Consider the following 144179-nt stretch of genomic DNA (forward strand, 5'->3'; position numbering starts at 1 on the left):
GCTGGAATCTGAGAGTTTGTCCCTCAGATAGGATTCCGCAACACAGCTTCTTGGTTGTGAGGGTTTGTTTCTCACATAGAAATCCAGAACACTGCTGCTATGTTCTGAGGGTTTGTCTCTTCACATAGGGTTCCAGAACGATGTTGGTCCCTCACAAAGGATGCCAGATCAATGCTGCAGGGTTCTGAGTGTTTGTCCCTCACAGAGGATTCCACAACACTGCTGCTGGGTTCAGAGTGTTTGTCCCTCATATAGGTTTCCAAAACACTGATGCTGGGTTCTGAGTGTTCGTCCCTCATATAGGTTTCCAAAACACTGATGCTGGGTTCTGAGTGTTCATCCCTCATATAGGTTTCCAAAACACTGTTGCTGGGTTCTGAGTGTTTGTTCCTCACATTGGATTCCAGAACACTGCTGCTGGGTTCTATGATTGGCCCTCACATAGGATTCCAGAACACTGCTAAAAGGATCTGAATGTTTGTCCCTCACAAACTATAGCAGAGCACTGTTGCTGGGTTCTGACGGTTTTTCCCTCACATAGGATTCCAGAACACTGCTACGAGGTTCTGAATGTTTGTCCCTCACAAAGCAATCCAGATCACTGATGCTGGGTTCTGCGTGTTTGTCCATCACATAGGATTCCAAAACACTGCTAAGAGGGTCTGAATGTTGGTCCCTCACAATGGAAGTGAAAACATTGCTGCTGGGTTCTCAGGATTTGTCCATCACTTAAGATTCCATAACACTGATAAGAAGACCTGAATGTAAGTCCCTCACAAAAGACTCCAGAACACTGCTGCTGGGTTCTGAGTGTTTGTTCCTCACGTAGTATTCCAGAGCATGGCTACTGGGTTCTGAGTGTTTATCACTCACATGGGAGTCCAGAACACTGCTACGAGTGTCTGAATGTTTGTCCGTCACAAACGATTCCAGAACTCTGCTGTTGGGTTCTGGGGGTTTGTCCCACACATAGGATTCCAGAATATTGCTACGAGGGTCTGAATGTATGTCCCTCACAAAGGATTACAGAACACTGCTGCTGGGATATGAGCGTTTGTCCCACACATAGGATTCCAGAACACTGCTACGAGGTTCTGAATGTTTGTCCCTCACAAAGAATTCCTGTTCACTCCTGTTGGGTTCTCAGTCTTTGTCCCTAAAATTGGATTGAAGAACACTGCTGCTGGGTTCTGAGGGTTTGTTCCACACTTAGGATTACAGAACACTGCTCCGAGGGTCTGAATGTTTGTCCCCACAAGGTATTCCAGAACACTGCTGCTGGGTTCTGAGTGTTTGTCGTTCACATAGGATTCAAGAACACTGCTACGAGGGTCTTTATATTTGTCTTGCACAGGATTCCAGAACACTGCTAAGACGGTCTGAACGCTAGTTTCTCCCATAGGATTCCAGGACACTGATGTTGGGTTCTGAGTGTTTGTCCCTCACATATAATTCCAAGACACTACTACTGCGTTGTGAGTGTTTGTCCCTCACATATGATTCCAGAACTCTACTGCTGGATTCCGAGTGTTTGTCCCTCCCGTAGGCTACAGAACACTGCTGCTGGGTTCTGAGTGTTTGTCCCTCAGATATGATTGCAGAACACTGCAGTTGTGTTCTGAATGTATGTCCCTCACATAGGATTCCCTGAACACTGCTGTTAGGTTCTGAGAGATTGTCAGTTACATGGGATTCCAGATCACTGTCACGAGGGTCTGAACGTTTGTCCCTCAAAAAGGATTCCAGAACACTGTTGCTGGTTTCTGAGTTTTTGTCCCTCAGATAAGTTTCCAGAACACTGCTGCTGGGTTCTGAGAGTTTGTCCCTCACTTAGGATATCAGAACACTGCTGCTGGTTTCTGAGTGTTTGTCCCTCACATAGGATTCCAGAACACTGCTGCTTGGTTCTGCTTGTTTGTCCCTCACATAGGATTCCACAACACTCCTGCTGGATTCTGAGTGTTGTCCTTCATATAGCTTTCCAGAACACTACGGCTGGGTTCTGAGTGTATGTCCCTCACATACGATTTCCTGAACACTGCTGCTAGGTTCTGAGGGTTTGTCCCTCACGTAGGATTCCAGATCACTGCCACAAGGGTGTGAATGTCTGTCCCTCAAACAGGATTCCAGAACACTACATCTAGGTTCTGAGTGTTTGCCCCTTACATAGAATTCCAGAACACTGCTACTGGGTTCTGAGTGTTTTCCCTCACATAGGATTCCAGAAAACTGCTGCTAGTTTCTGAGGGTTTGGCCCTCACATTTAATTCCAGAAAACCGCCGCTGGGTTCTGAGGGTATATCCCTCTCATAGTATTCCAGAATACTGCCTCTCGGTTCTTCGGGATGGTGTCTCATATAGAATTCTAGAGCACTGCAGCTGTGTTCCGAGGGATCCCCTCTGAAATAGTATTCAAGAACACTGTTACGAGTATCTGAATATTTGTCCCTAAGAAAGGATTCCGTAACAATGCAGCTGGGCTCTGAGTGTTTGTCCCTCAAAGAAAATTCCAGAACAGTGCTGCTGGGTTCTGAGGGTTTGTGCCTCACACAGGATTACGAACCACAGCTACGAGGGTATGAATATTTCTCCCCAACAAGAGATTCCAGAACACTGCTGTTGTGTTGTGAGTTTTTGCCCCTCATATGGGATGCAAGTACACTCTTGCTGGCTTCTGAGTGTTTGTACCTCACATAGGATTCCAGAACACTGCTGCTGGGTTCTGAGTGTTTGTCCCTCACTTTGGATTGCAGAACACTGCTGCAGTTTTCTAAGTGTTTGTCTCTCACATAGGATTTCAGAACACTTCTGCAGGTTTCTAAGTGTTTGTCTCTCACATGAGATTCCAGAACACTGCTCTGAGAGTCTGAAAGTGTGCCCTCAAAAAGGTTTCCAGAACACTGCTGCTGGGTTCTGAGTGTTTGTCCCTCAGATAGGATTCCAGAACACTGCTGCTGGTTTCATAGTGTTTGTCCCTCACATAGGATACCAGAACACTGCTGCTGGGTTCTCAGTAGTTGTCCTTCACAAAAGATTCTAGAACACTGATGCAGGGTTCTGAGTGTTTGTTCCTCAAATAGGAGTCCCAAACACAGCTAATTTGTTCTGAGAGTTTGTCCCTCACATTGAATTCCAGAACACTGCTGCTGGTTTCTGAGGGTTTGTCCTACACATAAGGTTCCAGAACCCTTCCGCCCGGTTCTGAGTGTTTATCCCTCACATAGGATTCCAGAACAATGCTGCAGGGTTGTGAGTGTTTGTCCGTCACATAGGATTTCAGAACACTGCTGCTGGGATCTGAGTGTCTTTCCCTCACATTGGATTCCACAACACTGCTGCTATGTTCTGAAAGTTTGTCCCTCATATAGGGTTCCAGAACACTGCTGCTAGATTCTGAGAGTTTTTCCCTCATATAGGATTCCGGAACTCTGCGACCAGAGTCGGAAAGTTTGTGCCTCACAAAGTAACCCAGAAAACTGCTACTAAGTTCTGAGTGTTTATTCCTCACGTAGGATTCCAGAATACTGCTGCAGGTTTCTGAGAGTTTGTCCCTCACATAGGATTCCAGAGCACTGCTGCTTGGTTCTAAGGGTTTTCCCTCACATTGAATTCCAGAACACTGCTGCTGGGTTCCGAGTGTTTGTCCCTCACTTAGGATTCCATAACAGTACTTCAGGGTTCTGAGTGTTTGTCCCTAACCTAGGTTTCCAAAACACTGCTGCTGGGTTCTGAGTGTCTGTCCCTCACATAGGTTTCCAGTACAATGCTACGACGGACTGAAAGATTGTCACTCACAAAGGATTCCAGAACTCTGCTGCTGGATAACTGTTATTATCTCACATAGGATTCCAGAACACTGCTACTGGGCTGTAAGGGTTCGTGACTCACATAGGATTCCAGATCACTGCTGTGAGGGTCTGAATGTTTTTCCCTCAGAAAGTATTACAAAACACTATTGCTGGTTTCTGAGTGTTTGTCCCTCACATAGGATTCCAGAACACTGCCGGTGGTTTATGACTGTCTCTCACGTACAATTCAAGAACACTGTTGCTTGTTTCTGAGTGTTTGTCCCTCACAGAGATTTCCAGAACACTGCTGCTGATTTCTGAGTGCTTGTCCCTCATATTGGATTCCAGCACACTGCTGCTAGGTCCTGAGGATTTGTCCCTCACATAGAATTCTAGAACATTGTAGCTGGGTTCAGAGAGTGTGTCCCTCATATAGGTTTCCAGAACACTGTTATGAAGGTCTGAATGTTTGTCCCTCACATAGGATTCCAGAAAACTGCTTTTGATTTCTGAGTGTTAGTCCCTCATATAGGTTTCCGGAACACTGCTACGAGGGTGTGTATGTTTGTCTCTCACAAAGAAATCCAGAACACGCTAGTGGGCTCTGAGCGTTTGTCCCTAACATAGAATTCCAGAACACTGCTAAAAGGGTCTGAATGTTTGACCCTCACATAGGTTTTCAGAGTACTGCTTTTGAGTTCTCAGTGTTTGTCCCTCACATGGGATTGCAGAATACTGAAGCTCGGTTCTCACTGTTTGTACCTCACATTGGATTCCAGAACACTTCTGCTAAGTTCTGAGGGTTTGTTCCTCACATGGGATTGCAGAATACTGAAGCTCGGTTCTCACTGTTTGTACCTCACATTGGATTCCAGAACACTTCTGCTAAGTTCTGAGGGTTTGTCCCTCACATTGCATCCCAGAACACTGTTGTTTGGTTGTGAGAGTTTTTCCTCATGTAGAATTCCAGAACACTGCCACACGGTTCTGAGTGTTTGTCTCTCACCAAGGATTCCAAGACTCTGTTGTTGGGTTGTGAGTGTTTCTCCCTCACATAAGATTACAGAACACTGCTGCTGGGTTCTGAGTGTTTGTCCCTCACATAGGTTTCCAGAACATTGCTGCTGGTTTCTGAGTGTTTGTAACTCACTTAGGATTCCAGAACACTGCTACTGGATTGTGAGTGTTTTTCCCTCAGATGGGATTCCAGAACAGTACTACGAGTGTCTGGAAGTTTGTCCCACACGGAGAAGTCCTGATCACTGCTGTTGGGTTATCAGTGTTTTTCCCTCACATAGAATTCCAGAACACTGCTACGAGGGTCTGAATGTTTGTCACTCCCAAAAGTTTTCAGATCACTGCTGTTGGGTTCTGAGTGTCTGACACTCACATAGGATTCCAGCACACTGCTATTTGAGCTGAATGCTTGTCCCTCATATAGAATTCCAGAACACTGCTGCTGGGTTCTGATATTTGTCCCTCATATAGGATTCCAGAACACTACTCCGAGGGTCTGAATGTTTGACCCTCACCAAGGATTCCAGAACACAGCTGCTGGGATCTAAGTGTTGGACCCTCACATAGAATTCCAAAAGACTGCTGCTGGGTTCTGAGTGTTAGTCCCTCACATAGGATTCCAGAACACTGCTACGAGGGTCTGAAACGTTGTCGCTAACAAAGGATTCCAGAACACTGCTGATGGATTATGAGTGTTTGTCCCTCACATAGGATTTCAGAGCACTGTGCTGAGTTCTGAGAGTTTGACCCTCACATAGGATTCCAGAACACTGCTTCTAGGTTTTGAGGGTTTGTCACTCACATAGGATTCCAGAACACTGCCACGAGTGTCTGAATGATTGTCCCTCACAAAGGATTCCCGAATGCTGCTCCTGGGTTCTGAGAGTTTGTCTCTCTCGGAGGATTCCAGAACACTGCTGCTTAGTTCTGAGAGTTTTTTCCTAACGTAGGATGCCAGAACAATGCTGCTGGGTTCAGAGTGTTTGTCCCACAATTAGGATTCCAGAACACTGCTGCTGTGTTTTAAGTGTTTGTCCCTCACATAAGATTCCAAAACACTGCTGCTGTGTTCTGAGTTTTCTCCCTCACAAAGGATTACAGAACACTGCTCCTGGGTTCTGAGTGTTTGTCCCTCACATAGAATTCCAGAACAGTGCTTTGGTTGTCTGAAGATGTGACGCTCACAATGGATTCCAGAACACTGCTGCTGGGATCTGAGAGTTTTTCCCTGTCAAGGTTTCCGGAACACTGCATCAAATTTCTGAATGTTTGTACTTCTCAAATTATTCCAGAACACTGCTTCTGGGTTCTGAGGGCTTGTCCCTCACATAGGATTCCAGAGCACTGATAGGAGGGTCTGAATGTTTGTCTCCCACAAAGGAATCCGAAACACTGCTGCTGGGTTCTGAGTTTTTGTCCCTCACAAAGGATTCCAGAACACTGGCACTAGGTTCTCAGTGTTCGTAACTCTCATACAGTTGCAGAACACTGCTGCTGGTTTCTGAGTGTTGTCCCTGACATAGAATTCCAGAACACTGCAACGAGGGTCTGAAACTTTGTCCCTGTCAAAGTATTCCAGAACATTGCTGCTGGGTTATGAGTGTTTGTCCCTCACATAGGATTCAAGAAAACTGCTGTTGAGTTCTGAGTGTTTGTCCCTCACTTGGGATTCCAGAATACTGCTGCTCGGTTCCTAGCGTTTGACCTCACATAGGATTCCAGAAAATTTCTGGTTAGTTCTGAGGGTGTGTTCCTCATGTTGAATTCCAGAACACTGCTGCTTGTTTCTGAGGGTTTGCTCTCACATAGGATTCCAGAATACTGCTGCATGGTTCTGAATGTTTGTCCCTCACATTGGATTCCAGAAAACTGCTCCTGGGTTCTGAGTGTTTGTCACTCATATAGGATTACACAACACTGTTGCTGGCTTCTGAGTGTTTGTCAGTCTCTTAGGATTCCAGAACACTGCTGCTTGGTTCTGAGTGCTTTTCCCTCACGTTGGATTCCAGAGCACTGCTACGAGGGTCTGAAAGTTTTTCCCTCATATAGTATTCAAGAACACTGCTGCTTGGATATGAGTGTTAGTACCTCACTTAGGACTCCAGAACACTACTCCGAGAGTCTGAATGCTTGTCCCTCACAAACGACTCCAGAACACTGTTGCTGGGTTTGGAGTGTTTGTCCCTAACAAAGGATTCCAGAAGACTTCAACGAGGGTATGAATGTTTGACCCTGACCAAGGTTTCCAGAACACCGCTGCTGGGATCTGACTGTTTCCCCCTCAAATATTATTCCACAACACTGCTCCTGGGTTCTGAGTCCTTGTGCCCCACTTCGGATTCCAGAACACTGCTACCAGTGTCTTAATATTTGTCTCTCACAAAGGATTCCAAAACACTGGTGCTGGGTTCTCAATGTTTGTCCCTCACAAAGGATTCCAAAACACTGCTGTTGGGTTCTGAAAGTTTCTCCCTCAAAATGGATTCCAAAACAGTGCTGCTGGGTTCTGAGTTTTTCCCTCACATAGGATTCCAGAACACTGCTGCAGGATTCTGAGTGTTTGTCCCTCACATATGATTCTAGAACACAGCTGCAGGATTTTGAATGGTTGTCCCTCACATAAGATTCCAGAACTCTGATGCTGGATTCTGAGTGATTGTTCCTCGCATAGGAATACAGAACAATGCTGCTAGCATCTGAGGGTCTGTCCCTCACATAGGATTCCCGAACAATGCCGCTAGAATATGAGGGTTTGTAACTCACATAGAATACGAGAGCACTGCTGCTGGGTTGTGAAGGTTTGTGCCTCTCGTGTTCCGGTACACTGCTACATGAATCTGAATGTTTTTACCTCACAAATTATTCCAGAACACTGATGATGGTTTCTGAGGGTTTGTTGCTCATACAGGATTCTAGAATAGTGCTGCTGGGTTCTGAGTGTTTGTCCCTCACCTAGGATTCCAGAACACTCCTGATGAGTTCTGGGTGTTTATCCTTAAATAAAGGAACCGAGAACACTTCTCCGAGGGTCTGAATGTTTGTCCCTCACAAACGATTTCAGAACACTGCTGCTGGGTTCTGAGTGTTTGTCCCTTGCATAGGATTACACAACACTGCTGATGTGCTCTGAGTGTTTTTCACTTACATAGGATTCCAGAACACTGCTACGAGGGTCTGAAGGTTTGTCCCTCACATAGAATTCCAGAACACTGCTGCTGGGTTCTGACTGTTTTTTCCTCACATAGGATTCCAGAACACATCTACGAATTTCCCAATGTTTGTCCCTCGCAAAGAATTCCAGAACATTGCTGCTGGGTTCTCAGTGTTTGTCAATCACATAGGATTCCAGAACACGGCTATGAGGGACTCAGTGTTTGTCCCTCACATAGGATTTCAGAACAGTGCTACTCGGTACTGAGTGTTTGCACTCACATAACTTTCCAGAACATTGTTTCGAAAGTCTGAATGTTTGACGCTCACAAACTTTTTAGAACACTGCTCCTGGGTTCTTAGTGTTTCTCTCTCACATAGGATTCCAGAACACCACTGCTAAGTTCTGAGTGTTTGTCCCTCACATAGGATTCCTGAACACTGCTACAAGGGTCTGAATGTTTGGCCCTCAAAAAGGATCCCAGCACACTGCTGTTGGGATCTGAGTGTTTGTCTCTCACTTAGGATTCCAGAACACTGCTGCTGGGTTCTGTGTGTTTGTCCCTCACATAGGATTCCTCAAACCTGCTGCTGGGATCTGAGTGTTTGTCCCTCATATAGGATTCCACAACATTGCTACGACAGTTTGAAAGTTTGCCCCTCACAATGGACTCCAGAACAGTGCTAGTGGGTTCACAGGATTTGTCCCTCATATAGGATTCCAGAACACTGCTACGAGTTTCTGATTGTTTGTTCCTCACAAAGCATTCCAGAACACTGCTGCTTGGTTCTGAGTGTTTTTCCCTCACATAGGATTCTAGAACACTGCTGCTGGGTTCTCAGTGTTTGTCCTTCACATAAAATTTGAGAACACTGCTGCTGGGTTCTGAGTGTTTCTCCCTCACATAGGATTCCAGAACACTACTAGGAGGGTCTGCATGTTTGTCCATCACATAAGGGTCCAGAACACTGCTGCTGGGTTATGAGTGTTTGTCCTTCGCAAAGGATTCCAGAACATTGCTGCTGAGTTCTCAGTGTTTCTCCCTCACATAGGATTCCAGAACACTGCTACGAGGGTCTGAATGTTTGTTGCTGACGAAGGATTCCAGAATACTGTAGTTGGTATCTGAGTGTTTGTCCCTCATATTGTATTCCAGAACACTGCTGCTGGGTTCTGAGTTATTGTCCCTCCCATAGGATTCCTGAGCACTGCTATGACTGTCTGAATATTTGTCCCTTACATAGGATTTCAGAACGGTGCTGCAGGGTTCTGTGTATTTGTACCTTCCATAGGATTCCAGAGCGGTGCTAGAAAGGTCTGAATGTTTGTCCGTCACATAAGATTACAAAATGCTGCTAAGACGATCTGAATGTTTGTCCCTCACAAAGAGTTCCAAAACACTGCTGCTGTTCTTTGATTGTTTCCCCCGCACATAGGATACCAGAACACTGCTACAAGGGTCTGAATGTTTGTTCCTCACATAGGATTCGAAAAGAATGCTGCTAGGATAGGAGGGTTTGTCCCTCACATAGGATTCCAGAACACTGTTGCTGGGTTCTGCGTGTTTGTCCCTCTCATAGGATTCCAAAACTCCTGCTGTGTTCTGAGTGTTTGTCCTTCCTCAGGTAGCATTCCAGAACACTGCTGCGAGTGTGTGAATGTCTGTACCTCACATAGGATTGCAGAACTCTGCTGCTGGGTTCTGAGAGTTTGTCCCTCACTTAGGATTCTGGAACACTGCTACGAGTGTCTGAAAGTTTGTCACTCATGCAGGATTCCAGAATACTGCTGGTGGGATCCGAGTGTTTGTCTCACACATAGGATTCCAGAACACAGCTGTTGGGTTCTGAGAATTTGTCCTTCACATTCGATTCCAGAACACTGCTACAAGGGTCTCAAAGTTTCTCCCTCACATAGGATTACAGAACTCTGCTTCTGGGTTCTGACTGTTTGCCCCTCAGAGAGGACTCCAGAACACTACTGTTATTTTATGAGTGTTTGTTGCTCACATATGATTCCAGAACTCTGCTGCTGGGTTCTGAGTGTTTGTCCCTCAGATATGATTCCAGAACACTGTTACAAGGGTCTGAAAGTTTATCCCACACATAGGTTTCCAGAACAGTAGACGAGAGTCTGAATGTTTGTCCCTCTCAAAGGATTCCACAACACTGCTCCTGGGTTCTGAGTGTTTGTCCCTCACACAGGAGTTCAGATCACTGCCGCCGGTTTCTGAGAGTTTTTCTCTCACATAGAATTCCGGAGCACTGCTGATCAGTTCTGAGTGTTTCTCCATCTCATGGGATTCCAGAACATTTCTAGGAGGATCTGAATGTTTTTCGCACACAAAGGATTCCAGAACACTGCTGCTGGTTTCTGAGTGTTTGTCTCTTACATAGGATTCTGGAGCACTACTGATCGGTTCTGAGTGTTTGTCCCTCACATAAGATCCCAGAACACTGCTACGAGGTTCTGAATGTTTCTTGCTCATGAAGTAATCCAGAACACTGATGTTGGGTTCCGAATGTTTGTCCCTCAGAAAGGACTCTAGAACACTGCTGCTGGGTTCTGAGTGTTTGTCCCTCACATAGAATTCCAGAACACTTCTACGAGTGTCTGAATGTTTGTCTCTCAGATAAGATTACAGAAAACAGTGGCTGGGTTCTGAGTGTTTGTCTACCAGATAGGATTCCAGAACCCTGCTGCAAAGTTCTGAATGTTTGTCGCTCACATAGGGGTTCAGAACACTGCAGCTGGGTTCTGAGGGTTTGACCCTCACATAGGATCACAGGACACTGCTGCTGGTTTCTGTGTGTTTGTCCCTCACATAGGATTCAAGAAAATGGCTACTGGCTTCTGAGTGTTTGTCCCTCACATTTGATTCCAGAACACTGTTGCTGGGTTCTGAGTGTTTGTCTTCCACATAGTATCCCAGAACACTGTTGCTGGGTTCTAAGTATTTTTCACTCACATAGGAATCCAGAACACTGCTGCTCGGTTCTGCTGGTTTGTCCCTCACATGTGATTCCAGAATACTGCTGCTGGGTTCTGCCTGTTTGTCCCTCACAAAGGTGTCCAGAGCACCGCTGGAGATTCGTGAGGGTTTTCCCCTCACATAGGATTCCAGAACACTTCTACGAGTGTCTGAATATTTGTCCGTCATATAGGATTCCAGAACACAGTGACTGGGTTCTCAGTGTTTGACGCTCACATTGGATTCCAGAACACTGCTGCTGGGTTCTGAGTGTTTTTGCCTCACATAGGATTCCAGAACACTTCTAAGAGTCTCTGAATGTTTGTCCTTCAGGTACGATTCCAGAACACAGTGGTTGAGGTGTGAATGTTTGTCCCTCACAAAGGATTCCAGAACAGTGCTGCTGGTTTCTTAGTGTTTGTCCCTCACATAGAATTCCAGGTCAATGGTGCTGGGGTCTGAGTGTTTTTCCCACACTTAGTATTACACATAACTGCTGCTGGATTCTCAGTGTTTGTCACTCACATGGGATTCCAGAACACTGCTGCTGGGTTCTGAGTGTTTGTCTTTCACAAAAGTTTCCAGAACACAGCTGCTGAATCCTCAGTGTTTGTCCCTCACATAGGTTTCCAGAACACTTCTGCAGGTTTCTGAATGTTTGTCCCTAAGAAAAGATTCCAGAACACAGTGGCTGGGTTCTGAGTGTTTCTCCCTCCCATATGTCTCCAGAACACTGCTGCTGGGTTCTGAGTGTTTGTCCCAGACATATGATTCCAGAACACTGCTGCTGGGTTCTGAGTGTTTGTCCCTGTCATAGGACTCCAGAACACTGTTCCTGGGTTCTGAGTGTTTGTCCCTCATATTGGATTACAGAACAATACTGCGATGGTCTGAATGTTTTTCCCTCACAAAGGATTCCAGAACACTGCTATGGGGGTCTGAACGTTTTCCCTTCACAAAAGATTCCAGAACACTACTGCTGGATTCTGAGTGTTTGTCCATCATATGAGACTCCAGAACACTTCTGTGAGGGTCTGAATGTTTTTCTCTCACATAGGATTCCAGAACACTGCTAGGAGTGTCTGAATGTTTCTCCCTCATAAAGGATTCCAGAGCACTGCTGCTGGTTTCCCAGAGTATATCCCTCACGTAGGAATCCAGAACAATTCTACGAGGATCTGAATGTTTGTCCCTCAGAAAGTATTCCAACATACAGTGACTGCGTTCTGAGTGTTGGAACCTCGCATAGGATTCAAGAACACTGCTTTTGGGTTCTGAATGTTTGTCCCTCTCATAGGATTCCCGAAAACTGCTACGAGGTTCTGAAGGTATGTCCATCACAAAGGATTTCAGAACACTGTGGCAGGGATCAGAGTGTTTGCCCCTCACATAGGATTCCAGTACCCTGCTTCGAGGGACTGAATGTTTGTCCCTCACAAAGGATTCTAGAACACTGATGCTGGTTTCTGAATGTTTGTCACTCACATAGGTTTCCAGAACACTGCTGCTGGGTTCCTAGTGTTCCTCCCTCACATGGGATTCCAGAAAACTGCTGCTGGGCTCAGGGTGTTTGTCCTTCACGTAGGATTACAGAACCCTGCTACGAGGTTCTGAATGTTTGTCCCTCACAAAGGATTCCAGAACACTGCTGCTGGGTTCTGAGTGTTTGTCTGTTAGAAAGGATTCCAGTACACTGCTGTTGGTTTCTGAGGGCTTGTCCTTCACAAAGGATTCTGGAACATTTCTACGAATGTCTGAATGTTTCTCCCTGAGATAGGATTCCAGAACACATCAGCTGGGTTCTGAGTGTTTGTTCCTTATTTAGGATTCCAGAATCCTGCTGCTGGGTTCTGAGTGTTTGGCACTCACATACGAGTCCACAACAATATTTCGAGGTTCTGAAGATTTGTATTTCAGGAAGGATTCTAGAACAGTGCTGCTGGGTTCTGATTGTTTTTCACTCACATAGGGTTCCAGAACCGTGCTTCTGGGTCCTGAGTGTCTGTCCCTCACATGGGATTCCAAAACACTGCTGCTGGGTTCAGAGTGTCTGTCCCTCACATGGGATTCCAGTCAGCTACTAAGAGGTTATGAATGTTAGTCCCTCACAAAGGATTCTAGAACACTGCTGCTGGGTTATGAGTGTTTTTCCCTTCCAAAGTATTCTAGAATACTGCTGCTGGGTTCTGAGTGTTTGTCTCTCACATAGGCTTCCAGAACACTGCTAAGAGGTTCTGAATGTTAGTCCCTCAAAAGGTATACTATAACACTGCTTCTGGGTTCTGAGGGTTTGTCCCTCACATGGGATTCCAGAACACTGCTGCTGGGTTCAGTGTGTTTGTCCCTCACATTCGATTCCAGAATACTGCTAAGAGTTTCTGAATGTTTGTCCCTCACAAAGTATTCCAGAACACTGCTGTTGGGTTATGAGTGTTTTTCCTTCACAAAGGATTCCAGAACACTGTTGCTGGTTTCTGAGTGGTTTTCCTTCACATGGGATTCCAGAACACTTCTGTGCATGTCTGAATGTCTGTCCCTCAGATAGGATTCCAGAACACAGTGGCTGGGTTCTGAGAGTTTGTTACTCACATAGGATTCCAGAACACTGCTGCTGGGCTCAGAGTGTTTGTCCCTCACATAAGATTCCAGAACACTGCTAAGAGGTTCTGAATGTTAGTCCGTCACAAGGTATTCTACATCACTGCTTCTGGGTTCTGAGGGTTTGTCCCTCACATAGGATTCCAGAACACTGCTGCTGGGTTCAGTGTGTTTGTCCCTCACATTTGATTCCAGAATACTGCTAAGAGGTTCTGAATGTTTGTCACTCACAAAGTATTCCAGAACACTGCTGTTGGGTTGTGAGTGTTTTTCCCTCACAAAGGATTCTAGAACACTGTTGCTGGTTTCTGAGTGGTTTTCCCTCACATGAGATTCCAGAACACTTCAGCGCGTGTCTGAATGTCTGTCCCTCAGATAGGATTGCAGAACACAATGGCTGGGTTCTGAGAGTTTGTTCCTCACATAGGATTCCAGAACGCTGCTGGGTTCTGAGTGTTTGTCCCCCACATAGGATTCCAGAAACCTACTGCTGGGTTTTGAGTGTTTGTCCCTCACATAGTGTCCCAGGACACTTCTTCGAGTGTCTGATGTTTGTCCCTCAAAAGGATTCTAGAACTCCACTACTGGGTTCTGATTGTTTTTCATTCACATAGGATTCTAGAACCCTGCTCCTGGGTTATGAGGATTTGTCCTTCACATAGGATTCTGAAACACTGCTGCTGGTTTCAGAGTGTTTTTCCCTCACATGCAATTCCAGAACACTGATACGGGGTTCTTAATGTTAGTCCCTCACAATGGATTTTATAACAGGGCTGCTGGATTTTGAGTGTTTGTCCTTCACATAGGATTCCACAACACTGCTGCTGCATTCAGACTGTTCGTCTCTCACAGGATTGCAGTACACTGTTACTACCTTCTGAATGTTTGTCCATCACAAAGGACTCTAGAACACTACTGCTGGGTTCTGAGTGATTGTCCCTCACATAGCATTCCAGAACACAGCTTCGAGGGTCTGGATGTTTGTCTCTCACAAAGGAATCTTGAGCACTGCTGTTGCCTTCTGTGTCTTTGTCACTCACATAGGGTTCCAGAAGACTACTGCTGGCTTCTGAGTGTTTGTCCCTCACATGGGATTCCAGAACACTTCTACGAAGTTCTGAATCTTCGTCGATCACACAGGATTCCAAAACACTGCTGCTGGTTTCTCAGTGTTTGTTCCTCACTTAGGATTCCAGAACATTGCTTCTGGGTTTTGAGTGTTGGTCCCTCACATAGGATTCCAGAACACTGCGGCAGGGTTCTGAGTGTAGTCCCTCACATACGATTCCAGAACACTGCTGCTTGGTTCTGAGTGTTTGTCCCTCACATGGGATTCCAGTGGACTGCTACTGTGTTCTGAATGTTTGTCCCTCAGATAGGATTCCAGAACACTTCTACGAGTGTCTGAATGTTTTTTCGTCAGATAGGATTCCAGAACACAGTGACTGGGATCTGAGTGTTTCTCCCTCCCATAGGACTCCCCATCACTGATGCTGGGTTCTGAGTGTTTAACCCTCACATAGGATTCCAGAACCCAGCTGTTGGGTTGTGTGTGTTTGTCCCTCACCTACGATTCCAGAACACGGCTTCAAAGGTCTGGAAGTTTGTCCCACACAAAGAATTCTAGAACACTCCTGCTGGGTTCTGTGTGTTTTTCACTCACATAGTGTTCCAGAACACTACTGCTTTGTTCTGAATGTTTGTCCCTCACATGGGGTTGCAAAACACTGCTGCTGGGTTGAGAGTGTTTGTCCCTCACAAAAGATTCCAGAACAGTGCTTCGAGGGCCTGAAATTTTGTCCCTCACAAAGGATTCTAGAATACTGCTGGTGGGTTTTGAGTGTTTGCGCCTCACATAGGATTCCAGAACACTGCTGCGTTCTTAGTGTTTGTCACTCACATAGGATTCCAGAACACTGCTGCTGGATTCTGAGGGTTTCTCCCTCACATAGGATTCCAAAACACTGCTGCTGTGTCTGAGTGTTTGTCCCTCACATATTATTCCAGAACGTGCTGATGGGTTCTTAGTGTTTGTCACTAAGATAGGATTCCAAAACACTGCTGCTGGGTTCTGTATGCTTGTCCCTCACAAAGGATTACTGAGCATTGCTGTTGGTTTCTGAGTGTTTGCTCCGCACATAGGATTTCAGAACACTTCTACAAGTGTCCGAAGGTTTGTCCTTCAGGTAGGATTCGAGACAACAGTGGCTGGGTTCTGAATGTTTGTCCCTCTCATAGGATTCCAGAACACTGCCGCTGGTTTCTGAGTGTTTGTCCCTCACATGGGATTCCAAAACACTGCTGCTGGGTTCAGAGTGTTTGTCCCTCACATACGATTTCAGAAGACTGCTACTGTGTTCTGAGTGTTTCTCCCTCACATGGGATACCAGAACACTTCTACGAGTGTCTGCATGTTTGTTCCTCAGATAGGACTCCAGAACACAGTGGCTGGGTTCTGAGAGTTTGTCCCAGACATAGGATTCCAGAACCCAGCTGCTGGGTTCTGAGTGTTTGTACCTCACAGAGGAATCCAGAACCCAGCTTCTGAGTTCTGAGTGTTTGTCCCTCACAAACGTTTCCAGAACATTGATTCGAGGGTCTGAAGGTTTCTCCCAGATAAATGATTCCAGAACACTGCTGCTGGGTTCTGAGTGTTTTTCACACACATAGGGATCCAAAACCATGCTGCTGTGTTCTGAGTGTCCATCACGTGGGATTCCAAATCACTGCTGCTGGCGTCAGAGGGTTTTTCCCTCCCATACGATTCCAGAACACTTCGAAGAGGTTCCGAATGTATGTCCCTCACAAAGGATTCCAGAACACAACAGCTGGGTTCTGAGTGCTTGTTCCTCACATAGGATTCCAGAACAGTGCTTCGAGGGACTGAAGGTTTGTCCCTTACAAAGCATTCTGTTACACTACTGGTGGGGTTTTTGTGTTTGTACCTCACATAGGATTCCAGAACAATGCTGCGTTCTGAGTGTTTGTCACTCACGTAGGATTGCAGAACACTGCTGCAGTGTTCGTCCCTCATATTGGATTCCAAACCACTGCAGCTGTGTCTGAGTGTTTGTCCCTCACATAGGATTCCAAAACACTGCTGCTGGGTTCTTAGTGTTTGTCACTCACATAGGATTCCAAAACACTGCTGCTGGGTTCTCTATGTTTGTCCCTCACATAGAATTATAGAACAATGCTGCTGGGTTCTGAGTGTTTGTCCTCACATAGGATTCCAGAACACTGCTGCAGGGTTCTGAGTTTTGTCCCTCACATAGGATTCCAGAACACTGCTGCAGGGTTCTGAGTTTTGTCCCTCACATAGGATTCCAGTACACTGCTGCTGGGTTCTGACTGTTTGTCCTCACATAAGATTCCAGAACACTGCTGCTGTGTTCTGAATTTTGTCTCTCACATAGGATTCCAGTACACTGCTGATAGGTTGTGAGTGTTTGTCCCTCACATGGGATTCCACAACACTGTGATCTGAATATTTGTCCTTCACATAGGATTCCAGAACACTTCTACTAGTGTATGAATGTTTGTCCCTCAAATAGGATTCCAGAACACAGTGGATGGGTTCTGAGTGTTTGTTCCTCACATGGGAATTCTGAACACTGCTACAGTGTTGTGAGTGTTTGTCTCTCACTTAGGATTCTAGAACACTGCTAAGAGGGTCTTAAAGTTTGCCCATCACAAAGGATTCCAAAACACTGCTCCTGGGTTCTGAATGTTTGTCCCTCACACAGAATTCCAGAACATTGCTTCTGTGTCTGAATGTTTGTCCCTCACAAGGTATTCTAGAACACTGCTGGTGGGTTCTGAGTGATTGTCACTCACATAGGATTCCAGAACAGTGCTTCTGGGTTCTGAGTGTTTGTCCTTACTTGAGATTCCAGAACACTGCTGCTGGGTTCAGAGTGTTTGTCCCTCACATAGGAATCCAAAACACTGCTACGAGGTTCTGAATGTTTGTCCCTCACAAACGATTCCAGAACACTGCTGCTGGGTTCTGAGTGTTTGTACCTTACAATGGACTCCAGAGCACTGCTACTGGTTTCTGAGGGCTTGTCCCTCACATTGGATTCCAGAACACTTGTAAGAGTGTCTGAATGTTTGTCCTCAGATAGGATTCCATCACACAGTGGCTGGGTTCTCAGTGTTTGTCCCACATATAGGATTCCAGAACCCTGCTGCTGGCTTCTGAGTGTTTGTCTCTCACATAGGATTCAGGAACCCTGCTGCTGGTTTCTGAGTGTTTCAACCACATAGGTCTCCAGAACGGTGCTGCTGTGTTCTGAGTGTTTCTCCTTCACGTGGGATTCAAAAACACTGCTGCTGGCTTCAGAGGGTTTTTCCCTCCCATATGATTCCAGAAAACTTCTACGCGGTTCCGAATGTTTGTCCCTCACAACGCATCCTAGAACACTGCTGCTGGGTTCTCAGTGTTTGTCCCTCACATAGGATTCCAGAACATTGCTGCTGGCTTCTGAGTGTTTGTCCCTCACATAGGATTCAGGAACCCTGCTACTGGTTTCTGAGTGTTTGGCCTTCACATACGATTCCAGAACACTGATTTGAGGATATGAAGGTTTGTCCCACACAAAGAATTCTAGAACATTGCTGCTGGGTTCTATGTTTTTCACACACATGAGGCTCCAGAACCGTGCTGCTGTGTTCTGAGTGTTTGTCCCTCAAGTGGGATTCCAAGAAACTGATGTTGGCTTCAGAGGGTTTTTCCTTCCCATAGGATTCCAGAACACTTTTATGAGGTTCCGAATGTTTGTCCCTCACAAAGCATTCTAGAACACTGCTGCTGCTGCTTTCTCAGTGTTTGTCCCTGACATAGAATTCCAGAACTCTGCTGTTGGCTTCTGAATGTTTTTCCCTCACATAGGATTCCGGAACCCTGCTGCTGGTTTCTGAGTGTTTGGCCCTCACATACGATTCCACAAAACTTCTTCGAGGGTATGAAGGTTTGTCCCTCAGAAAGGATTCTAGAACACTGCTGCAGGGTTCTGATAGTTTTTCACTCAGATAGGACGGCAGAAGTGTGCTGCTGGGTTCTGAGTGTTTTTCCCTCATATGGGATTCCAAAACACTGCTGCTGGGTTCAGAGGGTTTGTCCCTCACATACGATTCCAGAACAATACCACGAGGTTCCGAAAGTTTTTCCCTCCCAAAGGAATCCAGAACACTGCTGCTGGATACTGCTTGTTTGTCCCTCACAAAGGTTTCCAGAGCACCGCTGCTTATATCTGAGTGTTTGTCCCTCACATAGCATTCCAGAACACTTCAGCAAGTGTCTGAATATTTGTCTCTCAGATAGGATTCCAGAACACAGTGGCTGGGTTCTGAGTGTTTGTCCCTCACAAAAGATTCTAGAACACTGCTAATGGGTTCTGAGTGATTGTCCCTCACTTAGGATTCCAGAACACTGCTGTGGTGTTCTGAGTGTTTGTTACTTACATGGGATTCCAGAAGACTGCTGCTGGGTTCTGAGTGTTTATGCCTCACATAGGATTCAAGAACAGTGCTGCTGACTTCTGAGAGTTTGTCCCTCAGATATGATTCCAGAACACTGCTACGAGGGCCTGAATGTTTGTCCATCACAAATGAATCCAGAACACTGCTGCTGGGTTCTGAGTGTTTGTCCCTCACATAGTATTCCAGAACACTACTTTGAGGTTCTCAATCTTTGTCCATCACAAAGGGTTCTAGAGCACTGCTGCTGGCTTCTGAGTGTTTGTCACTCACATAGGATTCCAGAACAGTGCTGCTGGGTTCTGAGAATTTGTCCCACACATAGGATTCCAGAGCACTGATGATGGGTCTCAGTTTTTGTCCCTCACGTAGGTTTCCAAAACACCACTGCTGGGTTCTGAGTGTTGTCCCACATATAGGATTTCAGAACACTGCTGCTAGCTTTTGAGTGTTTTTTCCTCACATAGGATTCCAGAACACTGCTGCTGGGTTCTGACTGCTGGACCCTCACATGGGATTCCAGAACACTGCTACAAAGTTCTGAATCTTTGTTGGTAATGCAGGATTCCAAAACACTGTAGTTGTTTTCTCAGTGTTTTTCCCTCACATAGGATTCCAGAACAATGCTGTTGGGTTCTGAATGTTTGTCCCTCACAAAGAATTCTACAACACCGCTGCTGGGTTCTGAGTGTTTGTCACTCACATAGGATTCCAGAACAGTGCTGCTGGGTTCTGAGTGTTTGTGCCTCACATGGGATTCCAGAACACTGCTTCTTGGTTCACACTGTTTTTCCCTCACATTGCATTCCGGAACACTGCTACGAGGTTCTGAATGTTTGTCCCTCACAAAGGATTCCAGAACACTGCTGCTGGGTTCTATTTGATTGTCCCACAGAAAGGATTCCAGAGCACTGCTGCTGGATTCTGAGTGTTTGTCCCCCTCATAGGATTCCAGAGCAATTCTATGAGTGTCTGAATGTTTGTCGCTCACATAGGATTCCAGAACACAGTGGATGGTTTCTGAGGGTTTGTCCCTCACATAGGATTCCAGAACACTGCTTCTGGGTTCTGAGTGTTTGTCCCTCACATAGGATGCCACAACACTGCTACAGGTGTCTGAATCTTTTTAACTCACAAAGGATTCCAGAACATTGCTACTGGTTCTGTTTGTTTGTCCCACAGAAAGTATTCCAGAGCATCACTGCTGGTTGTTGAGTGATTTTCTCTCACATAGGATTCCAGAACCATTCTGCAGGTTTCTGAATGTTTCTCCCTCAGATAGGATTCCAGAACAGAGAGACTGGGTTCTGAGTGTTTGTCCCTCACATAGGATTCCAGAACAATGCTGCTGGTTTCTTAGTGTTTGTCCCTCAGATACGATTCCAGAACACTGCTGCTGGTATCTGAGTGTTAGTTCCTCACATAGAATTCCAGAACACTTCTATGAAGTTCTGAACATTTGTCGCTCTCATAGGATTCCATAACACTGCTGCTGGGTTCTGAGTGTTTGTCCCTCACATAGGATTCCAGAACACTGCTTCGGTGCTCTGAATATTTGTCTCTCACAAAGGATTCTAGAACAATGCTGCTGGGTTCTCGTTGTTTGTCACCTACATAGGATTCCGGAAAACTGTTGCTGGGTTCTGAATGTTTGTCCCTCACATTGAATTCCAGAACACTGTTGCTGGTTTCAGAGTGTTTGTCCCTCACATACGATTCCATAACACTTCTGCGAGGTTCTGAATGTTTGTCCCTCACAAAGTATTCCAGAACACTTTTACGATTGTTGGAATGTTTTTCCATCAGAATGGTTTCCAGAAGTTTTCTACGAGTTTGTCCATCACAAAAGATTTTTGTGAACGTTTGTCTATCACAAAATATTGTGATAGAAAGTTTATCTATAACAAAAGATTCCAGAACCCTACTGCTGGGTTCTGAATGTTTGTCCCTCATAGGGACTCCAGAACACTGCTATGATGGTCTGAATGTTTGTCCATCACAAGGAATTCCAGAACACTGCTGCTGGGTTCTGAGTGTATGTCCCTCACAAAGGATTCCAGAACACTGCTGCTGATTTCTGAGGGTTTGTCCCTCACATAGGATTCCAGAACACTTCAACGAGTGTCTGAAGGTTTTTCCCTCCGATGGGATTCCAAAACACAGTGGCTGGGTTCTGAGTGTTTGTCCCCCACATAAGATTCCAGAATACTGCTATGAAGTTCTGAATGTTTGTCACTCATACAGGATTTCAGAACACTGCTGCTGCGTTCTGAGGGTTTATCCCTCACATAGGATTCTGGAACACTGCTATGACTGTCTGAATGTTTTTCCCTCATGTAGGATTCAGGAACACTGCTACTAGGGTCTGAATGTTTTCCCTCACAGAGGATTCCAGCACACTGCTGTTGGTTTCTGAGGGTTTTTCCCTCAAATACGATTCCAGAACTCTGCTACGAGGGTCTGAATGTTTTTCCTTCACATAGGATTCCAGAACACTGCTCGGAGCATCTGAATTTGTTTCCCTCACAACGGATTTCAGAGCACTGTTGCTGGGTTCTCTTTGCTTGTCCCGCACAAAGCATTCGAGAACACTGCTTCGAGGGATCCAATGTTTGTTCCTCACAAAGGCTCTAGAGCACTGCTGCTAGCTTCTGTGTGTTTGTCACTCACATAGTAGTCCAGAAAACTGCTGCTGGGTTCTGAGAGTTTGCCCCTCACATATGATTCCAGAACACAGTTAGGTCTTTCTGAATGATTGTCCATTACAGAGGATTCCAAAACACAGCTACTAGGTTCTGTATGTTTGTACATCACAAAGGATTCCAGAGCACAGCTGCTGGTTTCTGATTGTTTGTTCCTCACATAGGACTCCTAAACACTGCTACAAATTTCTGAGTCTTTGTCGATCACAGAGCATTCCAAAACACTGCTGCTGGGTTCTGAGTGTTTGTCTGTCACATAGGATTCCTGACAACATCTGTTGGGTTCTGAGGGTTTGTCCCTCGCATGAGACTCCAGGACACTACTGCTGGGTTCTCAGTTTTTGTCACTCACATAGGATTCTGGAGCACTGCTGTTGGGTCTGAGTGTTTCTCCCACACATGGGATTCCAGAACACTGCTACTGGGTTCTTAGTGTTTGTTACTCACATAGGATTCCAAAACACTGCAGCTGGATTCTCTATGTTTGTCCCTCACAAAGGATTCCTGAGTACTGCTGCTGGTTTCTGAGGGTTTGTCCCTCACATAGGATTCCAGGACGCTTCTACGATTGTCTGAATGTTTGTTCCTCAGATAGGATTCCAGAACACAGTGGCTGGGTTCTGAGTGTTTGTCCCCCACATAGGATTCCGGAATACTGCTATGACTATCTGAACATTTTTCACTCTCATAGGATTTCAGAACGCTGCTGCAGGGTTCTGAAGGTTTGTCACTCACATAGGATTCTAGAAAACTGCTATGAGGGACTCAATGTTTCCCCATCAAAAAGGATTACAGAACGCTGCTGCTGGGATCTGAGTGTTTGTCCCTCACATAGGATTCCAGAACCCTGCTTCGAGGTTCTGAATATTTGTGCCTTACAGAGGATTCTAGAACACTGCTGCTGGTTTCTGAGGGATTGTCACTCACATAGGATTCCAGAACACTGCTGCTGGTTTCTGAGTGTTTGTCCCACACATGGGATTCCAGAACACTGCTCCTGGGTTCAGAGTGATCCTCCCTCACATACAAGTCGAGAACACTGCTACTAGGTTCTGAATGTTTGTCCCTCACAAGGTAATCCAGAACACTGCTGCTGGATTCTGAGTGTTTCTCCCTCACATGGGACTTCAGAAGACTGCTACGAATTTCTCAATCTTTGTCGATCACACAGGATTCCAAAACACTGCTGCTGGTTTCTGATTCTTTGTCCCTCACTTAGGATTCCAGAGCACTGCTGATGGGTTCTGAGTGTTTGTGTTTCACACAGAATTCCAGAAAACTGCTACGGAATTCTAAAAGATTTTCATTCACTTAGGATTCCAGAACACAAATGTTGGTTCCTGAGTGTTTGTCCCTCACATAGGATTCCAGAACACTTCCACGAGTGTCCGAATATTTGTCTCTCAGATAGGAATCCATAACACAGTGGCTGGGTTTTGAGTGTTAATACCTCACGTAGGATTCTAGAAAAATTCTGCTGAGTTCTGAGTGTCTGTCCCTCACATAGGATTCCCGAACACTGCTGCTGGTTTCTTATTGTTTGTCCCTCACATAGGATTCCAGAACAGTGCTGATGGGTTCTGAGTGTTTGTCCTTCACTTAGGATACCAGAACACTGCTACGAGGATCTGAATGTTTGTTCATCACAAAGGATTCCAGAACACTGCTGCTGGGTACTGAGTGTTTGTCCCTCACATAAAATTCCAGAACACTGCTTCAAGGGTATAAATGTTTGTTGCTCACAAAGGATTCTAGAACACTGCTGCTGGGTTCTGAGTTTTTGTCACTCACATAGGATTCGAGAACACAGCTGATATGTTCAGAGTGTTTCTCCCTAACATATGATTCCAGAACGTTGCCACGAGGTTCTGAATGTTTGTCCCTCACATAGGATTCCAGAACACTGCTGCTGTGTTCTGTACGTTTGTCCCTCACAAAGGATTCTAGAGCACTGCTGCTGGTTTCTGAGTATTTGTCCCTCACATAGGATTCCGGAACACTTGTATGAGTGTCTGAATGTTTGTCCCTCAGATGGCATTCCAGAACACAGTGGCTGGGTTCTCAGTGCATGTCCCCCACATAGGATTCTAGAAAACTGCTATGAGGTTCTGAATGTCTGTCGCTCACATAGGAATTCAGAACACTGATGCTGGGTTCTGAGTGTCTGTCCCTCTCATAGGATTCCGGAGCACTTCTAGGAGTGTCTGAGTGTTTGTCCCTCACATAGGATTACAGAATACTGCTAAGAGGTTCTGAATGTTTTTCCATCAAAAAGGAATCCGGAAAACTGCTCCTCTGGTCTGAGTGTTTGTCCCTCACGTGGGATTGCAAAACACTGCTTCCAGGGTCTGAATGTTTGTCCTCACAAAGGATTCTAGAGCACTGTTGCTGGGTTCTGAGTGTTTGTTCCTAACATAGGATTCCAGAACACTGATGTGGGTTTCTGAGTGTTTTCCCCTCACGTGAAATTCCAGAACACTGCTGCTGCGTTCAGAGTGTTTGTACCTCACGTAAGATTCCAGAACACTGTGACGAGGTTCTCAATGTTTTTCCCTAACAAAGTATTCCAGAACACTGCTGCTGGGTTCTCAGTGTTTGGCCCTCACCTAGGATTCCAGAACACTGGATTCTAGAACTAGGATTCTAGAACACTGTTGCTGTGTTCTATATGTTTGTCCCTCACAAAGAACTACAGAGCACTGCTGCTGGTTTCTGAGTGTTTGTGCCTCACATAGAATTCCAGTACACTTCTACGAGTTTCTGAATGTTTATCCCTCAGATGAAATTGTAGAACACAGTGGCTGGGTTACTAGTGTTTGTCCCCCAACCTAGGTTTCCAGAACACTGCTACGAAGTTCTGAATGTTTGTCCCTCACATAGGATTTCACAACACTGCTGCTGGGTTCTGAGGGTTTGTCCCTCACATAGGATTCCAGAACACTGCTACGAGGATCTGGATTTTTTTTCCAAACAAAGGATTCCAGAACACAGCTTCTGGGTTCTGTATGTTTGTCCTTCAAAAAGGTTTCCAGAGCACCACAGCTGGTTTCTGAGTGTTTGTCTCTCACATAGGATTCCAGAATACTTCCATGAGTGTCGGAATATTTGTCCCTCGGAGAGGATTCCTTAACACAGTGGCTAGGTTCTTAGTGTTTGTCCCTCACATAGGATTCCAGAACGCTGCTGGGTTGTGATTGTTTCTCCCTCACATAGGATTCCAGAACACTGCTGCTGGGTTCAGAGTGTTAGTCCCTCACTTAAGATTCCAGAACACTGCTATGTGGGTCTGAATATTTTTCCATCACAAAGGATTCCAGAACCCTGCTGCTGGGTTCTGAGGGTTTTTCCCTCAAATAAGATTCCAGAACCCTGCTTCGAGGGTATGAATGTTTACCCTCACAAAAGATTCTAGAACACTGATGTTGGGTTTTCTTATGTCACTCACATAGGATTCCAGAACACTGCTGCTGTGTTCTGAGTGTTTGTCTATCACTTAGGATTCCAGAACACTGTTACGAGGTTCTGAATGTTTTTCCCTCACAATGGATTCCAGAACACTGCTGCTGTGTTCTTAGTGTTTGTCCCTCATAAATGATTCCAGAGCACTGCTGCTGGTGGCTGAGTGTTCGTGCCTCACATGTGATTCCAGAACACCTCTACGAGTGTCTGAATTTTTGTCTCTCAGATAGGATTCCAGAACACAGTGGCTAGGTACTGAGTGTTTGTCCCTCACAAATGATTCCACAACACTGCTGCTGGTTTATGAGTGTTTGTACCTCACATACGATTCCAGAACACTGACTCGAAGGTCTGAAAGTTTGTCTCTCAGAAAGTATTCTAGAACACTGCTGCTGGGTTTTGAGTGTTTTTCACTCACATAGGATTCCAGAACACTGCTGCTGAGTTCTGAGTGTTTGTACCTCACATGGGATTCCAGAACACTGCTGCTGGGTTCTGAGTGTTTGTACCTCACATGGGATTCCAGAACACTCCTGCTGTGTTCAGAGTGTTTTTCCCTCATATAGGATTCCAGAACACTGCTACGAGGTTCTGAATGTTTGTCACTCACACATGATTCCAGAACACTGCTGCTGGGTTCTTTGTGTTTGTCCATCATGTAGGATACCAGAACACTGCTTCTGGGTTTATAGCGTTTGTCCCTCACATAGTATTCCAAAACATTGCTGCAGGGTTCTGAGTGTTTGTCTCTGACATAGGAATCAGAACACTGCTGTTGAGTTCTGAGGGTTTGTCCCGCACGTAGAATTCTAGAACACTGCTATGAAGGTCTGAATGTTTGTCCCTCACATAGCATTCCATTACAGTGCTAGGAGTGTCTGAATGCTTTTCCTTCACATAGGATGCCAGAAAACTGTTGCAGAGTTCTGAGTGTTTGACCCTCACATAGGATTCCAGAACAATGCTGTGAGGGTCTGAATGTATGTCCTTAACAATTGATTCCAGAACAATGCTGCTGTGTTCTGAGTGTTTGTCCCTCAGACAGGATTCAAGAACACTGGGCTCTTAGTGTTTGTCCCTTACATAGGATTCCATAACACTGCTGCTAGGTTCTGAGTGTTTGTCCCTCACAAAGGATTCCAGAACACTGCTATTGTTTTCTGAGTGTTTTTCTTTCACATAGGATTCCAGAACACTGCTATGAGGGTCTGAATGTTTGTCCCTCACATCGTATTCCAGAACGCTGATTCAAGGGTCTGAATATTTGCCCTCAGTTATGATTCCCGAACACTGCTGCTGGGCTCTGAGGGTTTGTCCCTCACAGAAGATTCCATAACACTTCTGCTAGCTTCTGAGTGTTTGTCCTTCAAATATAATTCCTGAACACTGCTGCTGGATTCAGAGGGTTTGTCATTCACATAGGATTCCAGAACATTTCCAGGAGAGTCTGAATGCTTGTCCCTCACAAAGGATTCCAGAACACTGCTGTTGGGTTCAAAGTGTTTGTCCCTCACATAGGATTCCAAAACACTGCTGCTGGGTTTTGAGAGTTTGTCATTCACGTTGGATTCCAGAAGGCTTCTGCTGGGTTCTGTGTGTTTGACTATCATGTAGGATACAAGAACACTGCTGCTGGGTTTCTTCTTTGTCTCTCACATAGGATTCCAGAACACTGCTGCTGGGTTCTGAGTGTTTAGCCCTCACATAGGATTCCAGAACACTGCTGCTGGGTTCTGAGTGTTTGGCCCTCACATTGGATTCCAGAACACTGCTGCAGTGTTCTGAGGGTTTGTCCCTCACATAGAATACCAGAACACTTCTGCTCTGTTCCAGGTATTTTTCCCTCAAATCATATTCCAGAGCACTGCTGCTGGGTTCTGAGTGTCTGTCCCTCACGTTGGATTCCAGAACACTCTTTCGAGGTTCTGAATGTACCTCACATAGGATTCAAGAACACAGTGGCTGTGTTCTGAGCGTTTGTCTCCCATATAGGATTCGAGAACACTACTACGAATTTCTGAATGTTTTTCGCTCACAGAGGATTCCAGAAATCTGCTGCTCAGTTCTGAGGGTTTTCCCCTTACATAGGATTGCAGAATACTGCTACTGGGTTGTAAGTGTTCTTCCCTCACATAGGATTCCAGAACACAGCTATGCAGATCTGAATATTTTTCCCTCACAAGGGATTCCAGAACACTGCTGCTGGGTTGTGTTAGTTTGTCCCTTGCAAAGGATTCCAGAGCACTGTTACTGGTTTCTGAGAGTTTTTCCATCACATAAGATTTCAGAACACTTCTACGAGGGTCTGAATTTTTGTATCTCACAAACGAATGTAGAACACCGCTGCACATTTCTGAGTGTTTGTCTCCCACACAGGAATCAAGAAAGCTGCTACTGTTTTCTGAGGGTTTGTCCTTCACATAGGATTCCAGAACACTGATTCAAGGGTCTGAATCTTTGTCCTCATATAGGATTCCGGGGCACCGCTGCTGTGCTCTGAGGGTTTGTCCCTCACATAGGATTCCATAACACTGCTGATAGGTTCTGAGTGTTTGTACTTCACATATAATTCCTCAACCCTGCTGCTGGGTTCAGAGGGTTGTGCCTCACATGTGATTCCAGAACATTGCTAGGAGGGTCTGAATGCTTGTCCCTCACAAAGATTCCACAACACTACTCCTGGGTTCTGAGTGTTTGTCCGTCACATAGGATTCCAGAACACTGCCACAAGGGATGAATATTTGTCTCTCACAAAGCATTGCAGAACACTGCTGCTGGGTTCTGAGTATTTGTCCCTCACATAGGATTCCAGAATACTGCTGCTTGGTTCTGAGGGTTTGTCCCTTAGATAGAATTCACGAACACTGCTGCTAGTTTCTGGGTATTTGTCCCTCAAATATTATTGCACATCACTGCCTCTGGTTTCTGAATATTTGTCCCTCACATAGGATTCCAGAACACTGCTACGAGTTTCTGAATGTTTGTCCCTCACATAGGATTCCTGAACACAGTTGCTGGGTTCTGAGTGTATGTCCATCATAAGATTCCAGAACACTGCTACGAATTTTTGAATGTTTGTCACTCACAGAGGATTACGGAGCTCTGCTGCTGGGTTCTGAGTGTTTGTCCCTCACATAGGATTCCAGAATACTGCTGCTGGGTTCTGAGTGTTTGTCCCTCACATAGGATTCCAGAATACTGCTGCTGGGTTCTGAGTGTTTGTCCACACATAGAATTCCAGAACACTGCTACGAGCGTCTGAATATTTTTCTCTAAAAAAGGATTCCAGAAAACTGATGCTGTGTTGTGTTTATTTTTCCCTCACAAGGGATTCCAGAGCACTGCTGCTGGTTTCTCAGAATTTTTCCCTCAGATAGGATTCCAGAACATTTTTATGAGAGTCTGAATGTTTATATCTCACAAAGGAATCTAGAACACTGCTGGAGGTTTCTGACTGTTGCTCACTCACGTAGGATTCCAGAACACTGCTGCAGCGTTCTGAGAGTTTATCCCTCACATGGGATTCCAGAACACTGCTGCTGGGTTCTGAATATTGGTCCCTCACATAAGATTCTAGAACACTTCTACGATGGTCTGAATGTTTGTCCATCACAAAGGATTCCAGAACATTACTGCTGGATTCTGAGTGTTTGTCCCTCACATAAGATTCGAGAACACTGCTATGAGGGTCTGAATATTTGTCCAGCAAATGGGACTCCAAAACCCTCCTGCTATGTTCTGAATGTACTTTCCTCACATGGGACTCCAGAAGAATGCTACAAGGGCCTGAATGCTTGCCTCAAACGTAGGATTCCAGATCACTCCTGTTGTGTTCTCAGTGATTGTCCCTCACATAAGATTCCAGAACACTGCTACGAAAGTCTGAATGTTTGTCCCTCACATAGGATTCCATAACACTACTATGGGGTTCTGAAACTTTGTCCCTCACATAAGAATCTAGAACACTGCTACGAGTGTCTGAATGTTTGCCACTCACATAAGATTCCAGAACACTGCTGCAAGTGTCTGAATGCTTGTCCCTCACATAGGATTTCAGAACACCCCAGCTATTGTTTGAATGATTGTCCCTCACATAAGATTACACAGCACTGCTGCTGATTTCTGAGAGTTTCTCCCTCGCATTGCATTCCAGAACACTGCTAAGAGGTCTCAATGTTTGTTCCTCACATAAGATTCCAGAATACTCCTGCTGTGATCTGAATATTTGTCTCTGACAAAGGACTCCAGAATACTGCTGCTGGGTTTTGAGTGTTTGATCCACACTTAGGATTACAGAACACAGGTACGAGAGTCTGAATGTTTGTCTCTCACATAGGGTTACAGAAGACTGTTACTGGGTTCTGAGTGTTTCTCCCTCACATAGGATTTCAGAACACTGTTACGAGCATCTGAATGATTATACCTCACATAGAATTTCAGAACACTCCTGCTTTGGTCTGAATGTTTGTCTCTCAGATCGGATTCCAGAACACAGCTTCGTGGGTCTGAATGTTTTTCCCTCACTTAGGATTCCACAACACTCCTGTTCTGTGGTCTGAATGTGTGTCGCTCACTCAGGATTCCAGAACATTGATCTAGGGTTCTGTGAGTTTGTCCCCCATGTACGATTTTAGAAGACTGCTACATGTTTCTAAATGCTTTTCTCTCATGTAGGATTCCAGAACACTGCCACGAGGTTCTGAATGTTTGTCCTGCACGTAGAACTCCAGAACATTCCTGCTGTGTTCTGAATGTATTTTCCTCACATAGGATTCCAGCACAATGCTACAACGGTCTGAATGCTTGTACGACACTTGGGATTCAAGAACACCATAGCTGTGATCTGAATGATTTTCCCTCACAAAGGATTACAGAAAACAGCTGCTGGGTTCCGAGTGTTTGTCCCTCACATGGGATTCCAGAACACTGTTGCTGGATTCTGAGTGTTTTTCCCTCAAGTACGATTCCAGGACATTGCTACATGGGTCTAAATGATTGTCCCTCACATAGGATTCCAGAACACTGCTGCTGGTGTCTGAATGATTATCCCTCACAGAGGATTCCAGAACAATGCTTCTGGGGTCTGAATATTTCTCCTCACATAGGATTCCAGCACACTGCTTCGAGGGTCTGAATGTTTGTCCCTCACGTAAGATTCCATAACACTCCTGCTGTGGTGTGAATATTTGTCCCTCACAAAGGATTCCAGAACACTGTGGCTGGTTTGTGAGTGTTTGTCCCTCACGTAGGATTCCAGAACACTGCTACAAGGTTCTGAATGTTTGTCCTTCACATAGGATTATGGAACACTGCTGCTGAGTTTTGAGTGTTTCTCCCTCACATAGGATTCCAGAACACTGCAAAGAGGGTCTGAATGTTTGTCCGTCACATAAGATTCCAGAAAACTGCAACGAGGCTATGAATGTTTGTCCCTCATGTAAGATTCCAGAACACTACTGTTGTGGTCTGAATGTTTGTCCCTCACTTAAGCTTCCAGAACACTGCTATTGGGTTCTGAGATTTTGACCCTTATGTACGATTCCAGAACACTGCTACGTGGGTCTAAATGTTTGTCCCTCACCTAGGATTCCAAAACACTGCTACGAGGGTCTGAATGTTTGTCTCGCACATAGGACTCCAGAACACTCCTCCAGTGTTCTGAATGTATTTTCCTCACATAGGATTCCAGAACAATGGTACTAGTGTCTGAAATCTTGTCCCAAACGTAGGATTCCAAAACACTCCTGCTGTGGTCTACATGTTTGTACCTCACATAGGATTCCAGAACACTGCTACGATGGTCTGAATGTTTGTCCCTCAAATAAGATTTCAGAACACTGCTAAGAGTGTCTGAATATTTATCCCTCATATAAGATTCCAGAACACTGCTACGAGTGTCTGAATGCTTGTACCACACGTAGAATTTCAGGACACTCCAGCTGTTTTCTGAATGATTGTCCCTCACATAGGATTGCAGAACACTGCTGCTGGTTTTTGAGAGTTTGTCCCTCACAAAGGTTTCGAGAACACTGCTAAGAGGTTCACACATAAGACTCCAGAATACTCCTGCTGTGGTCTGAATAATTGTTCCTTACAAAGGATTCCAGAACACTGCTGCTGGATATTGAGTGTTTGTATGTCACATAGGGCTCCAGAACACTGCTATGAGGTTCTGAATGTTTGTCCCCCACAAAGGATTAAGGAAGACTGCTAGGAGAGTCTAAATTCTTGACCCTCACATTGGATTCCAGAACACTGCTGTTGGGTTCTGAGGGTTTGTCCCTCACACAAGATTCCAAAACACTGTTAAGAATGTATGCATGTTTTACCATTACAAAAGATTGCAGACCACTGCTGCTGGGTTCTGAGTGTTTGTCCCTCACATAGGATTCTGGAACACTGCTACTAGAGTCTGAATATTTGTCCCTCATGTAGGATTCCAGAACACTGCTGCTTGGTCAGGGTGTTTGTCTCTCACAAGGGATTCCAGAACACTGAAGCGGGTTCTGAGTGTTTGTCCCTCACACAGGATTCCAGAACACTGCTACGATTGTTGAATGTTTGTTGCTTACATAGGTTTCTGGAACTCTACTACAAGGGTCTGAATATTCTCTCTTAGATACGATTCTAGAACACTGCTTCTTGGGTCTGAATATTTGTAGCTGACTTAGGATTCCAGAACATAGATGTTAGGTTCTGAGATTTTGGAATCACGTACGATTCCAGAACACTGCTACGTGTTTCTAAGTGTTTGTCCCTCATATGGGATTCCAGAACACTGCTGCTGGATTCTGAGTGTTTGCCTCTCATTTTGGATTCCAGAAGGCTGCTGCTCGGTTCTGAGTGTTTGTCCCACTCATAGGTTTCCAGAACATTGCTGCTGGGTTCTAAGTGTTTGTCTCTCACATAGGTTTCAAGAACACTGTTGCTGGGTTCTGAGTGTTTGTCCCTCCCATAGAATTTCAGAACACTGCTACTAGAGACAGAATATTTGTTCCTCACATAAAATTCCAAAACACTGCTACGATGGTCTAAATGTTTGTCCCTCACAAAGGATTCCAGAACATTGATGCTGGGGTCTGAGTGGTTGTCCCTCACATAGGAATCCAGAACACTGCTACGAGTGTCTGAATGTTTGTCCCTTACATAGGATTCCAGAATACTGCAGCTGGGTTCTGAGTGATTGTGCCTTACATTGGATTCCAGAAAACAGTTGCTGTGTTCTGAGTGTTTGTCCTTCACAAATGATTCCAGGACACTGCTACGAGGGTCTTAGTGTTTGTCCCTCTCATAGCATTCCAGAATTCTGCTGCTGAGTTCTGAGTGTTTGTCTCTCACACAGGATTCCTGAACTCTCCTACGAGGGTCTGAATATCTGTCCCTCACATAGGATTCCCCATGACTGCTACTGGGTTCTGAGTGTTTTTCCCTCACATAGGATTCCAAAACACTGATGCTGGGTTCTGTTTGTTTGTCCCTCACACAGGATTCCAGAACACTATGGCAGGTTTATGCGTGTTGATCCCTCACATAGGATTCCAGAACACTGCTGTTTGGTTCGGAGTGTTTGTCCCTCACAAAATATTCCAGAACACTGTTGTAGGGTTATGAGTGTCTGTCCCTCAAAAATGATTCCAGAACAGTGGTTCGAGGGTATGAGTGTTTCTCCCTCATTTAGATTTCCAGAACACTGCTACGAAGTTCTGAAAGTTTGTACCACACAAAGGATTCCACAACACTGCTGCTGGGTTCAAAGTGTTTGTCCCTCACATAGGATTCGAGAACACTACCACGAGGGCCTGAATGTTTGTCCCTCACGTAGGATTCCAGAACACTGCTGTTGCGTTCTCAGTGTTTGTCTCTCATGTAGGATTTCAGAACACTACTCCTGTGTTCTGATTATTTGTCCCTCAAATAGGATTCCAAAACACTGCTATGAGGGTCTGAATGTTTGTCCCTCACATAGGATTCCAGAAAAGAGCGGCTGCTTCCTGAGTGTTTGTCCCTCACACAGGATTCCAGAACACTGTGACCAAGGTCTGAATGTTTGTTTCTCACATAGGATTCCAGCACACTGCTGCTGTGTTCTGAGTGACTGTTCATCACATAGGATTTCAGAACACTGTTGATCGGTTCTGAGTGTTTGTCCCTCAGAAAGGATTCTGGAGCACTGCTAAGATGTCTGAAGGTTTGTCTCTCACATAAGATTCCAGAACACTGCTACAAGGGTCTGAATGTTTTACCTCACAAGGGAATCCAGAACACTGCTGCAGGGTTCTGAGTGTTTGACTCCCACATGCAATTGCAGAACACTGCTACGTGGGTCTGAATTTTTGCATCTCACATAAGATTCCAGAGCACTGTGACTATGGTCTGAATGTTTTTCCCTCACAAAGGACTCCAGAACAATGCTGCTGGGTACTGAATTGTTTTCCCTCACATTGGTTTCCAGAACACTGCTGCTAGGTTCAGAGTGTTTGTCCCTCACAAAGGATTCAAGAACACAGCCACGTGGGTCTGAATGTTTGTCCATCACATAAGATTCAAGAGCACTGCGGCTGGGTTCTCAGTGTTTGTCCCTCAAATACGATTCCAGAATACTGCTGAAGAGTTCTGTTTGTCCCTCACAAGGGATAGCAGAACACTGCAGCGAGTGTCTCAAGGTTTTTCCCTCACAAAGGATTCCAGAACACTGTTGCTGGGTTGTGAGTGCTTGTCCCTCACCTAGGATTCCAGAACACTGCTATGAGAGTCTGAAGGTATGTTCCTCACAAAGGGTTCCAGAACAGTGCTACTGGGTTCAGAGGGTTTATCCCTCATATTGGATACAAGAACAATGCTACGAGGGTCTGAATGTTTTCCCCTCACATAGGATTCCTGAACACTGTTATGAGTGTGTGAACCTTTTTCCCTCCCAAAGGATTCCAGAACACTACTGCTGTTTTCTGAATGTTGCCCCTCATATTGGATTCCTGAACCCTGCTACAAGGGTCTGAATGTTTTTCCCTCACATAGGATTCTGGAACACTGCTACGAGCCTCTGAATGGTTTTCTCTCACAAAGGATTGTAGAACACTACTACTGGGTTCTGTTTGTTTGTCTCTCACAAAGGATTCCAGAGCACTGCTGCAGATTTCTTACGTTTCTCCCTCACATAGGATTCCAGAACACTTCTGTGAGGTTCTGAATGTTTGTTCTCAGCTTTCCTGTACACACTGGTTGGATTCTGAGTGTTTGTCCCTCACATAGGAATCCAGAAAACTGCTTCGGGGTTCTGAATATTTGTCGCTCACAAAGGATTCCAGAACATTGCTGCGTTTTAAAGAGTGTTTGTCATTCACAATGGTTTCCAGAACACTGCTGATGTTTTCTGAGTGGTTGACCCACACATAGGATTCCAGAACTGTGCTACAATGGTCCGAATATTTGTCCCTCACAAAGGGTTCCAGAACACTGCTACTGGGTTCTGAGTGTTTGTCCCTCACATTGGATTCCAGAACAATGCTACGAGGGTCTGAATGTTACCCCTCACATAGGATTCCAGAACACTTTTATGAGGGTGTGAACGATTTCCCCTCACAAAGGGTTCCAGAACACTGTTGCAGGTTTCTGACTGTTTGTCCCTCATATAGGATTACACAACACTGCTGCAGGATTCTGAGTGTTTTTCCCACACATAGGATTCCAGAAGTCGGCTGAAGGGGTCTGAGTGTTATTCCTTCACATAGGATTCCAGAACACTGCTACGAGGGTCTGAGTGTTTGTCCCTCACATAGGAATCCAGAACACTACTGAAGGGTTCTGAGTTTTATCCCTCACATCAGATTCCAGAACACTCCTGATGGGTTCTGTGTGTTTGTGACTCACATTGGATTCCAGAAGTGTGCTGCTGGGTTCTGCGTGTTTGTCCCTCACATAGTATTCCAGAAAAATGTTACGAGGTTATGAAAGTTTCTCCCTCACATAAGGGGACACACACCCTCACATAGGGGGCACACTGCTATGAAAGTCTGAAAGTTTGTCCCGCAAAAACTATTCCAGAACACTGCTGCTGGGTTGTGAGTGTTTCCCCTCACATAGGATTCCAGAACCCTGCACCTGTGTTCTGTTTGTTCGTCCCTCACATAGGATTCCAGAACACTGATTCTGGGTTCAGAATGTTTGTCCCTCACATAGGATTCCAGAAGACTACTTCTGGGTTCTCAGTGATTGTCCCTCAGATAGGATTCTGGAACACTGCTGCGAGGGTCTGAATGTTTGTCCCTCACAAAGGATTCCAGAAAACTGCTGCTGGGTCTGAATGTTTGTCACTCACATAGGATTCCAGAACACTGCTGCTGGGTTCTGAGTGATTGTCCCTGACATAGGATTCCAGAACACTCCTATGAGCATCTGAATGTTTGTCCCACACAAAGGATTACAGAACACTGCTACCAAGGTCTTAATAAACGTACCTCAAAAAGGTTTCCAGAACACTACTGCTGGTTTCTGAGTATTTGACCCTCACATAGGATTCCAAAACACTGCTATGAGTGTCTTAATGTTTGTCCCTCACCTAGGTTTACAGAACACTGCTGCTGGGTTCTGGGTGTTGGTCCCTCACATAGGATTCCAGAACACTGCTACGTGAGTCTGAATGTTTGTCCCTCAGAAAGGATTCCTGAAAAGTTCTGCTGGATTCCGAGCGCTTGTCCCTAACATAGGATTGCAGAAAACTGCTGCTGGGTTCTGACTGTTTCAACCTCACATAGGATTGCAGAAAACTGCTGCGGTGTTCTGAGGGATTGTCCCTCACATAGGATTCCAGAAAACTGCTACTAATGTCTGAAAATTGGTCCCTCACAAAGGATTCCAGAACACTCCTACTGGTTTCTGAGTTTTTGTGCCTCACAAAGGATTCCAGAAAACTGCTACAATGTTCTGCATGTTTGCCCCACACATAGGATTCCAGAACACAGCTGCTGTGTTCTGAGTGTTTCTCCCTCCCAAATGACTCTGGAACACTGCTGCTGGGTTCCCAGTGTTTGCCCCCCACGTAAGATTCTGGATAACTGCTACGAGGATCTGAATCTATGTCCCTCACATAGGATTATAGAGCACTGTTACGATTGTCCTTTGTCCCTCACAAAGGCTTTCAGAACACTGCTGCTGGTTTCTGAGTGTTCGTCCCTCACATAGGATTCCAGAACACTGTGGCTGGGATCTCAGTGCTTGTTCCGCACATAGGATTCCAGAACCCTGCTGCTGGGTTTGGAATATTTGTCCCACACGTTGGATTCCAGAACACTGCTATGAGGGTCAGAATGTTTGGCCACCACAATGGATTCCAGAACACTGCTGCTGGGTTCTGAGAGTTTGTCCCTTACATAGGATTCCAGAACACTGTGTTAGTGTCTGAATATTTGTCCCTGACAAAGGTTTCTAGAACACTGCTGTTGGTTTCTGAATGTTTGTCAATCACATAGGATACCAGAACACTGCTGCCGGGCACAGAGAGTTTCTCCCTCACATACGATTAAATAACACTGCTGTAAGGTTCCAAATGTTTTTCCCACACAAAGGATTCCAGAATACTGCTGTTGGTTTCTGAATGTTTGTCCCTCAGATAGTATTCCAGAACACTTCTACGAGTGTCTGAATGTTTGCCCCTTAGATGGGATTCCAGAACACAGTTCCTGGGTTCTGAGTGTTTTTCCCATACATAGGATTCCAGAACACTGCTATGAAGTTCTAAATGTTTGTCGCTCAAATAGGATCTCAGAGCACTGCTGTTAGGTTCTGAGTGTTTGTCCCTCACTTAGGATTCCAGAACACTGCTGCTAGGTCCTGATCGTTTATCCCTCATATAGGATTCCAGAACGCTGCTACGGCGGTCTGAATCTCTTTCCCTAAAAAGGATTCCAGATTCCAGAACACTGCTGTTGGGTTCTGTTTGTTTCTCCCTCACAAAGAAATCCAGAGTTCTGTTTCTTGTTTCTTAGTGTTTGTCCCTCACATAGGATTCCAGAATACTTCAACGTGGGTCTGCATGTTTGTCCCTCAGATAGGATTCTAGTACACAGTGGTTGGTTTCTGATGGCTTGTACCTCAGATAGGATTACAGAACACTGCTGTTGGGTTCTGAGTGTTTGTCCCTCACATAGGATTTCAGAGCACCGTGACTGGTTTCTGAGTATTTGTCACTCACATAGAATTCCGGAGCACTGCAGCTGGTTTCCGAGTGTTTCTCCCTCTCATAGGATTCCTTAACACTTCTACGAGTGTCGGAATATTTGTCCCCCAGATATGATTCCCAATCACAGTGGCTGGGTTCTGAGTGTTTGTCCCTCACATAGGATTCCAGAACACTGCTGCTGGATTTTGAGTGTTTGTCCCTCATATAGGATTCCAAAACACTGCTGCTGGGTTCTGATTGTTTGTCCCTCATATACGAAACAAGAACACTTCTACGGTGGTCTGAACGTTTGAATGTCACAAACGATTCCAGAACACTGCTAGTGGGTTCTGAGTATTTGTCCCTCACATTGGATTCCAGAACACTGCTTCGAGGGTCTGTATGTTTGTCTCTCACAAAGGACTCTAGAACACTGCTGCTGGGTTCTGAGTGTTTGTCCCTCACATAGGACTACAGAACAGTGCTGCTGTTTTCTGAGTTTTTGTCACGCACATAGAATTTGAGAACACTGCTACGAGGGTCTGAAAGTTTCTCCCTCACATAGCATTATAGAACAATGCTATGAATGTCTGAATGTTTGACTCTCACAAAGGATTCCAGAACACTGCTGCTGGGTTCTAAGGTTTTGCCCCTCACAAAGAATTCCAGAACACTGCTGCTGAGTTCTGGGTATTTGTCCCTCACATAGGATTCCAGAACACTGCTGCTGGGTTCTGAGTGTTTGTTCCTCCTTTAGGATTCCAGAACACTGCTACGAAAGTGTGAATATTTGCCCCTCACATATAATTCCAGAACACTGCTGCTGGGTTGTGAGTGTTTGCCACTCACATAGGATTCCAGAAGAGTTCTGCTGGGTTCTGTGTGTTTGTCCATCATGTACATACAAGAACACTGCTGCTGGCTTTTGTGTGTTTGTCCCTAACATAGCATTCCAGAATGCTGCTGCTGGGTTCTTAGCGTTAGTCCCATACATATGATTCCAGAACACTGCCGCATGTTTCTGAGCATTTGTCCCTCACATAGAATTCCAGAACACTGATGCAGAGTTCTGAGGGTTTGTACCTCACATAGGATTCCAGGACAGATACGAGGGTCTACACCTTTGTCCCTCACAGAGCATTCCAGAACACTGGTATGAGCGTCTGAATGGCAGACCCTCATATAGGATCTCAGAACACTGCTGCAGGCTTCTGAGTGTTTGTCCCTCACATAGGATTCGAAAACACTGCTTTGAGTGTCTGAATGTTTGTCCGTCAGAAAGGATTCCAGAACACCGCTGCTGGGTTCTGAGGGTTTCTCCCTCACATAGAATTCCTGAACACTGTTGCTGGTTTTTGACTGTGTGTCCCTCACATACGACTACAGAACACTGCTTCTGTTTTCTGAGTGCTTGTCCCTCATATAGGATTTCAGAAAACTGTTACGAGGGTCTGAATATTTCTCCCTCACATAGCATTGCAGAACAATTCTATGAGTGCCTGAATGTTTGTCCTTCACAAAGGATTTTAAAACACTGCTGCTGGGTTCTGAGGGTTTGTCCATCATGTAGGATACAAGAACACTGCTGTTGGGTTTTTAGTGTTTGTCCCTCACATAGGAATCCAGAACACTGCTGCTAGGTTCTGGTTCTTCGTCCCTCACAGAGGATTCCCGAACAATCCTGCGAGGTTCTGAGGGCTTGTCCCTCACGTAAAATTCCAGATCACTGTCTCTGGGTTCAGAAGGTTTGTACCTCACAAAGGATTCCAGAACACTGCTACGAGGGTCTGAGTGTTTGTCCCACATGTAGCATTCCAGAACAGTGCAATGAGGGTCTGAATGTTTGTCCCTCACACAGGATTCCATAACACTGCTTCAGGGTTCTTAGTGTTTGTCCCTCACCTAGGATTCCAGAACAATGCTCCGAGGTTATGATTTTTTGTCCTTCACGAAAGATTCCAGAACAATGCTGCAGGGTTCTGAGTGTTTGACCTTCACAAAGGATTACAGAACACTACAGCTGGGTTCTGAGTGTTTGTCTCTCACCTAGGATTCCAGAACACTGCTACGAGTGTATGAAAGTTAGTCCCTCACAAACGATTTCAGAACACTGCTGCTGGGTTCAGAGTGTTTCTCTCTCACATAGGATTCCAGAACACTGCTACTGTTTTCTGAAAGTTTGTCCTTCACATAGGATTCCAGAATACTGCTATGAGGGTCTGAATGTTTGTCCCTGACATAGGATTCCAGAACACTGATGCTGGGTTCTGAGTGTTTGTCGCTCACATGGGATTCCATAATACTGCTGCTAGGTGCTGAGTGTTTGTCCTTCACACGTAATTCCAGAACACTGATGCTGGGTTCAGAGGGTTTGATCTTCACATAGGATTCCTGAACATTGCTGGGAGTGTCTGGATGCTTGTCCCTCACAAATGATTCCAGAACACTGTGGCTGGGTTCTGAATGTTTGTCCCTCACATAGGATTCCAGAACACTGCTACAAAGGATGAATGTTTGTCTCTCACAAAGGATTGCAGAACACTGCTGCTTGGCACTGAGGCTTTGTCACTCACATAGGATTTGAGGACACTGCTACGAGCTTCTCAATATTTGTCCCTCACATAGAATTCCAGAAAAGTGCTATGACGTTCTGAATGCTTGTTCCTCACATAGGATTCCAGAACTCTGCTGCAGGGGTCTAAGTTTTTGTCCCTCACATAGGATTCCAGAGCACTGCTGCTGGGTTCTGGGTGTTTGTCCCTCACATTGGATTCCAGATCACTGCTGCTGTTTTCTTAGTGTTTGTCCCTTACTTAGGATACCAGAACACTGCTTCTGGGTTCTGAGCGTTTGTCCCTCACAGAGGATTCCAGACCACTGCTGCTTTGTTCTGAGTGTTTGTCCCTCACATAGGATTGCAGAACACTGCTACGAGGGTATGAAAGTTTGTCTCTCACAAAAGAATGCTGAAAAATGCTGCTGGGTTCTGAGAATTTGTCCCTCAAATAGGATTCCAGAACACTGCTGCTTGTTTCTGAGTGTTTGTCCCTCACATGTTCCTGGGTTCTTAGTGTTTATCCGTCACATAGGATTCCAGAATACTGCTGCTGGGATCTCAGGGTTTGTCCCTGTCATTGCGTTCCAGAACAATGCTGATGGGTTTTGAAGGTTTCTCCCTCACATAGGATTGCAGACTACTGCTGAAAGGTTCTGATTGTTTGTCCCTCACAAAGGATTGAAGAATACTGCTGAAAGGTTCTGAGTGTTTGTCCCTCACATAGAAATCTGGAAATCTGCTGCTTGATTCTGAAGGATTCTTGACCAAATGGGATTCCAGAACAGTGCTACAAGTTTCTGAATGTTTGTCCCTCACAAAGGATTCCAGAGTACGGCCTGTCTGTTCTGAGTGTTTGTCCCTCACATAGGATTGCAGAACACTGCTGCTGGATTCTATGTGTTTGTCCCAAACATAGGATTCCAGAACACTGCTCGGGGGTTCTGAAAGTTTGTTCCTCACCAAGGATTCCAGAAGAATCCTGCTGGGTGCTGAATGTTTGTCCCTCACATATGATTCCGGGACTCTGCTAAGAGGGTCTGAATGTTTTTCCCTCAAACGGATTCCAGAACACTGCTTTGTAATTCTGAGTGTTTGCCCCTCACAAAGCATTCCAGGACACTGCTGCTGCGTTCTGAGTGTTTGTCCCTCACATAGGATTCCAGAACACTGGTACGACGATCTGAATGTTTATCCCTCAGAAAGTGCTTGGTATCACTGCTACAAGTGTCTGAATGCTTGACCCTCACATAGGTTTCCAAAACACTGCTACTGGGTTCTGATTGTTTGTCCCTCATATAGGATACCAGAATACTGCTGCTGTGTTTTGTGTGTTGTCCCTCACAAAAAATTCCATAACAGTGCTGCTGGATTCTGAGTGTTAGTCCCTCACATAAGATTCCAGAGCACTGTTAAAAGCGTCTGAATGTTTGTCCCTCACATAGGATTCCAGAACACTGCTTCTGGGTTGTGAGTGTTTGTCACTCACGTAGTATTCCAGAACACTTCTGCTGGGTTGTGTGTTTGTCAATCATGTAGGATACAAGAACACTGCTAGTGGGTGTTTAGCGTTTGTCCCTTACGTAGGATACCAGAACACTGCTGCAGGGTTCTGAGTGTTTGTCCTTCACACAGGAATCCAGAACACTGCTGCTGGGTTTTGAGTGTTTCCCTTCATGTAGAATTCGAGAACACTGCTGCTGGGTTCTGAGGGTTTGTTCCTCACATAGGATTCCAGAACACTGCTATGAGGGTCTGACTGTTTCTCCCTCACATAGCAATCCAGAATAGTGCTATGAATGTCTGAATGTTTGTCCCTCACATAGGATTCCAGAACACTGCTGCAGGGTTCTGAGTATTTGTCCCTCACATAGGATTCCAGAACAAAGCTCCAAGGGTCTGAATATTTGTCCCTCACAAAGGGTTACAGAACACTTCTGCTGTGTTCTGAGTGTTTGTGCCTCACATAGGATTCCAGAACACTGCTGCTAGGTTCTGAGGGTTTGTCCGTCACGTAGAATTCCAGAACACAGATGCTGGGTTCTTATTGTTTGTCCCTCATATAGGACTCCAGAACACTTCTACAAGGGATGAAAATTTGTCTCCCACAAAGGATTGCAGAACACTGCTGCTGGGTTCTGTGTGTTTGTCCCTCACATAAGATTCCAGAATACTGCTGCCAGGTTCTGAGGGTTTCTCCCTCCATAGAATTCAGGAACACTGCTGCTGGGTTCTGGATATTTGTCCCTCAAATAGGATTCCAGAACACTGCTGCTGTGTTCTGTTTGTTTGTCCCTCACACAGGATTCAGGACACTGCTACGAGGATTTGAATGTTTGTCCCTCACATAGGATTATAGAACACGTTGGCTTGGTTCTGGGTGTTTTTCCCTCATATAGGATTCCAGATAAATGCTACGGAATTCTGAATGTTTGTCACTCCGAGAGGAATCCAGAACAATACTGCTGGAATTTGAGTGTTTTTCGCTCACATAGGATTCCAGAACACTGCTGCTGGGTTCTGAATGTTTGTCCCCCACATAAGACTCCAGAATTTAGCTACAAGTGTCTGAATATTTTTCCCTCACAAAGCATTCCAGAGCACTGCTGCTGGATTGCGTTTGTTTTTCCCACACAAAGGATTCCAGAGCACTGCTGCTTGTTTCTGAGAGTTTTTCCCTCACATAGGATGCCAGAACACTTCTACTAGCATGTGAATATTTACATCTCACAAAGGAATCTAGAACACTGCTGCAAGGTTCTGAGTGTTTGTCACTGAAATAGGATTCCAGAACACTTCTACTGTTTTCTGAGAGTTTGTCTTTCACATAGGATTCCAAAACACTGCTACGAGTGTCTGAATCTTTGTCCCTCACATAGGATTCCAGAACACTGTTGCTGTTTTCTGAGAGAATATCTCTCACATAAGATTTCAGAACAATGCTGCTGGGTTCTGAGTGTTTGTCCCTTACATACGATTCCAGAATACTTCGGCTGGGTACTGAGTGAATGTGCCTCTTATAGGATTCCAGAACACTACTGCTGAGTTCTGAGTGTTTTCCCTCACATAGGTTTCCTGAACACTTATTCGAGGGTCTGAATCTTTGCCCTCAGATAGGATTCCAGATCACTGCTGGGCTCTGAGTGCTTGTCACCTCACATAAGATTCCATAAGACTGCTGCTAGGTTCTGAGTGTTTGTCCTTCACATATAATTCCAGAACACTGCTGCTGATTTCAGAGGGATTCTCCCTCACATAGGATTCCAGAACATTGCTTGGAGGGTCTGAATGTTTGACCTTCACAAAGGATTCCAGAATACTGCTGCTGGGTTCTGAGTGTTTGTCCCTCACATATCATTCCTGAGCACTGCTGCTCGTTTCTGAGTGTTTGTCCATCACTTAGGATTCAAGTACACTTATACGAGTGTCTGAATGTTTTTCGCTCTCATTGGATTTCAGAACACTGCTGGTGGGTTCTGAAGGTTTGTCCCTCACATAGGAGTGCAGAACACTGCTTCTGGTTTCTGAGGGTTTGTCCCTCACATAGGTTTCCAGAACCCTGCTACTAGTGTCTGAATGTTTGTCTCTCACATACAATTCCAATAGAGTGCTATGAGCGTCTGAATGCTTGTCCCTCACATAGGATTCCAGAACACTGCTGCAGGGTTCTGAGTGTTTGGCCCTCACATTGGATTCCAGAACAATGCTCCGAGGTTCTGAATGTTTGTCCCTCACAAAGGAATACAGAACACTGCTGCTGTGTTCTGAATGTTTGTCCCTCACATAGGATTCCAGAATATTGCTACGAGGGTCTGAATATTTTTCCATCACAAAGGATTACAGAACACTGCTGCTGGGTTGTGTTTATTTGTCCCTCACAAAGGATTCCAGAGCACTGCTGCTTGTTTCTGAGAGTTTTTCCCTCACATAGGATGCCAGAACACTTCTACGAACGTGTGAATGTTTCTATCTCACAAAGGAATCTAGAACACTGCTGCAGGTTTCTGAGTGTTTGTCACTCAAATAGGATTCCAGAACATTTTTACAGTTTTCTGAGGGGTTTTCTTTCACATAGGATTCCAGAAAACTGCTACGGGTGTCTGAATCTTTGTCCCTCACATAGGATTCCAGAATACTGTTGTTGGGTTCTGAGTGATTGTCCCTCACATAGGATTTCGGAACAATGCTGATAGGTTCAGATTGTTTATCCCTTACATAGTATTCCAAAATACTTCTGCTGGGTACTGAGTGTAAGTACCTCATATAGGATTCCAGAAGACTACCGCTGGGTTCTGAGCGTTTGTCCCTCACATCGGTTTCCAGAACACTGATTCGAGGGTCTGAATCTTTGCCCTCAGATAGGATTCCAGATCACTGCTGCTGGGCTCTGAGTGTTTGTCCCTCACATATATTTCCATAATACTGCTGCTAGATTCTGAATGTTTGTCCTTCACATATAATCCCAGAACACTGTTGCTGAGTTCAGAGGGTTTCTCCTTCACATAGGATTCCAGAACATTGTTAGGAGGGTCTGAATGCTTGACCCTCACAAAGGATTCCAGAACACTGCTGCTGGGTTCTGAGTGTTTGTCCCTCACATGAGATTCCTGAGCACTGCTGCTGGTTTCTGTGTGTTTGTCCCTCACTTAGGATTCCAGAACACTTCTACGACTGTCTAAATGTTTGTCAGTCACATAGGATTTCAGAACACTGCTTCTGGATTCTGAGCCTTTGTCCATCACATAGAGTTCCAAGACAGTTCTACGAGTGTCTGAATGTTTTTCTCTCAAAGTGGAATCCATAACAAAGTGGCTGGGTTCTGTGTGTTTGTCCACTAAATAGGATTCCAGAACACTGCAACGAAATTCTGAACGTTTGTCGATCACATAGGATTTCAGAACTCTGCTGCTGGGTTCTCCTTGTTTGTCCCTCACATAGGATTCCAGAACACTGTTGCTGGGTTCTGAGTTTTTGTCCCTCACATAGGATTCCAGAACACTGCTGCTGGTTTCTGAGATTTTGTCCCTCACATACGATTCAAGATAATGCTGCTGACTTTTGGGTGTTTGCCCTCAGATATGATTCTAGAACTCTGCTACGAGGGTCTGAATATTTGTGCATCACATAGGATTCCAGAACACTGCTTCAAGGGTCTGAATGTTTTTCCTCACAAAGGTTTCCACAGCACTGCTGCTGATATCTGAGTGGTTTTCCCTCACATAGGATTGCAGAACACATCTGGAAGTGTCTGAATGTTTGTCCCTCAGATAGGATTCCAGAACACAGTGACTGAGTTCGGAGTGTTTGTCCCTCACGTAGTATTCCAGAAAACTGCTGCTTTCTTCTGAGTGATTGTCCCTCACTTATGATTCCAGAACACTGCTGCAGGGTTGCCCTCACATAGGTCTCCAGAACACTGCTGCTGGGTTCTAAGTGTTTGTCCCTCTCATAGGATTCCAGTGCACTGCTAAGAGGGTCTGAATGTTTGTCCACCACAAAGGAATCCAGATCACTGCTGCTGGTTTCTGAGTATTTGTCCCTCACTTAGGATTCCAGCACACACCTACGAGTGTCTGAATGTTTGTCCCTCAGATAGGATTCCAGAACACAGTGGGTGGATTCTGAGTTTTTGCCCCTAACATAGTATTCCAGAGTACTGCTGCTGGGTTCTGACTGTCCCCCACGTAGGATTCCAGAACACTGCTTCAAGCCTCTGAAAGTTTGTCCCTCACAAAGGATTCTAGAACACTGCTGCTAGGTTCAGAGTGTTTACAACTCACATAGGATTTCAGAGCACAGCTGCTGGGTTCTGAGCGTTTTTCCCTCACATGGGATTCCAAAACAATGTTGCTGGGTTGGGAGTGCTTGTCCCTCACATATGAATCCAGAACACTGCTACGAGGTTCTCGACGTTTGCCCTCACAAACGATTCTAGAGCACTGCTGCTGGCTTCTGAGTGTTTGTCCCTCACATTGGATTCCAGAACACTGCTACTGGGTTGTGAGTGTTTGTCTGTCAGATAGGATTCCAGAACATTGCTACAGGGGTCTCAATGTTTGTTCATCATAAAGGATTCCAGAACATTGTTGCTTGGTTCTGAGTGTTTGTCACTCACAGAGGATTACAGAACACTGCTGCTGCGTTCTGTGTGGTTGTCCTTCACATAGGATTCCAGAACACTGCTAGGAGGGTCTGAATGTTTTTTCATCAGAAAGGATTCCAGAACACCGCTGTTGGATTCTGAGTGTTTCTCCCTCACATAGGATTCCAGAGCAATGCTTCTTGATTTTTAGTGTTTGTCCCTCACATAGGATCCCAGAACACTTCTAAGAATGTCTGAATGTTTGCCCTTCTGAATGGATTCCAGAATATAGTGGCTGGGTTCTGAGTGTTTGTCCCACATATAGGATTCCAGGACACTGCTACGAAGTTCTGAATGTTTGTCGCTCACATAGGATTTCAGAACACTGCTGCTGAGTTATGAGGGTTTGTCCCACACATAGGATTCCAGAACACTGCTGCTGAGTTCTGCTTGTTTTTCCCTCACAAAGATTCCAGAATACTGCTATGACGGTCTGAATGTATTTCCCTCACAAAGGATTCCAGAACACTGCTGCTGGGTTCTTTTTGTTTTTCCCACACAAGGGATTGCAGAGCACAGCTTCTGGCTTCTGAGTGTTGTCCCTCACAAAGGATTCTAGAACACTGCTGCTGGCTTCTCAGTGTTTTTCCTTCACATGCGATTCCAGAACCCTGTTACGAGGGTCTGAATGTTTTTCCCTCAGAGAGGATTCCAGAACACCGCTACTCGATTCTGTTTGTTTGTCCCTCAGAAAGGATTCCAGAACACTGCTACCAGGGTCTGAATGTTTTTCCCTCAGAAAGGACTCCAAAACAATGCTTCTGGCTTCGGCATGTTTGTCCCTCATATAGTATTGCAGAACTCTGCCAAGAGGGTCTGAAAGTTTTTCCCTCACATAGGATTCCAGATCACTGCTAAGAGGGTTTGAATATTTTTACCTCACAACGGATTCCAGAGTACTGCTTCTGGTTTGTTAGAGTTTGTCCCTCACACAGAATTCCAGAACACTTCTACGATGGTCTGAATGTTTGTCCCTTACATACGATTCCATAACACTGCTATAGGTTTCTGACTATTTATCCCTCACAAAGGATTCTAGAAAACTGCTGCTGGGTTTTGTGTGTTTGTCCCTCACAAAGGATTATAGAACACTGCTGCTGGGTTCAGTTTGTCCCTCACATAGGATTCCAGAACACTGCTGCTGGGTTCTGAGGGTTTGTCCCTCACATAGTATTTCAGAACACTGCTGCTGGATTCTGAGTGTTCGTCTCTCACATAGGATTCCAGAACACTGCTGCTGGGTTCTGAATGTTTGTCCTGAACATAGAATTCCAGAACACTGCTACGAAGTTCTGAAAGTTTGTCACTCACATAGGATTCCAGAACACTGCTGTTGGGTCCTGAGTGTTTGTCCCTCACATAGGATTTCAAAACCCTGCTACGAGGGTCTGAATGTTTATCCCTCACAAATGTTTCCAGAATACTGCTATTGGGTTCTGAGTGTTTGTCCTTCATATTGGATTCTAGAACAATGCTACGAGGGTCTCAGTGTTTCTCCCTCATGTAGGATTCCAGAACACTGCAGCTGGATTGTGAGTGTTTGTCCCTCACATGGGATTGCAGCACACTGCTGTTGGGTTGTGAGTGTTTGTCCCTCACATGGGATTGCAGTACACTGCTGTTGGTTTCAGAGTGTTTGTCCGTCATGGAGGATTCCAGAAAACTGCTACGAGGTTCTGAATGTTTGTCCCCCACAAAGGATTCCAGAACTCTGCTGCTGGGTTCTGAGTGTTTGTCCCTCACAAGGGGTTCCAGAACACTGCTATGAGGGTCGGAATGTTTTTCACTCATAAAGGCTTCCAGAACACTCCTACAGGATTCTGAGTGTTTTTCCCTCATGTTTGATTCCAGAACAATGCTACGAGCGTCTGATTTTTTTCCCCTCACATAAGATTCCAGAACACTGTTACGCAGGTGTGAATGTTTTTCCCTCCCATAGCATTCCAGAACACTGCTGCTGGATTATGAGTGTTTGTTCCTCATATACGATTCCAGAACACTGCTACGAGGGCCTGAATGTTCTTCCCTTAAAAAAGATGGCAGAACCCTGCTACTTTTTTCGGTTTCTTGGTCCCTCACAAATGATTCCAGAGCAGTGCTACTGGGATCGGAGTGTTTGTCCTTCACATAGGATTCCATAACACTCCTTCGAGGTTCTTCAAATTTGTCCTTCACAAATGATTCTAGAACACTGCTGCTGGTTTCTGGGAGTTTGTCACTCACATAGGATTTCATAACACTGCTGCTGGGTTCTGAGGATTTGTCACTTATTTATGATTCCAGAACACTGCTACGAGATTCTGAATGTTTGTCCCTTACAAAGGATTAGAGAACACTGCTGCAGGTTTCTTAAGTGTTTCTCTCTCACATAAGATTTTAGAACACTATTGCTGGGTTCTGAGTGTTTGTCCCTGACATAGGATTTCAGAACACTGCTGCTGTGTTCTTAGTGTCTGTCCTTCACATGGGATTCCAGAACACTACTACGAACTTCTGAATATTTGTGGATCACACAGGATTCCAAAACAGTGCTGCTGGGTTCTGAGTGTTTATCCCTCATATAGCATTCCAAAACACTGCTGCTGGGTTCTGAGTGTTTGTACCTTACATGGGATTCCAGAACACTGTTAGGAGGGTCTGAATATTTATCCCTCACAAACGGTTCCAGAACACTGATAATGGGTTCTGAGGGTTTTTCCCTCATATTGGATTCCAGAACAATGTATCGAGGGTCTAAATGTTTTTTGCTCACATGAGATTCTAGAACAGTGTTACGTGGGTGTGAATGTTTCTCCCTCCCTATGTATTCCAGAACACCACTGTTGGTTTCTGAGTGTTTGTCCCTTATATAGGATTCCAGAACACTGCTACGAGTGTCTGAATGTTTTTACATCACATAGTATTCCAGAACACTGCTACGAGGGTCTGAATGTTTTTCCCTCACAAAGGATTGTAGAACATTGTTACGGGGTTCTGTTTGTACTTCACAAAGGATTCCAGAGCACTACTGCAGGTTTCTTCGTGTTTGTCCCTCACATAGGATTCTACAACATTTCTACGAGGATTTGAATTTTTGTCCCTCATATATTATACCAGTACACAGTGGCTGGTTTCTGAGTGTTTGTCCCACACATAGGGTTCCAGAACACTGCTGCCGGGTTCTGAGTGTTTGTCCCTCAAAGAGGATTCTAGAAAACGTCTAGGAGGTTCTGAATGTTTGTCCATTACAAAGGATTCCAGAACACTGCTGCAGGGATCGGAGTTTTTGTTCCTCACATAGTATTCCAGAAAACTGCTGCTGTGTTTTGTATGTTTGTCCCTCACCAGGATTACAGAGCACTGCTGCTGGTTTCTGAGTATTTGTCCCTCAGATGGGATTCCAGAACATTTCTAAGAGTGTCTGAATGTTTGTCCTTCAGATAGGATTCCAGAACACAGTGGCTGTGTTCTGAGTGTTTGTCCCTCACATAGGTTTCCAGAACACTGCTGCTGGGATCTGAGTGTTTGTCCCACAAATAGGATTCCAGAACCCTGCTGATGGGTTCTCAATGTTTGTCCCTGACACAGGATTCCAGAACACCTCTTCGAGGGTCTGAAGTTTTATCGCTTATAAAGGATTCCAGAACACTGCTGCTGGGTTCTGATTGTTTTTCACTCACATAGGATTCCAGAACAATGCACCATGGTTCTGAGTGTTTTTCCCTCACGTGGGATTCCAAAACACTGCTGGCAGGTTCAGAGTGTTTTTTCCTTACATACAATTCCAGAACACTGCCTCGAGGTTCTGAACTTTATTCCCTCACAAAGGATTCTATAACACTTCTGCTGGGTTCTGAGTGATTCTCCCTCAGAAAGGATTCTACAACACTGCTGCGGGGTTCTGAGTGTTTGACCCTCACAAAGGATTCTAGAACACAGTTCCTGGGTTCTGAGGGTTTGTCACTTATATAGGGTTCCAGAACACTGCTGCTGGGTTCTGAGGGTTGGTCCCTCACACAGGATTTCAAAACACTGATGCTGGGTCTGAGAGTTTGTCCCTGACATAGGATTCCAGAACACTGCTGCTGAGTTCTGAGTCCTTGTCACTCACATGGGATTCCAAAACACTGTTGCTGGGTTCTGTATGTTTTTCCCTCCCAAAGGATTCCTGAGCAATGTTGCTCGTTTCTGAGAGTTTGTCCCTCACATGGGATTCCAGAACACTTCTAGGATTGTCAGAATGTTATTCCCTCAGATAGGATGACAGAACACAATGGTTGTGTTCTGAGTGTTTGTCCCTCACATGCGATTCCAGAACATTGCTAGGAATTTCTGAATCTTTGTCGATCACACAGGATTAAAAACAATGCTGCTGATTTCTGAGTGTTTGTCCTTGACATAGGATTCTAGAACACTGCTCTGAGGGTCTGAATGTTTGTCCCTCACATAGTATTCCAGAACACTGCTGCTGGTTTGTGAGTGTTTGTCCCTCTCATAGGATTCCAGAACACTTCTGCTGGGTTCTGAGTGTTTGTCCCTCATATAGGATACCAGAACACTGCTGCCGGGTTTTGTGTTTTTTCCCTCACATATCATTCCAGAACTCTGCGGCTGGGTTATCAGTGTTAGCCCTTAGATACGATTCCAGAACACTGCTGCTAGGTTCTGAGTATTTTTCCCTCACATAGAATTCCAGAACATTGCTGTTCAGTTCTGAAGGTATGTACCTCACATAGGATTCCAGAAGCCTGCTACAAATGTCTGAATGTTCGCCCCTCACAGAGCATTCCAGAACAGTACTATGAGGATCTGAATGATTCTCCCTCACATAGGACTCCAGAACAATGCTGCGGGGCTCTGAGTGTTTGTCCCTCAAATAGGTTTCCAAAACATTGCTCTGAGTGTCTGAACATATGTCCCTCACAAAGAATTCCAGAACAGTTCTGAAGCTTTCTGAGGGTTTGTCTCACACGTAAGAGTACAGAACACTGCTGCTGTTTTCTGAGTGTTTGACCCTCACATAGGATTTCAGAACACTGCTAGGAGGGTCTGAATGTTTCTCCCTCACATAGCATTAGAGACCAGTGCTATGAGTGTTGGAAAGTTTGTCCTTCACAAAGGATTTTAGAACACTGCTGCTGGGTTCTGAGGGTTTTTCCCTCACGTAGATTTCCCGAACACTGCTGCTGGGTTCTGGGTATTTGTCCCTCACATAGGATTCCAGAACACTGCTGCTGGGTTCTGAGTGTTTGTCCCACTCATAGGATTCCGGAACACTTCTGCTGGGTTGTCAGTGTTTGTCACTAACATAGGATTCCAGAACACTGCTGCTGGGTTCTGAGTGTTTGTCCCTCACATAGGATTCCAGAAAACTGCTGCTGGGTTTCTACTGTTTGTTCCTCACATAGGATTCCAGAACACTGCTGCAGGTTTCTGAGTGTTTGTCCCTCACAGAGGAATCAGAACGCTGCTGCTGGGTTCTGAGTGTTCTTCCCTCACATTGGATTCCAGAACATGGCTGCTTGGTTCTGATGGTTTGTCCATCACGTAGAATTCCAGAACACTGCTGCTGGGTTCTGAGGGTTTGAACCTCACATAGGATTCCAGAACACTGGTACGAGAGTTTGAATGTTTGTCCATCACATAGCATTCCAGTACAGTGCTATGAGGGTCTGAATGCTTGTCCCTCACATAGAATTGCAAAATACGGCTGCAGGGTTCTGAGTGTTTGTCCCTCACATAGGATTCCAGAACAATGTTCTGAGTGTCTGAATATTTTTGCTTCACAAAGGATTTTAGAACACTGCTGCTGGGTTATGAGGGTTTGTCCCTAACATAGAATTCCCGAAACCTGCTGCTGGGTTCTGGGTATTTGTCCCTCACATAGGATTCCAGAACATTGCTGCTGGGTTCTGAGTGTTTATCCCACACATAGGGTTCCAGAACACTTCTGCTGGGTTGTCAGTGTTTGTCACTAACATAGGATTCCAGAACACTGCTGCTGGGTTCTGAGTGTTTGTCCCTCACATAGGATTCCAGAAAACTGCTGCTGGGTTTCTACTGTTTGTTCCTCACATAGGATTCCAGAACACTGCTGCAGGTTTCTGAGTGTTTGTCCCTCACAGAGGAATCAGAACGCTGCTGCTGGGTTCTGAGTGTTCTTCCCTCACATTGGATTCCAGAACATGGCTGCTTGGTTCTGATGGTTTGTCCATCACGTAGAATTCCAGAACACTGCTGCTGGGTTCTGAGGGTTTGAACCTCACATAGGATTCCAGAACACTGGTACGAGGGTTTGAATATTTGTCCATCACATAGCATTCCAGTAAAGTGCTATGAGGGTCTGAATGCTTGTCCCTCACATAGGATTGCAAAATACGGCTGCAGGGTTCTGAGCGTTTGTCCCTCACATAGGATTCCAGAACAGTGTTCCGAGTGTCTGAATATTTTTGCTTCACAAAGGATTTTAGAACACTGCTGCTGGGTTATGAGGGTTTGTCCCTCACATAGAATTCCCAAAACCTGCTGCTGGGTTCTGGGTATTTGTCCCTCACATAAGATTCCAGAACATTGCTGCTGGGTTCTGAGTGTTTGTCCCACACATAGGATTCCAGAACACCTGGTAGGTTGTCAGTGTTTGTCACTAACATAGGATTCCAGAGCACGGCTGCTGGGTTCTGAGTCCCTCACATTGGATTCCAGAAAACTGCTGCTGGGTTTCTACTGTTTGTTCCTCTCATAGGATTCCAGAACACTGCTACAGGTTTCTGAGTGTTTGTCCCTCACATAGGAATCAGAACACTGCTTCTGTGTTCTGAGTGTTATTCCCTCACATAGGATTCCAGAACACTGCTGCTAGGTTCTGATGGTTTGTCCCTCATGTAGAATTCCAGAATGCTGCTGCTGGGTTCTGAGGGTTTGAACCTCACATAGGATTCCAGAACAATGCTACCAGGGTCTGAATGTTTGTCCCTCACATACAATTCCAGTACAGTGCTATGTGGGTCTGAATGCTTGTCCTTCACATAGGATTCCAGAGCACTGCTGCAGGGTTCTGAGTGTTTGTCCCTCACATACGATTCCAGAACAATGCTCCGAGGGTCTGAATGTTTGTCCTTCACAAAAGATTCCAGAACACTGCTGCTGGGATCTGAGTGTTTGGCCTTAGATAGGATTCCAGAACACTGTTGCTGGGATCTGAGGGTTTGTCCCTTACACTGAATTCCATAACACTGCTGCTAGGTTCTGAGTGTTTGTCCTTCACATATAATTCCATAACACTGCTGCTGGGTTCCGAGTGTTTGTCTCTCACATTGGATTCCAGATCACTTCTACTGTTTTCTGGGTGTTTTTCCTTCACACAGGATTCCAGAACACTTCTACGAAGGTCTGAAAGTTTGTCTCTCACATAGGATTCCAGAACACTGATTCTAGAGTCTGAATCTTTGCCCTCAGATAGGATTCCAGAACACTGCTGCTGGATTTGAGGATTTGCCCCGCACATAGGATTCCATAACACTGCTGCTAGGTTCTGAGTGTTTGTCCTTCAAATATAATTCCAGAACACTGCTGCTCGGTTCAGAGGGTTTGTTCCTCACAAAGGATTCGAGAACATTGCTAAGAGGGTCTGAATTCTTGCCCCTCACAAAGAATTCCAGAACACTGCTGCTGGGTTCTGAGTGTGTGTCCCTCACATAGGATTCCAGAACACTGCTACAAGGGATGAAATCCTTTGTCTCTCACAAAGGATTGCAGAACACAGTTGCTAGGTTCTGAGGGTTTGTCCTTCACATAGTTTTTGAGAATACTGCTGCGGTGTTCTGAGTGTGTCTCCCTCACACTGGATTCCACAACACTGCTGCTGGACTCTGAGTGTTTGTCCTTCACATAGAATTCCAGAAAACTGCTGCTTGGATCAGAAGGTTTGTCCCTGTCATTGAGTTCCAGAACGCTGATGCTGGGTTCTGAGAGTTTGTCCCTCATATAGGATTGCAGAATACTGCTGCTAGGTTATGACGGTTTGTCTCAGATAGAATTCTAGAACTCTGCTGCTGTGTTCTAAGGATATGTCCATGACATGGGATTCCGGAACAATGCTACAGGGTTCTAAATGTTTTTCCCTCTCAAAGGATTTCAGAGCACCGCTTGTGGGTTCTGAGTGTTTGTCCCTCAAAATAGATTGCAGAACACAGCTGCTGGGTTCTGAGTGTTTATCCCACACTTAAGGTTCCAGAACTCTGCTCAGATGGTCTGTAAGTTTGTTCCTCACAAACTATTCCAGAACAGTGCTGCTGGGTTCTGAATGTTTGTCCCTCACATATGATTCGATAACACTGCTATGAAGGTATGAATGTTTGTCCCTCAAAGGGATTCCAGAACACTGCTTTTGAGTTCTGAGTGTTTGTCCCTCACAAATGATTCCAGAACACTGCTGCTGGGTTGTGAGTGTTTGTCACTCACATAGGATTACCGAACAGTTCTGCTGGGTTCTGTATGTTTTACAATCAATAGGATACAAGAACACTGCTGCTGGGTTTTTAGTGTTTGTCCCTCACATAGGATTGCAGAACACTGCTGCAGTTTCCTAAGTGTTGGTCCTCAAATCGGTATCCAGAACACTGGTGCTGGGTTCTGAGTGTTCGTCCCTCATGAATGATTCTAGAATACTGCTGCTAGGTTCTGAGTGTTTGTCCTTCATATATAATTCCAGAATAGTACTGCTGGATTCAGAGGGTTTGTCCCTCACATAGGATTCCTGTATATAGCTAGGAGGGTCTGAATGCTTGTCCTTCACAAAGGATTCCAGAACACTGCTGCTGGGTTCTGAGTGTTTATCTCCCTCATAGGATTCCAGAACACTGCTACAAGGTATGAATTTTGTCTCTCAAAAAGGATTGCAGAACACTTCCTCTGGATTCTGAGGGTTTGTCCCAAACATAGGATTCCAGAAAACTGCTGCTGGTATCTGAGGGTTTGTCCCTGTTATTGAGTTCCAGAACACTGCTGCTGAGTTCTGAGAGTTTGTCCCTCACATAGGATTGCAGAAAACTGCTGCTAGGTTATGGGAGATTGTCTCTCACATTGAATTCTAGAACTCTGCTGCTGGGTTCTGAGAGTTTCTCCATCAAATGGAATTCCAGAACACTTCTACCTGTATCTGACAGTTTGTCCCTCACAAAGGATTCCAGGGCACTGCTTGTGGGTTATGAGTGTTTGTCCCTCACATAGGATTGCAGAACACAGCTGCTGGGTTCTGAGTGTTTGTCCCATACATATGATTCTAGAACTGTGCTCGGAACATCTGAAAGCATGTTCCTCACCCAGGATTCCAGAACACTGTTGCTGGGATCTGAGTGTTTCTCCCACTCATAAGATTCCAGAACACTGCTGCTGGGCTCTGAGTGTTTGTCCCTCACATAGGATTCCAGAACACTACTGCGAGGGTCTGAATGTTTATACCTCAGAAAGGGGTCCAGAATGCTGCTTCTGGGTTCTGAGTGTTTGTCCCTCATATTAGATTCCAGAACAATGCTACGAGGCTCTGAATGTTTTTCCTTCACATAGGAATCCACAACACTATTATGAGGCTGTGAATGTTTTACACTCCCAAAGGATTCCAGAACACAGCTGCTGGGTTCTAGGTTTTTGTCCCTCATATAGGATTCGAGAACGTTGCTACAAGGGTCTGAATGTTTTTACCTCACATAGGATTCAAGAACACTGCAACGAGGGTTTGAATATTTTTCCCACACAAAGTATTGTAGAACACTGCTACTGGGTTCTGTTTGTTCGTCCCTCACAAAAGATTCCAGAGCTCTGCTGCAGATTTCTTACTGCTTGTCTCTCACATAGGATTCCAGAACACTTCTATGAGCTTCTGAATGTTTGCTCTCAGATGGGATTCCATTACACAGTGGCTGGACTCTGAGTGTCTGTCCCTCACATAGGATTCCAGAACACTGCTATGACGTTCTGAATGTTTGTTCCTCACAAAAGATTCTAGAACACTGCTGCTGGGTTCTGAGTTGTTGTCCCTCACATAGGATGCCAGAAAACTGCAGCTGGGTTATGTGTGTTTGTCCCTCACATAGGATTCCAGAACAGTGCTTCGAGGGTCTGAATGTTTATCCCTCACAAAGGGTTCCAGAACACTGCTAATGGGTTCTGAGTGTCCCTCATATTGGATTCCAGAACAATGCTACAAGGGTGGGAACGTGTTTCCCTCATATAGGATTCCAGAACACTGTTATGAGAGTGTGAATGTTTTTCCCTCCCAAAGGATTCCAGAACACTGCTGCTGGGTTCTGAGTTTTTGTCCCTCATATAGGATTCCAGAAAACTGCTACGAGGTTCTGAATATTTTCCCTCACAAAGGATTCCAGAACACTGCTATGAGTGTCTCAATGTTTTTCCATCACAAAGGATTGTAGAACACTGCTCCTGGGTTCTGTTTGTTTGTCCCTAAAAAAGGATTCCAGAGCACTGCTGCAGATTTCTTAGTGTTTGTCCCTCACATAGGAATCTAGAATACTTCTACGAGGTTTTGAAAGTTTGCTCTCAGATAGGATTCCAGTACACAGTGGCTGGATTATGAGTGTTTATCCCTCACATAGGATTCCACAACACTGCTACGAGGTTCTGAACGCTTTTTCCTCAAAAAGTATTCTAGAACACTTCTGCTGGGTTCTGAGTGTTTGTCCCTCACAAAGGATTCCAGAACACTGCTGCTGGGTTCTGAGTGTTTGTCCTTCACTTAGGATCCAGAACACAGCTGCTGAGTTCTGAATGTTTGTCTCTTACATAGAATTCCAGAACACTGCTATGAAATTGTGAAAGTTTTTCACTGACATACGATTCCAGGACACTGCTGCTGGGTTCTGAGTGTTTGATCCACCCATGGAATTCCAGAACACTGCTACTGGGTTCTGTGTGTTTGTCCCTCACATAATATTCCAGAATACTGCTGCAAGTGTCTGAATGTTTATCCCTCACAAAGGGTTCCAAAACACTGCTACTGGGTTTTGAGTGTTTGTCGCTCTTATTGAATTCCAGAACAACGTTACGAGGGTCTGATTGTTTTTCCCTCACATAGGATTCCAGAACACTGTTACGAAGGTTGGAATATTTTTCCTTTCCAAAGGATTCCAGAACACTGCTTCTGGGTTCTGAGTGTTTGTCCACATGTAGGATTCCAGAACACTGCTACGAGGATCTGAAAGTTTTTCTGTAAGATAGGATTCCAGAACACTGCTACGAGCGTCTGAATGTTTTTCCCTCACAAACGATTGTAGAACACTGCAACTGGGTTCTGTTTGTTTGTCCCTTAGAAAGGATTCCAGAGCACTACTGCAGATATCTTACTGTTTCTCCCTCACATAGGATTGCAGAACACTTCTATGAGGTTCGGAATGTTTGCCCACATATGGGATTCCATTACACAGTGGCTGGATTCTGAGTTTTTGTACCTCACATTGGATTAATGAACACTGCTGCGAGGTTCTGAATGTTTGTCCCTCACCTACCATTCTAGAACACTACTGCTAGTTTCTGAGTGTTTGTCACTCACAAAGGATTCTACAACACTGCTGCTAGGTTCTGAGTGTTTGTCCCTCACATAGGATTCCAGAACACAGCAGCGGGGATCTGAGTGCTTGTCCCTCAAGTAGGAATACAGAAGACTGCTACGACGGTGTGCATGTTTATCCCTCAAAAATTGTTGCAGAACACTGCTACTGGGTTCTGAGTGTTTGTCCGTCATATTGGATTCCAGAACAATTCTACAAGGGTCTGAATGTCTTTCCCGCACATAGGATTCCAGAACACTGTTAAGAGGGTGTGAAAGTTTTTCTCTCCCAAAGGATTCCAGAACACTGCTGCTGGGTTCTGACTGTTTGTTCATCATATAGGATTCCAGTACACTGGTATGAGGATCTGAAAGTCTTTCCCTCACTTAGGATTCCAGAACACTGGATCCCTCAGATAGGATGACAGTACACAGTGGCTGGAATCTGAGTGTTTGTCCCCCACATAGGATTCCAGAACACTGCTACGACGTTCTGAATGTTTGTCCCTCACTTAGGATTCCAGAACACTGCTGCTGGGTTCTCAGTATTTGTCCCTCACTTTGGATTCCAGAACAATGCTACGAGGGTCTGAATGTTTTTCCCTCACAAAGGATTGTAGAACACTGCTACTGAGTTCTCTTTATTTGTCCCTCCCAAAGGATTCCAGAACATTGCTCCTGGGTTCTGAGTGTTTTTCCCACATATAGGATTCCAAAACACTGCTACGAGGGACTGAATGTTTTTCCCTCACATAGGATTCCAGAACACTGCTACAAGTGTCTGAATCTTTTTTCCTCACAAAGGATTGTAGAACACTGCTACTGGGTTCTGTTTGTTTTTCCCTTCCGAAGGATTCCAGAGCAGTGCTGCAGATTTCTTAGTGTTTGTCCCCCACATAGGATTGCAGAACACTTCTACGAGATTCTGAACGTTGACCCTCAGATAGGATTACAGTACACAGTGGCTGGATTCTGAGGGCTTATCCCTCACGTTGTACTCCAGAAAACCTCTACGAGGTTCTGAATGTTTGGTCGTCACAAAGGATTCTAGAACGCTACTGCTGGGTTTCGAGTGTTTGTCCCTCACAATGGATTATACAACACTGCTGATAGGTTCAGAGTGTTTGTCCCATACTTTGGATTCCAGAATACTGCTACTGGATTCTGAGTGTTTGTCCCTCACATAGAATTCCAGAACAATGCTATTAATTTCTGAAAGTTTGTCGCTCACATAGGATTCCAAAACACCGCTTGGGATTCCAGAACACTGCTACTAGGGTCTGAATGATTATTCCTCACAAAGGCTTCCAGAACATTGATACTGGATTGTCAGTGCTTGTCCCTTATATTGGTTTCCAGAACAATGCTACGAGGTTCGGAATGTTTTTCCCTCTCATAGTATTTGAGAACACTGTTACGAGGATGTGAATGTTTTTCCCTCCCAAAGGATTCCAAAACACTGCTGCTGGGTTCTGAGTGTTTGTCCCTCATATAGCATTCCACAACACTGCTACGAGGGTCTGAATGCTTTTCCTTCGCAAAGAATTCCGCAACACTGCTACGAGGGTCTCAAAGTTTTTCCATCAAAAAGAATTGTAGAACATTGCTACTGTGTTCTATTTGTTACTCCCTCACAAAGGACTCTGGAACACTGTTGCAGATTTCTTAGTGTTTGTCCCTCACAAAGGACTCCAGAACTCTGCTGCTGGGTTCTGAGTGTTTGTCTCTCACTTAGGATTCCAGAACACTGCTGCTGTGTTCTGAGTGTATGTCCCTTACATAGAATTCCAGAACACTGCTAGGAATTTCTGAAAGTTTGTCACTCCCATAGGATTCCAGAACACTGCTACTTTGTTCTAAGCATTTGGCCCACACATAGGATTCCAGAAAAGTGCTGCAGGGTTCTGAGAGTTATTCCCCCATGTAGGATTCCAAAATACTGATGTGAGGGTGTGAATGATTTTCCCTCCCAAAGGAATCCAGAACTCTGCTGCTGGGTTCTCGTCTTTGTCCCTCATAAAGTATTCCAGAACACTGCTATGAGGGTCTGAATGTTTTTCCCTAACATAGCATTCCAGAACACTGCTACAAGGTTGTGAATGTTTTTCCCTCACAAACGACTGTAGAACACTGCTACTGGGTTCTGCTTGTTTGTCCCACACAAAGGATTCCACAGTACTGCTGCAGATTTCTTATTGTGTCTCCCTAACATAGGATTCCAGAACACCTCTACGAGATTCTGAATGTTTGCCATCAGTTAGGATTCCAGTACACAGGGGCTGGATTCATAGTGTTTTTAACTCACATAGGATTCCAGAACACTGCTACGAGGCTCTAAATATTTCTCTCTCACAAAAGATTCTAGAACACTGGTTCTGGTTTCTGATTGTTTGTCGCTCACAAAGCATTCCAAAACACTGCTGCTGGGTTCTGATTGTTTGTCCATCATATTGGAATCCAGAACAACGCTACGAGGGTCTGAATGTTTATCCCTCACAAAGGGATCCAGAACACTGCTACTAGGTTCTGATTGTTTGTCCATCATATTGGAATCCAGAACAATGCTACGAGGGTCTGAATGTCTTTCCCTCACATACGATTCTGGAACAATGTTAAGAGGGTGTGAATGTGTTTCTCTCCCAAAGGATTCTAGAACACTGCTGCTGGCTTCTGAGTGTTTGTCCCTCACTTATGATTCCAGAACACTGCTGATGGTTTCTGAGTGTTTGTCCCTCACTTAGAATTACACAACACTGCTTCAAAGTTCTGAAAGTTTGTCGCTTACATAGGGTACCAGAACACTGCTGCTGGGTTCTGAGTGTTTGTACCTCACATAGGATTCCAGAACACTGCTACGAGGGTCTGAATGTTTATCCCTTCCAAAGGTTTCCAGAACACTGCTACTGGGTTCTGAGTGTTGTCCCTCTTATTGGATTCCAGAACAATGCTACGAAGTTGTGAATTTTTTTCCCTCACATTGGATTCCAGAACAATGCTACGAGGATGTGACAATTTTTCCCTCCCAAATGATTCTAGAACTCTGCTGCTGGGTTCTGAGGATTTGTCCCTCACATAGGATTCCAGAACACTGCCGCTGGGTTCTGAGTGTTTTTCCCTCACTTAGAATTCCAGAACAATACTGCTGGATTCTGAGTGTTTGTATCTCTCATAGAATTCCAGTACACTGCTACGAAGTTCTGAAAGTTTATCGCTCACATGGGATTCCAGAACACTGCTAATAGGGTCTGATTGTTTGTCCCTCACAAAGGATTGTAGAATACTGCTACTGGGTTCTGTTTTTTTGTCCCTCACAAAGGATTCCAGAGCACTGCTGTGGTTTTCTTGGGGTTTGTCCGTCACAAAGGATTCCAGAGCACTGCTGTGGTTTTCTTAGGGTTTGTCCCTCATATTGGATTCCAGAGAAATGCTACGAGGGTCTGAATGTTTTCCCTCACATAGGGTCCCAGAACACTGTTGCGAGAGTGTGAATGTTTTTCCCTACCAAATGATTCCAAAAGACTGCTGCTGGGTTGTGAAGGTTTCTAACTCATATGTGGTTCCTGAACACTAATACGAGGATCTGAATGTTTTTCCCTCATATAGGATTCGAGAACCCGTCTATGAGGGTATGAATGCTTTTCCCTCAAAGGATTGAAGAAGACTGCTACAGGTTTCTGTTTGTTTGTCCCCCATAAAGTACTCCAGAGCACTGTTGCAGATTTCTTAGTGTTTGTCCCTCACTTAGGATTCCAGAACTCTTCAATGAGGATCTGAATGTTTCCCATCAGATAGTATTCCACCTCACAGTGGCTGGATTCTGAGTGTTTGACCCCCCTCCCATAGGATTCCAGAACACAGCTACGAGGTTCTGAATGTTTGTCCCTCAAAAAGGATTCCAGAACACTGCTGCTGTGTTCTGAGTGTTTTACCCTCTCAAAGGATTCTAGAACACTGCTGCAGGGTTGTGAGTGTTTGTCCCTCACATAGGAGTCCAGAACACTGCTGCTGGTTTCTCAGTGTTTGTCCCTCACTTAGAATTGCAGAACACTGCAGCTGGCTTCTGAGTGTTTGTTCGTCACACAGAATTCCACAACACTGCTACGAAGTTCTGAAGGTTTGTCACTCACTTAGGATTCCACAACACTGCTGCTGGGTTCTGAGTGTTTGTCCCTCACATAGGATTCCAGAACTCTGCTGCTGGGTTCTGAGTGTTTGTCCCACACATATAATTCTAGAACACTGGTACGAGATTCTGAATATTTCTCCCCCACAAAGGATTATAGAACACTGCTGCTGGTTTGTGAGTGTTTGCCCCTCACAAAGGATTCTAGAACACTGTTGCTCGTTTCTCAGGGTTTAACCCTCACAGAGGATTATAGAACACTGCCGCTGGTTTCTGAGTGTTTGTCCCTCACTTAGAATTCCAGAACACTGCTTTTGGCTTCTGAATGTTTGTCCCTCAGCTAGAATTCCAGAACACTGCAACGAAGGTCTGAAAGTTTGTCGCTCATGTAGGATTCCAGAACACTGCTGCAGGGTTCTGAGTGTTTGTCCCTCACGTAGGATTCCAGAATACTGCTACGAGGTTCTGAATGTTTGTCTCTCACAACTGATTCTATAACACTGCTGCTGGGTTCTTAGTGTCTGTCCCTCACATAGAATTCCAGTACACTGCAACGAAGTACTGAAAGTTTGTCACTCACACAGGATTCCAGAACACTGCTGCTGGGTTCTGAGTGTTTGTCCCTCACATAGGATTCCAGAACACTGCTGCTGGGTTTTGAGTGTTTGTCCCTCACATGGGATTCCAGAACACTGCCATGGGGGTGTGATTGTTTATCCCTCACATAATTTTCCAGAACACTTGTACTGTTCTTTGAGTGTTTGTCACTCATATCGGATTTCAGAACATTGCTAAGAGGGTCTGAATATTTTTCCTTCACATAGGATTCCAGAACACTGTTAGGAGGGTGTGAATGTTTTTCCTTCCCAAAGGGTTCCAGAAGACTGCTGCTGGGTTCTGAGTGTTTGTCCCTCACATAGGATTCGATAACACTGCCATGAGAGTCTGAATGTTTTTCCCTCACTTAGGATTCCAGAGCAGTGCTGAAGAATTCTTAGTGTTTGTCCCTCACAGATGATTCCAGAAAACTTCTACACAATTCTGAATGTTTGCCCTCATATAGGATTATAGTACACAGTGCCTGGATTCTGAGTGTTTGTCCCTCACATGGGATTCCAGAACACTGTTATGAGGTTCTGAATGTTTGTACCTCACAAAGGATTCTAGAACAATGCTGCTGGTGTAAGAGTCTTTTTCCCTCACAAAGGATTCTTGAACACTACTCCGTGGTTCTGAGTGTTTGTCCCTCACATAGGATTCTAGAACACTGCTGTTGGGTTCTGAGTGTTTGTCCCTCACTTACGATTCCAGAACACTGCTGATGGATTCTGAGTGTTTGTCTCTCACTTAGGATCACAGAACACTGCTTCTGGGTTCTGAGTGTTTGTCCCTCACATAGAATTCTAGTACACTGCTGCGAAGTTCTGAAAGTTTGTCGCTCATATAAGACTCTGGAACACTGCTGCTAGTTTCTTAGTGTTTGTCCATCACATGGGATTCCAGAAAACTGCTACGAGGTTCTGAATGTTTATCCCTCACAAAGGGTTGCAGAACACTGCTACTGGGTTCTGAGTGTTTGTCCCTTATATTCTATTACAGAACAATGCTACGAGGGTCTGAATGTTTTTCCCTCAAATTGGTTTCCCGAAGACGGTTATGAAGGTGTGAATATTTTTCCTTCCCAAAGGATTCCAGAGCACTGCTGCTTGGTTCTGAGTGTTTGTACCTCATATAGGATTCGAGAACACTGCTATGAGGTCTGAACGTTTTTCCCTCACATAGCATTCCAGAACACGGCTAAGAGTATCTGATTGTTTTTGCCTCACAATGGATTGCAGAACACTGCTACTGTGTTCTGTTTGTTTGTCCCTCACAAAGGATTCCAGAGCACTGCTGCAGATTTCTTATTGTTTGTCCCTCACATAGGATTCCAGAACACTTCTATGACTTTCAGAATGTCTGCCCTCACATAGGATTGCAGTACACAGTTGCTGGATTCTGAATGTTTTTCCCTCACATAAAATTGCTCCATACTGCTACGAAGCTCTGAATGTTTGTCCCTAACAAATGATTCTAGAACACTGCTGCTGGATTCTGAGTGTTTGTCTCTCACAAAGGATTCTAGAACACTGCTGCTGAGTTGTGAGTGTTTATCCCTGCCATAGGATTCCAAAACACTGCTCCTGGGTTCTGAGTGTTGTCCCTCACTTAGGACTCCAGAACACTGCTGCTGGATTCTGAGTGTTGTCCCTCACTTAGGACTCCAGAACACTGCTGCTGGATTCTGAGTGTTTTGCCCTCACATAGAATTCCAGAACACTGCTACGAAATTCTGAAAGTTTGTCACTCACATAGGATTCCAGAACACTGCTACGAAATTCTGAAAGTTTGTCACTCACATAGGATTCCAGAACCCTGCTGCTGGGTTCTGAGAGTTTGTCCCTCACATAGGATTCGAGAACACAGCTGCTGGGTTCTGAGTGTTTGTCCCTCACATAGGATTCAAGAACACTGCTACGAGGGTCTGAATGTCTATGCCTCACAAAGGATTCTAGAATACTGCTGCTGGGGTCTCAATATTTGTCTCTCACAAAGGATTGTAGAACACTGATGCTGGGTTCTGAGTGGTTGTGCCTCACATAGGATTCCAGAACACTGATGCTGTGTTCTCAGTGTTTGTCTGCCACTTAGAATTCGAGCCCTGCTTCTGGCTTCTGACTGTTTGTCCCTCATATAGAATTCCAGAACACTGCTATGAAGGTCAGAAAGATTGTCGCTCACATAGGATTCCAGAACACAGCTGATGTTCTGAGTGTTTGTCCCTCACATAGGGTTCCAGAGCAATGCTTAGAGTGTCTGAATGTTTATCCCTCACAAAGAGTTCCAGAACACTGCTACAGGGTTCTGAGTGTTTGTCCCTCATATTGGATTCCAGAACACTGCTACGATGGTCTGAATGTTTCACCCTTACATAGGATGCCAGAACACTGTTACGAGGGTGTTACTGTTTTTCACTCCCAAAGTTTTCCAGAACACTGCTGCTTGTTCTGGGGTTTGTTCCCCATATAGGATTCCAGAACACTACCACGAGGGTCTGAAAGTTTTTCCCTCACATAGGATTCCAGAACAATGCTGCTGTGTTCTGAGTTTTTGTCCCTCACTTAGGATTTCAGAACACTGTTGTTGGGTTCTGAATATTTGCACCTCACAAAGAATTCAAGAACATTGCTACGAAGTACTGAAGGTTTGTCGCTCACATAGGATTCCAGAACACTGCTGCTGGGTTCTGAGTGTTTGCCTCTCACATAGGATTCCAGAACACTGCTGGAAGGTTCTGAGTGTTTGTCCCTCACAGAGGATTCCTCAACACTGCTGCGAGTGTATGAATGTTTCTCCCTCACAAAGGATTCTAGAACACTGCAGCTGTGTTCTGAGAGTTTGTTCCTCATATTGGATTCCGGATCAATGGTACAAGTGTCTGAATGTTTTTCCCTCACATAGGATTCCAGAACACTGTTATGAATGTGTGAATGTTTTTCCCCCTCAAAGGATTCCAGAACACTACTGCTGGGTTCTGAGTGTTTGTCCCTCATATAGGTCTCCAGAACACTGCTACGAGGATCTGAATATTTTTCCCTCACATAGGATTCCTGAACACTTCTACAAGGGTCTGTATGTATTTCCCTCACGAAGGATTGTAGAACACTGCTACTGGGTTCTGTTTATTTGTCCCTCAAAAAGTATTCCAGAGCACTGCTGCAGAGTTCTTTTTGTTTGTCCCTCACATACGATTCCAGAACACTTCTACGAGGTTCTGAATGTTTGCCCTCAGATAGGATACCAGTACATAGTGGCTGGATTCTGATTGTTTGTCCCTCACATAGGATTCCAGAACACTTCTATAAGGTTCTGAACGTTTTCTCTCAGTTAGGATTCCAGTACACAGTGGCTGGATTCTGAGTGTTTGTCCTCACATAGTATTCCAGAACAGTGCTACGACGTTCTGAATGTTTGTCCCTCACAAAGGATTCCAGAACACTGCTGCTGGGTTCTGTGTGTTTGTCCCTCACAAAGGATTCTAGAACACTGCTGCAAGGTTCTGAGTGTTTGTCTCTCACATTGGATTCCAGAACACTGCTGCTGGGATCTGAGTGTCTGTCCCTCACATAGAATTCCAGAACACTGCCAGGAATTTCTGAAAGTTTGTCGCTCACATAGGATTCCAGGACTCTGCTGGTGGGTTCTGAATGTTTGTCCCTCACACAGGATTCCAGAACACTGCTGCGGGATTCTGAGTGTTTGTCCCTCACATAGTATTCCAGAAGACTTCTATAAGTGTCTGAATTTTTATCCCTCAAAAAGTGTTCCAGAGCACTGCTACTGGGTTCTGAGTGTTTGTCCCTCATATTGAATTCTGGAACAATGCTACGAGGGTCGGAAACTTATTCCCTCACAAAGGATTCCAGAACACTGTTACGAAGGTGAATGTTTTACCGTCTCAAAAGTTTCCAGAACACTGCTGCTGGGTTCTGAGTGTTTGTCCCTCATATAGGATTCCAGAACACTGCTACAAGGGTCTGAATGTTTTTCCCTCACCTAGGATTCCCAAACACTTCTACGAGGTTCTGAATGTTTTTCCCTCATGAAGGATTGTAGAACACTGCTACTGGGTTCTGTTTGTTTGTCCCTCACAAAGGATTCCAGAGCACTGCTGCAGATTTCTTTGTGTTTGTCCCACACGTAGGATTCCAGAACACATCTATGAGTGTCTGAATGGCTCTCCCTCACATAGGATTCCTCAACACTGCTGCTATATTCTGAGTGTTTGTCCCTCACATAGGATTCCAGAACACGGCTCTTGGGTTCTGAGTGTTTATCCCTAACATAGGATTCCAGAACACTACTGGTGGGTTCTGAGAGTTTGTGCCTCACATAGGATTCCAGATCCCTGCTATGAGGGTCTGAGTATTTGTCTCTCAAAAAGGTTTTCAGAACACTGATACTGGGTTCTGACTGTTTGAATCACACATAGGGTTGCAGAACACTGCTATGAAGGTCTGCATACTTGTTCCTCACATAGGATTACAGAATACTTCAGCTGTGTTCTGAGTGTTTGTCACTCATATAGTAATCCAGAGCACTGTTACGCAGTTCTGTATGTCTGTCTTTCAGAAAGGATTCCAGAACGCTGCTGCAGGGTTCTGAGTGTTTGTCCCCACAAAGGATTCCAGAACACTGCTATTGTGTTCTGAGGGATTTTCCATAACAAAGGATTCCAGAACTCTGCTACGAGTCTGAATTTTGTCCCTCACATAGGATTCCAGAACAATGCTGGTAGTTTCTGTGGGTATTTCCCTCACATAGGATTCCAGAACACTGCTACGAGCATCTGAATGCTTGTGCCTCACATGGCATTCCAGAACACTGTTTGTTGGTTTCTGAATGTTTGTCCCTCACGTAGTATTCCAGAACACTGCTGGTGGGTTTAGTGTTTGTCCCTCACATGGGATTTTAGGACACTGCTACAAGGACTGAATGTTCGTCCCTCACATAGGTTTCCAAAACACTTCTGATGGGTTCTGAGGGTTTGTCTCTCCCAAAGCATTCCAGAACACTTCAACGAGGCACTGAATGTTTGTCCCTCACATAGGATTCCAGAAACCTGCCACTGGGTTCTGAGTGTTTGTCCTTAACATAGGATTCCTGAACACTGCTGCGGGGTTCTGAATGTTTGTCCCTCACATAGGATTCCAGATTACTGCTGCTGGGTTTTGAGTGTTTATCACCCACATAAGATTCAGGAATACTGCTATGATGGTCTATATGTATGTCTCTCACATAGGATTTTAAAAAACTGCAACGAGGGTCTGAATGTTTGTCCCTCACAAAAGATTCCAGAACGCAGCTGCTTTGTTCTGAGAGTTTGTCCCTCACATAGGATTCCAGAACATTGCTGCTGGGTTCTGAGTGTTTTTCCCTTACATGGGATTCCAGAACACTGCTACGGTGGTCTGAATGTTTGTCCCACATACAGGATTTCAAGTCACAGCTGCTTGTTTCTCAGTTTTTGTCCCTCACATAGGATTCCAGGACACTGCTATGAGGGTCTGAATGTTTGAACCGCACGAAAGATTCTGAACACTTCTACGAGGGTCTGAATGTTTGTCCCTCACAAAGGATTGCAGAGCACTGCTGCTGGGTTCTGAGTGTTTGTGTCTCACATAGGATTCCAGAACACTGCTGAGATGATCTGAATGTCTGTCCCTCACATGAAATTCCTGAACACTGCTTCTGGGTTCTGAGTGTTTTTACCTCACATAGCAATCCAGAACCATGCTAAGAGGGTCTGAATGCTTGTCTCTCACAAAGGTTTCCAGAACACTGCTGCTGGGATCTGAGATTTTCTCCCTCACATAGGATCCCAGAACACTGTTGATGGGTTCTGAGTGTTTGTCCCTCTCTAAGAATTCCAGAACACGGATGTTGGGTTCTGAGTGTTTGTACCTCACATAGGATCCCATAACACTGGTACAAGGGTCTGAATGTCTGTCCGACACATGGGACTCCTGAACTCGTCTGCAGGGTTCAGAGTGTTTCACCCTCACATAGGAATCCAGGACACAGACACTAGATTCTGAATGTTTGTCAACCACAAACGATTCCAGAACATGGTCGCTGGGTTTTGAGTGTTTGTCCCTCAAATAGGATTCCAGAACACTGCTGCTTATTTCTGAGAGTTTGTCCCTCACATAAGATTCCAGGAAACTGCTACGAGGGTCTGAATGTTTTTCCCTCAGAAAGGATTCCAGAACACTGCTACTGGCTTCAGTTTGTTTTTCCCTCACAAAGGATTCCAGAACACTCTTAGGAGGGTCTGAACGTTTTTCCCTCACAAAGGATTGCAGAACAGTGCTGCATGGTTCTTAGTGTTTGTCTCTCACATAGGATTCCAGAACACTACTACAAGGGTCTGAATGTCTGTCCCTCACCTAGGATTCCAGAACAGTGCTGCGGAGGTCTGAGTGTTTGTTCCTCACATAGGATTCCGGAACACTGCTGCTGGGATCTGTGTGTTTGTCCCACACATAGGATTACAGAACACAGCTACGAGGCTCTGAATGTTTGTCCCTCACATGGGATACCAGAACACTGCTTCTGGGTTTTGAGTATTTGTCCCTCACATTGTATTCCAGAACAATCCTGCAGGTATCTGTGTTTCTGTCCGTCACACAGGATTCCAGAACACTGCCACAAGGATCTGAAAGTTCGTACCTCACAAAGGATTCCAGAACACTGCTGTTGGGTTCTGAGTGTTTGTCCCTCATGTAGGATTCCACAACACTGCTGCAGGGTTCTGATTGTTTGTCCGTCACATAGGATTCCAGGACAGTACTATAAGGGTCTTTATATTTGCCCCTCAAAAAGATTTACAGAGCACTCCTGCTGCGTTCTGAGTGTTACCCTCACATAGGATACAAGAACACTGCAATGAGGGTCAGAATGTTAGTCCTTTACAACGGTTTCCAGAATACTGTTGCTGTGTTCTGAGTCTTTGACCCTCACGTAGGATTCCAGGACAGTGCTACGAGTGTCTGATTGTTTGTCCCTCACATACGATTCCATAACACTGCTAAAAGAGTTTGAATGTTTTTCCTTCACATTGGATTCCAGAACACTGCTAGGAGAATCTTAATGTTTTTGCCTCATAAGGTGTTGCACAACACTGATACTGGGTTCTCTTTGATTGTCCCTCACAAAGGATTCCAGAGCACTGCTGCTGATTACTTAGTTTTTGCCCCTCACAATGGATTCCAGAACATTTCTACGAAGTTCTGAATGTTTGTCCCTCAGATAGGATTCAGTACACAGTGGCTGGTTTCTAAGTGTTTGTCCTTCACGTAGGATTACAGAACACTGCAGATGTGTGCTGAGTGTTTGTCCCTCACATAGGAATACAGAGCACTGCTGCTAGTTTCTGAGTGTTTGTCCGTCACATAGGATTCCAGATAACTGCTACGAGGGTCTGAATGTTTGTCCCTCACAAAGGAATCGAGAACACTGCTTCTGGGATTGGAGTGTTTGTCCCTCCCATGGGATTCCAGAACACTACTTCCAGGTTCTGAATGTTTGTCCCTCACAAAGGATTCTACAACACTGCTGCTGGGTTCTGAGTGTTTGTCACTCACAAGGGATTCTAGAACACTGCTGCTGGATTCTGAGAGTTTGTCCCTCACATGGGATTCCAGAACACTGCTGCTGGGTTCAGAGTGTTTGTCAGTGACATATGACTTTGAAACACTGCTACGAGGGTCTGAATGTTTTTCTCTCACATAGGATTCCAGAACACTGCTAGGAGGGTCTCAATGTTTTTCCCTCACAAAGGATTGTAGAATACTGCTACTGGGTTCTGCTTGTTTCTCCCCACAAAGGATTCCAGAGCACTGCTGCAGATTTCTTAGTGTTTTTCCCTCCCACAGGACTCCAGAACACCTCAACGAGGTTCCGAATGTTTGCCCTCTGATAAGATTCCAGTACACAGTGGCTGGAATCTGAGTATTTGTCCCTCACATAGGATTCCAGAACACTGCTACTATGTTCGGAATGATTGTCCCTCACAAAGGATTTTACAACACTGCTGATGGGTTCTAAGTGTTTCTCCCTCACAAAGGATCCTATGTGATCCTTGTGTTCAATCCTTGAACATTGCTACTGGGTTCTGAGTGTTTGTCCCACACATAGTGTTCCAGAACACTGCTGCTGGGTTCTGAGTGTTTGTCCCTCATATAGGATTCCAGAACACTGCTCCTGGGGTCTGAGAGTTTGTCCCTCACATAGGATTCCAGAACACTGCTGCTGAGTTTTGAGCGTTTGTCCCTCACTTAGGATTCCAGAACACTGCTGCTCGGTTCTGAGTGTTTGTCCCTCACATAGGATTCCATAGCACTGCTACAAGGGTCTGAATGTTTGACCCTCATATAATATTGCAGAACACTGCTATGAGGATCTGAATATTTGCCACTCACATAGGATTCTAGAACACTGCTATGAGGGTCTGAATGTTTGTGCCATACATAGGATTCCAGAACACTGCTACGGGGGTCTGAATGTTTTTCCCTCACCGAGGATTGTAGAACACTGCTACCAGGTTCTGTTTGTTTGTCCCTTACAAAGGTTTCGTATGCACTGCTGCAGATCTCCTAGTGTTTTTCCCTCACATAGGATTCCAGAACACTTCTACGAGGTTCAGAATATTTGTTCTCAGATATGATTCCTGTACACAGTGGATGGATTTTGAGTGTTTGTCCCTCACATACGAAATCAAAACACTGCTTCGGGGTTCTGAATAATTGTCGCTCACAAAGGACTCCAGAAAAATAATGCGTTTTCAAGAGTGTTTGTCCCTTACAAATGTTTCCAGAACCCTGCTGCTGTGTTGAGTGGTTGATCCCCACATAGGATTCCAGAACACTACTGGTGGGTTCTGACTCTTTGTCCCTCACATATAATTCCAGAACACAGCTGCTGGGTTCTGACTGTTTGTCAACTCACATATGATTCCAGAACAAAGCTGCAGGGTTCTGACGGATTTTCCCACACATAGGATTCCAGAAGTCGGCTGAAGGGCTCTGAGTGTTATTCCTTCACATAGGATTCCAGAGCACTACTACGAATCTCTGAATGTTTCTCACTTACATAGGATTCCAGAACACTGCTGCTGGGTTCTGAGTTTTGTCCCTCATATCAGACTCCAGAACACTCCTGCTGGGTTCTGATTGTTTGTCCCTCACATAGTATTCCAGAAAACTGCTACGACGTTATGAATGTTTCTCCCTCACATAGGAATCCAGTACTCTGCTATGAGGGTCTGAATGTTTGTCCCTCACAAAGGATTCCAGAACACTGCTACTGGGTTCTGAGTGTTTGTCCCTCACATAGCGTTCGAGAACACTGCCAGGATGGTCTGAATGTTTGTCAATCACATAGGTTTCCAGAACACTGCTGCTGGGTTCTGAGTGTTTGTCCCTCACATTGGATTCCATAACCATGCACTTGTGTTCTGATTGTTGTTCCCTCACATAGGATTCCAGAACACTGATTCTGGGTTCTGAATGTTTGTACCTCACATACGATTCGAGAACACTGCATCTGGGTTGTCAGTGATTGTCCCTCATATAGGATTCCCTAACACTGCTACGAGGGTCTGAATATTTGTCCCTCAGAAAGGATTACAGAACACTGCTGCTGGATCTGAGTGTTTGTCCCTCACATAGGATTCCAGAACACTCCTATGAGCGTCTGAATATTTGTCCCTCACATAGGATTACAGAACACTGCTACCATGGTCTTCATATATGTACCTCACAAAGGTCTTCAGAACATTGCTGCTGGTTTCTGAGTATTTGACCCTCACATAGGATTCGAGAACACAGCTACAAGTGTGTTAATGTTTGTACCTCACGTAGGTTTCCACAACACTGCTGCTGGATTCTGAGTGTTTGTCCCTCACGTACGATTCCAGTACACTGCTACGAGAGTCTGAATGTTTGTCCCTCACAGAGGATTCCAGATCACGGCTGCTGGTTACTGAGTGTCTGTCCCTCACATAGGATTACAGAACACTTCTACCAGTGCCTCAATGTTTGTCCCTCAGATAAGATTCCAGAAAACAGTGGCTGGGTTCTGAGTGTTTGTCCCTAATGTAGGATTCCAGAACATGGCTAAGAATTTCTGAAGATTTGTCACTCACATAGGATTTTGGAACACTGCTGCTGGGTTCTGAGGGTTTGTCCTTCACATAGGATCCCGGAGCACTGATGCTGGGTTCTGAGGGTTTGTCCCTCACATAGGATTCCAGAACAGTGCTCAGATGGTGTGAACGATTTCTCTCACAAAGGATTGAAGAACACTGTTGCTGAGTTCTGTTTATTTGTCCCTCACAAAGTTTTCCGTAGCACCACTGCTGGTTTCAGAGTGTTTGTCCCTCACATGGGATTACAGAAAACTTTGACGAGTATCTGAATATTTGTCCCTTAGATAGGATTCCAGAACACAGTGGCTGGGCTCTGAGTGTTTGTCCCTCACATTGAATTCCAGAACACTACTGCTGGGTTCTGAGTGTTTGTCCCTCACATAGGATTCCAGAACACTGCTGCTAGTTTCCCAGTGTTTGTCCCTCACATAGGATTTCAGAGACTGCTGCTGGATTCTGAGTTTTTGTCCCTCACTTAGGATTCCAGAACACTGCTACAAGGGTCTGAATGATTGTCCATCACAAAGGATTCCAGAACACTGCTGCTGGGTTCTGAGTGTTTGTCACTGAAATAGGATTCCAGAACACTGCTTCGAGGGTATCAATGTTTTTCCCTCAAGAAGGATACTAGAACACTGCTGCTGTGTTCTGTGAGTTTGTCACTCACCTAGGATGCCAGAACACTGCTGCTGGGTTCTGAGTGTTTCTCCCTCACTTAGAATTCCAGAACACTGCTACATTGCTCTGAATGTTTATCCCTCATAAAGGATTCCAGAACACTGCTGCTGGTTTCTGAGTGTTTGTCCCTCACATACGATTCCAGAACACTTCTTTGATGGTCTGAATGTTTGTCCCTCACAAGGGATTCTAGAACACTGCTGCTGGGTTCTGTGTGTTTTCACTCACATAGGATTCCAGAACACATTTGCTGGGTTCTGAATGTCTGTTCCTCACATTTGATTCCAAAATACTACTGCTGGTTTCAGAGTGTTTTTCCCTCACATACGATTCCAGAACGCTGCTACGAGTTTCTGAATGTTTGTCACTCACATAGGATTCCTGAACAATTCTGCTGTGTAGTGAGTGTTTGTCCCTCAGAAAGGATTCTAGAGAACTGCTGCTAGGTTCTGAGTGTTTGTTCCTCACATAGGATTCCAGAACAATGCTGCTTGGTTCTGCGTGTTTGTCCCTCCCTTGGGATTCCAGAACACTGCTTTGAGGGTATGAAGGTTTGGCCCTCACAAAGGATTCTAGAGCACCGCTACTAGGTTCTGAGTGTTATTCACTCACATAGGATTACAGAACACTACTGCTGTGTTCTGAGTGTTTGTCCCTTACATGGGATTCCAGAACACTGCTGCTGGTTTCAGAGTGTTTGTCTCTCAGATAAGATTCCAAAACACTGCTATGAGGTTCTGAATATTTGTCTCTCACAAAGTATTCCAGAGCACTGCTGCTTGGTTCTGAGTATTTATCCCTCATGCAGGATTTCAGAACTCTGCTACTGTGTTCTGCATGTTTGTCTCCCACAAAGGATTCCAGATCACTGCTGCTGGTTTCTGAGTGTTTGTCCCTCACATAGGATTGCAGAACACTGCTGCTGTGTTCTGTATGTTTGTCCCTCACAAAGGATTCTAGAGCGCTGCTGGTTTCTGAGTGTTTGTCCCTCACATATGATTCCAGAACACTTCTAGGAGTATCTGAATATTTGTCCCTGAGATGGGCTAACAGAACACAGTGCCTGGGTTCTGAGTGATTGCCCCTTACTTAGGATTCCAGAACACTGTTGCTGGGTTCTGAATGTTTGTCCCTCACCTAGGATTCCAGAACACTAATGCTGGGTTCTGAATGTTTGTTACTAACATAGGACTCCAGACCACTGTTGCTGGGTTCTGAGAGTTTGCCCCCACAAAGGATTCCAGAACACTGCAACGAACTTCTGTATGTTGGTCCCTCACACAGGATTTCAGAACACTGCTGCTGGATTCTGAGTATTTGACCCTCACATAGGAGCCTGGAACACTGCTACTAGGGTCTATTTCCCTCACGTAGTATATCACAACACTGCTACCAGGGTCTGAAAGTTTTCCCTTCACATAGGATTCCAGAACACTGCTGCTGGGTTCTGAGTGTTTTTCCCTCATATAAGATTCCAGAACACTGCTACGTGGGTCTGAATATTGTTCCCTCACAGAGGATTCCAGAACAATGCTAGAAGGGTCTGAATCTTTTTCCCTCACAACGGATTCCAGAGCACTGCTGCTGGCTTCATAGGGTTTTTCCCTCACATAGGATCACAGAACACTTCTACTAGTGTCTGAATGTTTGTCCCTCAGATAGGATTCCAGTGCACAGTGGCTGCTTTCTGAGTGTTTGTCCCTCACATAGGATTCAAGAACACTGCTGCTGGGTTCTGAGTGTTTATCATTCACATGGGATTCCAGAACACTGCTGCTGGGTTCTGTGTGTTTGTCACTCACATGGTATTCCAGAACACTGTTGCTGGGTTCTGAGTGTTTGTTCCTCACATACCATTCCAGAACACTGATAGAAGGTTCTGAATGTTTCTTCCTCACATAGGATTGCAAAACACTGCTGCTGGTTTCTGAGTGTTTGTTCTTCACATGGAATTCCAGCACACTGCTACGAAGTTCTTAATATTTGTCGATCACACAGTATTACAGAACAATGCTACGGGTTTCAGTTTGTTTGTCCCTCCCATAGAATTCCAGAACACTACTACAATGGTCTGAAGGTTTTTCCCTCACATACGATCCCAGAACACTGCTACGAGTGTTTGAATGTTTTTCCCTCACAAAGGATTGTAGAACACTGCTACTGGTTTCTGTTTGTTTCTCCCAAACAAAGGATTCCAGAGCACTGCTGCAGATTTCTTAGTGTTTGTCCCTCACATATGATTCCAGAACACTTCTACGAGGTTCCGAATGTTTTCACTCAGATAGGATTCCAGTACACAGTGGCTGGATTCTGTGTGTTTGTCCTTCATATAGGAATCCAGAACACTCGTACGTGTTTCTGAATGTTTCTCCCTCACAAAGGATTTTAGAACACTGCTGCAGTGTTCTGAATGTTTGTCCTTCACACAGGATTCCAGAACACTGCTGCTGGGTTCTGAGTGTTTGTCCTTCACTTAGGATTCAAGATCACTGCTACTGGGTTCTGAGTGTTTTTCCCTCACATAGAATTCCAGAACACTGCTACGATGTTCTGAAAGACTGTCTCTCACATAGGATTCAGAACACTTCTGCTGGGTTCTGAGTGTTTGTCCGTCACTTAGGATTACGGAACACTGCTGTTGAGTTCTTAGTGTTTGTGCCTCACAAACGGTTCCAGAGCACTGGTACTGGGATCTGAGTGTTTTTCCCTCATATTATATTCCAGAACTATGCTGCGGGGGTCTGAATGTTTTTCCGTAACATAGAATTGCAGATCACTGTTACCAGGGTGTGAAGGTTTTTCTTCCCCAAAGATTACGGAACACTGCAGCTGGGTTCTGAGTGTTTGTCCTTCACATAGGATTCCAGAACCGTGCTACGAGGGTCTGAATATTTTTCCCTCCCATGGGATTCTAACACACACCTACGAGGGTCTGAATTCTTTTTCCTCATAATAGATTGTAGAACACTGCTACTGGGTTCTGTTTGTTTTTCCCACACAAAGGATTCCAGAGCACTGCTGCCGATTTCTTAGTGTTTTTTCCTCACATTGCATTCCAGAACAATACCATGAGGTTCTGAATATTTGCCCTCAGATACGGTTCCAGTACACACTGGCTGGATTCTAAGGGTTTGTCCCTCACATAGGATTCCAGAACACTGGTACGAGGCTCTGAATGTTTGTCCCTCACAAAGGATTCTAGAACACTGCTGCTGGGTTCTGAGTGTTGTCCCTGACAAACGATTCTAGAACAATGTTGCTGGGTCTGTGGGTTTGTCCATCACATAGATTTCCAGAAGAATGCTGCTGGATTCTGAGTGTTTGTCCCTCACTTAGGTTTCCAGAACACTGCTGCTGGGTTCTGAGTATTTGTCCCTCACATAGAATTCCAGAATAGTGCTAGGAAGTACTGAAGGTTTGTGGCTCACGTAGGATTCCCGAACACTGCTGCTGAATTCTGAGTGTTTATGCCTCACATAGGAATCCAGAACACTGCTACGAGGGTCTGAATGTTTATCCATCACAAAGGTTTCCAGAACACTGCTACTGGGTTTTGAGTGTTTGCCCCTCACATTGGATTAAAGAACAATGCTACAAGAGTCAGAATGTTTTTCCCTCACATAGAATTTCTGAACAGTTACGAGGTTGTGAATGTTTTTCCCTCCCAAAGGAATCCTGAACACTACTACTGGGTTCTGAGTGTTTGTCCCTCATATACGATTCCAGAACACTGCCTCGAGGGTCTGAATGATTTTCCCTCACAAAGAATTGTGGAACACTGCTACTTGGTTCTGGTTGTTTGTTCCTCACAAAGGATTGCAGAGCACCGCTGCAGATTTCTTACTGTTTATACCTCAAATAGGATTCCAGAACACTTCTATGAGGTTCTGAATGTTTGCCCTCAGATGGGATTGCAGTTAACAGAACCTGGATTCTGAGTGTTTGCCCTCACATAGGATTCCAGAACACAGATACGTATTTCTGAACGTTTGTCCCTCAAAAATGATTCTAGAACACTGCTGCAGTGTTCTGAGTGTTTCTCCCTAACACATGATTCCAGAACACTGCTGCTGCGTTCTGAGTGTTTGTCCCTCACATATGATTCCAGAACACTGCTAGGAGGATCTGAATGTTTATCCCTCACAAACGTTTCCAGAACACTGATGCTGGGTTTTGTGTGTTTGCCCCTCACATTGGATTAAAGAACAATGCTACGAGAGTCGGAATTTTTTTCCCTCACATAGGATTCCTGAACACAGTTATGAGGGTGTGAATGTTTTTCCCTCCCAAAGGATTCCTGAACACTACTGCTGGGTTCTGAGTGTTTGTCCCTCATATACGATTCCAGAACACTGCCTCGAGGGTCTGAATGTTTTTCACAATTCTCACAAAGAATTGTGGAACACTGCTACTTGGTTCTGGTTGTTTGTTCCTTACAAAGGATTGCAGAGCATCGCTGCAGATTTCTTACTGTTTAACACTCACATAGGATTCCAGAGCACTTCTATGAGGTTCTGAATGTTTGCCCTCAGATAGGATTGCCGTACACAGAAGCTGGATTCTAAGTGTTTGCCCTCACATAGGATTCCAGAACACAGACATGTATTTCTGAATGTTTGTTCCTCAAAAATGATTATAGAACACTGCTGCAGTGTTCTCAGTGTTTGTTCCTCACACATGATTCCAGAACACTGCTGCTGGGTTCTGAGTATTTGTCCCTCACTTAGGATTCCAGAACACTGCTGCTGTGTTCTGAGTGTTTGTCCTTCACATAGAATTCTAGAACCCTGCTATGAAGTTCTGAAAGTTTGTCTCTCACATAGTGTTCCAGAACACTGATGCTGGGTTCTGAGTGTCTGTCCCTCACATGGGATTCCAGAACACTGCAGCTGGGTTCTGAGTGTTTGTCCCTCACATAGGATTCCAGAACACTCCTACGAGTGTCTGAATGTTTATGCCTCACAAAGGGCTCCAGAACTGTGCTACTGGATTCTGAGTGTTTGTCTCTCACATAGGATTCCAGAACACTGCTACCAGGGTCCGAATGTTTTTCCCTTACATAGGATTCCAGAGCACTGTTACGAGGATCTGAACGTTATTGCCTGACAAAGGGTTGTAGAACACTGCTAATGGTTTATGTTTGTTTGTCCCTCACAGAGGGATCCAGACCACTGATGCAGATTCCTCAGTGTTAGTCACTCACATAGGTTTCCAGAACACTTCTACGAGGTTCTGAATATTTGCCCTTACATAAGATTCCAGTATACAGTGTCTGGATTCTGAGTGTTTGCTCCTCACATAGGATTCCAGAACACTGCTGCGAGGCTCTGAATGTTTTTTCCTTACAAAGGATTCCAGAACACTCCTGCTAGTTTCTGAGTGTTTGTCCCTGACATAGGATTCCAGAGCACTGCTGTTGGGTTCTGAGTGTTTTGCCCTCTTATAGGATTCCAGAACACTGCTATGAGGGTCTGAATATTTTTCCCTCACATGGTATTCCAGAACACAGCTAGGAGGGTCTGAATGTTTTTGTGTCACAAAGCATTGTAGAACACTGCTACTGGGTTCTGTTTGTTTCTCTCTCACGAAGGATTCCAGAGCACTCCTGCAGACTACTTGGTGTTTGTACCTCAAATAGGGTTCCAGAACATTTCTAAGAGGTTCTGAATATTTGCCCTCAGATAGGATTCCGGTACAGAGTGGCTGGATTCTGATTGTTTGTCTTTCATTTACGATTCTAGAACACTGGTACGGGGTTCTGAACTTTTGTCCCTCGCAAAGGATTCTAGAACACTGTTGCTGGGTTCTGAGTGTTTGTCCCTCACACACCGTTCTGGAATACTGTTGTTGGGTTCTATGTGTTTTTCCCTCACTTAGGATTCCAGAACAGTGCTGCTGGGTTCTGAGTGTTTGTCCCTCACATAGGATTCCAGAACACTGCTATGAAGTCCTGAAAATGTGTCACTCACATGGGATTCCAGAACATTGCTGCTGGGTTCTGAGTGTTTGTCCCTCACATAGGATTCCAGAACACTGCTGGTGAGTTCTGTGTATTTCTTCCTCATATAGGATTCCAGAACACTGCTGAATGTGTCAGAATGTTTATCCCACACAAATGGTTCCAGGATTCTGCTGCTTGGTTCTGTGTATTTTACCCTCATATAGGATTCCAGAACACTGCTACGAGGTTCTGAATGTTTTTCCTTCACGTTGGATTCCAGAACACTGTTACGAGGGTGTGAAAGTTTTTCCCTCCGTAAGGATTATGAAACACTGATGCTCGGTTCTCAGTGTTTGTCCCTCAATTAGGATTCCAGAACACTGCTGCTGAGTTCTGAGAGTTTTTCCTTCACATAGGATTCCAAAACACTGGTAAGGGCTTCTGCATGTTTTTGCCTCACAAAGGATTCTAGAACACTGCTGCTGGATTGTGAGTGTTTGTCCTTCACAAAAGATTCTGGAGCACTGCTGCTGGGTTCTGAGAGTTTGTCTCTCACATTGGATTCCAGAACACTGCTGCTGGGTTCTGAGTGTTTGTCCCTCACTTCGGCCCCCAGAACATTGCTAATGGCTTCTCAGTGTTTGTCCCTCACATAGGATTCCAGAACACTGTTGCTATGTTATGCGTGTTTGCCCGTCACATAGGATTCCAGAACACTGCTACGAGGGTCTGAATGTTTTTCCATCACATGGGATTTCAGAACCCTGCTACGAGGGTGTGAATGTTTTTCTCTCACGAAAGATTGCAGAACACTACTACTGGGTTCTGTTTGTACCTCACAGAGTGTTCCAGAGCACTGCTGCAGATTTCTTAGTGTTTGTCCCTCACATAGGATTCCAGAATACTGCTGCTGGGTTCTGAGTGTTTGTCCGTCACATAGTATTCCAGGAAACTGCCTGCTGGGTTCTGAGTGTTTTTCCCTCACTTAGATTTCCAGAACACTGCTACTGAGATCTGAGTGTTTGTCCCTCCCATAGAATTCCGGAACACTGCTACGAATTTCTGAAAGTTTGTCACTAACACAGGATTCCAGAACACTGCTGCTGTGTTCGGAGTGTTTGTCAATCACATAGGAATCCAGAACACTGCTGCTGGCTTTTGAGTGTTTGTCCCTCACATAAGATTCCAGAATACTAGTATGAAGGTCTGAATGTTTATCCCTCAAAAAGAGTTCCAGAACACTGCTACTGGGTTCTGAGAGTTTGTCCCTCATATTGGATCCCAGAACAATGCTACGAGGGTCTGAATATTTTTCCCTGACATAGGATTCCAGACCACTGTTTTGAGTGTCAGAATGTTTTTCCCTCCCAAAGGATTCCAGAACACTGCTGCTGGGTTCTGTGTGTTTGTCCCTCATGTACTTTTCCATAACAATACTACTAGGGTTTGAATGTTTATCCCTCATAAAAGATTGTAGAACACTGCTCCTGGGTTCTTTTTGTTTGTCCCTCACAAGGATTCCAGAGCACTGCTGCAGTTTTCTTAGTGTTTGTCCCTCACATAGGATTCCAGAACACTTCTATAAGGTTCTGAATGTTTGCCCTCTGATAGGATTCCAGTACACAGAGGCTGGATTCTGATAGTTTGTCCCTCACATGGGATTCCAGAACACTGCTACGAGCTTCTGAATGTTTGATCATCACAAAGATTCTATAACACTGCTGCTGTGTTCTGAGTGTTTTTCCATCACATAGGATTCCAGAACACTGCTGCTAGGTTCTGAGTGTTTGTCCTTCACTTAGATTTCCAGAACACTGCTGCTGAGTTCTTAGTGTTTGTTCCTCACATATGATTCCAGAACCCTGCTATGAGGGTCTGAATGTTTATCCCTCAAAATGGGTTCCAGAACACTGATACAGGGTTCTGAGTATTTGTCCCTCATATTGGATTCCAGAACAATGCTACGAGGGTCTGAATGTTTTTACCTCACATAGGATTAAAAAACACTGTTACATGGGTGTGAATGTTTTTCCCTGCCAAAGGATTCCAGAGCACTGCTGCTGGATTCTGAGTGTTCGTCCCTCATATAGGATTGCAGAACACTGCTATGAAGTTCTGAATGTTTTCCCACACGTAGGATTCCAGAACACTGCTAAGAGAGTCTGAATGATTTCCCTCAAAAAGGAATGCAGAACACTGCTACTGGGTTCTGTTTCTTTGACCCTCGCAAAGGACTCCAGAGCACTGCTGCAGATTTCTTAGTGTTTTTCCCTAACATAGGACTGCAGAACACTTCTACGAGGTTCTGAATGTTTGACCACAGATAGGATCCCAGTGCACAGTGGCTGAATGTTGAGTATTTGTACCTCACATAGGATTCCAGAACACTGCTATGAGATTCTGAATGTTTGCCCTCAGATAGGATTCCAATACACAGTTGCTGTATTCTGAGAGATTGTCCATCACATAGGATTACAGAACACGGCTGCTGGGTTCTGAGTGTTTGTCCCTCACATACGATTCCAGAGCACTGCTGCTGTGTTATGAGTGTTTCCCCTCACATAGAATATCAGAGCACTGCTACGAAATTCTGAATGTTTCTCGCTCACTACGATTCCAGAACACTGCTGCTGGGTTCTGAGCATTTGTCCCTCACATAGGATTCCAGAACACTGCTAAGAGGGTCTGAATATTTTTCCCTCACAAAGGATTGTAGAACACTGCTACTGGATTCTGCTTGTTTTTTCCTACCAAAGAATTGCAGAGGACTGCTGCAGATTACTTAGTGTTTTTCTCTCAGATAGGATTCCAGTACAGACTGGCTGGTTTCTGAGTGTTTGTCACTCCCACAGGATTCCAGAACACTTCTACGAGTGTCTGAATGTTTTTCCTTCATATAAGATTCCAGAATACAGTGGCTGTGTTCTGAGAGTTTGTCTCTCACATAGGATTCCAGAACACTCCTGCTGGGTTCTGAGTGTTTGTCCCTCACATAGGATTCCAGAACAGTGCTTCGAGGGTCTGAAGGTTTGTCCCTCACGAAGGATTCCAGAACACTGCTGCTGTGTTCTGACTGTTTGGCCCTCACATGGGATTCCACAACACTGCTACGATGTTCTGAATCTTTGTCCTTCAAACAGGATTCCAAAACACTGCTGCTTGGTTCTGAGTGTTTGTCCCTTTCCTAGGATTCCAGAAACTGCTGCTGGGTTCTGAGTGTTTGTCCCTCACTTAGGATTCCACAACACTGCTATGAGGGTCTGAAAGTTTGTCCCTCAGATAGGATTCCATAACACAGTTGCTGGGATCTGAGTTTTTGTCCCTCACAAAGGATTCCAGAACACTGCTGCTGACTTCTGAGTGTTTGTCCCTCACACAGGAATGCAGAACCCAGCTGCTGGGTTGTGAGTGTTTGCCCCTCACATATGTTTTCAGAACACTGCTTCGAGGGACTGAAATTTTATCCCTCACAGAGGATTCTAAAACAATACTGCTTGGTTCTGAGGGTTTTTCACTCTCATAGGCTTCGAGAACACTGCTGTTGGTTTCTGAGTGTTCGTCCCTCACATGAGATTTCAGAACACTGATGCTGGATTCAGAGATTTTGTCCCTCACATAAGATTCCAGAGCACTGCCACGAGGTTCCAAATGTTTCTCCCTCACAAAAAATTCCAGAACACAGCTGCTGGTTTCTGAGTGATTGTCCCACACATAGGATTCCAGAACATTTCTGAGAGTGTCTGAATGTTTGTCCCCCAGATAGGATTCCAGAACACAGTGGCTGTGTTCCGAGTGTTTGTCCCCAACATAGGATTCCCGATCACTGCAACGAAGTTCTGAATGTTTGTCGCTAACGTAGTACTTCAGAACACTGATGCTGGATTCTGAGTGTTTGTCCCTCACAGGGGATTCCAGAAAACTGCTGCTGGGTTCAGAGTGATTGTCCCTCACATACGACTCCAGAACACTGCTACGAGTTTCTGAAAGTTTGTCCCTCACAAAGGATTCCAGAACAGTACAGCTGGGTACTGAGTTTTTCTCCCTCACATAGGATTCCAGAACAGTGCTGCTGGATTCTGAGTGTTTGTTCCTCACAAAGGGTTCCAGAGCACTGATGTTGGTTTCCGAGTGTTTGTCCCTCACATAGGATTCCAGAACACTTCTGTGAGTGTCTGAATATTTTTCCCTCAGATATGATTCCAGAATACAGTGGCTGTGCTCTGAGTGTTTGTCCCTCACATAGGATTCCAGAACACTGCTGCTGGGTTCTGAGTGTTTGTCCCTCACATAGGATTCCAGAACACTGCTTTTAGGTTCTGACTGGCCCTCACGTGTGATTCCACAACACTGCTACGAAGTTCTGAATCTTTGTCAATCAAACAGGATTCCAGAACACTGCTGCTGGGTTCTGAGTGTTTGTCCCTCACTTAGGATTCTACAACACTGCTACGAGGGTCTGAAAGTTTGCCCATTACAAAGGTTTCCAGAACACTGCTGCTGCGTTCTGAGTGTTTGTACGTCACATAGGATTCCGGAGCACAGCTGCTGGTTTCTGAGTGTTTCACCCTCACGTGGGTTTCCAGAACACTTCTACCAGTGTCTGAATGTTTGTCCTTCTGATAGGAATCCAGAACACAGTGGCTGGGTTCTGAGTTTTTGTCCCTCATATAGGAATCCAGAACACTGCTTTGAGAGTCAATGTTTGTCCATCACAATGGTTTCCAGAACACTTTTGCTGGGATCTGACTGTTTGTCCCTCACGTGGGATTCCAGAACAATGCTTCGAACATCTGAGTGTTTTTCCTTCCCAAAAGATTCTAGAAAACTGCTGCTGGATTCTGACTGTTTGTCACTAACATAGGATTCCAGAACACTGCTGCTTCGTTCTGACTGTTTGCCCCTCAAATGGGATTCCAGAACCCATGGGATTTTGTTTCTTCCATGAGTGTTTCTTCCTCACATATGATTGCAGAACACTGCTTCGAGGGTCTGTAGATTTATACCTCACAAAAGATTCTAGAACACTACTGCTGGGTTCTGAATGTTTTTCACTCACATAGGATTCCAGAACTCTGCTGCTGGGTTCAGAGAGTTTGTCCCTCACATAGGATTCCAGAACACTTCTACGAGTGTCTGAATATTTGTCCCTCACATAGGATTCCAGAACAGAGTCGCTGGGTTCTGAGTTTTGTTCCTCACAAAGGATTCCGGAACAATGCTGCTGACTTCTGATTGTTTGTCCCTCACATTTGATTCCAGAACAATGCTGCTGACTACTGAATGTTTGTCCCTCACTTTGGATTCCAGAACCCAGCTGGAGGGTTGTGAGGTTTTGTCCCTCACATAAGATTCCAGAACACTGCTTCAAGGGTCTGAAAATTTATCCCTCACAAAGGATTCTAGAACACTACTGCTTGGTTACAAGGGTTTTTCACTCACATAGGCTTCCAGAACACTGCCACTGGGTTCTGATTGTCCCTCACGAGGGATTCCAGAACACTGCCGCTTGTTTCAGAGTGTTTGTCTCTCACGTAAGATTCCAGAGCACTGCTCCGAAGTTCTGAATGTTTGCCTTCACAGTGATTCCAGAACACTGTTGCTGGGTTCTGAGTGTTTGTCCCTCATACAGTATTCCAGAGCAATGCTGCTGAGTTCTGTATGTTTGTCGCTCACCAAAGATTCCAGAGTACTGCTGCTGGTTTCCGAGTGTTTGTCCCACACATAGGATTCCAGAACACTTCTACGAGTGTCTGAATGTTTGTCCCTCAGATAGGTTTCCAGGACACTGCTGCTGGGTTCTGAGTGTTTGTCCCTCACATGGGATTCCAGAAATTTGATGCTGGGTTCAGAGTTACTGTCCCTCACATACGATTCCAGAACACTGCTACTAGTTTCTGAATGTTTGTCCCTGACAAAGCATTCCAGAACACTGCTGCTGGTTTCAGAGTGTTTGTCCCTCACATAAGATTCCAGAACAAAGCTACGAGGTTCTGAATGTTTGTCCCATACAGGCATTGAAGAACACTGCTACTGGGTTCTGAGAGTTTATACCTCACATAAGATTGCAGAACATTTCTGCGAGTGTTTGAATATTTGTCCCTCAGATAGGATTCCAGAACACTGTGGCTGGGTTCATAGTGTTTGTTCCCGACATAGGATTCCAGAATACTACTATGAATATCTGAATGTTTGTCAATCACATAGGATTTCAGAACACTTCTTTTGGGTTCTGAGAGTTTGTGCCTGACATAGCATTCCAGAACACTGCTGCTGAGTTCTGAGTCTTTGTCCTTCACATAGGATTCCAGATTACTGTTGCTGGGTTCAGAGTGTTTGTGCCTCACATAGGATTCCAGAACACTTCTAATTGTGTCTGAATGTTTCTTCCTCAGATAGGATTCCAGAACACAGTCACTGGGATCTGAGTTTTTGTCCCTCACAAAGGTTTCCAAAACATTGCTGCTGACGTCTGAGTGTTTGTCCCTTACATAGGATTCCAGAACCTAGCTGCTGAGTTGTGAGTCTTTGCCCCTCACATGAGATTCCAGAACACTGCTGCTGGATTTAGAGAGTTCTTCCCTCACATAAGATTGCAGAACACTGCTAGGAGTTTGTGAATGCTTGTCCCTAACAAACGATTCCAGAACACTGCTGCTGGGTTCTGAGTGTTTGTCCCTCATACAGGATTCCAGAGCAATGCTGCTTTGTTCTGCTTGTTTGTCGCTCACAAAAGATTCCAGAGCACTCTTGCTGGTTTCTGAGTGTTTGTCCCACACATAGGATTCCAGATCAAATCTACGAATGTCTGAATGTTTGTCCCTGAGATAGGAATCCAGAACACAGTGGCTGTGTTACGAGTGTTTCTCCCTAACATAGGATTCCAGATCACTGCTACGAATTTCTGAATGTTTGTCGCTAACATAGTATTTCAGAACACTGCTGCTGGATTCTGAGTGTTTGTCCCTCAGAAGGGATTCCAGAAAACTGCTGCTGGATTCAGAGTGATCTGAACATACGACTCCAGAACACTGCCACGAGGTTCTGAAGGTTTGTCACTCACAAAGGATTCCAGAACACTACTGCTAGGCTCTGAGTGTTTGCCCATCACATAGGATTCCAGAACAGTGCTGCTCGATTCTGAGTGTTTGCCCCTCACAAAGGATTTCAGAGCACTGATGCTGGTTTCCGAGTGTTTGTCCCTCACATAGGATTCCAGAACACTTCTATCTGTGTCTGAATATTTTCCCCTCAGATATGATTCCAGAATACAGTGGCTGTGTTCTGAGTGTTTGTCCATCACATAGCATTCCAGAACGGTGCTACTGGGTTCTGAGTGTTTGTCCCTTACATGGGATTCCAGAACACTGCTTCGAGGGTCTGAAAGTTTGTCCCTTCCAAAGGATTCCAGAACACTGCTGCTGGGTTCTGACTGTTTGGTCCTCACATGAGATTCCAAAACACTGCTATGAAGTTCTGAATCTTTGTCAATCAAACAGGATTCCAAAACACGGCTGCGGGGTTCTGAGTGTTTCTCCCTCTCATAGGATTCCAGAACACTGCTTCTGGGTTCTGAGTGTTTGTACCTCACAAAGGATTCCAGAGTACAGCTGCCAGTTTCCGAGTGTCCCTCATATAGGATTCCAGAACGCTGCTTCCAGGGTATGAAAGTTTATTCCTCACAAAGGGTTCCAGAACACTGCTACTGGATTCTGAGTGTTTGTCTCCCACATAGGACTCCAGAGCACTGCTTCTACGTACAGAATGTTAACCTCTCACAAAGGATTCTAAAGCACTGCTGCTATGTCCTGAGTGTTTGTACGTCAAAAAGGATTCTAGAACATTGCTGCTGGGTTCTGAGTGTTTGTCCCTCTCATAGGATTTGAGAACACTGCTATTGAGTTCAGAGTGTTTGTCCCTAACTTAGGATTCCAGAACACTGCTGCTGGATTCTGAGTGATTGTCCCTCACATAGAATTCCAGAACACTGCTACCAAGTTCTGAAAGTTTGTCACTTACATAGGATTCCAGAACACTGCTGCAAGCGTTCTGAGTGTTTGTCCATCACATAGGATTCCAGAACACTGCTGCTGGGTATTGAATGTTTGTCTCTCACATAGGATTCCAGAAGATCTGTTACAAGGGTCTGAAAGTTTCTTCCTCACAAAGAGTTCCAGAACACTGCTACTGTGTTCTGAGTGCTTGTCTCTCCTATTGGATTCCAGAACAATGCTACGAGGGTCTGAATGCTTTCTCCTCACAAAGGATTTTAGAACACTGCGACTGGGTTCTGTTTGTTTGTCCCTCACCAAGGTTTACAGAGCACTGCTGCAAATTTCTTAGTGTTTGTCCCTCACATAGGATTCCAGAACAATTCTAAGAGGTTTACCCTCTGATAGGATTCCAGTACATAGTGGCTGGATTCTGAGTGATTGTCCATCACATATTATATGAGAACACTGTTATGAGGGTCTGAATGTTTGTCCCGCAGAAAGAATTCTAGAACACTGCTGCTGGGTTCTGAGTGTTTGTCCCTCACATAGGATTCCAGAACACTGCTGCTTGTTTCTGAGTGTTTGTCCCTTACTTAGGATTCCAGAACACTGCTGCTGTGTTCTGAGTGTTTGTCCCTCACATATAAATCCAGGACACCGTGTCGAACTTCTGAAAGTTTGTCGTTCACATAGCATTCCAGAACACTGCTGCTGGGGTCTGAGTGTTATTCCCTCACATAGGATTCCAAAACACTGCTGCTCTGTTCTGAATGTTAGTCTCTCAAATAGGATTCCAGAACACTGCTACGGGGGTCTGGATGTTTTTCCCTAACAAAGGATTGTAGAGCACTGCTACTGTGTTCTTTTTGTTTTTCGCTCACAATGGAATACTGAGCACTACTGCCAATTTCTGTCTTTTTCCCTCACATAGGATTCCAGAACACTTCTACGAGGTTCTGAATGTTTGCCCTCAGATAAGATTCCAGTACACAGTGGCTGGATTCTGAGTGTTTTTCCCTCACATATGATTCCAGAACACTGCTATGAAGTTCTGAATGTTTGTCCCTCACAAAGGATACTAGAACACTGCAGCTTGGTTCTGAGTGTTTGTCTCTCACAAAGGATTCTACAACAATGTTTCTGAGTTCCGAGTGTTTGTCTCTCACATAGGATTGCAGAACATTGCTTCCAGGGTCTGAATATTGATGCCTGACAAGGGTTCTAAAACACTACTTCTGGGTTCTGAGTGTTTGTCCCTCATATTGGATTGCAGAACAATGCTATGAGGGTCTGAATGTTTTTCCTTCACATAGGATTCCAGAACACTTTTATGAGTGTGTGAATGTTTTTCCCTCCCAAATGATTCCAGAACACTGCTGTTGGGATCTGATAGTCCCTCATGTAAGATTCCAGAACACTGCTACTAGAGTCTGAAAGTTTTTCCCTCACCTAGCAGTCCAGAACACTGCTACGAGGATCTGAATGTATTTCCCTCACAAAGGATTGTAGAACATGGCTACAGGGTTCTGTTTCTTTGTCCTTCACAAAGAATTCCAGAGCACTGCTGCAGTTTTCTTAGTGTTTGTCCCTCACAAAGGATTCCAGAACACTTCTATGAGATTCTGAAAGTTTGCCCTCACATAGGATTGCAGTATACTGTGGCTGGATTCTAAGTGTTTGTCCCTCACGTAGGATTCCAGAACGCTGCTATGAGGTTCTGAATGTTTCTCCCGCACAAAGGATTCTAGAACACTTCTGCTGGGATATGAGTGTTTGTATCTCACAGAGGACTCAAGGACATTGTGGCTGGTTTCCCTGTATTTCTCCTTCACATAGGATTCCAAAACATATCTGCTGGGTTCTGAGTGTTTGTCCCTCACTGAGGATTCGAGAACACTGCTGTTGGTTTCTGAGTGTTTGTCCGTCACATAGGATTCCGGAACACTGCTTCGAGGGAATGAACGCTTGACTCTCAGAAAGGATTCTAGAACACTGCTGCTGGGTTCTGAGTGTTTGTCACTCACATAGGATTCCAGAACAGTGCTGCTGGTTTCCGAGAGTGTGTCCCGCACTTAGGATTCCCGAACACTGCTACGAGGTTCTGAGTTTTTGTCCCTCACAAAGGATTCCAGAACACTGCTACTGGGTGCTGAGTGTTTGTCCCTCACAAATGATTCCAGACCACTGCTGCTGAATTCTGATTGATTGTCCCTCACATACTATTCCAGAACTCTTCTACGAGTGTCTGAATGTTTTTTCCCTCAGTTAGGATTACAGAACAGAGTGGCTGGGTTCTGAGTGTTTCTCCCTCAAAAAGGATTCCAGAACACTGCTGCTGTGTTCTTCTTGTTTGTCCCTCACATAGGATTCCAGAACACAGCAGCTGGTTTCTGAGTGTTTGTCCCTCACATACAATTCCAGAACACTCTTTCGAGGGTATGAAGGTTTGTCCCTTACAAAATATTCTAGAACACTCCTGCTAGGTTCTTAGTGTTTTTCACACTCATAGGATTTCAGAACACTGCTGATGAGTTCTGAGTGTTTATCTCTCACATGGGATTCCAGAACACTGCTGCTGGTTTCTGAGTGTTTGTCTCACACATAAGATTCCAGAACACTGCTACCAGGTACTGTATGTTTGCCCCTCACAAAGGATTCCAGAACACTGCTACTGGGTTCTGAGTATTTATCCCTTATACAGGATTCCAAATCACTGTTCCTGTGTTCTGTATGTTTGTCCTTCAAAAGGATTCCAAATCACTGCTGCTGGGTTCTGAGTGTCCCTCACTTAGGACTCCAGAACACTGCTACGAGGGTCTGAATGTTTGTCCATCACAAAGGAATCCAGAACACTGCTGGGTGGTTCTGAATGTTTGTCACTCACATAGGATTCCAGAACACTGCTGCTGGTTTCTGAGTGTTTGTCCTTCACTTAGAATTCCAGAACAGTGCTAAGAGGTTGTGAATGTTTGTCTCTCACAAAGGATTCCAGAACACTGTTGGGTGGTTCAGAGGGTTTGTCACTCACATTGGATTCCAGAACACTGCTGGTGGTTTCTGAGTGTTTGTCTCTCACTTAGAATTCCAAAACACTGCTTCGAGGGTCTGAGGGTTTGTCCTTAACAATGCTCTCTAGAACACTGCTGCTGGGTTCTGAGTGTTTTTCATTCACATGTGATCCCAGAATATTGTTGCTGGGTTCTGAATGTTTGTCCCTGACATGGAATTCCAAAAAAAACTGCTGCTGGGTTCAGAGTGTTTGTCCCTCACATACGATTCCAGAACACTGCTAAGAGATTTTGAAGGTTTGTCCCTCACAAAGGATTCTAGAACATTGCTGCTAGGTTCTGAATGTTTGCATCTCATAGAGGATTCCAGAACACTGCTGCTGTGTTCTGAGTGTTTGACCCTCACGAAGGATTCCAGAACACTGCTGCTGGTTTCTGAGTGTTTGTCACTCAAATATGATTCCAGAACACTGCTGCTGGGTTCTGAGGGTTTCTCCCTCACTTAAGATTCCAGAACACTGTTGCAGGTTCTGAGTGTTTGTTCCTCACATAGGATTTCAGATCACTGCTGATGGGTTCTGAGTGTTTGTACCTCACATAGGAATCCAGAACATGGCTGCTGGGTTCAGAGTGTTTGTACCTCACATAGGATTCCAGAGGACTGCTGCTGGATTCTGAATGTTTGTCCTTCTCATAAGATTCCAGAACACTGCTGCTGGTTTCTGAGTGTTTTTCCCTCATGTAGGATTCCAGAACGCTGCTGCTGGGTTCTGAGTGTTTGTCCCTCACATGAGATTCCATAACACTGCTACGAGAGTCTCAATCTTTGTCCATCACAAAGGATTCCAGAACACTGCTGTTGGGTTCTGAGTGTTTGTCACTCACATAGGATTCCAAAACACTGCTTCGAGGGTAAGAAGGATTGTCCTTTCAAAAGGATTCTAGAATACTGCTGCTGTCTTCTGTATGTTTGTCACACACATGGGATTCCAGAATACTGCTGCTGTGTTCTGAGTGTTTGTGCCACAATTAGAATTCTAGAACACTGCTACGAGGTTCTGAATGTTTGTCCCTCACAAAGGATTCCAGGACCCTGCTGCTGGGTTCTTAGTTTTTGTCCCTCACATAGGCTTCCAGAACACAGCTGCTGGTTTCTGAGTGTTTGTCCCTCACATACGATTCCAGAACAATTCTTCGAGGGTATTAATGTTTGTCCCTTACAAAGGATTCTAGAACACTCCTGCTGGGTTCTTAGTGTTTTTCACACTCATAGGATTTCAGAAAACTGCTGCTGAGTTCTGAGTGTTAGTCTCTCACATGGGATTCCAGAACACTGCTGCTTGTTTCTGAGTGTTTGTTCCGCACATTATATTACAAAACACTGCTACCAGGTTCTGTATGTTTCTCCCTCACAAAGGATTCTAGAACACTGCTGCTGCATTATGCGTATTTATCCCTTATACAGGATCCCAGAACACTGCTCCTGTGTTCTGTATGTTGGTCCTTCAAAAAAGATTCCAAATCACTGCTGCTGGTTTCTGAATGTTTGTCCCTCACACAGGATTCCAGAATATTTCTAGGAGTGTCTGAATGTTTATCCCTCAGATAGGATTCCAGAACACAGTTTCTGGGTTCTGAGTATTTGTCCCCAACTTAGGTTTCCAGAACATTGCTATGAAGTTCTGAAAGTTTGTTGCTCACATAGGATTTCAGAACACTGCTGCTTGGTTTTGAGGGTTTGTCCCTCACGTAGGAGTTCAGAACACTGGTTTTGGGTTCTGAGTGTTTTTCCCTCAAATAGGATTCCAGAACACTACTACGAGGATGTGAATGATTTCCTACACAAAAGATTGCATAACACTGCTTCTGGGTTCTGTTTGTTTGTCCCTCACAGAGGCTTCCAGAGCACCACTGCTGGTTTCAGAGCGTTTGTCCCTCACATTGGTTTCCAGAACATTTCTACGAGTGTCTGAATATTTGTCCCTCCTTTAGGATTCCAGAACACAGTGGCTAGGTTCCGAGTCTTTGTCCCTCACATAGGATTCCAGAACACTGCTGCTGTGATCTGAGTGTTGGACCCTCACATAGGATTCCTGAACGCTGCTGCTGGGTTCTGAGTGTGGGTCCCTCCCTTACGATTTCAAAACACTGCTGCTGGGTTCTGAGTGTTTGTCCCTCACTTAGAATTCCAGAACACTGCTAAGAGGTTGTGAATCTTTGTCCCTCACAAAGGATTCCAGAACACTGCTGGGTGATTCTGAGTGTTTTTCACTCAAATAGGATTCCAGAACACTGCTGCTGCGTTCTGAGGGTTTGTCTCTCACATTGGATTCCAGAACACTGCTGCTGGTTCTGAGTGTTTGTCCCTCACATAGGATTTCAGATCACTGCTACTGGGTTCTGAGTGTTTTTCCCTCACATAGCAATCCAGAACACGTCTGCTGGGTTCAGAGTGTTTGTCCCTCACATAGAATTCCAGAGCACTGCTGCTGGGTTCTGAGTGTTTGTCCCTCACATTCGATTGCAGAAAGCTGCTGCTGGGTTCTGAGTGTTTGTCCCTCACATAGGATTCCAGAACACTGCTAAGAGAGTCTCTATATTTGTCCATCACAAAGGATTCCAGTACACTGCTGCTGGGTTCTGAGTGTTTGTCACTCACATAGGATTCCAGAACACTACTTCGAGTGTAAGAAGGTTTGTTCCTCAAAAAGGATTCCAGAACACTGCTGCTGTGTTCTCTGTGTTTGTCACACACATAGGATTCCGGAACACTGCTGCTGTGTTCTGATTGTTTGTCCCGCACTTAGAATTCCAGAACGTTGCTACGAGGTTCTGAATGTTTGTCCCTCACAGAGGATTCCAGGACACTGCTGCTGGGTTCTGACTGTTTGTCCCTCAGATAGGATTCCAGAACCCAGCTGCTGGGTTCTGAGTGTTTGTCCCTTACATGCGATTCCAGAACAGCGCTTCGAATGTCTGAAGTTTCGTCCCTCACAGAGGATTCAAGAACACTGCTGCTGGATTCTGAGTGTTTGTCCCTCACCTAGGATTCCAGAACACTGCTACTGGGTTCTGTTTTTTTGTCCCTCAAAAAGGATTCCAGAGCACTGCTGCAGATTTCTAAGGGTTTGTCGCTCAGATAGTATTCCAGAACATTTCTACGAGGTTCTGAATGTTTCCCCTCACATAGGATTCTAGTACACTGCGGCTGGATTCTGAGTGTTTTTCCCTCACATCGGATTCCACAGTACTGCTATGAAGTTCTGAATATTTCTCCCGCACAAAGTATTCTAGAACACTGCTGCTGTGATATGAGTGTTTGTACCTCACAAAGGACTCAAGAACAGTGTTGCTGGTTTCTCTGTATTTGTCCTTCACATAGGATTCCAAAAGATATCTGCTGGGTTCTGAGTGTTTGTCCCTCATTTAGGATTCCAGAACACTGCTGCTGGGTTCTGAGTGTTTTCCCTCACATAGGATTCTGGAACACTGCTTCGAGGGAATGAATGCTTGTCTCTTAAAAAGGATTCTTGAACAATGCTGCTGAGTTCTGAGTGTTTGTCCCTCACATAGGATTCCAGAACACTGTTGCTGGGTTCTAAGTGCCCATCACGTAGGATTCCAGAACACTGCTACAAGGGATGAATATTTTCTCACACAAAGTATTACAGAACACTGCTGCTGGATTTTGAGTGTTTCTCCCTCACATAGGATTCCAGAATACTGCTGCTTGGTTCTGAGTGTTTGTCCCTCATATAGAGTTCCAGAACACTGCTGCTGGGTTCTGGGTAATTGCCCCTCATATAGGATTCCACATCCCTGCTGCTGTGTTCTGAATTTTTGCCCCTCACATACATAGGATTCCAGAACACAGTGGTTGGGTTCTGAGTGTTTGTCCCTCATATAGGATTCCAGAACACTGCTATGAATTTCTGAATGTTTGTCACTCTCAAAGGATTCCAGAACTTTGCTGCTGGGTTCTGAGTGATTGTCCCACACATGGGATTTTAGAATACTGCTGCTGGGTTCTGAGGGTTTGTCCCACACGTAGAATTCCAGAACACTGCCACTAGAGTCTGAGTATTTTTCCCTAACAAAGGATTCCAGGACATTGCTGCAGGGTTGTGTTTCTTTGTCCCTCACAATGGATTCCAGAGCACTGCTGCTGGTTTCTGAGAGTTTTTCCCTCACCTAGGATTCCAGAATACTTCTACGAGGGTCTGAATGTTTGTATCTCACAAATGAATCTAGAACACTGCTGCAGGTTTCTGAGTGTAAGTCACTCACATGTGATTCCAGAACACTGCTGCTGGGTTCTGAGAGTTTATCCCTCACATGGGATTCCAGAACACTGCGGCTGGGTTCTTAGTTTTGTCCCTCACATAGGATTCCAGAATACTGCTAGGAGGGTCTGAATGTTTGTCCATCACAAAGGATTCGAGAACATTGCTGCTGGGTTCTGGGTGTTTTTCCTTCTTATGGGATTCCAGAACACTGCTGCTGGTTTCAGAGTGTTTTTCCCTCATATATGATTCCACAACACTACTACGAGGTTCTAAATGTTTGTCCCTCACATAGGATTCCAGAACAATACTCCTGGGGACTGAGTGATTGTCCCTAACATAGGATTCCAGACCTCTCCTGCTGTGGTCTGAAAGTTTATCCTCACTTTGGATTCCAGTACACTGCTGCTGTGTTCTGAGAGTTTGTCCCTCACATTGGATTCCAGAACACTGCTGAGAGGGTCTGAATGTTTGTCCCTCACATAAGATTCCCGAACACTCCTGCTGTGATCTGAATGTTTGTCTGTCATAAAGGATTCCAGAACACTGATGCTGGGTTCTGAGTGTTTCTCATTCACATAGAATTCTAGAACTCTGCAACTAGGATCTGAATAGTTCTAGAACCCTGCTAGGATGGTCTAAATGTTTGCCCACACATAAGATTCCAGAACATTGCTACGGGTGTCTGAATGTTTGTCCCTCACATAAGATTCCAGAACACTACTGCTGTGGTCTGAATGTTTGTCCCTCATATAGTATTCCAGAACTCTATTAAGACGGTCCGAATTATTCTCCCTCAGATGGGATGTCAGAACACTCCTGCTGTGGTCTGAATGTTTGCCCTTACTTAAGTTTCCAGACACTGCTACTAAGTTCTGAGTTTTTTGCCCTTCCGTATGATTCCAGAACACTGCTACGTGGGTTTTAAAGTTTGTACCTCAAATAGGATTCCAAAACAATGCTACGAATGTTTGAAATCTTGTCCCAAACTTAGGATTCCAAAACACTCCTGCTGTGGTCTAAATGTTTGTCCCTCACATAGGATTCCAGAACACTGTTACGATGGTCTGAATGTTTGTCCCTCACAGAAAATTGCAGAAGGCTTCTTTGGCGTCTGAATGTTTGTCCCTCATATAAGATTCCACAACACTGCTAAGAGGGTCTGAATGTTTGTCCCTTGTATAAGATTCCAGAACACGGCTACTTGTGTTTGAATGCTTGTCCCACACGTAGAATTTCAGGACACCCAACTGTTTTCTGAATGATTGTCCCTCACATAGGTTTGCAGAAAACTGCTGCTGATTTCTGAGAGTTTGTCCCTCACATAGGTTTCCAGAACACTGCTAAGAGGGTCTGAATGTTCGTTCCAGAAATAAGATTCCAGAATACTCCTTCTGTGGTCTGAATAATTGTCCCTCAAAAAGGATTAAAGAACACTGTTGCTGGGTTCTGACTGTTTCTCCCTCACACAGTATTCCAGAACACTGCTACGAGCGTCTGAATGATTGTACCTCACACAGGATTCCAGAATACTCCTGTATGGCGCGAATGTTTGTCCATCAGATTGGATTCCAGAACACTGCTTCTGGGTTCTGAGTGTTTGTCCATCACATAGCATTCCAGAACACTGCTACTGGGATCTAAACGCTTGTCTCTCATATAGGATTCCAGAACTCTGCTGCTGAGGTCTCAATGTTTCTCCCTCACATAGGATTCCAGAACACTCCTGCAGTGGTCTGAATGTTTGTCCCTCAAATAGGATTCAAGAACACTGCTGCCGGGTTCTGAGAGTTTGTCCCTCACATAGGTTACCAGAACACTGCTACGAGGGTCTGAATGTTTGTCCCTCACATAAGATTCCAGAACACTCCTGCAGTGGTCTGAATATTTTTCCCTCACGAAGGATTCCAGAACACTGCTCCTGGGTTCTGAGTGATTGTCCCTCACATAGGATTCTACAACCTTGCTTCGAGGGTCTGAATGCTTCTCCTTCACATAGGAATCCAGAACACTTCTGCTGGGTTCTGAGTGTTTTTCCCTCACATAGGATTCAAAAACACTGCTACGAGGGTCTGAAAGTTTTTCCCTCAGGGAAGATTCCAGAACAGTGCAACGAGGGTCTGAAGGTTTGTCCCTCACATAAGACTCCAGAACACTACTATGGCTGTATGAATGTTTGTCCCTCACAAATGATTTCAGAACACTGCTGCTGGGTTCCAAGTGGTTGTCCTTCATATAGGACTCCAGAACACTGCTGCTGGGTTGTAAGTGTTTGTCCATCACCTTGAATTCCAGAACAATGCTATGAGGGTATGAATGTTTGTCCCTCACAAAGGATTCAAGAACATTGCTACGAGTGTATGAATGTCCCTCACAGAAGATTTGAGAACACTGCTACGAGGGTCTTAATTCTTGTACCACACGTAGAATTCCAGAACACCACAGCTATTGTCTGAATGATTGTCCTTCACGTACGTTTCCAAAACACTGCCGCTAGGTTCTCAATGTTTCTCCCTCACATTGTGTTCGAGAACACTGCAACAATAGTCTGTATGATTGAACCACACATGGGATTCCAGAACACTACTGCTCTGGTCCGAACGTTTGTCCCTCAGATAGGATTCCAGAACACAGCTGCAGGGTTCTGAGAGTTTGTAACTCATGTAGGAATACACAACACTGCTATGAGGGTTTCATTGTTTGTCCCTCACATAGAATTCCAGAACACTGCTAAGAGTTTCTGAATGTTTTTCCCTCAGAAAGGATTCCAGAACACCGCTTCTGGGTTCTGAGTGTTTCTACCTCACGTAGGATTCCAGAACAATGCTACGAGGGTCTGAATGTCTGTCTCTCACATAGGATTCCAGAACACTGCTGCTGGATTTTGAGTGCCTGTCCCTCACATATGATTCCTGAACACTTCTACCAGGGTCTGCATGTTTGTCCCTCACATAAGACTACAGAAAACTCTTGCTGTGGTCTGAAGGTTTCTCCCTCACAAAAGATTACAGGACACTACTGCTTTGTTCTGAGTGTTTGTCCCTCACATAGCGTTCCAGAAACTGCGACGAGGGTGTGAATGTTTGTCCCTCACATAGGATTCCAGAACTCTGCTGTGAGGTTCTGAATTATTCTCCTTCACATATGATTCCAGAGCATTCCTGCAGTGGTCTCAATGTTTGTCTCTCACTTAGGATTCCAGAACAATGCTGTTTGGTACTCAGAGTTTGCCCCTCACGTACAACTCCAGAACACTACTACCTGTTTCTAAAAGTTTGCCCTCACACAGGATTCCAGAACACTGCTACCAGGTTCTGAATGTTTGTCCCGCCCATAAGACTCCAGAACACTCCTGCTGTGTTCTGAATGTATTTTCCTCACATAGGATTCCAGAACAATGCTACGAGGTTCTGAATTCTAGTCCCACACTTAAGATTACAGAACACCCCAGCTGTGGTCTGAATAATTGTCCTTCACATAGGATTCCAGAACACTGCTGCTGGGTTGTCAGTGTTTGTCTCTCAAAAAGGATTCCAGAACACTGTTGCTGAGTTCTCAGTGTTTGTCACTCACCTGGGATTCCACAAATCTGCTACTGTCTTCTGAGTGTTTGTCCCTCACATAGGATTCCGGAACATTGCTGCTGGGTTCTGAGTGTTTCTCCCTCACATAGGATTCCAAAACACTGGGAGGAAAGTTTGAATGATTGTACTTCACATAGGATTCCAGAACACTCCTGGTCTCGTCTGAATGTTTGTCCATCATATCGCATTCCACAACACTGCTGCTGGATTCTGAGTGTGGGATTCCAGAACACTGCTCCTTGGTTATAAATGCTTGTCCTGCACATAGGATTCCAGAACACTGCTGCCGGATTCTGAGAGTTTTGTCTGTCACATAAGATTCCAGAACACTGCTACGAGGGTCTGAATGTTTGTCCCTCACATAAGATTAGAACTCTGCTAAGAGGTTCTGAATTGTTCTCCCACACATAGGATTCCAGAACACTGCTATGAAGATGTGTATGTTTGTCCCTCACATAAGATTACAGAACAGTTCTACGAGGGTCTGAATGTCTGTCTCTCACATAAGTTTCCAGAACACTCCTGCTGTGGTCTGAATGTTTGTCCATCACAAAGGATTCCAGAACACTGCTGCTGGGTTCTGAGTGTTTCCCCCTAACATAGGATTCCAGAATACTGCTACGAGGTTCTGAATCTTTGTCCCGCATGTGGGATTAATGGACAGTGCTGCGAGAGTCTGAATTCTAGAACCTCACTTTGGGTTCCCAAAGACTGCTGCTGGATTCTGAGTTTTAGTCCGTCACATAGGATTCCAGAACACTGCTAAGAATGTATGCATGTTTGACCCTCACAAAAGATTGCAGAACACTGCTGCTGTTTTCTGAGTGTTTGTTCCTCACATAGGATTCCAGAACACTGCTGTTGGGTTCTAAGGGTTTGCCCCTCACATAAGATTCTGGATAACTGCTAGGAGGTTCTGAATCTATGTCCCTCACATAGGATTATAGAACACTGCTACGATTGTCTTATATTTGTCCTTCACAAACGATTCCACAACCATGCTGCTGGTTTCTGAGCGTTTGTCCCTCACATGGTATTCCAGAACACTACTTCCGGGTTCTGAGTGTTTGTCCCTAACGTAGGATTCCAGGACACATCTACAAATGTCTGACTGACTGTCCCTCACATAGGATTGACCACCACTGCTTCTAGATTCTGAGTGTTTGTCCCTCACATAGGATTCCAGAACACTACTGTTGGGTTCTGAGAGTTTGTGCCTTACATAGGATTCCAGATCCCTGCTATGAGGTTCTGAGAGTTTGTCCCTCACAAATGGTTCCAGAACACTATTACTGGGTTCTGAGTGTTTGAATCACACATAGGATTGCAGAACACTGCCACAGGTGTCTGAATTTTTGTCCCTCAAATAGGTTTCCAGAACACTGCTGCAGTTGTCAGAGTGTTCGTCCCTAACATAGGAATCCAGACCACTGCTACGAGGTTCTGAATGTCTGTCCTTCAGAAAGGATTCCAGAACACTGCTGCAGTTTTCTGAGTCTTTGTCCCTCACATAGGATTCCAGAACACTGCTGGTGTGTTCTGAGAGTTTGTCCCTCATGGAGGATTCCAGAATAATGCTACGAGGGTCTGAATATTTGTCCCTCACATAAGATTCCAGAACAATGCTGCTAGGTTCTGAGGGTTTTTCCCTCACATACGATTCCAGAACAATGCTGCTAGGTTCTGAGAGTTTGTCCCTCACATAGGATTTGAGAACACTGCTACGAAGGTCTGTATGTTTCTCCCTCACATGGCATTCTAGAACACTGTTTGTTGGTTTCTGAATATTTATTCCTCAAGTAGTGTTCCAGAACACTGATTCTGTGTTCTGAGTGTTTGTCCCTCACATAGGATTCCAGGACCCTGCTACAAGGACTGAATGTTTGTCCCTCACATAGGTTTCGAGAATACGTCTGCAGGATTCTGAGAGTTTGTCCCTCCCAAAGAATTCCAGAACACTTATACGAGGGTCTTAATGTTTGTCCATCACATAGGATACCAGGAACCAGCCGCTGGGCTCTGAGTGTTTGTCCCTCACATAGGATTCCTGACCACTGCTGTGGGGTTCTGAATGTTTGTCCCTCACATAGGATTCCAGAACACTGCTGTTGGGTTTTTAGTGTTTGTCCCTTACATAAGATTCAGGAACACTGCTATGATGGTCTGAGTGTATGTCCCTCACATAGGATTCTAAGAAACTGCAACGAGGGTCTGAATGTTTGTCCCTCACAAAGGATTCCAGAACGCAGCTGGTTAGTTCTGAGAGTTTGTCCCTCACATAGGATTCCAGAACACTGTTACAACAGTCTGAATGTTTTTCCCACATATAGGATTAAAGAACACAGCTGCTGGGTTCTGAGTGTTTGTCCCTCACATAGGATTCCAGAACACTTATAGGAGGGTCTGAATGTCTGTCCCTCACATAGGATTCCAAAAAAATGCGACTATGTTCTGAGTGTTTGTCTCTCACATAGAATTCCAGAACATGGCTGCTGGGTCCTGAGAGTTTGTCCCTCACATAGGATCCCAGGACACTACTGCTGAGTTTTGAGTCTTTGTGCCTCCTTTAGGATTAAAGATCACTGCTTCTGTGTTCTCAGTGTTTTTCCCTGAGATAGTATTCCAGAGCACTGCTATGAGAGTCTGAATGTTTGTCCCTCACATAAGATGCCAGAGCACTGCTGAAAGGTTCTGAGTGTCTGTCCCTCACATAAGATTCCAGAATACTGCTGCAGAGCTCTGAGTTTTCCTCACATAGGATTCCAGAAAATAGCTGCTGTGTTCTGAGTGATTCTCCTTCACATAGGGTTCCAGAAGACTGCTACGATGGTCTGAATGTTTGTCCCTCACATAGAATTCCAGAACATTGCTGCTGTGTTCTGAGTGTTTGATCTTCACATAGGATTCCAGAACACTGCTATGAGAGTCTGAACGTTTTTCCCTCACATAGGACTCCAGAACACTGTTACAAGGGTCTGATTGTTTGTGCCTCACAGCGGATTCCAGAACACGGCTGCAGGGTTCTGAATGTTTGTCCCTCACATATGGTTCAAGGACCCTGCTTCGAGTTTCTGAATGTTTGTCCCTCACATTGCATTGCAGAATACTGTTGCTGGGTTGTAAGTGTTTGTCTCTCACAAAGGATTCCAGAACACTGCTACGAGAGTCTGAATCTTTGTCCCACATATGGGATTCCTGAACACAGCTGCTGGGTTCTGAGTGTATGTCCCACACACAGGATTCCTGAACACTGCTACGAGGGTCTGAATGTTTGTTGCTCACATAGGATTCCAGAACACTGCAAAGAGCATCTGAATGTTTGTCTCTCACAAAGTTTTCCACAACACTGCTGCTGGGTTCTGAGTGCTTGACCCTCACATACGATTCCAGAACACTGCTATGAGAGTCTGAATGTTTATCCCTAACATAGGACTCCAGAACACTGTTACGAGGGTCTGAATGTTTGCGCCTCACAGCAGATTCCAGAACACGGCTGTAGGGTTCTGAATGTTTGTCCCTCACATATGGTTCCAGGACCCTACTTCGAGATTCTGAATGTTTCCCCTCAGATAGGATTCTAGTACACAGTGGCTGGAATCTGAGTGCTTGTCCCTCACGTAGGATTCTAGAACACTGCTATTAGGTTCTGAATGTTTGTGCCTCACAAAGGATTCTACAACACTGCTGCTGGGTTCTGAGTGTTTGTCCTTCACACAGGATTAAAGAACACTGCTGCTTTGTTCTGAGTGTTTGTCCCTCACTTACGATTCCAGAACACTGCTGCTGGGTTCTGAGTGTTTGTCTCTCACATAGGATTCCAGAACACTGCTCCGAAGATCTGTAAGTTTGTCACTCACATAGGATTCCAGGACACTGCTGCTGGGTTCAGAGTGTTTTTCCCTGACTTAGGATTCCGGAACGTTGCTGCTGGGTTTTGAGTGTTTGTCCCACACATAGAATTCAGAACAGTGCTACGAAGTTCTGAAAGTTTGTCACTCACATAGGATTCCAGAACACTGCTGTTGGTTTCTGAGTGTTTCCCCTCACATAGGATTTCAAAGCACTGCTGCTGGGTTCTGAATGTTTGTCCCTCACATAGGATCCCAGAACACTGCTATGAGGGTCCAAATGTTTATCCCTCACAAAGGGTTCCAGAACACTGCTACTGGGTTCTGTATGTTTGTCCCTCATGTTGTATTCCAGAACAATGCTGCGAGCATCTGAATGTTTTCCCTCACTTAGCATTCCAGAACGCTTTTACGAGGGTGTGAATGTTTTTCCCTCCGAAAGTATCACAAAACACTGCTGCTGGGTTCTGAATGTTTGTCCCTCATATAGGATTCCAGAACACTGCTACAAGGGTCTGAATATTTTTCCCTCATATGAGATTCCAGAACACTGCTACGAGGTTCTGAAGATTTTTCCCTCACAAAGGATTGTAGAACACTGCTACTGGGTTGTGCTTATTTGTCCCTCACAGGGAATTCCGGAGAACTGCTGCAGATTTCACAGTGTTTGTCCCTCACGTAGGATTACAGAACACTTCTGTGAGGTTCTGAATGTTTGCCCTGAGAGAAGATTCCAGTACAAAGTGTCTGGATTCTGCGTGTTTCTCCCTCACAAAGGATTCTAGAACACTGCTGCTCGTTTCTGAGTGTTCATCCCTCACAAAGAATTCTAGAACACCACTGTTGTGTTCTGATCGTTTGTCCCTCACATAGGATTCCAGTGCACTGTTGCTGGTTTCTAAGTGTTTCTCCCTCACTTAGGATTCCAGAACAATGCTGCTGACTTCTGAGTGTTTGTCCTTCACATGGAATTCTAGAACACTGCCAGGAAGTTCTGAAAATTTGTCGCTCACGTAGGATTTCAGAACACTGCAGATGGTTTCTGAGTGTTTGTCCCTCACATCGGATTCCGGAAGACTGCTGTTGGTTTCTGAGTGTTTGTCCCTCCATAGTATTGCAGACCAGTGCTACGAAGTTCTGAAATTTTCTCCCTCACATAGGATTCCAGAACACTGCTATGAGGGTCTGAATGTCTTTCCCTCACAAAGGATTGTAGAACACTGTTACTGGGTTCTGTTTGTTTGTTCCACACAAAGGATTCCGGAGCACTGCTGCAGATTTCTTAGTGTTTGTCCCTCACATAGGATTCCAGAACACTTCTACGAGTTTCTGAATCTTTGCCCTCAGATAGGATTCCAGTACACAGTGAGTGGATTCAGAATGTTTGTCCCTCACATAGGAGTTCAGAACACTGCTACGAGGTTCTGAATGTTTGTCCCTCACAAAGGAATCAAGAACACTGCTGCTGGGCTCTGAATGTTTGTCCCTCACAAAGGATTCTAGAACACTGCTGCTGGGTTTTGAGTGTTTGTCCCTCACTTAGGATTCCAGAACATTCCTGCTCATTTCTGAGTGTTTGTCCCTCATATAGAATTTCAGAACACTGCTACGAAATTCTGAAAGTTTTTCGCTCACTTAGTATTCCAGAACACTTCGTCTGTGTTCTGAGTGTTTGTCCCTCACATAGGATTCCAGAACACTGCTACTGGGTTCTCAGTGTTTGTCCCTCACTTGGGATTCCAGGACACTGCCTCGAGTGTCTGAATGTTTGCCTTCTCTTGGGATTCCAGTGCACAGTGGTTGGATTCTGAATGGCTGTCTCTCATATAGCATTCCAGAATACTGCTACGAGGTTCCGAATATATGTCCCTCACAAAGGATTCCAGAACACTGCTCTTGGGTTCTGAGTGTTTGTCCCTCATATTGGATTCCAAAACAATGCTTCGAGGGTCTCATAGTTATTCCCTCACATAGGATTCCAGAACACTGTTACGAGAGTGTGAATGTTTTTGCTCCCCAAAGTATTCCAGAACACTACTGCTGAATTCTGAGTGCTTGTCCCTCATATGGGATTAAAGAACACTGCTTCGAGGGTCTGTATGGCTTTCCCTCATATAGGATTCCAGAACACTGTTACGAAGTTCTGAAAGTTTTTCGCTTACTTAATATTCCAGAAAACCTCGTCTGGGTTCTGAGTGTTTGTCCCACACATAGGATTCCAGAACAATGCTACTGGGTTCTGAGTGCTTGTCTCCCACTTAGGATTGCACTACACTGCTACGAGGTTCTGAATATTTATCCCTCACAAAGATTTCCAGAACACTGCTACTGGGTTCTGAGTGTTTGTCCCTCATATTGGATTCCAGAACTGTGCTAGGAGTGTCTGAATATTTTTCCCTATCATAGGATTCCAAAACACTGTTACGAGGGCGTGACTGTTTTTCCCTCCCAAAGGATTCCAGAAAACTGCTGCTGGGTTCTGAATGTTTGTCATTCATATAGAATTCCAGAACACTGCTACAAGGGTCTGAAAGTTTTTCCCTCATATAGGATTCCAGAACACTGCTACGAGGGTCTGAATGTTTTTCCTTCACAAAGGATTGTAGAACACTGCTACAGGGTTCTGCTTGTTAGTCCCTTACAAAAGATCCAGAACACTGCCGCAGATTTCTTAGTGTTTGCCCCTCACATAGAATTCCAGAAAAATTCTACGATGTTCTGAAAGTTTGCCCTCACATTGGATCCCAGTACACAGTGACTGGGTTCTCAGTGTTTGTCCCCCACAGAGTATTCCAGAACATTGCTACAAGGTTCTGAATTTTTACACTCAGATAGGACACCAGTACACAGCGTTGGATTCTGAATGTTTGCCCCTCACATAGGATTCCAGAACACTGCTATGAGATTCTAAATGTTTGTCCCACACAAAGGATTCTAGAACACTGCTGCTGGGTTCTGAGAGTTTGTCACTCACATAGGATTCCAGAACACTGCTACCGGGTTCTGAGTGTTTGTCCCTTACTTAGCTTTCCAGAAACCTGCTGCTGGGTTCTGACAGTTTGTCCGTCACATAGGATTCCAGAACACTGCTGCTGGGTACTGTGTGCTTGTCCGACACTTGGATTCCAGAACACTGCTACAAAGTTCCGAAAATTTATCGCTGACCTAAGATTCCAGAATACTGCTACTGGATTCTGAGTGTTTGTCCCTCATATTGGATTCCAGAACAATGCTGCTAGGGTCTCAATGTTTTACCCTCACATAGGATTCCAGAATGCTGTTATGAGTGTTTGAATGTTTTTACCTCCCAAAGGATTCCAGAACACTGCTGTTGGGTTCTGAATATATGTCCCTCATAATGCATTAGAGAACACTGCCAGGAGGGTCTGAAAGTTTTTCCCTCACATAGGATTCTAGAACACTGCTATGAGGGTCCGAATGTTTTTCCCTCACAAAGGATTGTAGAACACTGATACAGATTTCTGCTTGTTTGTCCCTCATAAAGGATTCCAGAGCGCTGCTGCAGATTTCTTATGGTTTGTCTCACACACAGGATCATGGAACACTTCTACGAGGTTTGGAATGTTTGTCCTCACTTGGGATTCCAGTACACAGTGGCTGGATTCTCAGTGGCTGTCCCTCACGTAGCATGCCAGAATATTGCTACGAAGTTCTGAATATATGTCCCTCACAAAGGATTCTAGAACTCTGCTGCTGGGTTCTGAGTGTTTGTCCCTGAAAAAGGATTCTAGAACACTGCTGCTGGGTTCTGATTGTTTATCCCTCACAAAGGATTCTAGAACACTGCTGTTGGGTTCTGAGTGTTAGTCCCTCACTTAGGATTTCAGAACACTATTACGAAGTTCTGAACATTTGTCAATCACACACGATTCCAAAACAATGCTGCTGGGTTGTGAGTGTTTGTCCTTCACATACGATTCCAGAACACTGCTTCGAGGGTCTGAATGTTTGACCCTCACAAAGGATTCTAGAACACTGCTTCTGGGTTCTGAGGGTTTGTCACTCATTTAGGATTCCAGAACACTGCTGCTGGGTTCTGAGTGTTTGTCCCTCAAATGGGATTCAGGAACACTGCTGCTGAGTTCAGAGTGTTTTTCTGTCACATAAAATTCCAGAACACTACTACGAGGTTCTGAATGTTTGTCCCTCGCAATGGATTCCAGAACAATTCTGGTGGGTTCTGTGTGTTTGTCCCTCACATAGGATTCCAGAAAAATTCTGCTGTATTCTTTATGTTTGTCCGTCACAAAGGATTACAGAGCAGTACTGCTGTTTTCTGAGTATTTTTCGCTCACTTAGGATTCCAGAACAGTTCTACGAGTGTCTGATTGTTTGTCTCTCTGGTAGGATTCCAGAACACAGTGGCTGATTTCTGAGTGTCTGTCCCTCACATAGGTTTCCAGAACACTGTTGCTGGGTTTTGAGTGTTTGTCCCTCACATAGGATTCCAGAACACTGCTGCAGGGATCTGAGTGTTTGTCCCTCACAAATGAATGAGAACACTTCTACTGGGTTCTAAATATTACTCCCTCACATAGGATTACAGAACACTGCTGCAAGGTTCTGAGGGCTTGTCCCTCACGTAGAATTCCAGAACATTGCTCCTGGGTTCTGAGGGATTGAACCTCACATAGGATTCCGGAACACTGCTACGATGGTCTGAATGTTTGTCCCTCACATAGCATTCCAGTACAGTGCTATGAGAGTCTGAATGCTTGTTCCTCACATAGGATTCCAGAACACTGCTGCAGGTTTCTCAGTGTTTGTCCCTCACATAGGATTCCAGAACAATGCTCTGCATTTCTGAATGTTTGCCCTTCACAAAGGATTCCAGAATACTGATGCTGGTTTCTGAGTGTTTTTCCATTAAATAGGATTCCAGATCCCTGTTGCTGGGCTCTGAGGGTTTGTCCCTGACGTAGGATTCCACAACATTGCTGCTAGGTTTTGAGTGTATGTGCTTCACATATAATTCCAGAACACTGCTGCTGGGTTCAGAGTGTTTCTCCCTGACATAGGATTCCGGAACATAGCTACTGTTTTCTGTGTGTTTTTCCTTTACATAGGATTCCAGAACACTGCTACGAGGGTCTGAATGTTTGTCCATCTCATAGGATTACAGATCACTGATTCGAAGTTCTCAAACTTTGCCCTAAGATAGGATTAAAGAACACTGCTCCTGGACTCTGAGGGTGTGTCCTTCACTTAGGATTCCATAACATTGCTGCTAGGTTTTGAGTGTTTGCCCTTCAAATATAATTCCAGAACACTGCTGCTGGATTCAGAGGGTTTTTCCCTCACATAGGATTCCAGAACATGGCTAGCAGGGTCTGAATGCTTGACCCTCACAAAGGATTTCAGTACATGGCTGCTGGGTTCTGAGGCTTTGTCCCTCACATAGGATTCTGGAACACTGTTACAATGGATGAAAATTTGTCTCTCACAAAGGACTGTAGAACACTGCTACAGAGTTCTGTTTATTTGTCCCTTACAAACGACTCCAGAGCACTGCTGCAGATTTCTTAGTGTTTGTCCCTCACATAGGATTCCAGAAAGCTTCTAAGAGGTTCCGAATGTTTGCCCTCAGATGGGATTCCAGTACGCAGTGGCCGGATTCTGAGTGTTTCTCTCTTACATTATATTCCAGAACACTGCTAAGAGGTTCTGAATGTTTGTCCCTCACAAAGGATTCTAGAGTACAGATGCTGGGTTCTGAGAGATTGTTCTTCACAAAGCATTCGAGAACACTGCTGCTGGGTTCTGAGTGTTTGTCCCTCACATAGGATTCCAGAACACTGCTGCTGGGTTCTGAATGTTTGTCCCTCACATAGGAGTCCAGAACACTGCTGCTGGGTTCTCAGTGTTTGTCCCTCATATAGGATTCCAGAACCCTGCTAAGAAGTTCGGTAGGTTTTTCCCTCACATAGGATTCCAGAACACTGCTACGAGGGTCTGAATGTTTTTCCCTCGCAAGGTATTGTAGAATACTGCTACAGGGTTCTGTTTGTTTGTCTCTTAGATTCCAGAGTACTGATGCAGATTTCTTGGTGTTTGTCCCTCACATAATATTCCAGAAAACTTCTACGAATTTCTGAATGTTTTCCCTGAGATCGGATCCCAGTACCCAGTGGATGGATTCTGAGTGTTTGTCCCTCACACAGGATTCCAGAACAATGTTACAAGGTTCTGAATTTTACCCCCAGATAGGATTCCAGTACACAGTGGCTGGACTCTGAATGTCTGTCCCTCACATAGGATTCCAGAACACTGCTAAAAGGACCTGAATATTTGTCCCTCACAAAGGATTCTAGAGCACTGCTTCTGGGTTCTGAGTATTGGTCCATCACATAGGATTCCAGAACACTGCTGCTGAGTTCTGAGTGTTTGTCTCTCACTTAGGATTCCAGAACACTGCTGCTGGGTTCTGAATGTTTGTCCCTCATAGTATTCCAGAACACTGCTACGAAGTTCTGAAAGTTTGTCCCTCACTTAGTATTCCCGAACACTGTGTCAGGGTTCTGAGTGTTTGTCCCTCACACAGGATTTCAGAACACTGCTACAAGGTTGTGAATTTTTACCCTTAGCTAGGATTCCAGTATACAGTGGCTGGATTCTGAATGTTTGCCCCTCACATAGGATTCCAGAACACTGCTACGAGATCCTGAATATATGTCAAACACAAATGATTCTTGAACACTGCTGCTGGATTCTGAGAGTTTGTCCCTCACTTAGGATTCCAGAACACTGTTGATGGCTTCTGAGAGTTTGTCCCTCATGTTGGATTCCAGAACACTGTTGATGGCTTCTGAGAGTTTGTCCCTCATGTAGGATTCCAGAACACTACTGCTTCTTTCTGAGTGTTTGTCCGTCTCATAGGATTCCATAACACTACCACGACTTTCGGAAAGTTTGTCTCTCACATAGGATTCCAGAACACTGCTACTGGGTTCTGAGTCTTTGTCCCTCATATTTTATTCCAGGACAATGCTACGAGGGTCTCAATGTTTTACCCTCACATAGGATTCCTGAACAATGTTAGGAGGGTTTGAATGTTTTTCCCTCCCAAAGGATTCCAAAACCCTGCTGCTGGGTTCTGAGTGTTTGTCCCTCACAAAGGATTTTGGAACACTGCTGCTGGGTTCTGAGTGTTTGTCCCTCACAAAGAATAATAGAACACTGTTGCTGGTTTCTCAGTGTTCGTCCCTCACGTAGGATTCCAGAACACTGCTGCTGGTTTCTAAGTGTTTCTCCCTCACTTAGGATTCCAGAACACTGCTGTTGGCTTCTGACTCTTACCCCCTCACATAGAATTCCATAACACTGCTGTGAAGTTCTAAAAGTTTGTTACTCAAATGGGATTCCAAAACACTGCTGCTGGGTTCTAAGTGTTTGTCCCTCACAAAGTATTCCAGAACACTAGTGTCTCAATGTTTATCCCTCTCAAAGAGTTCCTGAACACTGCTACTGGGTTCTGAGTGTTTGTCCCTCATATTGGATTCCAGAAAAATGATACGAGGATCTCAATGTTTTTCCTTCACATAGCATTCCAGAACACTGTTATGAGAGTGTGAATGTTTTTCCCTCCCAAAGGATTACAGAACACTGCTGCTGGGTTCTGAGTGTTTGTCCCTCACATAGGATTCCAGAACACTGCTACGACGGTCTGAATGTTTGTCCTACATATAGGATTCCAGAACACAGCCGTTGGGATCTCAGTGTTTGTCCCACACATAGGTTTCCAGAACACTGCTATGAGGGTCTGAATGCTATTCCCTCACAAAAGATTGTAGAACACTGCCACTGGGTTCTGTTTGCTTGTTCATCACAAAGGATTCCAGAGCACTGCTACAGATTTCTTAGTGTTTGTCCCTCACATAGGATTCCAGAGCACTGCTACGAGGTTCAGAATGCTTGCCCTCAGATGGGATGCCAGTACAGTGTTTGGATTCTGAGTGTTTGTCCCTCACATAGGATTCCAGAACACTGCTACGAGGGTCTGAAAGTTTTTCCCTCACAAAAGATTGTAGAACACTGCTACTGGGTTCTGTTTGTTTGTCCTGCACAAAGGATTCCAGAGCACTGTTGCAGATATCTTAATGTTTGTCCCTCACACAGGATTCCAGAACACTTCTACGAGGTTCTGAATATTTGTCCTCATATAGGATTCCAGTGCAAAGTGGCTGGATTCTGAGTGTTTGTCATCCACATAGACTTCCAGAACACATCTATGAGGATCTGAATGTTTATCCCTCGCAGAGGATTCCAGAACACTTCTGCAGGCTTCTGAGTGTTTCTTGCTCGCAAAGGATTCTAGGACACTGCTGATGGGTTCTGAATGTTTGTCCCTCACACTGGATTCCAGAACACTGCTGCTGGCTTCTGAGTGCTTGTCCTTCACATGGAATTCAAGAACACTGCTACAAGGGTATGTATGTCTATCCCTTACAAAGGGTTCCAGAACACTACTACTGGGTTCTGTGTATTTGTCCCTCTTAGTGGGTTCCAGAACAATGCTACGAGCATCTGAATGTTTTTTCCCCGCATAGGATTCCACAACACTGTTACGAGGGTTTGAATGTTTTTCCCTCCCAAAGGTTTACAGAGCACTGCAACTGGGTTCTGAATGTTAGTCCCTCATATAGGATTCCAGAACGCTGCTATGAATGTCTGAATTATTTCCCTCACAAAGAATTTTAAAACACTGTTACTGGGTTCTGTTTGTTTGACCCACACAAAGGATTCCATAGCACTGCTGCAGATTTCTTAGGGCTTGTCCCTCACATAGGATTCCAGAACACGTCTACGAGGTTCTGAATGCTTGCCTTCAGATAGGATTCTAGTACACAGTCGCTAGATTCTGAGTGTTTGTCCCTCACATAGGATTCAAGAACACCACAACGAGGTTCTGAATGTTTGTCCCTCACAAAGGATTCTAGAACACTGCTGCTGGGTTCTGAATGTTTGTCGCTCACTTAGGATTCCAGAACACTGATGCTGGGTTCTAAGTGTTTGTCCCTCACTTAGAATTCCAGAACACTTCTACTAAGTTCTGAAAGATTGTCGCTCACATAGGATTCCAAACACTGTTGCTGGGTTCTGCGTGTTTGTCCTTCACATAGGATTCCAGAACACTGCTGCAGGTTTCTGAGTGTTTTTCCCTCACATAGGAATCCAGAACACTGCTACAAGTGTCTGAATGTTTATCCCTCACAAAGTGTTCCAGAACACTGCTACTGGGTTCTGCATGTTTGGCCCTCATATTGGATTCCAGAACAATTCTACGAGGGTGTGAATATTTGTCACTCACATAAGATTCCAGAGCACTGCTGCTGGGTTCTGAGTGTTTGTCCCTCACATAGGATTCCAGAAAACTGCCACGAGGGTCTGAACGTTTGTCCCTCACAAAGGGTTCAGGAACACGGCTACTGGATTCTGAGTGTTTATCTCTTATATTGGATTCCAGAACAATACCACGAGGGTCTGAATATTCTTCCCTCACATAGGATTCCAGAACACTGTTATGAAGGTGTGAATGTTTTTCCCTCCCAAAGGTTTCCAGAACACTGCCGCTGTGATCTGAGTGCTTGTCCCTCACATAGGATTCCAGAAAACTGCTGCTGGGTTTTGAAAGTCTGTCCCTCACATAGGGTCCAGAAAACTGCTTTTTGGTTCTGAGTGTATGTCCCTCACATAAGATTCCAGAACACTGCCATGAGGGTCTGAATATTTTTCCCTCACAAAGGATTGTAGATCACTGCTACTGGGTTCTGTTTGTTTGTCCCTCCTAAAGGATTCCTAAACACTGCTGCAGGGTTCTGATTTTTTGTCCCACATATAGGATTCCAGAACAGTGCTACGAGGTTCTGAATGTTTATCCCTCACAAAGGGCTCCAGAGCGATGCTACTGGATTCTAAGTGTTTTTCCCTCATTTAGGATTCCAGAATTCTGCTACACTGCTATGAGGGTCTGGATATTTCTTCCTCACATAAGATTCCAGAACACTGCTTCGAGGGTCTGAATGTTTTCCCTCACAAAGGATTTTAGAATACTGCTACTTGGTTCTATTTGTTTTTTCCTCCCAAAGGATTCTTGAACTTTGCTGCTTGGTTCTGTTTTTTTGTCCCACATAAAGAATTCCAGAACATTGCTATGAGGATCTGAATGTTTTCCCCTCACATAGGATTACAGAACATTTCTAAGAGGATCTGAATGTTTTTTGCTCACGAAGTATAGTAGACCCCTGGTAATGTGTTCTTTTTGTTTGTCCCTCACAATGGATTCCAGAGCAGTGCTGCAGAATTTTTAGTGTTTTTCCCTCACAGAGGATTCCACAACACTGCTACAAGGTTGTGAATTTTTACCCTTAGATAGGTTTCCAGTATACAGTGGCTGGATTCTGAATATTTGCCCCTCACATAGTATTCCAGAACACTGCTACGAGATTCTGAATATTTGTCAAACACAAACGATTCTAGAACACTTCTGCTGGGTTCTGAGAGTTTGTCCCTCACTTAAGATTCCAGAACACTGCTGCTGGGTTCTGAATGTTTGTCCCTCACTTAGGATTCCAGAACGCTGCTGCTGGCTTCTGATATTTTGTCTCTCATGTAGGACTCCAGAACACTACTGCTGCTTTCTGAGTGCTTCTCTGTCTCATAGGATTCCAGAACACTGCTACGAAGTTCTGAAGTTTGTCGCTCACATAGGATTCCAGAACACTGCAACTGGGTTCTGAGTGTTTGTACCTCACAAAGGACTCCAGAACACTGTTGATGGATTCTGACTGTTTTCCTTCACTTAGGATTCCAGAACACTGCTATGAGGGTCTGAATGTTTATCCTTTACAAAGGGTTCCAGAGCACTGCTACTGGGTTCTGAGTGTTTATTCCTCATATTGGATTCCAGAGCAATGCTACCAGGGTCGGAATATTTTTCCCTCACATAGGATTCCAGGACATTGTTACGAGGGTGTGAATGTTTTTCCCCCCAAAAGGATTCCAGAACACTGCGGCTGGGTTCTGATTGTTTGTCCCTCATATAGGATGCCAGAACACTGCTACGAGTGTCTGAATGTTTTTTCCTCCTATAGGATTCCAGAACACTGCCAAGAGGGTCTGAATGCTTTTCCGTCACAAAGGATTGTAGAACACTGCTACTGGATTCTGTATGTTTGTCCCTCACAAAGGATTCCAGAGCACTACAACAGATTTATTAGTGTTTGTCCCACACATAGGATTCCAGAACAATTCTACGAGGTTCTGAATGTTTGCTCTCAGATAGCATTCCAGTACACAGTGACTACATTCTGAGTGTTTGTTCGTCACATAGGAACACTGCTACGACGTTCTGAATATTTGATCTGCATTAAGGCTTTGAGAACACTGCTGCTGGATTCTGAGTGTTTGTCCCAAAACAAAGGATTCGAGAACACTGCTGTTGTGTTCTTAGTGTTTGTACCTCACATAGGATTCCAGAACACTGCTGCTTGGTTCTGAGTGTTTGTTCCTCACTTAGGCTTCCAGAACACTGCTGCTGAGTTCTGGGAGTTTGTCCCTCACATAGAATTACAGAACACAGCTACGAAATTTTGAAAGCTTGTCGTTCACATAGGATTCCACAACAATGTTGCTGGGTTCGGAGTGTCTGTCCTTCACATAAGATTCCACAACACTGCTGCTGGGTACTGAGTGTTTGTCTATCACTTAAGATTCGAGAACACTGCTGCTGGCTTCTGAGTGATTGTTCCTCACATAGAATTCCAGAACACGGCTATGAAATTTTGAAAGCTTGTCGTTCACATAGGATTCCACAACACCGTTGCTGGGTTCGGAGTGTTTTTCCCTCACATAGGATTCCAGAACACTGCTGTTGGGTTCTGAGTGGTTGTCCCTCACATAGGATTCCAGAACACTGCTGCTGGATTCTGATTGCTTGTCCCTCACAAAGGATTCTATATCACTGCTGCTGGATTCTGAGTGTTTGTCCCTCACTTAGGATTCCAGAACACTGCTGCTGGCTTCTGAGTGTTTATCTCTTACATAGAATTCCAGAAGACTGCTAAGAAGTTCTGAAACATTGTCGTTCACATAGGAGTCCAGAACACTGATGCTGATTTCCTAGTGTTTGTCCCTCACATAGGATTCCAGAACACTGCCATGAGGGTCTGAATATTTATCCCTCACAAAGGTTTCCAGAACAGTGGTACTGGATTCTGAGTGTTTCTCCCTCATGTTGGATTCTAGAAAAATTCTACGAGGGTCTGAACATTTTTCTCTCACATGGGTTTCCAGAACAATATTACGAGGCTTTGAATGTCTCTCCCTCTCAAAGGAATCCAGAAAACTGCTGCTGGGTTCTGAGTTTTTGTACCTCATATAGGATTCCAGAACACTGCTACAAGGGTCTGAATATTTTTCCCTCACATACGATTCCAGAACACTGGTACGAGGGTTTGAATGTTTTTCCCTGAAAAAGGATTGTAGAACACTGCTACTGGCTTCTGTTTGTTTATCCCTCAGATAGGATTCCAGAACACTTCTACGAGGTTCTGATTGTTTTCCCTCAGATAGGACACCAGTACACAGTGGCTGGATTCTGAGTGTTTGTCCCTCACATAGGATTTCACAACACTGCTACGAGGTAATGAATGTTTGCTCTCAGATAGGATACCAGTAGACAGAGGCTGGATTCTGAGTGTTTGTCCCTCATATAGCATTCCAGAGCACTGCTACAAGTTTCTGAATATTTGTCCCTCACAAATGATCCTAGAACACTTCTGCTGGGTTCTGAGTATTTGTCCCACACATAGGATTGCAGAACACTGTTGCTGGTTTGTGAATGTTTCTCCATCACTTAGGATTCCAGAACACTGCTGCTGGGTTCTAAGTGTTGGTCCCTCACCTAGAATTCCAGAACACTGCTACGAAGTTCTGAAAGTTTGCTGCTCACATAGGATTCCAGAACACTGCTGCTCGGTTCTGAGTGTTTGTCCCTCACATAGGATTCCAGAACACTGCTGCTGGGTTCTGAGTGTTTGTACCTCACATAGGATTCCAGCACACTGCTACGAGGGTCTGAATGTTTATCCCTCCCAAAAGGTTCCAGAACACTGCTACTGGATTCTGTACGTGTGTCCCTCATTTAGGATTCCAGAATACTGCTACGAGGGTCTGAAAGTTTTTCACTCACATAGGAATCCAGAACACTGCTATGAGGGTCTGAATGCTTTTCCCTCACAAAGGACTGTAGAACACTGCTACTGCGTTCTGTTTGTTTGTCCCTCTCAAAGGATTGCAGAGCAATGCTGCAGATTTCTGTCTTTGTCCCTCACATAGGATTGCAGAACACTTCTACGAGGTTTGGAATGTTTGCCCTCAGATAGGATTCCAGTACACATTGGCTGGATTCTGAGTGTTTGTCCCTCACATAGGATTCCAGAACACTGCTATGAGGTTCTGAATATTTGTCCCTCACAAAGGATTCTAGAACACTACTGCTGGGTTCTGAGAGCTTGTCCCTCACAAAGGATTCTAGAACACTGCTGCAGATTTCTGATTCTTTGTTCCTCACATAGGATTCCAGAACACTGCTCGAAGTTCTGAAAGTTTGTCACTCCCATAGGATTCCAGAACACTGCTGCTGGGTTCCGAGTGTTTTTCGCTCATATTGGATTCCAAAACACTGCTATGAGGGTCTGAAAGTTTATCCCTCAGAAAGGTTTCTAAAACACTGCTACTGGATTCTCAGTGGTTGTCCCTCATATTGGATTCAAGAACAATGCTACAAGAATCTGAATGTTCTTCCCTTACATAGTATTCCAAAACACTGTTACAAGGGTGTGAATATTTTTCCCTCCCAAATTATTCCAGAACACTGTCGCTGTGATCTGAGTGTTTGTCCCTCACATAGGATTCCGGAATAATACTGTTGGGTTGTGAATGTTTGTCCCTCACGTAGGGTCCAGAACACTCCTGCTGGGTTGTGAGTGTTTGTCCCTCACATAGGATTCCAGAACACTCCTGCTGGGTTGTGAGTGTTTGTCCCTCACATAGGATTCCAGAACACTGCTATGACGGTCTGAATGTTTCCCTCTCACCTAGGATTCCAGAACAGTGTTAAGAGTGTCTGAATGTTTTTCCCTCTCAAAGGATTTAGAACACTGCTACTGGGTTCTATGTGTTTGTCCCTCCCAAAGGATTCCAGAACACTGCCACTGTGTTCTAATTGTTTCTCCAACATACAGGATTCTAAGACACTACTACAAGCTTCTGAGAGTTTTCCCCCCAAAGAGATTGTAGAAAACTGCTACTGGGTTCCATTGTTTGTCCCTCACAAAGGATTCCAGAGCATTGCTGCAGATTTCTTAGTGTTTGTAGGGCACATTGGATTCCAGAACACTTCTACGAGTTACCGAATGTTTGCTCTCAGATAGGTTTCCCGTTCACAGTAGCGGGATAATGAGTGTTTGTCCCTCACATAGGATTCCAAAACACTACTGCGAGTTTCTGAATGTTTTTCACTCACAAAGGATTCTAGAACACTGCTTCTCCGTTCTGAGTGTTTGTCCCTAACAAAGGATTCTAGAACACTGCTGCCGGGTTCTGAGTGTTTGTCTCTCACATAGGATTCCAGAACACTGCTGCTGGGTTCTCAGTGTTTGTCCCTCACTTAGGATTCCAGAACATTGCTATGAGGGTCTGAATGCTTGTCCCTCACATGGGATTCCAGAACACTGCTCCTGGGTTCTGAGTGTTTGTCCCTCACATAGGATTCCAGAACACTGACACTAGGTTCTGAGTGTTTGTCCCTCACATACGATTGCAGAACAATGCTGCTGGGTTCTGGGTGTTTGTCCCACACATAGGATTCCAGAACACTGCTGAAGGGTTCTGAGTGTTTGTCCCTCACATAGGATTCCAGATCACTGCTTCCAGGGTCTGAATGTTTATCCCTCAAAAAGGGATCCAGACTCTGCTACTGGGTCTGAGTGTTTGTCTCTCATATTGGATTCCAGAACAATGTTACGAGAGTCTGAATGTTTTTCCCTCATGTAGGATTCCAGAACACTGTTACGAGTGTTTGAATGTTTCTTCCTCCAAAAGGATTCTAGAATACTGCTGCTGGGTTCTGAGTGTTTGTCCCTCATATAGGATTCCAGAACACTGCTATGACGGTCTGAATATTTTTCCCTCACATAGGATTCCAGAACAATGCTACGAGTGTGTGAAGTTTTTCCCTCACAAAGGATTATAGAACACTGCTACTGGGTTCTGTTTGTTTGTACCTCACAAAGGATTTAGAGCACTGCTGCATGTTTCTTAGTGTTTGTTCCTCACATATGATTCCAGAACACTTCTACGAGGATTTGAATGATTACCCTCAGATAGGATCCCAGTGCACAGTGGCTCGATTTTGAGTGTGTGTCCCTCACATAGGATTCCAGAACACTGTTACAAGGCTGTGAATCTTTGCCCTCAAATAGGATTCCAGTACACAGTGGCTGGATTGTGAGCATATGTCCCTTACTTAGGTTTCAAGAACACAGCTGCGAGGTTCTGAATATTTGTTCCTCACAAAGGTTTCTAGAACACTGCTGCTGGGTTCAGAATGTTTGTCCATCACAAAGGATTCTTGAACACTGCTGCTGTGTTCTTAGGGTCTGTCCCTCACATAGGATTCCATGACACTGCTGCTGGGTTCTGAGTGCTTGTCCCTCACTTAGGTTTCCAAAACACTGCTGCTGTGTTCTAAGTATTTGTCCCTCACATAGAATTCCAGAACACTGCTACGAAGTTCTGAAAGTTTGTCGCTCTCATAGAATTCCAGAACGTTGTTTCTGTATTCTGAGTGTTTGTCCCTCACATAGGTTTCCAGAGAACTGCTGCTGGGTTCTGAGTGTTTATCCCTCACACCGGATTCCAGAAAAATACTACAAGTTTCTGAAAGTTTATCCCTCACAAAGGTTTCCTGAACACTGCTAATGGGTTCTCAATGTTTGTCCCTCATATTGGATTCCAAAACAATGCTATGAACTTCTGAATATTTTTCCCTCACATAGGATCCCAGAACACTGTTACGAGGGTGTGAATGTTTTTAACTTCCAAAGAATTACAGAACGCTGCTGCTCGGTTTGGTGTGTTTGTCCATCGTATAGTATTCCAGAGCACTGCTACAAGGGTCTGAAGGTTTTCCCTCACATAGGATTCCAGAACACTGCTACGAGGGTCTGAATGCTTTTCCCTTACAAGGAATTGTAGAACAATGCTACTGGGTTCTGTCTTTTTATCCCTCACAAAGGATTCCAGAGCACTGATGCAGATTTCTTAGCGTTTCTCCCTCAAAGAGGATTCCAGAATACTTCTATGAGGTTCTGAATGTTTGCCCTCAGATAGGATTCCACTACACAGTGGCTGGATTCTGAGTGTTTCTCCCTCAGATAGGATTCCAAAACACTGTTACGAGGTTCTGAATGTTCGTACCTCTCAAAGGATTATAGAATACTGCTGCTGGGATGTGAGTGTTTGTCCCTTACAAAGGATTCTAGAACACTACTGCTGGGTTCTCAGTGTTTGTCTTTCACATAGGTTTCCAGAACAATGCTGCTGGGTTCTAAGTCTTTGTCCCTTACTTAGGATTCCAGAACACTACTGCTGTTTTCTGAGTGTTTGTCCCTCACATAGAATTCCAGGACACTGCTACGAATTTCTTAAAGTTTATCGCTCACACAGGATTCCAGAACATTGCTGCTGGGTTCTGAGTGTTTGTTCCTCTTTTTCTTCTTCTTCTTCTTCTTCTTCTTCTTCTTCTTCTTATTATTATTATTATTATTATTATTTTACTTTAGGCTCTATGGTACATGTGCACAACGTGCAGGTAAGTTACATATGTATACATGTGCCATGCTGGTGCGCTGCACCCACCAACTCGTCATCTAGCATTAGGTATATCTCCCAATGCTATCCCTCCCCCCTCCCCCCTCACTTAGTATTTTAGAACATGGCTGCTGGGTTCTATGTGTTTGTCCCTCACACAGCATTCCAGAACACTGCTGTGAAATTCTGAAATTTTGTCACTCACATAGGATTCCAGAACACTGCTGCTGGGTTCTGAGTGTTTGTCCCTCACATAGGATTCCAGAACACTGCTGTGAGGGACTCAATGTTTATCCATCACAAAGATTTCCAGAACACTGCTACTGTATTCTGAGTGTTTGTCCCTCATATGGGATTCCAGAACAATGCTACGCGGGTCTGAATGTTTTTCTCTCACATAGAATTCCAGAACACTCCTGCCAGGTTCTGAATATTTTCCCCCACAAAGGCTTCTAGAACACTGCTGCTGGTTTCTGAGTGTTAGTCCCTCACTTAAGATTCCAGAACAGTGCTGCTGGGTCCTTAGTGTTTGTCCCTCACATAGAACTCCAGAACAGTGTTACGAAGTTCTGAAAGTTTGTCGCTCACACAGGATTCCAGAACACTGCTGTTTGGTTCTGAGGGTTTTTCCCTCACATAGGACTCCAGAACACTGTTACGAAGTTATGAATGTTTGCCCTCCGATAGGATCCCCGTACAGAGTGGCTGGATTCTGAGTGTTCGTCCCTCACATAGGATTCCAGAACACTGCTACGAGGTCTGAATGTTTCTCATTCACAAAGCATTCTAGAACACTGCAGCTGGGTTCTGAGTGTTTGTCCCACACATAGGATTCCAGAGCAATGTTGCTGGGTTCTGAGTGTTTGTCCCTCACTTGGGATTCCAGAGCACTGCTGCTGGCTTCTGAGTGTTTGTCCCTCATACTGGATTCCAGAACATTGTTACTAGGGTCTGAATGATTTTCTCTCCCATAGGATTCCAGAACCCTGTTACAACGGTGTGAAAATTTTTACCTCCCAAAGGATTCCAGAACACTTCTAACGGGTTCTGAGTGTTTGTCCCTCACTTAAGATTCCAGATCACCTCTGATGGGATCTGAGTGTTTGTCCCTCATATTGGCATCCAGAACAATGTTATGAGGGTCTCAATGATATTCCCTCACATAGGATTCCAAGGCTTTGAAAGCTTTTACCTCACAAAGGATTCCAGAACAGTGCTGCTGGGTTGAGTGTTTGTCCCTCATGTAGGTTTCCAGAATACTGCTACTAGTGTCTGAATGTTTTTCCCACAGATAGGATTGCCGAACACTTCTACGAATGTCTGAATGTTTTTCCCACAGATAGGATTGCAGAACACTTCTACGAGGGTCTGAATGTTTTTCCCTCACAAAGGATTGCAGAACACTGCTAGTGAGTTCTGTTTATTTGTCCCTCCCAAAGGATTCCAGAACACTGCTGCTGTGTTCCGAGTGTTTGTTGCATATATAGGATTCGAGAACACTGCTACGGCTGTCTGAATGTTTTCCCTCACACAGGATTCCTGAACACTGCCACGAGGTTCTGAATGTTTTTCCCTCACAAAGGATTGTAGAATACGGCTGATGGGTTCTGTTTGTTTGTCCTTCACAAAGGATTCCATAGCAGTGCTGCATATTTCTTAGTGTTTGTTCCTCACATAGGATTCCAGAACACCTCTACGAGGTTCTGAATATTTGCCCTCATAAAGGATTCCCGTACACAGTGGCTGGATTCTGAGTGTTTGCCCCTCACTTAGGATTCCAGAACACTGCTGCTGGCTTCTGAATATTTGTCCCTTACATGCAATTCCAGAAGACTGCTAAAAAGTTCTGAAAGTTTGTCGCTCACATAGGATTCCAGAACACGGGTGCTGACCTCTGAGTATTTGTCCCTCACATAGGATTCCAGAACACAAAGGTTTCCAGAACACTGGTACTGGGTTCTGAGTGTTTGTCCCTCATATTGGATTCCAGAAAAATGCTACGAGGGTCTGAATGGTTTTCTCTCACATGGGTCTCCAGAAGAATGTTAGGAGGGTTTGAATATCTCTCCCTCCCAAACGATTCCAGAAAACTGTTGCTGTGATCTGAGTGTTTGTCCCTCACATAGGATTCCAGAATAATGCTGCTGGGTTCTGAAGGTTTGTCCTTCACATAGGGTCAAAAACACTGCTGCTGTTTTCTGAGTGTTTGTCCCTCACATAGGATACCAGAACACTGCTGCTGGGTTCTGAGTGTTTGTCCCTCACAAGGTGGTTCCAGATCACTGCTTCTACTTTCTGAAGGTTTATCCCTCGCAAAGAATTCTAGAATACTAGAATACCCCTCACATAGGATTTCAGAACACTGCTGCTGGGTTCTGAATGTTTGTCCCTCACGTAGGATCCCAGAACCCTGCTGCGAGAGTCTGAATTTTTATCCCTCACAAAGGTTTGCAGAACACTGCTACTGGTTTCTGAATGTTTCTCCCTCATGTTTTATTCCAGAACAATGCTGCGAGCCTCTGAGTGTTCTTCCCTCACTTAGGATTCCAGAATGCTGTAACAAGGATGTGAATGTTTTTCCCTCCAAAAGGATTACAGAACACTGCTGCTGGGTTCTCAATGATTGTCCCCCATACAGGATTCCAGAATACTGCCACGAGGGTCTGAAAGTTTTTCCCTCACATAGGATTCCAGAACACTGCTATGAAGGTCTGAATATTTTTCCCTCACAAAGGATTGTACAACACTGCTACTGGGCTCTGTTTGTTTGTCCCTCACAAAGGATTCCAGAGCACTGATGCAGATTTCTCAGTATTTGTCCCTCATGTAGGATTCCAGAAAACTTCTACGAGGTTCTGTATCTTTGCCCATAGATAGGATTGCAGTACACAGTGACTGGATTCTGAGTGTTTGTCCCTCACATAGGATTCCAGAACACTGCTACGAGGTTCTGAATGTTTGTCCCTCACAAAGGATTCTAGAACACTTCTATAGGGTTCTGAGCATTTGTTCCTCAGAAAGGATTCTAGAACACTGCTTCTGGGTTCTGAGTGTTTCTCCCACACAGGATTCCAGAACACTGTTGCTGGGTTCTGAGTGTTTGTCCCTCACCTAGGATTCCAGAACACTGCTGCTGGTTTATGAGTGTTTGTCCCTCACATAGAATTCCAGAACACTGCTACTAATTTCTGAAACTTTGTCACTCACTTAGGATTCCAGAACACTGCTTCTTGGTTCTGAGTGTTTGTCCCTCACATAGGATTCCAGAACACAGCTGCTGGTTTCTGAGTGTTTATGCCTCACCTAGGATTCCGGTACAGTGCTACAAGGGTCAGAATGTTTATCCCTCACAAAGCGTTAAAGAACACTGCTCCTGTGTTCTGAGTGTTTGTCCTTCATATTGGATTCCAGAACAATGCTACTAGGGTCTGAATATTTTTCCCGCACATAGGATTCCAGAACACTGTTACGAGTGTGTGAATGTTTTTCCCTCCCAAAGGATTCCAGACACTGCTGCTGGGTTCTGAGTGTTTGTCCCTCATATAGGATTCCAGAACTCTGCTACGAGTGTCTGAATGTTTTTCCCTCACATATTTTTCCCTCCAAATGGATGGCAGAACACTCCTCCTTGGTTCTGTTTGTTTGTCCCTAACAAAAGATTCCAAAGCACTGCTGCAGATTTCTTAGTGTTTGTCCCTCACACAGGATTCCAGAACACTTCTACAAGGTAGTTAAAGTTTGCCTTCAGATAGGAATCCAGTACACAGTTACTAGATTCTGTGTGTTTTCCCCGACATATGATTCCAGAACACTGCTATTAGGTTCTGAATGTTTGTCTCTCAGGAAGGACTCTAGGACACTGCTGGTGGATTCTGAGGGTTTGTCCCTCACATAGGGTTCCAGAACACTGCTACTGGTTTCTGAGTGTTTCTCCCTCACTTACCATTCCATAACACAGCTTCTGGGTTCCGAGTGTTTTTCCCTCACATGGGATTCCAGAATAGTGCTGCTGAATTCAGAGTGTTTGTCACTCACATAAGATTCCAGAACACTGTTACAAGTTTCTGAATGTTTGCCCCTCACAAAGGTTTCAAGAACACTGCTTCTGGGTTCTAAGTGTTTATGCCTCACAAAGGATTCTAGAACACTGCTGCTGGGTTCTGAAAGTTTGTCCCTCACTCAGGATTCCAGGTCAATGCTGCTGTGTTCTGAGTGTTTGTCTCTCACTTAGGATTCCAGAACACTGCTACTGAGTTCTGAGTGATTGTCCCCCACATAGAATTCAGAACAATGCTATGAGAGTCTGTACATTTTTCCGTCACTTAGGATTCCAGAACGCTGCTACGAGGGTGTGAATGTTTTTCCCTGTCAGGGATTCCACATCACTGCTGCTGGGTTCTGCGTGTTTGTCCCTCATATAGGATTCCAGAACACTACTAGAAGGGCTGAATGTTTTTCCCTCACATAGGATTCCGGAACACGGCTACGGGGGTCTGAAAGATTTTCCCTCATAAAGCATTGTGTTATGCTGTTACATGGTTCTGTTTGTTTGTCCTTTACCAAGGATTCCAGAGCACTGCTGTAGATTTCTTAGTGTTTGTCCCTCACATATGATTCCAGAACACTTCTACGAGGTTCTGAATGTTTTCCCTCAGATTGGATTCCAGTACACAGTGGCTGGATTCTGAGTGTTTGTCCCTCAAATTGGATTCCAGAACACTGCTACGAGGTTCTGAATGTTTGTCCCTCACAAAGGATTCTAGAACACTGATGCTGGGTTCTGAGTGTTTGTACCTCACAAAGGATTTGAGAACACTCTCACTGGGGTCTTACAGTTTGTCCCTAACATATGATTCCATAACACTTATGCTAGGTTCTGTGTGTTTTTGCCTGTGTGTTTTGTGATTCCGGAACAATGCTTCTGGGTTCTGAGTGTTTGTCCCTTAAATGGAATTCCAAAACAATGCTACGAATTTCTGAAAGTTTGTTCCTCACATAGGATTTCAGAGCACTGCTGCTGGGTTCTGAGGGTTTGTCCCTCACATAGGATTCCAGAACACTGCTTCCGGTTATGAGTGTTTATCCCTTACATAGGCTTCCAAAACACTGCTACATGGCTCTGAATGTTTATTCCTCACAAAGGGTTCCAGAAGACTGCTACTGGGTTCTGAGTGTTTGTCCCTCATATTGGAGTCCTGAACAATGCTGTGAGCGTCTGAATGTTTTTCCCTCACTTAGGATTCCAGAACACTTTTGTGAGGGTGTGAAAGTTTTCCCCTCCCAAAGGACTACAAAACACTGCTGCTGGGTTCTGAATGTTTGCCCTCATATAGCATTCCAGAACACTGCTACGAGGGTCTGAATATTCTTCCCTCAAATGGGATTCCAGAACACTGCTACGAGGTTCTGAAGATTTTTCCCTCACAAAGGATTGTAGAACACTGCTACTGGGTTGTGTTTGTTTGTCCCTCAAAAGGGATCCCAGAGCACTGCTGCAGATTTCTAAGTGTTTGTACCTCACATAGGATTACAGAACAATTCTGTGAGGTTCTCAATGTTTGCCCTCAGAGAAGATTCCAGTACAAAATGTCTGCATTCAGCGTGCTTGTCCCTCACAAAGGATTCTAGAACACTGCAACTCGTTTCTGAGTGTTTGTCCCTCACAAAGGATTCTAGAACACTGCTGTTGTGTTCTGAGTGTTTGTCCCTCATATAGGATTCCAGTACATTGTTGCTGATTTCTGAATGTTTCTCCCTCACTTAGGATTCCAGAACACTGCTGCTGAGTTCTCAAAAAGTTTCCAGGGCACCACTGATGGTTTTTGAGTGTTTGTCCCTAACATAGTATTCCAGCACACTTCTACGAGTGTCTGAATATTTGTCCCTCAAATAGGATTACAGCACACAGTGGCTGGGTACTGAGTGTTTGTCCCTCCCATAGGATTCCAAAACACTGCTGCTGGGTTCTGATTATTCTTCACTGACATATGATTGCAGAACACTGCTGCTGGGTTCTGCGTGTTTGTCCCACAAATGGGATTCCAGAACACTGCTGCTGGATTCAGAGTGTTTTTCCCTCACATAGGAATCCAGAACACTGCTACGAGGTTCTGGATGTTTGCCCCTCACAAAGGATTCCAGAACACTGCTGCTGGGTTCAGAGTGTTTGTCTCTGACATAGGATTCCACAACACTTCTACAAGTGTCTGAATGTTTATCCCCCACATAGGATTCCAGAACACTGGCTGGGTTCTACACTGCTGCTAGGTTCTGAGTGTATGTCCCTCATATAGGATTCCAGAACCCTGCTTCTCGGTTCTGAGTGTTCTTCCCTCACATACGATTCCAGAACACTTCTTCAAGGATCTGAAATTTTGTCCCTCATAAAGGATTCTAGAACACTGTTGCTGGGTTCTGATTGTTTTCAGTCATATAGGATTCCAGAACCATGCTGCTCTGTTCTGAGTGTTTGTCTCTGACATAGGATTCCACAACACTTCTACGAGTGTCTGAGTGTTTATCCCTCACATAGGATTCCAGAACACAGTGGCTGGGTTCTACACTGCTGCTAGGTTCTGAGTGTATGTCTCTCATATAGGATTCCAGAACCCTGCTTCTCGGTTCTGAGTGTTCTTCCCTCACATACGATTCCAGAACACTTCTTCAAGGGTCTGGAGTTTTGTCCCTCATAAAGGATTCTAGAACATTGTTGCTGGGTTCTGATTGTTTTCAGTCATATAGGATTCCAGAACCATGCTGCTCTGTTCTGAGTGTTTGTCCCTTACATGGGATTCCAAAACACTACTGCTGGGTTCAGAGTGTATGTCCCTCACATGTGATTCCAGAACACTGCTAAGAGTTTCTGAATGTTAGTCTCTCACAAAGGATTCTATAACACTGCCCCTGGTTTGTGAGTGCTTGTCTCTCACAGTGGATTCTAGAACAATGTTCCTTGGTTCTGAGTGTTTGTCCCTCACAAAGATTCTAGAACAATGCTGCTGAGTTCTGAGGGTTTGTCCCTCACATAGAATTCCAGAAAACTGCTGCTAGTTTCTGAGTGTTTGACTATCACATAGGATTCAAGAACACTGCTACCACGGTCTGAATGTTAGTCCATCTCAAAGGATTCCAGAACACTTCTGCAGTATTATGAGTGTTGGTCCCTTAAACACGATCCCAGAACACAGCTTTGGGGGTCTCAATGTTTGTCACTCACAAAGGATACTAGAGGACTGAAGCTGGCTACTGAGAGTTTGTCACTCACATAGGATTCCAGAAAACTACTGCTGAGTTCTGAGTGTTTGTCCCTCACACAGGATTCCAGATCACTGCTGCTGGGTCTGACTGTCCCTTACATAACATTCCAGAACACGGCTGCTGGGTTCTGAGAGTTTGTCCCTCACATAGGATTCCAGAAGACTGCTACTGTCTTCTGAGTGTTTGTCCCTCACCTAGGATTCCAGAACACAGTGGCTGGGTTCTGAGTGTTTGTCCCTCAAGTAGGATTCCAGAACACTGCTGCTGGGTTCTGAGTGTTTGTCCCTCACATAGTATTCCAGAACTCTACTGCTGTGTTCTGAGTGCTGTACCTCATATAGGATTCAGAAAACTGCTGCTGGGTTATGAGTGTTTGTCCCTCACATAAGACTCCAGGACATTGCTTCGTGGGTATTAATGTTTGTCCCCTACAAATTATTCTATAAGACTGCTGCTGGGTTCTGAGTTTTTGTCACTCACATAGCATTCCAGAATACGGCTTCCAGGTTCTGAGTGCTTGTCCTTCACAAAGGATTCCAGAGCACTGCTGCTGGTTTCTGAGTGTTTGTCCCTCACATAAGATTCCAGAACACTTCCACGAGTGTCTGAATGTTTGTCCCACAGATTGGATTCCAGAACACAGTGGCTGGGTTCTAAGTGTTTGTCCCTCAAGTGGGATTCCAGAACACTGCTGCTGGGTTCTGAGTGTTTGTCCCTCACATAGTATACCAGAACTCTACTGCTGTGTTCTGAGTGCTGTACCTCATATAGGATTCAGAAAACTGCTGCTGGGTTACTGGTGTTTGTCCCTCACGTAAGACTCCAGAACACTGCTTCGTGGGTATTAATGTTTGTCCCCCACAAATTATTCTATAAGACTACTGCTGGGTTCTGAGTTTTTGTCACTCACATAGCATTCCAGTATATGGCTCTGGGTTCTGAGTGCTTGTCCTTCACAACGGATTTCAGAGCACTGCTGCTGGTTTCTAAGTGTTTGTCCCTCACATAAGATTCCAGAACACTTCTACGAGTGTCTGAATGTTTGTCCTACAGATAGCATTCCAGAACACAGAGGCTGGGTACTGAGTGTTTGTCCCTCACAAAGGATTCCAGCATTCTGCTGCTGGGTTCTGAGTGTTTGTCCACCACATAGGATTCCAGAACCCAGGTGCTGGGTTCTGAGTGTTTGTCCTTCACATACGATTCCAGAACAGTGTTTTGAGGGTTTGAAGGTTTGTCCCTCACAAAGAATTCTAGAACACTGCTGCTGGGTTCTGAGTGTTTTTCACTCACAAAGAATTCCAGAACACTGCTGCTGGGTTTTGTTTGTTTGTCCGTCACAAAGGTTTCCAGAGTACTGCTGCTGGTTTCTGAGTGTCTGTCCCTCACTTAGGATTCCAGAACACTTCTACGAGTGTCTGAATATTTGCCCCTTAGATAGTATTCCATAACACAGTGGCTGGGTTGTGAGTGTTTGTCCCTCACATAGGATTGCAGAACACTGCTGCTGGGTTCTGAGTGTTTGTCCCTCAAGTAGGTTTAAAGGACATTGCTGCTGGGTTCTGAGCGTTTGTCCCTCACATGGGATTCCAAAACACTGCTGCTGGGTTCTCAGTGTTTGTACCTCACATACCAATCCAGAGCACTGCTACGAGGTTCTGAATCTTTGTCCCTCACAAAGGATTCTAGAACAGGGCCTCTGGGTTCTGAGTGTTTGTCCCTCACAAAGGATTCTACAACACAACTGCTGGGTTTTGAGAGTTTCACTCTCGTATAGGATTCCAGAACACTTCTGCTGCGTTCTGAGTGTTTCTCCCTCACATAGGACTCCAGAACCCTACTGCTGGGTTCTGTGGGTTTGTCCCTCACACAGGATTCCAAAACAATACTGCTTTTTCTCAATGTTCATCCCTCACATCGGATTCAAGAACACTGATGCTGGGTTATGAATGTTTGTGACTCACATATTGTGTTCTGAGTATTTTTCCCTAACATAGTATTCCAGAACACTACTGCTGGGTCTGAGAGTTTGTCCCTCATAGGTTTCCGGATCCTGTAGCTGGGTTCTTAGGGTTGTCCCTCACATATGATTCCAGAACACTGCTGGTGGCTTTTGATTCTTTTCCCCTCACACAGGTCTCCAGAACACTGCTGCTGGGTTCTGAGTGTTTGTCCCTTAATTAGGAATCCAGAACCCTGCTACAACGGTCTTAATGTTTGTCCATCACAAAGGATTCCAGAACACTGCAGCTGGGTTCTGAGTGTTTGTCCCACACATAGGATTCCAGAAAACAGCTTCGAGGGTCTCAATGTTTGTCCCTCACAAATGATTCTAGAGCACTGCTACTGGCTGATGAGGGTTTGTCCCTCACATACAATTCCAGAACACTGCTAATATGTTCTGAATATTTGTCTCTCACAAAGGATTCCAGAACACTGCTGCTGGATTCTGAGTGTTTGTACCTCACAAACGATTCCAGAGCACTGCAGCTGGATTCGGAGTGTTCCTTGCTCACTTAGTATTCCAGAACACTTCTACGAGAGTCTGAATGTTTGTCTCTCTGATAGGATTCCAGAACACTGCTGCTGGGTTCTGAGTGTTGTCTTCCCATGTGATTCCATAACATTGCTGCTCGTTTCTGAGTGTTTGTTTCTCACATGGGATTTCAAAACACTGCTACTGTGTTCTGAGTGTCTGACCCTAATATAGGATTCCAGAACACTTCTACGAGTGTCTGAATGTTTGTCCTTCAGATAGGATTCCAGAACACAGTGGATGGGTTCTGAATGTTTGTTCCTCACATAGAATTCCTGAACGCCACTACTGTGTTCTGAGTGTTTGTCCCTCACTTAGGATTCCAGGACACTGCTACGAGGCTCTTAATGTTTGCCCATCACATAGGATTCCAGAACACTTCTTTGGGATTATGAATGTTTGTCCCTCACAAACTGTTCTAGAAGACTACTGGTGGGTTCTGAGGGTTTGTCACTCACATAGGATACCATAACAGTGTTTCTGGGTTCTGACTGTTTGTCCCTTAGATGGGATACCAGAACACTGCTGCTGGGTTCAGAGTGCTTGTCCCTCACATAAGATTACAGAACACTGCTACAAGATTCTGAATATTTGTCCCTCACAAAGGATTCCAGAATAATGCTGCTGTGTTCTGAGTATTTGTCCTTTACAAATGATTCCAGAGCACTGCTGCTGGTTTCTGAGGGCTTGTCCCTAACATAGGATTCCAGAACACTTCTACGAATGTCTGAATGTTTGTTTCTCAGATGGTATGCCAGAACAGAGTGGCTGGGTTCTGACAGTCTCTGCCTCATATAAGATTACAGAACATGGCTGCTGGCTTCTGAGGGTTTGTCCCTCACATAGGATTCCAGAATCCTGCTGCCGGTTTCTGAGTGTTTAGCACTGACATACGATTTTACAACACTTCTCAAGGGTCTGAAGGTTTGTCCCTCAGAAAGGATTCTGGAACACTGCTGCTGGGTTCTTTTTGTTTTTCACTCACAGAGGATTCCAGAACCGTGCTACTGGGTTCTGAGTGTTTGAACATCACATGGATTCCAAAACACTACTGCTAGGTTCTGAGTGATTCTCCTTCACATGTGATTCCGGTACACTGCTACGAGGTTCTGAATGTTAGCCCCACAAAAAGGATTGTAGAACACTTCTACTGGGTTCTGCTTGTTTGTCCCTCACAAAGGATTACAGAACACTGCTGCTGGGTTCTTAGAGTTTGTCTCTCACATAGGATTCCAGAACACTGCTACAAGGGAATGAATGTTTATCCCTCACAACAAGTTCCAGAACACTGCTACTCGATTCTAAGTGTTTGTCCCTCATGTTGGATTCCAGAACAATGCTACGCGGTTCTGAATGCTTTTCTCTCACATAGGATTCCAGACCACTTCTACGAGGGTCTGAATGTTTTCCCTCACACAGGATTCCAGAACACTGCTACAAGGTTCTCAATATTTGCCCTCAGATAAGATTCCATTACACAGTGCTGGATTCTGAGTGTTGCTCCCTCACATAGGATTCCAGAACACTGCTACGAGGGTGTGAATGTTTTTCCCTCACAAAGGAATGTAGAACACTGCTATTGGGCTCTGTTTGTTTGTCCCTCTGAAAGGATTCCAGAGCACTGCTGCACATAGGATTCCAGAACAATTCTACGATGTTCTGAATGTTTGCCCTGATATAGGATTACAGTACACAGTGGCTGGATTCTGAGTCTTTATCCCTCAAATAGGATGCCAGAACACTTCTACGAGGTTCTGAATGTTTGTCCCCCACAGAGGATTCCAGAACACTGCTGTTTGTTTCTGAGTGTTTCTCCCTCACATAGCATTCCAGAACACTGCTGCTGGGAACTGAGTGTTCATTCCTGAATTCGGATTAAAGAACATTGCTTCTGAGGTCTGAGTGTTTGTCCCTCACATAGAATTCCATAACACTGTTAGGAAGTTCTGAAAGTTTGTCGCTCACATAGGATTCCAGAACACTGTTGCTGGGTGCTCAGTGTTTATTCCTCAGATAGGATTCCAGAACACTTCTACGAGGTTCTGAATGTTTGTCCCCCACAGAGGATTCCAGAACACTGCTGTTTGTTTCTGAGTGTTTCTCCCTCACATAGCATTCCAGAACACTGCTGCTGGGAACTGAGTGTTCATTCCTGAATTCGGATTAAAGAACATTGCTTCTGAGGTCTGAGTGTTTGTCCCTCACATAGAATTCCATAACACTGTTAGGAAGTTCTGAAAGTTTGTCGCTCACATAGGATTCCAGAACACTGTTGCTGGGTGCTCAGTGTTTATTCCTCAGATAGGATTCCAGAACACTTCTGCTGGGTTCTGAGTGTTTGTCCCTCACATAGGATTCCAGAACACTGCTACGAGGGTCTGAATGTTTATCCCTCACAAAGGGTTCCAGAACACTTTTGCCAGTTTCTGAGTGTTTGTTCCTCTTTTTGGATTCCAGAACAATGATATGAGGGTCTGAATGTTTTTCCCTCACATAGGATTCCAGAACATTGTTACGAGGGTGTGAATGATTTTCACTCCCACAGGATTCCAGAACACTGATGGTGGGTTCTGATTGTTTGTCCCTCATATTGGATTCCAGAACAATGCTACGAGTGTGTGTATGTTTTTCCCTCATGCAGAATTCCAGAACAGTGCTATGAGTGTCTGAATGTTTTTCCTTCACAAAGGATTGTGGAACACTGCTGCTGGATTCTGTTTGTTTGTCCCTCACAAAGGATTCCCGAGCACTGTTGCAGATTTCTTAGTGTTTGTCCCATATATAGGTTCCAGAACACTTCTACGAGGTTCTGAATGTTTGCCTTCAGATAGGATTCCAGTACACAGTGTCTGGATTCTGAGTGTTTGGCCCTCACATAGGATTCCTAAACACTGCTACGAGGTTCTGAATGTTTGTCGCTCACAAAGGATTATAGAACACTGCTGCTTGGTTCTAAGTGTTTGTCCCTTCCAAATGCTTCTAGAACACAGCTGCCGTGTTCTGAGTGTTTGTCCCTCACATAGGATTCCAGAACACTGCTGCTGGGTTCTGAGTGTTTGTCCCACACTTAGAATTAAAGAACACTGCTGCTGGTTTCTGAGTGTTTCTCCCTCACATAGAATTCTAGAACACTGCTAAAATGTTCTGAATGTTTGTCGCTCACATAGGATTTCAGAACACTGCATCTGGGGTCTGAGTGCTTGTCCCTCAAATAGGATTCCAGAACACTGCTACGAGGGTCTGAATGTTTATACCTCACAAAGCGTTCCAGAACACTGCTACTGGGCACTGAAGATTTGTCTCTCATATTGGATTCCAGAATAATGCTACGAGTGTATGAATATTTTTCCCTCACATAGGATTCCAGAACACTGTTATGAGGGTGTGAATGTTTTTCCATCCCATATTATTCCAGAACACTGCTGCTGGGTTCTGGATGTTTGTCCCTCAAATACGAATACAGAACACTGCTACGAGGGTCTGAATGTCCCTCACAAACTATACTAGAACACTGCTGCTGGGTTCTGAGTGTTTGTCCCTCACAAAGTTCTAGAATAGTGCTGCTGGGTTCTGAGTGTTTGTCCTGCAGATAGAATTCCAGAACACTGCTTCTGGGTTCTGAGTGTTTATCCCTCATGTAGTATTCCAGAACACTGCTGCTGGGTTCTGACTGTTTGTACCTCAGCTATGATTCCAGAACTCTGCTACGAGGGTCTGATTGTTTTTCCCTCGCAAAGGATTGTAGAACGCTCATACTGGGTTTTCTGGTTTTTGGTCCCACACAAAGGATTCCAGAGTGCTGCTGCAGATTTCTCTAGTTTTGATCCCTCACATAGGTTTGCAGAAAACTTTCACGAGGTTGTGAATGTTTGCCCTCAGATAGGATTCCAGTACACAGTGGCTGGTTCCGGAGTGTTTGTCCCTCACCTAGGATTCCAGAACACTGCTATGAGGTTTTGAATGTTTGTACCTCACAAAGGATTCTAGAACACTGTTGCTGGGGTCTGAGTATTTGTCCCTCACAAAGGATTCTAGAACACTGCTGTGGGATCTGAGGGTTTATCCTTCACATAGGATTCCAGAACACTGCTGATGGGTTCTGAGAGTTTGTCCCTCACATAGAATTCCAGAACATTGCTACAATGTTCTTAAACTTTGTCGCTCACATAGGATTCCAGAACACTGCTTCTGGGTTCTGAGTGTTTGTCCCTCACATAGGATTCCAGAACGCTGCTACGAGAGTATGAATGTTTATACTTCACAAAGTTTTCCAGAGCAATGCTAATGGGTTCTGAGTGTTTGTCCCTCATATTGGATTCCAGAACGCTGCTACGAGAGTATGAATGTTTATACTTCACAAAGTTTTCCAGAGCAATGCTAATGGGTTCTGAGTGTTTGTCCCTCATATTGGATTCCAGAACAATGTTACGATGGTCTGAAATATTTTCCCTCTCATAGGATTTGAGAACACTGTTATGAGTTTGTGAATGTTTTTCCCTCCCAAAGTATTCCAGAAGACTGCTGCTGGTTTCTGAGTGTTTGTCCTCATATAGGATTCCAGAACACTGCTACAAGGATCTGAACTTTTTTCCCTCACAATGGATTGTAGAACCTTGCTACTGGGTTCTGTTTGTTTGTCCCTCACAAAGGATTCCAGAGCACTGCTGATGATTTCTTCAGCTTTGTCCCTCACATAGGATTCCGGAACACTTCTACGAGCTTCTGAATGTTTGCCCTCAGATAGGATTCCAGTACATAGTTGCTGGATACTGAGTGTTTGTCCGTCACATAGGATTCCAGAACATTGCTTCGAGTTTCTGTGTGTTTGTCCCTCACAAAGGATGCTAGAACACTGCTAAGAAGTTCTGAATGTTAGTCTCTCACAAAAGATTCTACAACACCGCTGCAGGGTTCTGAGTGTTTGTCCCTCACTTAGGATTCCAGTACATTGCTACTACAGTCTGAATGTTTGTCCATCACATAGAATTCCAGAACACTGCTAGGAAGTTCTGTGTGTTTTTCCCTCACATAGGATTCCAGAACACTGCTGCTAGGTTCTGAGTGTTTGTTCCTCACATAGGATTCCAGAACACTGCTGCTGGATTCTGAGCGTTTGTCTGGCACATAAGATTCCAGAACACTGCTTCGAGGGTATGAATGTTTATCACTTACAAAGGGTTCCAGAACACTGCTACTGCATTATGAGTGTTTGTCCCTCATATTGGATTCCAGAAGAAGGCTACAAGGGTCTGAATTTTCTTCCCTTACATAGGATTCCAGAACACTGCTACGGGGGTGTGAATCTTTTTCCCTCCCACAGAATTCCAGAACACTGCAGCTGGGTTCGGAGTGTTTGTCCCTCATATAAGATTCCAGAACACTGCTACGAGGTTCTGAATGTTTATCCTTCACAAAGGATTGTAGAACAGTGCCGCCGAATTCTGTTTTTTTGTCTCTGAAAAAGGATTCCACGGCATTGCAGCAGAATTCTTAGTGTTTGTCCCTCACATTCGATTCCAGAACACTTCTGCAAGGTTTGGAATATTTGCCCTCAGATAGGATTCCAGTACACAGTGGCTGGATTCTGAGTGGTTGTTTCTCACATAGGATTCCAGAACACTGCTACGAGGTTCTGAATGTTTGTCCCTCACAAAGGATTCTACATCACTGCTGCTGGGTCCTGAGTGTTTGTCCCTAACATAGGATTCCAGAACACTGTTGCTGGTTTCTGAGTCTTTGTCCCTCACTTAGGATTCCAGAACACTGATGCTGGGTTCGGAGTGTTTGCCCGTCACATAGAATTCTAAAACACTGCTGCGAAGTTCTGAAAGTTTGTCACTCACATAGGATTTCAGAACACTGCTGCTGGGTTCTGAGTGTTTGTCCCACACATAGGGTTCCAAAACGCTGCTGCTGGGTTCTGAGTGTTTGTGCCTCACATAGGATTTCAGAACACTGCTATGAGGTTCTGAATGTTTCTCCCTCAAAAAGGGTTCCAGAACACTGCTTCTGGGTTCTAAGTATTTGTCCCTCATGTTGGATTCCAGAACAATGCTATGAGGATCTGAATGTTTTTCCCTCAAATAGGATTCCAGAAGATTGTTATGAGGGTGGGAATGTTTTTCCCTCCCAAAGGATTCCAGAACACTGCTGCTGGAGTCTCAGTGTTTGTCCCTCACTTAGGATTCCAGAACATTGCTGCTGGGTTCTTAATGTTTGTCCCTCACACAGAATTCTGGAACACTGCTACGATGTTCCGAAAGTTTGTTGCTCACATAAGATTCCAGAATACTGCTGCTGGGTTCTGAGTGTTTTTTCCTCACATTTGATTCCAGAACACTCCTACAAGGGTCGGAATGTTGACCACTCACAAAGGATTCCAGAACAATGCTACTGGATTCTGAAAGTTTGTCCCTTACATAGGATTCGAGAACATTGTTACGAGGGTCCAAAAGTATGTCCCTCACAAATGGTTCCAGAACACTGCTACTGGGTTCTGAGTGTTTGTCCCTCATATTAGATTCCAGAACAATGCTACTAGGGTCTGAATGCTTTTCCCTCAGATAGGATTCCATAACACTGTTACGAGCTTTTGAATCTTTTTCCCTCCCAAAGGATTCCAGAATACTGCTGCTGGGTTCTGAGTGTTTGTCCCTCATACAGGATTCGAGAACACTGCTACAAGGTTCTGAAAGTTTTTCCCTCACATAGGATTCCAGAACAATGCTACGAGGTTCTGAATGATTTTCCCTCAGAAAGGACTGTAGGACATTGCTACTGGGTTCTGTTTGTTTGTCCCTCACAAAGGATTACAGAACACTGCTGCTGGGTTCTCAGTGTTTGTCCGTCACATAGGATTGCAGAACACTGCTACGAGGTTCTGAATGTTTTTCCCTCACAAAGGATTCCGGAAGACTCCTGCTGGGCTAGGAGTGTATGTCCCTCAGATAGGATTGCAGAATAATGCGAAGAGCGTCTGAATGTTTTTCCCTCACATAAGATTCCAGAATGCTGCTAGGAGTGTCTGAATGATTTTCCATTACAAATAATTCCAGAGCACTGCCGCTGGTTTCTTAGAGCTTGTCCCTCACAAAGGATTCCAATATACTTCTATGAGGGTCTGAATGTTTTTCCCTCGGATAGGATTGCAGTACACAGGGGCTCGGTTCTGAGTGTTTGGCCCTCACATAGGATTCAAGAATACAGCTGCTGGGTTCTGAGTGATGTCCCCCACATGGGATTCTAGAACGCTGCTGCTGGGTTCTGGTGTTTGTTCCTCACATAGGATTCCTGATAACTGTCACAAGGGTCTGAATGTTTGTCCATCACCAAGGGTTGCAGAACCCTGCTGCTGGGATCGCAGTGATTGTCCCTCACATAGGATTCCAGAACACTGCTTCAAGGGTATGAATGTTTGTCCCTCCCATAGGATTCCAGAACACTGCTGCTGGTTTCTGAGTGTTTGCCACTCACATAGGATTAAAGAACACTGCTGCTGGGTTCTGAGTGTTTTTCCCTCACATGGGATTCCAGAGCACTGCTGCTGGGTTCTGAGTGTTTGTCCCTCACATAGAATTACTGACCACTGCTTAGAGGTTTTGAATGCTTGTCCGTCACAAAGGATTTTAGAACACTGCTGCAGAGTTCTGAGTGTTTGTCCCTCACAAAGGATTCTAGAACACTGCTGCAGGGTTCTGGGTGTTTGTCCCTCACATAGATTTCCAGAACACTACGACGAATTTCTGAAAGTTTGTCACTCCCGTAAAAATCCAGAACACTGCTGCTGCGTTCTGTGTTTGTCCCTCACATAGGATTCCAGAACACTGCTACAAGGGTCTGAATGTTTTTCCATGACAAAGAAATGCAAAACACTGCTCCTGGTTTCTGTTTTTGTCCCTAACAAAGGATTCCAGGGGACTCCTACTGGGTTCTGTTTGTTTGTCCCTCACTAAGAATTCCACGGGACTCTTGCAGATTTCTTAGTGTTTTTCCCTCACATAAGATTCCAGAACATTTCTACAAGGTTCTGAATGTGTGTCCTCCGGTAGGAATCCAGTACACAGTGGCTGGTTTCTTAGTGTTTGTCCCTCACATAGGATTCCAGAACACTGCTGCTGGGCTCTGAGTGTTTGTCCCTCACATAGGATTCCAGAACACTGCTGATGGGTTCTGAGTGTTTCTCCCTCACAGTGGATTCCAGAAAACTGTTACAAGTGTCTGAATGTTTGTCCATCGCAAAGGACTCTAGAACACTGCTGCTGGGATAGGAGTGTTTGTCCCTCACATGGGATTCCAGAACACTGCTTTGAGGTTCTGAATATTTGTCCCTCACAAAGGATTCTAGAACACTGCTGTTGGTTTCTGAGTGTTTGTCACTCACATAGGATTCCAGAACACTGCTGCTGGGTTCTCACTGTTTGTCCCTCACATGGGATTACAGAACACTGCTCCTGAGTTCAAAGTGTTTGCCCCTAACGTATGATTCTGGAACACTGCTACGAGGTTCTGAATGATTGTCCCTCACAAGGCTTCCAGAACATTGCTGCTGGGTTCTGAGTGTTTCTCCCTCACATCTGATTCCTGAACACTGATGGTGGTTTCTGACTGTTTTTCCCACATATAGGATTCCAGAACACAGCTACGAGGGTCTTAAACTTTTTCCCTCACTTCAGATTCCAGAACACAGCTGCTGGGTTCTGAGTGTTTGTACTTCACATGCGATTCAAGAACACTGCTGCGAACTTCTGAATCTTTGTGGATCACACAGGATTCCAAAACACTTCTGCTGTGTTCCGAGTATTAACCACTTACATAGGTGTCCAGAACATTGTTAAGAAGGTCTGTACGTTTATCTCTCACAAAGGTTTCCAGAACAGTGCTACGGGGTTCTGAGTGTTTGTCCCACATATTGGATTCCAGTACAATGCTATGAGTGTCAGAATGATTTTCCCCAACATAGGATCCCAGAACACTGTTACAAGCTTTTGAATGTTTTCCCTCCCAAAGGATTCCAAAACACTGCTGCTGGGTTCTAAGTGTTTGTCCCTGATATAGGATTCCAGACCACTGCTACGAGGGTCTGAATATTTTTCTCTCACATAGGATTCCAGAACACTGCTATGAGGGTCTGAATGGTCTTCTGTCACAAAGGATGGTAGAACACTGCTACTGGGTTCTGTTTCTTTGCCCCTCACAAAAGACTCCAGAGCACTGCAGCAGATTTCTTAGTGTGTGTCCCTCATATAGGATTCCAGAACACTTCTAAGAGGATCTGAATGTTTGCCTCAGATAGGATTCCAGTACACAGTGGCTGGATTCTGAGAGTTTGTCCCTCACATAGGATTCCAGAACATTGCTACAAGGTTCTGAATTTTTCTCCCTCCAAAAGAATTCTAGAACATTGCTGCTGGGTTCCTTGTGCTTGCCCTTCACAAAGGATTCTAGAACACAGCTACTGGGTTATGAGTGTTTGTCCCTCACATAGAATTCCAGAACACTGCTCCAGGGTTCTGAATGTTTTTCCCTGTCTTGGGTTTCCAGGACACTGCTGCTGGTTTCTGAGTGTTTGTCCCTCACATAGAATTCCAGAACACTGCTATGCAGTTCTGAAAGTTTGTTGCACACATAGGATTCCAGAACACTTGCTGCTTTCTGAGTGATTGTCCCTCACATAGGATTCCAGAACACTGCTGCTGGGTTCTTTTTTTTCCCCCTCACAAAGTGTTCCAGAACACTACTACTGGACACTGAGTGTTTGTCCCTCATATTGGATTCCAGAACAATGCTACAGGGGTCTGAATGTTTTCCCTCACATAGGACTACAGAACACTGTTACGAGGGTGTGAAGGTTTTCCCTGCCAAATGATTCCAGATCAGAGCTGCTAGGTTCGGAGTGTTTGTCCCTCACCCAGGATTCCGGAACACTGCTACGACGGTCTGAATTGTTGTTCATCACAAAGGATTAGAGAACACTGCTGCTGGGTTCTGAGTGTTTGTCCCTCACATAGGATACCAGAACAGAGCTTCGAGGGTCTCAATGTTTGTCCCTCACAAAGGATTCTAGAGCACTGCTGCTGACTTCAGAGTGTTTGTCACTCACATAGGATTCCAGAAAACTACTGCTGGATTCTGAGGGTTTGTTCCTCACACTGGATTCCAGAACACTCCTGCTGGGTTCTGAGTGTTTGTCCCTCACATAGGATTCCAGAACACTGCTGCTGGGTTCTGAGTGTTGTCTCTCATATAGGACTCCTAAACACTGCTGCTAGGTTCTGAGTGTTTGTCCCTCACATAGGATTCCAGAAGACTGCTACTGTGTTCTTGATATTTGTCCCTCACATAGGATTCCAGAACACTTCTGTGAGTGTCTGAACATTTGTCCCTCAGATAGGATTCCAGAACACAGTGGCTGGGTTCTGAGTGTTTGTCCCTCACGTAGGATTCCAGAACACTGCTACTGGGTTCTGAGTGTTTCCGCATCACAAAGGATTCCAGAACACTGCAGCTGGGTTCTGAGAGTTTTCCCTCACATAGGATTCCAGAACACTGCTGCTGGGTTCTGAGCGTTTGTCCCTCTCATAGGATTCCAGAGGACTGCTACTATGTTCTGAGTGTCTGTCCCTCACTTAGGATTCCAGAACTCTGCTTTGAAGTTCTACATATTTGTCCCTCACAAAGGATTTTGGAACACTGCTGCTGGTTTCTGAGTGTTTGTCCCTCACAAAGGATTCTAGAGCACTGCTGCTGGGTTCTGAGTGTTTGTCCCTCACATAATGTTACAGAAAACTGCTACGAAGTTCTGAAAGTTTGTTGCTCACATAGGAATGCAGAAACCTGCTGCTGGATTCTAAGTGTTTGTCCCTCACATAGGATTCCAGTACACTACTTCCGTATTCTCTCTGTTGGTCCCTCACATGTGATTCCAGAACACTGCCATGAGGGTCTGAATGTTTATCCCTCACAAAGTTTTCCAGAACACTTCTGCTGTGTTCTGAGGGTTTGTCCCTCATATTGGATTCCAGAACAATGCTATGAGTCTCTGAATGTTTTTCCCCCTATAGGATTCCAGAACACTGTTTCGACGGGTGTGAATGTTTTTCCCTCCCAATGGATTCCAGAACATTGCTGCTGGATTCTGAGAGTTTGTCCCTCACACAGGATTCCAAAACACTGCTATTGGGTCTGTGTGTTTACCCCTTACCTAACATTCCGGAACACAGCTGCTGGGTTCTGAGACTGTGTTCCCAACATAGGATTCCAGAAAACTGTTACTGTGTTCTGGGTGTCTGTCCCTCATCTGGGATTCCAGAACACTTCTACGAGTGTGTCAATGTTTGTCCCTTAGATAGGATTCCAGAACACAGTGTCTGGGTTCTTAGTGTTTGTCCATCAAATAGGATTCCAGAACACTGCTGCTGTGTTCTGAGTGTTTGTCCCTAAGATAGGATATCAGAACACTGTTGCTGGGTCTGAGTGTTTGTCCATCACATAAGATTCCAGAACTCTGCTGCTGTGTTCTGAGTGTTGTACCTCACATAGGATTCCAGAATACGGCTTTTGGGTTCTGAGTGCTTTTTCCTCACTAAGGATTCCAGAGCACTGCTCTTGGTTTCTGAGTGTTTGTCCCTCACATAGGATTCCAGAACACTTCTACGAGTGTCTGAATATTTGCCCCTCAGATTACATTCCAGAACACAGTGTCTGGGTCCTGAGTGTTTGTCCCTCACAAAGGATTCCAGAACACTGCTGCTGAGTTCTGACTGTTTGTCCCCCACATAGGATTCCAGAACCCATCTGCTGGGTTCTTACTGTTTGTCCCTCACATACGATTCCAGAACACTGCTTCAAGGGTCTGAAGGTTTATCCCTCAAAAATAATTTTGGAACACTGCTGCTGGATTCTGAGTGTTTTTCACTCACAAATGTTTCCAGAACACTGCTGCTAGGTTCTGAATGTTTATCACTCACATGGGATTCCAGAACACTTCTACTGGGTTCAGAGTGTTTGTCCCTCATAGGAGATTCCAGAACTCAGCTATGAGGTTCTGAATGTGTTTCCCTCACAGAGGATTCTAGAGCACTGCTGCGGGTTTCTGAATGTTTTTCCCTCACATAGGATTCCAGAATTCTTCTACAAATGACTGAATGTTCCTTCCTCAGATAGGTTTCCATAACACAGTGGCTGGGTTCTGAGTGTTTGTCCCCCACATAGGATTCCAGAACACTGCTACAAAAGTCTGAATGTTTGTCGTTCCCATAGGATTTCAGAACACTGCTGCTGGGTTCTGAGGGTTTGTCTCTCACATAGGAGTCCGGAACACGGCTGCTGTGTTCTGAGTCTTTGTCACTCACATAGGATTCAAGAACACTGCTATGAGTGTCTGAATGTATTTCCCTCACAGAGGATTCCATAACACCGCTGCTGGGTTCTGTGTGTTTGTCCCTCACAAAGGATTCCAGAGCACTGCTGCTGGTTTATGAGTGTCTGTCCCTCACATAGGATTCCAGAAAATTTCTATGAATGTCTGAATATTTGTCCCTTAGATAGGACTCCAGAAAACAGTGAATGGGTTCTGAGTGTTTGTCCCTCACATAGAATTACAGAACACTGTTGCTGGGTTCTCAATGCTTGTCACTTATATAGGATTCCAGAACACTGCTGCTGCGTAATGTGTGTTTTTCCCACACATAGGTTTAGAGAACACTGCTTCTGGGTTCTGAGTGTTTGTCTCTCACAAAGGATTCTAAAACAGTGCCGCTGGGTTTGGAGTGTTTGTGTATCACAAAGGATTCTACGACACAGCTGCTGGTTTCTGAGTGTTTGTCCGTCACATAGGATTCCAGAACACTGCTGCTGGGTTCTGTGGGTTTGTCCCTCACAGAGGATTCCAAAACACAGCTGCTGGGTCTCAGTGTTTGTCCCTCACCTGGGATTACAGAACTCTTCAGCTGGGTTCCGAATGTTTGTCACTCACGTAGGATGATAAAACACTGCTGCTAGGTTCTGTATGGTTGTCTATCCCAAAGGATTCCTGAGCACAGCTGCTGGTTTCTGAGTGTTTGTCCCTCACAAAGGATTCCCGAACAATCTACGAGTGTCCGAATGTTTGTTCCTTAGATAGGATTTCAGAACACAGTGGCTGGGTTCTGAGTTTTTGTCCGTCACATAGGATTCCAGAACATTTCTGCCAGGTTCTGAGTGTTTGCCCCTCAGTTAGGATTCCAGAATACTGCTACTGGATCTAAGCGTTTGTCCCTCACATGGGATTCCAGAACACTGCTGCTAAATTCTGAATATTTGTAGATCACACAGGATTCCAAAACACCGCTACTGGGTTCTGAGGGTTTGTCCCTCAACTGGGATTGCAGAGCACTGCTTCGAGGGTTGGAATGTTTGTCCCTCACAAAGAATTCTAGACCACTGCTGCTGGTTTCTGAGTGTTTGTCACTCACATAGGATTCCAGAACACTGCTGCTGGGTTCTGAGTCTTTGTCCGCCACATGGAATGTCATGACACTACTTCAAGGGTATGAATGTTTGCCCCTCACAAAGGATTCTAGAACACCACTGATGGGAGCTTAGTGTTTGTCACTCATATAGGATTCCAGAACACTGCTGCTGGATTCTGAGTGTTTGTCCCTCACATAGGATTCCAGAACACTGCTCCTGGGTTCTGAGAGTTTGTCACTCACATAGGATTCCAGAACATTGCTGCTGGGTACTGAGAGTTTTTCCCTTACACAAGATTCCAAAACACTGCTGCTGGGTCTGAGTGTTTGTCCCTCACATAGCATTCCAGAGCACTGCTGCTGGGTTCTGAGTGCTTGTCACTCATATAGGATTCCAAAACACTGCTGCTGGGTTCTGTATGTTTTTCCCTCACAAGGGATTCCTGAGCACTGCTGCTGGTTTGTGAAACTTTGTCCCTAACTTAGGATTCCAGAACACAGTGACCGGGTTCAGAATGTTTCTCCCTCACATAGGATTCCAGGATACTGATCCTGGGTTCTGAGTGCTTGTTCCTCACACAGGATGGCAGAACACTGTTGCTGGGTCTGAGTATTTGTCCTTCACGTAGGATTCCAGAACACTGCTGCTAGGTTCTGAGTGTTTCTCCCTCACATGGGATTCCAGAAAACTGCTATGAGGTTCTCAACCTTTGTCGATAAGACTGGATTCCAAAACACTGCTGCTGGGTTCTGAGTGTTGTTCCCTCACATAGAATTCCAGAACACAGCTTAGAGTGTCTGAATGTTTGTCCCTCACAAAGGATTCTAGAACATTGCTGCTAGGTTCTGAGTGTTCGTCACTCTCATAAGATTCCAGAACACTGCTGCAGGGTTTTGAGTGTTTGTCCCTCACAAGGGATTCCAGAACATTGCTGCTGTGTTCAAAGTGTTTTTCACTCACAAAGGATTCCACAACACTGATACGAGGTTCTGAATGTTTTTCCTTCACAAAGGATTCCAGAACACTGCTGCTGGGTTCTGAGTGCTTGTCTCTCATAGAGGATTCCAGAACACTGCTGCTGATTTCTGTGTGTTTTTCCCTCACATTGGATTCCAGAACACTTCTACGATTGTCTGTATGCTTGTCCCTCAAATAGGATTCCAGAACACAGTGGCTGGGTTCTGAGTGTTTCTCCCTCATATAGGATTCCAGAACACTGCTGCTGGGTTCTGAGTGTTTGTCCTTCACATAAGATTGCAGAACACTTCTTCGAGTGTCTGAAGTTTTACCCTCATAAAGGATTCTAGACCACTGCTGCTGTTTTCTGATTGTTTCTCAGTCACCTAGGGTTCCAGAACCCTGCTTCTGGGTTTTGAGTGTTTGTCCCTCACATGGGATTCCAAAACAATGCTGCTGCGTTCAGAGTGTTTGTCCCTCACATACGATTCCAGAACACTGCTGCTTTGTTCTGAGGATTTCTCACTCTGATAGGATTCCAGAACACTGCTGCCAGTTTCTGAGTTTCACTCACATAGGATTCCAGAACACTTCTATGAGTGTCTGAATGTCTGTCCCTCAGATAGGAATCCAGAACACAGTGGCTGGGTTCTGAGTGTTTGTCCATCACATGGGATTCCAGAACACTAGTGCTGGGTTCTGAGTGTTTGTCCTCACATAGGATTCCAGATCACTGCTACTGATTTCTGTATGTTTTCCCTCACATAGGATTCCAGAACAATGCTACTGTGTTCTGAGTTTTTTTCCCTCACATAGGATTCCAGAACACTTCTACGAGTGTCTGAATGTTTGTCCCTCAGATAGGATTTCAGAACACAGTGGATGGATTCTGAGTGTTTGTTCCTCATATAGGTTTCCAGAACACTGCTGCTGTGTTCTGAGTGATTGTCCCTCACTTAGGTTTCCAGAACACGGTTACGAGGGTCTTAATATTTGCCAATCACAAAGGATTCCAGAACACTGCTGTTGGGTTTTGAGGATGTGTCCCTCACAAAGGATTCTAGAACACGGCTTTTGGATTCTGAGTGTCTGTCACTCACATAGTAATACAGAACAGTGCTGCTGGGTTCTGAGTGTTTGTCCTTCACATAGGATTCCACAACACTGCTGCTCGGTTCGGAGTGTTTGTCCCTCAGATAGGATTATAGAACACAGCTACGAGGTTCCAAATGTTTGTCCCTCACAAAGGATTCCATAATAGTTCTGCTGGGTTCTGAGTGTTCGTCCTTACAAAGGATTCCAGAGCACTGCTGCTGGTTTCT

This window comes from Pongo pygmaeus, chromosome 21 (genome assembly GCF_028885625.2).
Source record: "Pongo pygmaeus isolate AG05252 chromosome 21, NHGRI_mPonPyg2-v2.0_pri, whole genome shotgun sequence".
Classification (NCBI taxonomy): domain Eukaryota; kingdom Metazoa; phylum Chordata; class Mammalia; order Primates; family Hominidae; genus Pongo; species Pongo pygmaeus.